Source organism: Xenopus laevis, chromosome 4L (genome assembly GCF_017654675.1).
Source record: "Xenopus laevis strain J_2021 chromosome 4L, Xenopus_laevis_v10.1, whole genome shotgun sequence".
Classification (NCBI taxonomy): Eukaryota; Metazoa; Chordata; class Amphibia; order Anura; family Pipidae; genus Xenopus; species Xenopus laevis.
Genome location: NC_054377.1, coordinates 7072615 through 7196351, shown reverse-complemented (window position 1 = coordinate 7196351; position 123737 = coordinate 7072615). Strand labels below are relative to the sequence as shown.

The window sequence follows — 123737 nt, the reverse complement described above, 5'->3', positions numbered from 1 at the left end:
ACCATGCTTTAATTTGAATAAGAGGCAGGAATATGAGTAGGAGAGGCCTGAATAGATTAGAGGAGTAATAAAAAGTAACAGTGACAATAAATGTGTAGCCTTACAGAGTATTTGTTTTTTAGGTGGGGTTAGGATGAGATTCTGATTGATTTTCTCTCTTTCCTGTGTGAAAGTCCTGCTGAGCGGATGAGATTTATTGCATCTATAAAGGACCATCCATTCTTTGCCAACATTGTCTGCTCAGCCATAGAATCAGAATTCAGCCGCCCATCAATCTAGTAAGTACAAATCCTGGTTAGTTAAGTTAATAATATGAGCTTAGTTCTTTATTGGAGCTTCAGTTAAAAGTAGAGAAACTCATAAAAGGTTCCTCAGCTTATCCCTGATGGAGTTTATTGTTTTCAGCACTGATCAAATCTTATCCTTTTATCCACCAGCGGAGACACAAAGTGAAAAAGTGAAAGTTCCATCTTCTGGATGAGTGCTAACAAAAAAATATCACTTTTATCATCTAATTGGGTGTTGGTAGAACCCACAAAAATCAACTTTTTGTGAAGACGTTCACTTAAGTTGGGTCAAATGGATGAAAGACTCAAGGTAAGAGAAGGTGATTATTAAGAATGATCTTGTTTGGGTCTCTGTCTTCAATACAATTCATTCCACTGTCGTTTTTTTTTTAAACCGAACAGGGAACCAGACCCATCAGCAGAAGAAGGTGAACTCTAGGTTCTGTGAGAACCTAATCAATAAAGGTTTCAATATTTTTTTAAAAAAATATGTTCAGCGTTCAGCGTATGTTGATATTATTTAGAGAGTGGAAAGATATTCCGCATGGACCATGGAACAGTAGGGTAACTGTCCTCTAGTTGTGGAATATGAGGGACAAGCTTGAGGAGCAAGGTCAGACTGGCCTTCCAGAACACCAGGTGGGCCCCATCATAGGAGAATTCCCATCAGCCCATTCTATTTACACCATGGACCTATAGAAACACCTATAGCATGTAGCACTATCTACTGTATATCATTCAAGTTGATATTATTTAGAGATTGGCAAGATATTCCGCATGGACCATGGAACAGTATGGTTACTTTCCTCTAGTTGTGAAATATGAGGGACAAGCTTGAGGAGCAAGGTCAGACTGGTCTTTCAGAACATCAAATGGTCTCCTGGTGGGCCCCAACATAGGAGAATTCCCATCAGCCTATTCTATTTCCACCATGGGCCTATAGAAACACCTATAGCATGTAGCACTATCTACTGTATATCATTCAAGTTGATATTATTTAGAGATTGGCATGATATTCCATAAGGACCATGGAACAGTAAGATAACCGTCCTCTAGTTGTGAAATATGAGGGACAAGCTTGAGGAGCAAGGTCAGACTGGCCTTCCAGAACACCAGGTGGGCCCCATCATAGGAGAATTCCCATTAGCCCATTCTATTTCCACCATGGGCCCTATAGAAAAACCTATAGCATGTAGCACTATCTACTGTATATCATTCATGTTGATATTATTTAGAAATTGGCAAGATATTCCACATGGACCATGGAACAGTAGGGTAACCGTCTTCTAGTTGTGAAATATGAGGGACAAGCTTGAGGAGCAAGGTCAGACTGGCCTTCCAGAACATCAAATGGTCTCCTGGTGGGCCCAAACATAGGAGAATTCCCATCAACCCATTCTATTTCCACCATGGACCTTTAGAAAAATAAAACTAATTGCTGTGAAGGTGGTCGCTGGGTGTCAGGTTCTTCGTTGGACCCTTGGAGACCCAGTCCGACACAGTCAGGGAAGCCCGTGTTTGTGCTACATTAGCAATGTATCTGTGAAGATGGGTTGATGGGAGCTCCACTGTAAAACTCTCTCCTTTGCTTCTTCTTAAATAATGCAGCAGGAGTCAGAACCAGTTGTGCAGAGAATATAAGCAGCCAGGCAGACGCTAGAAATTATATTCACACATAACTTTAAAACCATAGATAATGTTTAATGAATGTGAACCCCCATTAAATGTGTTTTACCATATTTCCCCTCGCCCGCCGCCTTTCCTACACCCCGACGGCTTGTTCCGTAGATGGAAGCGCCTGTGGTATTATAAGGGCAGCAAATTGGAATCATTTATTTATGACGAGTGTGTTTATGGAACAGGGGGAAGCTCTCAGCTCGGTGTTTAGAGATGAGCTTAGCGGGAAGGGGTACCAGAGGGATCTGATGAAGTCTGACAGCTCTTGGGTGGTAGGTGAAGAGGTTATTTTCCTATTTTCTATCATTTATATAGGCTGTGACATCAGAGGCAAATGTATTGTTGTGTTAAAGAAAACATGTGTCCATGTGTCTCTATGAGAGGAGACAACTCTATTAAGGTGGTTACTTGGAGCTGCCATTCTCCATAACCTCCACTATTTCCCCATCACTACTCTTCTAGCCTTGGCTGTCATCGAGTGGAACATGTAGGAGTCTTGCCCGGGGCCTAATCAAAGGAGGAGACACAGTCAAGGATGGGCAGGGGTGGGGTTTGTTTATGTTATGGAGTGGCCAGGCCGGTGTGCATGGGGCCCTCATGGTTCATTATGGCAACGTGCTTAACTTTGCTTAACTGACCCCCTTCTAAGACTTGGTGTGGGACAAGTGTGGGCCCTTCAGCAGTCACTTCCTCTATGGTTATGCCTCTGGATTCAAAAGATTTTTGCCAATGTTAAAATTTATAATTATATTATTATTATTGATTTAAAAATGAGTATATAACATTGGGTCAATTTTGGGGAAGGCTAAGCCTCCCTACATCTTCATTATTTATTGCCTATGCTTGGAGGACCACATAAGGCCTCCACGTGTCTCCAGTTGATGGCTCAAAGGGAAGCTTACTGTTATCATAGATGTTGCCCTCTGCATGAGTTGGTCAATTTTGGGTAGAGGCTAAGCCTCCTTACAAATTCATTATTTGCTGCCTATGCTTGGAGAACCACATCAGGCCCCCACTTGTCTCCAGTTGATTGCTCAAAGGGAAGCTTACAGTTATCATAGATGTTGCTCTCTGCAGGAGTTGGTCATTTTTGGGGAGAGGCTAAGCCTCCATGCATCTTAATTTTTTACTGCCTATGCTTGGAGACCCACGATAGGCCCCCATGTGTCTCCAGTTGATGGCTCGTGCAGGAGTTCTCTGTGTAAAGCCAGAATGAGGCCACAAGTGAGGTTTGGTAGGTATCATTAGATCTGGTCTTGGTTCAAGTGTTGGACCAGTGGTGTCTTGGTGACATCAAGAACATTATCAACATAGTATGTTAGATATACACAATTCCTAGCCATGTAAATAACAAGGTTGCCCCTGGATGTGGATGAAATGTTTCTATATTGGGCGGGCAGTAGCAGGGCCTTCTCTTACTAGGGGCAGTAAAGGTTAGGCTCCTCGGAGCAGGATATTTTTGGGCGGTGATAGTCTTTCCTCTCCTGCATCTTCTACTTCCCCTGATTGTGCGCCAGGCCCATGGAAAGTGGAGATGCACAGATCCTGCCGAGCTCATCCTGTCTCCAGCGTTTCCTCAGCCCACGTCGAGGATTCCCAGGGATGGAGGGGCTGCAGGGAGTCGAGCATTGGCCTGACATATAGACAGCTGAACCTCCGTGAGTCACCGCTCAGTGTATTCACCAACTGTATTTACATTTCCCAGCTTCATGTTATTGAACGCTAAATAGTGAGCCATGAGTAATGTCTAGGAAAGGTAAACAGAAATGTAAAATGGAAATATTCCTTTCCTACAGTAAAAAACTTATATACAGTATATATTGTGTGTGCCCACAACATTCCTTCCTTGATTAATGATATTTATACATGTTTCCCGTAGACAATACAGTATCAGGGTTTAGCTTACAGTCTGCCCAGACCATCACATTTCTGTATTTTTGCATTTATACCTTTGAGTAGGAGCTGCCATATTGTATCTATTATACTGAGCAGTATGGCGTGTATAACGTTTTCCATAATCCCTTCTAAGTACGTTTGCATTTATTTAGGGAGTAGCGTACCCCCTATTGTAAGTTAAAAGGATGTTATACTGAGTAGTTCCATACAGGAACATGGAACTCCGTGGTGACTTCTAATATCCTGATATTTTACAACTGGGGACACGTTATTTATCATACACAAGTTCCAGTGAGTCATGTGACACAAATGACATCACTAAGCACTGATTATAACTGATGACATCACTAAACACTATTTATAAGGATATCATTTGCAGGATACTCGTGGCTCTTGTGTATTATACACCCACAACTACTGCCTATGGCAGTTGGATCCCCCAAATATAACTTTGGAGAGAATCCCTATAGTGGCAACAAGGAAAGCAGACCTAGATTACTTCCAATCCTAGAACCCTATTTTGTCTTAGTCCATGCCTGTCCTGATTCAGTTTGGAACCCCTTCCGTAACCTCATGCCCATCGTTAGACTTGGGGCTCTAGAGTTTACCAGTCCAACAACCCCATTAGGGCTGGATCCCCATCCCAGCCGCAACCCCCTTCTGCCTCTGGGCCCCCTTCCCCAGTCACAACCCCATTCTTCCACGAGTACCTTATCTAATATTGTTGTGGCCACCATCGGAGCAGGGTGGAGGTAAGGGTGCAGTGCCCAAGGCAGGGAGCAGGTCTTGGTTGGCAGGGCCCACCTGTTTTTTTCCTGGAGTCCCGCTGGCCCAGTCTGACCCTGCCCATGCCCACTCCCAGCCCCTGCTCTCTATCTTGTTACTCCACCCCTGGCTTTAGCTACTAATACTTCTGCACAAAACAATGATATCTGTAGGTTATACACTAATATTATCTTCCTGCCGGATCAGAGAAGCTTCCATCTCCTATTGTGCTTCAATATGCTCTACAGTTCACCATTTAATTAACTAACCCCCCCCAATTATAAATTCCTCGGATACACAGATTGAGCCCCCAGAGAGCACTCCCAGGAATTCTTACTGTAAACATACAGCCCCCATCATACACTCCCATCACCAGGGCTCCTCCTCAGCTCCTGGGGAAAGGTCAGGACTAAGTCCTCTGTTCCACCATCAGGGACCAAGCATTGGATGCTGCACGTGTCTGAAGCTCCCATTCTATTAGAGCTGTCATCTCTGGCATGCGTTCCCATGGATACCCATTTCTTTGCTTATTTTTATATTAATGAAAAAAAAGAAGAAGAAGAAAAAAAGAGACAATACTTTCCGTTTGTCTCATTACAGGCCAATGATACGGGCTGGGGAACAATAATAATACTGAATGGCTGCTCAGTTCCGGTGAGAAACCCAGAGTTTTTATTAATCTGAGGCTCAATATTTATTCAAAGGAGATTTCCATAATATTTCAGCATTGTCAGATTACAGAGAGAATATTAGTCTCCGAGCTACAATAGTCATTGGCAGAACAGGACATTGATGGGAAGAAATATGAGTCAACACCAGAATACCTGCCCGTTCAGGTACCCATAAATCATTGAGGTACAATATAATTGGATCATAATAGATGGATAAAAGGAATTGCCCTCTTCTTTAAAGGAGAAGGAAAGGCTTGGTGCACTTAGGGGTGCCAAATGTTAGGCACCCAAAAGTGATTGTATTGACTTACCCAAAACCGGTGCTCCTATCAGTAGAAAATTGCACCGACCCGGGTTATACCAGCGTGCACCACGGAGTGATCCACTTTCGTCTGTTAGGGGTTTCTGGTAAGTCAATACAATCACTTGGGGGTGCCTAACATTTGGCACTCCCAAGTGCATCAAGCCTTTCCTTCTCCTTTAAGGCCCATTAGTGAAGATCCCGTGGACCAACCCAATGCCGAGAGTTTGACTTGATTGAGTAACCTTCTACCCTGGACCAGTTCGCCTCCTCTTTCTAAAAAAAGCACTCTAGTTGATTTGGTTAGAGTACCGTGCCGCCATGTTTAGTCTTCTCCCTGGTATCTCTTGTGCCAGTTTAAGTTGGGTGCACATGTGTCCAAACCAGGGAGGCTTAAGGCATACTTTGGAGAAGATTAAACTTGGTGGCACAGTGCTTTACATGAATGTATCCATGTGTCCCAGGGTAGACTGGGTGCCCTAAAGGCACTCCGCTGATTTTTACATTCTTTGTCCTTTACATGGATCAATCAATTCTACTTCCTTGTGCCAAAAAATGCGGATTGCATGCACTTTGACGAATAAGGTACAAAGCACAAGACACAAATGCACAAGGGCCTTGTAAATATTAAGTAGCTGTCCTTGTGCCTAAATTGGTAAATCTCTTACTAGTTGCAGCCTACCAAAATTATACTGGAATTCTGGAAATTTGTGTTGGGTACAAACTTTGCAATTTGCATCTTAAATGAGACCTGATGTTCATTGACTGGCCAGAAACCCTGGCCACTGGTGCACCTTCAAGCAATCCTGGTGATGCAGCCTTGAGACCATAAATGATAAGGTTACACACATCTGAATGCCCTTGAGTGATGGGTGATGAGTGTAGGAGCACAAGGATCTGGGCAGTTTGTAGTTATTTCAAAGTAATTTGGGAGCCATGAAGAAGCAAACCTAGTATAACAAATACTACTGGGCAAGGGAGAAGCCCTTACCCTGCAATATAGTGACCATTAACTTCCACCAGGATCTGCCTCACCACTAACAATGACCTTTTATTAAAACCTTTCCAAACCAGCACTGCCCTATTTTGACAATGTATAGGACAATTAAGAATTTAATTGGAGAAGAAACCCTCTGGTGTAGACCATGTCATTGTGCGGACCTTCTCATTTGGTATTCAAAGTAAACAACCTACAGCTCTCAAAGTAATTGGACATCTCATCTCTATACTCCATCACCATATGGTTTAAATGAAAGCTTGTAGCTGCATGCATATATTTAATTATGTTTCCTCACTCACAATAAATGCAATACATTTGATTACTCTTGGGTTCCATATGCCATGCAGTTACCGTAACTTTCAAACTGCACATAATGAATCTCTAAATAAGCCATCTGCCCAGTAACCAAAATAACCATGACAGGTGCCCATGACAAGGCTGAGCTGAGCATAACATTTATTATATGTATATGTTTCTGACTCAACACTAATTGTAGCCTGATCATGATCTCCAGGACCTTCTCCTGGTTCCTGAAGGTCCTGACAGATAAAGGGGACATAAAGAGAGTCCACCCAAATGTTGCTGGACTGCAAGTCCCAACGTGATATCAAGAATGTCTCCTCCTCCAATGTCCTCATGGATGGGTCTTGGTGGTGGCACCATAGTAGCAGAGGCCTCAAGCAACACCAAGAGTGGAAGATGCATGAAGATCAGCAGATTGATCCATCCTAACCAACACTTTCTCCCAGTTCTGTAGATGTATGTTGCCAAGTCTCTGGTCCACTGAGAGAGAAAGCTCTACATCATTTATCATTTTGTATTCCAAATGTCGGATTTGCACCGTGGAACTTCTGTCCTTTCATCTTCTCAGTGAGTGCGTCAGGGCTGTGCCGGATGGAAATGTCAGCGGCTTAGGCCAATTATATTGGATTGGAGACACAATTCAAATGAAGGAGAAGTAATTTCACACCAGGCTTACATGACACTGTGGGAACCGCTCTTCTGCCAGTGCTCTACCTACATGCATGCTGGGAACGTACCAAGCATAACTATAGGGAATGTAAACATTTTCCATGCACCGAAATTTAAGCAATGGGTAAAGCATCCCCACTGGTGAACACGCTTGCTTCTGAATTAAGATTTTGATGATCTACCTTAAAGAACTAGGGGGTGCAGTGGAACATTGAGGGTCTAGTACCCCACCCTTGACTTGTTGGAGCAGTGGTAGGTAGTCCCTTAAGGGGCACACACCTCCTTTGTTGCTATGTATGTACGATGGAAACGGAGCAAGTACAAGAGTAGTAGACAGAAGACATGGCACAGATGCTTCTGATTGGTGGACTGCCGACGCATGCATAATGCCATTAAGTAATGGAGAAATAGGCATGAAACAGAAACCATTGAGGCTGCTACTAATATAGAAATAAATTGTATACACAGTCAGAAGATCATTCAAACATAATTACGCATTTAAATGAACCAAAGTGTCAGCCTCTATGATAAAAAGAGACAGGAATCGAGGGACTAATTAAAAAAAAAAGGAGACAAACCAATCCCACACGGCTGAGTTACAGACGTACCCCCTGTAGCCCCTGAGCTGCTAATATCACACCTAGAGAAGTATTTCATTATTCTGCAGGGAGGGTGAGAATGCTCCTGTTCCAACACCGTCTCTTCGGCAAGGGAATGCTATTAACTGCATTGTGTCTGGGGGAGACTGGTATGCGCTTCAGTTCCAAGTAGAAGGATAATATGGGCCAAATCTGTTTAAAGCAAAAAGAGCAGTCTGATACCCAGGGCATGCCATTACCTGCTACTATGCAGTTACTAAACCTCCACTGGACACAGGCCACTACTCTTCTGGGAAGGTTCCCACTAGATGTTGTAACATTGTTGCTAGGAGTTGCTTCCATTCAGCCACAAGAGCATTAGTGAGGTTGGGCACTGATGTTGGGGATCAGACTCACAGTCGGGGTTCCAATTCATCCCACAGGGGTTCAATTCGGTTGCCCCTCCCTTTGGTCCTATAACTGTCCCTACTCTTCTGGGAAGGTTCCCACTAGATGTTGGAACATTGTCGTTGGGATTTGCTTACATTCTGTCACAAGAGCATTGTTGAGGTTGGAAAATGATGTTGGGGATCAAGCCTGGCTCACAGTCGGGGTTCCAATTCATCCCACAGGGGTTCAGTTGGGTTGAGGTCAGGGCTCTGTGCAGTCAGATTCTTCCACCTGGCTCTATGCATGGGGGCATTATAGTACTAAAATAGGGAAGGGCCTTCCCCCAAACTGTTTCACAAAGTAGGAAGCATGGAATAGTCAGGAACAGGGCAGCCATCGGGGGGGGGGACAGTTGTACGGGCCCCAAGGGTAAGGGGGGCCTGGCCACGCCGCACTTTCTTGATTAGCCGGGCCCCCCTGCTTTCTGAGAGCTGCTGACTTCGGGAAGGCACGGAGGGAGAACAGGGGGAGGTATCTTCTGTCCATTACTTCCCCTTATTGGTCACTGAGTTTAAGTCCCGGTTGAGCTGCTCAGGGATTGGATAGCTGAGGTTTGAAACTCCCCTCCAGCTCATCCAATCCCCGTGCAGCTTTACCAGGACTTAAAATTTTGTGACCAATAAGGGAAGAAAATGGTGTCACTGTAGAAGATGCAGCCACCTGTGCTCCCCTCCTCCCTTCTGTAGTTGGCAGCTCACTGACTGCAGGTGGGCCACACTAATGAAGTAAGTGCAACATGGCAGGGCCCCCCTAAAGGTAACCCTTTGTGGTGCCTGTTGTGTGGTGGGGCCCTGGGCACCAACCTCTTTTAAACTTCTGGGGGGGGGGGCAGTTTTTTTACATGGACGTTTAAGGGGGGCCCTGGCAACCAATTTTCTTATAACGTGGGAGGGGGACCCTGGCCACCAATTTTTTTTCCCATGTGGGGTCCTAGCCACCATTTTTTTTGATGGTGGGCCCTGACCACAAATGTTTTTTTCAATGGGGGTGGCCCTGACCACCAATATTTTTTTATTTTTTTTATTAACATGTGGGAACCATAGCCACCAATGTTTTTTGTTTTTTTTAAGGTGTGGTGGAGGGTGGACCTGTGGGGTGGGGAGGGCAGACCTGTAGGTGGGGCTTGTGGTGGGCATAGCCCAGGGGGCCCAGAATTTTTTTTCATATGGGGCCCTGCGATTTCTGATGGCGGTCCTGGTCAGGAATGTCATTGTAGCCTTAAGGTTTCACTGGAGGCCCAAACCATGGAAACAGCCCAATCCCATCATTCCTCATCCACCAAACGTTATCGTTGTCATTGAGGCCGGTAGTGTTCTCCTGTCATCTGCCAAACCCAGACTTTGCCCTCAAACTGCCAGATGGTAAAATGCCCTTTACACCACTCCGGCCGACACTTATGCAAAAGTAGAAGAGGATAAAATCTGTTTTTCTTCCTTTTAATAACATGTTAATAATATGCTAATGTGAGCATTTATTTATTATTTCTCTGCATGAAGGACCTTTCCCTGTGCCTCTGCCTGTCTGCACACATATATTCCATTACAAAAGAATAGACCTGAGACCTGTCTGTCTATTTCTGCCCAGTTTTGCGTCCAGGAATGAAAGAGCTGCCGTAAGCGCTCCGATTGGAATTGTAATCGGCGGATCAGGGGTGGCCGGGAGTCTGCGTCCTCCGTGCTGCATGGTAGAGACAGCCGATAAACTGGCAATTGCATCAGGCAGAGGAGACGATTGGCTTTTTCTGTTATTATCAGACACCATTGTGTATTCCTGATGCATTTGCAGCAAGAGAAGTCTTGTATAAGGATTCTCCAAGCAGCTGTTGAACTACAACTCCTAGAAGGCTGTCTCTGTAGGTGATGGGAAGTGTAGGTCAATATAGTCTACTTGTAAGTGACTATATAATGTTGGCAAATACCCATCAATAATGGCTGATTATTTTTCTTATTCCACATTGCTTTACAGAGATATACATTAGTACATGACCCAGTGAGCTTACAATCCAGTGTCGGACTGGGACACCAGGGGCCCATCCAGAAATCTTTGACTAGGGGCCCACCAATTAATCTTAGACCAGGGGTCCACTCTTAGAACTATTATTCTTCCTCTCCTCACTCAACCTCTATTCTCCTAGACCTAGTCTCTTTTCTTTACATACTATAATACTATAATCTGTTATTCCATCTATTTAGCCACTTTGTTCATATAAAAATAGGGAATGGCCATGAAATAGGCCAAATGTTTAGCAGCATGAGGGCCCACTGACACCTGGGCCCACCGGGACTTTTCCTGGTATCCCGATGGGCCAGTCCGACACTGTTACAATCTACGATCCTTATCACATTCACATACACTAGGATCAGTTTTATCAGGACCAATGAAACTGTCTGTATATTTTAGGAGTGTGGGAGGAATCTACAGTACCGGGAGATATGAGGGACCCATTTTTTTGCACCTTTCCCCCTGCCCTTGACCCTTAATGTGCAACTCTTACCCAGAGGTGTTTATCGGCCCTTTAAATAATAATATTAAAAAAAAAACAAAAACCCTAAATTATAAATAAATAAAGCAGTGAAGAGCCTGTTTATTACATCCGAACTCTATTGGCCACACACATTAACCTCTGTCATTCCCGGGCACCTTTTATTGGGCAGCAATTCCTCGGACGCCTAATAATATCCACTAAGGTAGAATAAGCAATGAGCGCACGCACTTTCAATCTCTTTAGCATCAAGACCTTCAGAGAGAAACCCTTCAGATTGAGATTTTCCAGTGGGCGACTCTTTCACATCAATAACTTCGCTCTTTTTGTGTAAAACATTTCCAGCAAGTGCCGTTGTCTCTCTCTGAGCCACAACGTGACCAGAAACTCAATCACCCCCTCTCCTCAGGCTTTAATGTCTGGTACTCAAGGAACTGTCAATATTTACAGTATTTCAATTCCAAATTTAATTATCCATGGCTGCATGCTACAGAATGCTGTAGTTCAGCAACATCCACTGGACCAAAACTGCTGTTGAAGGTTTACTTCCCCTTTAATGAAGGCGACGGGGCTGCTCCTGTTATGAGGCAAAAGGTGAGAACTTTACGAGGTGAATTTATGTTTTTTCTAATTTAGCTCATCTAGTGCAAAGCGCGTAATAGGGAACAGGGACAGGGGCAAATTTGGCCAAAAAGCACCTGAGTCCCTTTGGATCTGGGTTGGTATCTCTGGCAAGGCTTGTGATCATTAATCAGTGTTAATTATGCTCAGTCTCATTAGTGCTGGGAATGATTTCTTATTTGATTGAGCCTCAGTCTCTTAGCAATATCCTCCCTTTCAAAAATCCATGTGCCAGTTCTGTTAACACTACGCCTTTTTATGAGAGCCGTCAATAATCCTGTCAATAGTCTTCACCCCGGGAAAAGGCAACGAATCGACGGGGGTGGGGAGCAGGTAGAACAGGAAGGCTGGCAGTCTCTTTTTAGTCTATTTCAGTATCCCAAAAAGTCATTCCGACAGGTCTGGATTTGCTCCATACCAGCCCATCTGTTGGTTTTCATTTATAAAAAATGGTATTTTATTGCCAACTTATCCATAGCTGATTGAGCAGCCCTCCTGTTGACTACTGAAGCTATTTCCTATTAGTAACTATTTAAAAATTTTACTGCACGGCCCAAAGGGTTCTTATATTGGTTTCTTGTCCAACTGGCCAGGGTAGGACTGGGTCAGTGTCGGACCTCTGAGAATAAACCCTGTGGGCTCCTGTCGGGCCCAGACCCACTCCCACCGATTGGCCGGCCCTAAAAGAAAAATGTGATTTGGGCCACATTGGCAGTGTTTCTGAAGTTGGGAACCTGGTGGGCCCCTAATGCGCCAGTCCGACCCTGAATCTTGCCCTACTGTCTCCATCTTTATCTACTGTCTCCATCTTGCCCTACTGTCTCCATCTTTATCTACTGTCTCCATCTTGCCCTACTGTCTCCATCTTAATCTACTGTCTCCATCTTGTCCTACTGTCTCCATCTTGCCCTACTGTCTCCATCTTAATCTACTGTCTCCATCTTGTCCTACTGTCTCCAGCTTGTTCTACTGGCTCCATCTTGTCCTAATGTCTCCATCTTGATCTCCTGTCTCCATCTTGTCCTAATGTCTCCATCTTGCCCTACTGTCTCCAGCTTGTCCTACTGTCTCCATCTTGTCCTAATGTCTCCATCTTGATCTACTGTCTCCATCGTCTTCTACTCTCTCATTCTTGTCCTAATGTCTCCATATTGCCCCACTGTCATCATCTTGCCCTACTGTCTCCATCTTCTCCTACTGTCTCCATCTTGCTCTACTGTCTCCATCTTGCTCTACTGTCTCCATCTTGCCCTACTGTCTTCATCTTGTCCTAATGTCTTTCTCTTGCCCTACTGTTGTCATCATGCCTTACTGTCTACATCTCATTCTACTATCACCATCTTGCCATACTGTCTCCATTTTCTCCAAAATATTTCATCCTGCACTAATGTACCATCTTGTATTCCTTTCAACATCTTACTCTACTATAGCCATCTTGTCTTATTCCCACTATCTTGCCTTAATGTCTTCCCCTTGCCCTACTGTTGTCATCATGCCTTATTGTCTACATTTCATCCTTCTGTTTGTATCTTGCTCTAATGAGTAAATGATGTCCTATTATAGGGATCTTGTCTTCCTTTCATCATCTTGCCCTACTATCTCTTCCCTGCCCTATTGTCTCCATCTTGCCCTACTCTTGCTATCTTGACCTACCATCTCCACCTTCCACTAATGGTTCTTCACTTCTTCACTACTGTCAGCATCTTTTCCTACTGTAAACCTCTTGTCTTACTTCTGATATCTTGCCCTAATATAAATTCTACACCCACTCCCCCTATGTACAGCTGTTGCTTTGTGAGGCCTCTAAAGGCAGTGTGAGCAGTGACTGCACCCTTTATACAATTCCCCACAACACAAAGACTCTGTAGCTAAAAGGTTCCCTTGGCAGACATGCCAGTGCAGTGTCAGATAATGGATTGTGTCACTCATTCTCCTCAGGCAAGGCAATCACGTCTGCATTCCATGCCACATTAGATACAACAATTTGCTCTTCTGTAACGTATCGGTCATGGGACTGAGTGATGTTCTGCCCTGATGGGAATTCTCCGTGTTTTATGTCCTTCAGCTGACAGGCATTGATGCACCCAGGGTAATGTGAGCAGTTCCTTTGGGATCTCCAATGCTGCAACTCACTTAAAAACTGTCATTTATCATTTTTTTTCTTGACATTCATTTTTTAATGTAGTAATGGAATATTTATTATCCACTTTGGTTATTTTCAGGTCACATAAAAGCCTCATAAACCTTTCATTGAATTCTCACATTTGCGCCCCCTAGCTTTCCAAAGTAGGTATGCAAAGCTTAATTACAGATGCAAAAGGATGCTCCAATGAGAGTCCACCTTGTACTGGGTCAGTCATCTTGCTCTTCTCTAACATTTTGAGAGAACCGTGAAATATTTGCCTCCAGCTCTATCAGCCTTGGACAAAGAACAGTCATGGTTCATCAGTACAAAGAGCTCATGTGCCCCCATTTCCGTCCCTCACTGCTGTCTGCTTTTCTGGATGAACTAAAGTCTACTTTATGATTGTGACTAATTATGAGTGCATGATTTCCCAGGGTGCCCGAGGATGTGCACACAGAAGGCAAGATTCTCATTGGTGGAACCTCGTGCATCAATTGCAGTTAAAAAGTATGGCGGCCTTGTCAGTGTCTCCTAGCAAATCCATGATGTATTATGACAGAGCCTCAACTGATATGATACCAGATGACTGATTTTCATCCAAGCGTGGAGCAGGATTTTGGAAAAGTCTTACTTATATCATTTGTCCTTCACCCTGTGACTAATTTACTCCTTATGCTTACAGGACCCCCCGATTAGGAACCTGCATGGGTCATCCTTTGCCCATTGCTGTCCCATTGCTTTTCTGCTTCAATGGATAAACTCAAATGTTCACCTCAATTAGGGTTGTGTCTACTTATGAGTGCATGATTTCCTAGGAAATAAGCTGGTATGTATGACACCATGTCTGTACCAAGCCTTGGAAGTCATGATGGACACCTGTTGTTAAGCTACAACCTCTATCACCTACCGGCAGCTGAAGGACTACAGGTTGGGCAACAATTGTTAAAAAATTATAAGTCCTGGGTAATAGATGTGTTCTCCCCACACACATAATATAATATTCTAAATCAAGTTGTTTTTGTTCTTAGCAAAACTCACATTCACCCAAAAATGCATGCTGCTTTTACAACAAAAAAATATATAGAGAGCATCAACTTCATAAAATCTTAAACCAAAGAGGGGCCTGTTTCCATGGAAATGGAGATCACTGGCTCTTGCGGAGAGAGATGCCCTTTTCCGTAGATGAGAACAGCTTCCCCGCTGAGTCAGGCCAAAGTCTTACGGAGCTTAAATATTTATGGCTGGTTCTGTGCTGCAAGTGGAGCTCTCTAACTAATTCCAGCTCACGGAGTGTGAGGAATTGATGCAGTAATAATGGCAGGTCAGCAAAGGTGCGCTCTCTTCACAACCGCCCCATGTGGATTCATTGGCTCATGGTGCTTTTACTTACCGGAGTTAATTTTATGTTAATATATACTTTGATCTCTTGCTGTAAACTGAGATTTAAAGGGAAAGTCAACTTCCAAAACAATGCTGCTCATACTTCTATACAGAATTAGGTTTGCCCTTCTGAAGTCCGAGGTACCAAGAAGCTTAGTGCAAAGGAAATCCTGGGTACCAAGGAGCTTTGTGCAAAGGACATACTGGGTATCAATAAAAACTTTGTGCAAAGGAAGTCCTAGGTACTAAGAAGCTTTGTCCAAAGCAAGTCCTGGGCATCAACAAACTTTGTCCAAAGGATATCCTGGGTATCAAGAAGCTTTGTGCAAAGGAAGTCCTGGGCATCAAGAAGCTTTGTGCAAAGGAAGTCCTGGGCATCAAGAAGCTTTGTGAAAAGCAAGTCCTGGGTATCAACACGCTTTGTGCAAAGCAAGTCCTGTGTATCAAGAAACTTTGTGCAAAGCAAGTCCTGGGTATCAAGAAGCTTCTTGCTAAGCAAGTCCTGGGCATCAAAAAGCTTTGTCCAAAGGATGTCCTGGGTATCAAGAAGCTTTGTGCAAAGCAAGTCCTGGGTATCAAGAAGCTTTGTGCAAAGCAAGTCCTGGGTATCAAGAAGCTTCTTGCAAAAGAAGTACCAAAAAGCTTTAAACAAATATACTCCATGAAACCTTAGTACCCTGGCACTTTTAAAGAACACCAGGGGTACTCTTGAGTGCTTTTCAGTAGGACTACATTTACATGTTATACCGCCAGGGCACACTTAGACTCACCTACATAGTTGACCCCAAATGATTCTTTATCTGATTTGTACCTCCAAGGGAGTACAGGGACCTTTCTGTAGGGGTTTTCAGCCACCTTCTGGACTGACTTGACAAGCTGTTCACCTCCAGCCTTCTACTAGTGGCTCCTTGGCTTTTTTGGGACTTCATGCGGCCTTGGTATTAATGCTTGGCCAGTAACCAACCACAACCAATATGGACACAGGAAGGACAGAATCCTCCACTCACTCTCCCTGTATATAACTCTTCCCTTCCCACCTATAACACTGATCTGGAGTGCTGTCCACCTACAGACTTCTTCTGATGGTTCCTAGGTTGCCTTGGGACTCCACACAAACCTTCATTGCGCCCCTAAACAGAGTCTTGTACTACTCAAAAGTTTGAAGACTACGGTGTTGCCATTATTTAATAAAGGCTTTATAAAGTAATTGAAGGATAATGATATCTATTTGCTCTCCTAGACACTCGTAGAAGCCCAGTTTGAAGGTCACTTAGGATGAAACTTTAGAAGAACATGTATTTACTCCCCTAGATATATTCATTATCGATTTGACCAAAAGTTGGACCTCAAAGGGGAACTTGAACCAAGAACCACTCTAAGGAAAACAACGTTGCATTGCAAGTCTCTCGAATAATGTTGTTACAATGAATATTGATTTCCCTTAGGCCCATATTCTTTGTTCCAGATTTCAGATCGCTTACCGACACTCTCCTGTAAGAGAAATATTTTACGATCGTTCAGACTCCATGGTATCTTTAAGTGTTTGGGACATTTATGTGTTACTGAGTGACTTTGCACAACAGTGATTTCCAATAATCCAAGTTCCAGAGGCGTCGCATTGCATTGATCAGCTATTGATTCATATTACAGAACAGCGCGGCGTTCGGCACGATTCCAATCGGCAAAATATTGATTTGTCCTGGAAAATGATTCCTGAGTGTTATATTATTAGTTGGCTATTGATTCCTTATCACTACAAACCACTCTCACTGTTGCATATGGCAACTTAAACATCCAATCAGAAGCTTGCATTCATTTTCTAGCTGCAGTAGACATGCTGGAGAACTATTGGTTCCTGAACCGGGCATATAACGGGCATAGTGATTCTCAAGGGTGCACTTTTTTGCCGTCTACTGAGCATGCCCAGAAAGCACACAGAGTAGCCCTAACCACACTGAGCATGTGCAGAGCACCATAGTAACGGCTGACCAAATTCAGAAGCTACAGTGCCAACCTGATAAACATGAGTATTTAATGCCACAAACCTGATGGGCATGGGCATTATTATTAACATGTATTTATATAGCGCCAACATATTGCGTAGCACTGTTTCATGGATAAAGAAAATCATTTCTGCTTTTGATGTGCTTTTCATGTGCAAGTAGAGCAGTATTATGGGGTCATTGAATTTCACTCTTCTTCTATGAGAGCTTGATATATAAGAGGGGCCCTTTGGCTCCGTATGGTCCATTAGATCTTCTTCTGATACATTAGTATAATGTGGACTTTTAGCTCCATGAAACATTAACAAGACTTTTAAGTGTTATTTGCCTCTCAGCATTGGTTGTTAATGGATTTTCTTGTTTTCATCTGTAATTACTGGCCAAGATCCACCCCATGAGTGGAGAGTGCCCATCAATATGCCCATTGGTGTCCCAATGTGTTAACACTGTTATGGGGACCAGATGGCCATGGCCAGCACTGAAAGTGAACCTTGGGGACAGAGATAATGAATTCTTATTGGGGGTAGCCACATTCATAGATGATTAAAGGGCCTCTACATTTTCCCATTTCCCTGTGGATCTGAGTTTAATACAGGGCAACACCTACCCTGGGTATATTTTTTATTATCTCTCATTACAGGTTTTGACACAACGTAGGCTTTGTGTCCTTACTATGGAGAGTCCCATTTTTGTTCAGTTGGCCAACCTCAACTGTACCTCATGCCCTCCCACTGAGTTGCTAGGCCACGCCTCTTTTGTAACATGATTATAAATACATTAGGAGGAGACACAGCTTTCAGCCAGCCAGCCTGAGAGACAGTGGCAGTTAAAGGGATACTGTCATGGGAAAAAAAAAATTTTCAAAATGAATCAGTTAATAGTGCTGCTCCAGCAGAATTCTGCAAACTGATTTTTTGATATTCAATTTTGAAATCTGACATGGGGCTAGACATATTGTCAATTTCCCAGCTGCCCCAAGTCATGTGACTTGTGCTCTGATAAACTTCAATCACTCTTTACTGCTGTACTGCAAGTTGGAGTGATATCACCCCCCTCCCTTTTCTCCCCAGCAGCCAAACAAAAGAACAATGGGAAGGTAACCAGATAGCAGCTCCCTAACACAAGATAACAGCTGCCTGGTAGATCTAAGAACAACACTCAATAGTAAAATCCCATGTCTCACTGAGACACATTCAGTTACATTGAGAAGGAAAAACAGCAGCCTGCCAAAAAGCATTTCTCTCCTAAAGTGCAGGCACAAGTCACATGACTGGGGGCAGCTGGGAAATTGACAATATGTCTAGCCCCATGTCAGATTTCAAAATTGAATATAAAAAAATCTGTTTGCTCTTTTGAGAAATGGATTTCAGTGCAGAATTCTGCTGGAGCAGCACTATTAACTGATGCGTTTTGGGGAAAAAATTTTTTCCCATGACAGGATCCCTTTAAGCCGAATGTAATAGAGCGAGCAGAGCCGGTAATACCTTCACAGGAGCCTGGGAATATAAAACAGTAGGAAAATAAATATACTGAGCGCTCAATCCTTCATCGCTGTCATAGGGAGATGAGTAACGACTGAAATATCTCTCAGCTCTGTCAATCAAACTGCCGCTTGCCAGGGAAGAACTGTCAGGTCATCCCTCCAAGCAAATGTAAGGTTACAGCACTACAGCGACACGACTCAATACAAATAACTCCGTTATGTTTACATCCCTTTACACATTGTATTGTAGACTTCTCCCGGCAACAATAACCTGATATCTTCTCCCCCCAGATATCTGAACCCAAACCACATTTGACATGCTGAACTCTTGATATTATCTAGCGGTGAGGCAGTTGGGAGTCAGGCATTTTATTTCCACGCTTTTTTGTTCAATGAATAACATTCAAAGGGTGTGACCCTGAAAACCTGAGCTGTGCTTTCCTTTTGTACTTCCCATTATGTTTCTAAAGGTTTCCTGGGGGGCCGTAGGCAAACTATATATATATATTGTAAGACAAGTTATATATATATCAATATGTAACTGATTTAGAAAGTTCCCTCCTAAAGATGCCAGTACCAAATACATAGAGTTTTCTGGAGATTGCAGCAGCACGCAGCTCCCAAAATCAGCATTCCTTAAAGGGATCCTGTCATCAGAAAACATGTTTTTTTCAAAACACATCAGTTAATAGTGCTACTCCAGCAGAATTCTGCACTGAAATCCATTTCTCAAAAGAGCAAACAGATTTTTTTATATTCAATTTTGAAATCTGACATGGGGCTAGACATTTTGTTAATTTCCCAGCTGCCCCTGGTCATGTGACTTGTGCCTGCACTTTAGGAGAGAAATGCTTTCTGGCAGGCTGCTGTTTTTCCTTCTCAATGTAACTGAATGTGTCTCAGTGGGACATGGGTTTTTACTATTGAGTGTTGTTCTTAGATCTACCAGGCAGTTGTTATCTTGTGTTAGGGAGCTGTTATCTGGTTACCTTCCCATTGTTCTGTTGTTTGGCTGCTGGTTGATATCACTCTAACTTGCAGTACAGCAGTAAAGAGTGATTGAAGTTTATCAGAGCACAAGTCACATGACTTGGGGCAGCTGGGAAATTGACAATATGTCTAGCCTCATGTCAGATTTCAAAATTAAATTTAAAAAAATCTTTGCTCTTTTGAGAAATGGATTTCAGTGCAGAATTCTGCTTGAGCAACACTATTAACGGATTCATTTTGAAAAATTTTTTTTCCCCATGACAGTATCCCTTTAAGATTGCAAGGAGAAAAAAAGTCGCAAACAGTAAGTTGACCTCAGAAAATCATATCTTTTTGGAAAGTTCACATTTTTTTGGAAATTTTCACAAATACAAAATGGGTAACTTTGTATTTCTACTCTGAACTCCCCTACTACAAAGTTTTCCTACTGTTAGCTTTTTTAATAAAAAAAAATCTACCCAAATCTTACATATTTTTAGCATTTTATCTCCCACATGTCATTTGATAAAAATATAAAACACCCTAAATATGAAAGGCGGGGTTCTTCTGAAGAGTTTGATACCCAATATGCATAGGATTACTGAAGTGTATAGCAGGTTGAGACCCCATAATAAAAATAGCGCTTAATATATGGGTCCGTTAAAGTCAGTTTACCCCAGAAAACAATAGATTTTTGGAAAGTTATTATTCTAATGCACTCAAAAACAGATACAAATATCTTTCTACTCCACATTACCGAACTGGAAAGCTACTGTATACTTAGGGGAAGATTTATCAAGGGTTTTTTAAACTCCCATCAACTCAAAATTCGAATAAAAAAAGACCAAGTGAAATTTATTTTAAATTTTTTTTTTAAATTTTAAATTTTAGTGAATAGGCTGTATTCGATTGTTTGAATCAAATTTGGATCATATTCGATCAAATTTGATTCAAAGTATTTTTTTAAAAAAAACTTTGATTTTTCAAAGTCCACCAAATGACTCCAAATAGGTTATAGGAGGTCCCCAATAGGCTAACACAGCAATTCGGCAGTTTTTAGATGGCGAATAGTCGAAGTTGAATTTTTAAATAGACAGTGCATGATAAAGTTCGATATTCGAATTTTTGATTTTTTTTTCAAATTCAAATGGAATTTAGACTATTCCTTAGTCGCAGTACACTAAAATTACCTCAAAATTCGAATTTAAATATTTAATTTTACAATTCGACGCTTGATAAATCTGCCCCTTCGTGACTAGTTTTTATGAATTTTTAAAAATTCCCTCCAAGCAGATTTACTGCATTTCTAATGTGAAAGATAAAATATCATAAATAGAAATGTTAGGGGTCTTCTGAACAGTTTGATGCACAACATGAGCTGTTAAGGCCCCGAAATAATAATGTTTGTGTGGCTATGGGAACGCACACATGCAAATAGATATTTCCACATTATACACAATGGGAGAACCCACGGATCTCATGTTTCCCATGACTGATTTAAAAACAATGCATTTTTTTCTCTGTATTGGAATAAGCTATTAGTGCCAGTGTGAGACACGAGAAGTCATAACACGTTGTAAGCTGGGAATAGATCAGTGAGCTGCCATTTCTATCAGTCTGACAGTGAGAAAGGAGAGTGGGTTCGTTGGGTTATGATAAGGGCCAGTAACATCAGAATAATACGTGTACCCAAATAGGGACCATATAATGGATAATGGTTTAGAATGTTATTAAGTTTTACTAAGATTTGGAAGCTGGAGTTATACAGGGAACTCTGAGTATCACTCATGTATTATAAGGGATAATGTACCCCCTACTGTAAATGATAAGGATATTAGAAGTCACTGAGGGGTTGTTCTGTGACCATATAAAGGCACAAGGCTGCAGGCTGAGTTATACAGGGAACTCTGAGTATCACTCATGTATTATAAGGGATAATGTACCCCCTACTGTAAATGATAAGGATATTAGAAGTCACTGAGGGGTTGTTCTGTGACCATATAAAGGCACAAGGCTGCAGGCTGAGTTATACAGGGAACTCTGAGTATCACTCATGTATTATAAGGGATAATGTACCCCCTACTGTAAATGATAAGGATATTAGAAGTCACTGAGGGGTTGTTCTGTGACCATATAAAGGCACAAGGCTGCAGGCTGAGTTATACAGGGAACTCCGAGTATCACTCATGTATTATAAGGGATAATGTACCCCCTACTGTAAATGATAAGGATATTAGAAGTCACTGAGGGGTTGTTCTGTGACCATATAAAGGCACAAGGCTGCAGGCTGAGTTATACAGGGAACTCTGAGTATCACTCATGTATTATAAGGGATAATGTACCCCCTACTGTAAATGATAAGGATATTAGAAGTCACTGAGGGGTTGTTCTGTGACCATATAAAGGCACAAGGCTGCAGGCTGAGTTATACAGGGAACTCCGAGTATCACTCATGTATTATAAGGGATAATGTACCCCCTACTGTAAATGATAAGGATATTAGAAGTCACTGAGGGGTTGTTCTGTGACCATATAAAGGCACAAGGCTGCAGGCTGAGTTATACAGGGAACTCTGAGTATCACTCATGTATTATAAGGGATAATGTACCCCCTACTGTAAATGATAAGGATATTAGAAGTCAGTGAGGGGTTGTTCTGTGACCATATAAAGGCACAAGGCTGCAGGCCCTATAGGTATTAATTGCTCTTCTATAGTATAAATACACACAGATACATTATACTGGCATCACACCAGGTTCTAAGAACATTGATTAATTCCTAGCAGGGAATCTGCACTGTTAGCGGATCATTGTGCTGCACTGTGTAATTAAGTGAAAGTTAACGAAGAAGACACGTTAAACACCTCATAATTACTCCTGTGCAAAGAGCGACCGTGGTGTCCAGATACAGAGCCGAATAACCGTGGGCCTGAAATGTCAAACAAAGAACAGTTTGTGCCGGAATCAGAAGAGGAAGAGAATGATGGATGCGGATAAATAACAAAGTAAAGGGTCGGCTCATGAATTATATAACAAAGACATGTTTTTTTGGCCAGTGATTTGTGATGTGGAAACAAGAGCCATTTATTGAAGAATCAATAAATGAGAGGTGTAAAAAAAACAACAACCAATAATAAATGTAATTTATAGATCAGTAACCCCCCCCCCTTCTAGTAGGATTCTGTCAGAAACGCTCAAGGGAACATTGCGACTGTGTATCACATGTTACAAGAGAGGCTTTCGCTAATTATATTTATCTGTTTCACTCAGCAATTACTATAGAAACAAAAGCGACAGTAACATTACCACGCAGGGTGTCAAGATTATCATCGAAAGGAGGTAGTTACCGAGCTCAGCTCACAATAAATTATTGTTTGCCAAGGAAATGCTAAAGGGAAACTTAAACTAATACCTGGATTTGTTTATGATATTATAGTTTAGGTGTTTAGGAAGCAAGTAGAGCCTTTTGAATACCCATTGTAAGCAGCAGTCCTGCCCTGCTTTATGGCAGCTGAGATTCTAGCTATCTGTATAACAGAGCATTCTGTCCCAGTGGCTGCACAGATCCTATCTGATCCCCATTGTAAGCAGCAGTCCTGTCCTGCTTTATGGCAGCTGAGATTCTAGCTATCTGTATAACAGAGCATTCTGTCCCAGTGGCTGCACAGATCCTATCTGATCCCCATTGTAAGCAGCAGTCCTGTCCTGCTTTATGGCAGCTGAAATTCTAGCTATCTGTATAACAGAACATTCTGTCCCATTGGCTGCACAGATCCTATCTGATCCCCATTGTAAGCAGCAGTCCTGTCCTGCTTTATGGCAGCTGAGATTCTAGCTATCTGTATAACAGAACATTCTGTCCCAGTGGCTGCACAGATCCTATCTGATCCCCATTGTAAGCAGCAGTCCTGTCCTGCTTTATGGCAGCTGAGATTCTAGCTATCTGTATAACAGAGCATTCTGTCCCAGTGGCTGCACAGATCCTATCTGATCCCCATTGTAAGCAGCAGTCCTGTCCTGCTTTATGGCAGCTGAGATTCTAGCTATCTGTATAACAGAGCATTCTGTTCCAGTGGCTGCACAGATCCTATCTGATCCCCATTGTAAGCAGCAGTCCTGTCCTGCTTTATGGCAGCTGAGATTCTAGCTATCTGTATAACAGAACATTCTGTCCCAGTGGCTGCACAGATCCTATCTGATCCCCATTGTAAGCAGCAGTCCTGTCCTGCTTTATGGCAGCTGAGATTCTAGCTATCTGTATAACAGAGCATTCTGTCCCAGTGGCTGCACAGATCCTATCTGATCCCCATTGTAAGCAGCAGTCCTGTCCTGCTTTATGGCAGCTGAGATTCTAGCTATCTGTATAACAGAGCATTCTGTTCCAGTGGCTGCACAGATCCTATCTGATCCCCATTGTAAGCAGCAGTCCTGTCCTGCTTTATGGCAGCTGAGATTCTAGCTATCTGTATAACAGAACATTCTGTCCCAGTGGCTGCACAGATCCTATCTGATCCCCATTGTAAGCAGCAGTCCTGTCCTGCTTTATGGCAGCTGAGATTCTAGCTATCTGTATAACAGAACATTCTGTTCCAGTGGCTGCACCCATTAAAGGAGCAGACTCCCCCACGTCCAGCAAAAGCTTAAAAATCTTCTATTCATTATTGACTCTTTGTGACGGCAACCAGATGCTCTTATTTACCTTTCATGGAAAAAGCAGTCTTCCCCTTAGGTAACAAAGAAAGCATTAGGTCCATGCCAGAGTACAGACAGGACCCGAGGGGGCAGAGGAAGGCAGCCCTTCCCACCAGCTGTCAGTTTTAGATCTAAAACCCATAGTATAGGAGGGAGGGGGGGGTGCAGAGCTAAGTCTAATTTGAAATGCCACCTTCACATTGAGACCTCTACTCTAGTAACTATTTCATTCTGTTTAAAACAGAAATTAAACAGCAAAGAAGAGCTTCCAGGATTTATTCCTATCAGATATGACAACCAGTACCACCATCTCTCCCTACTATACCTGCTATCCCACAGTCACACTCCCTTCCCAGAGACTATTATCCACTGTTACTATAGACACCATCTCTCCCTACTATACCTGCTATCCTACAGTCACACTCCCTTCCCAGAGACTATTATCCACTGTTACTATAGGCACCATCTCTCCCTACTATACCTGCTATCCCACAGTCACACTCCCTTCCCAGAGACTATTATCCACTGTTACTATAGGCACCATCTCTCCCTACTATACCTGCTATCCCACAGTCACACTCCCTTCCCAGAGACTATTATCCACTGTTACTATAGACACATCTCTCCCTACTATACCTGCTATCCCACAGTCACACTCCCTTCCCAGAGACTATTATCCACTGTTACTATAGACACCATCTCTCCCTACTATACCTGCTATCCCACAGTCACACTCCCTTCCCAGAGACTATTATCCACTGTTACTATAGGCACCATCTCTCCCTACTTATACCTGCTATCCCACAGTCACACTCCCTTCCCCAGAGACTATTATCCACTGTTACTATAGACACCATCTTCTCCCTACTATACCTGCTATCCCACAGTCAGCAAACCTCCCTTCCCAGAGACTATTATCCACTGTTCTATAGGCACCATTCTCTCCCTACTATACCTGCTATCCCACAGTCACACTCCCTTCCCAGAGACTATTATCACTGTTACTATAGACCAACCATCTCTCCCTACTATACCTGCTTATCCCACAGTCACACTCCCGTTCCCAGAGACTATTATCCACTGTTACTATAGGCACAATCTCTCCCTACTATACCTGTTATCCCACAGTCACACTCCCTTCCCAGAGACTATTATCCACTGTTACTATAGACACCATCTCTCCCTACTATACCTGCTATCCCACAGTCACAGACTCCCTTCCCCAGAGACTATTATCCACTGTTACTATAGGCACCCATCTTCCCTACTATACCTGCTATCCCACAGTCACCACTCCCTTCCAGAGACTATTATCCACTGTTACTATAGACACCATCTCTCCCTACTATACTGCTATCCCACAGTCACACTCCCTTCCCAGAGACTATTATCCACTGTTACTATAGACACATCTCTCCCTACTATACCTGCTATCCCACAGTCACACTCCCTTCCCAGAGACTATTATTTATGCTATTATGTAGGTACTGTTTCCTATTAGGACAGTCAAATAGTGAATATGTATATGTATTTCTTCCACTCTCTCACTCCTACAACCTCTTCCCTGCAAGGCCCCAATAATCTGCAGGACGCAGGGAACTCACCCCTTATTTACGCCTAAAGGCAACTCTGTGGATGCTGAATGCCTTTAAACCTTCACTTGCCCTTTAGATGCGCAAAAAACCTATAAAGAATAACCGGTTAACCTTTGTTGCTGAAATCATAGAAAGCCAAAGCTGTCTCATCTGATTAACAGTCTCACTTGGGCCCACTGGTGGCTGCTGCTGCTGCAAAGCTTTGCATGAATGACTTTAGAGAAATCTTCATTCTTCCACTTTATATTCTGTGTGGGTGGAAAATCCCTGGATGTGCCTGGAAGCTCAGCCCTGACAGATGAAGGCTCGGCTGGGTATTTACACTGATGATTACTCCAGGCTTATATGGTTGCACAGGTATCTCTACAGCCTGGTACTTAGTCCTTAAATCTCCTGTCAACATGTATGTGCAGGTGCAGGCTGGGAAGCCATTATCCACTTTAGAGCAATTTGGCGCGGTGGGAATTACTTCGGGGACCTATCGTCTGCGATGTGACCTGCAAGAATGAGACAAAAGCATTAATTAGCTGCGGAACACGATGAGATAAATATGTAGTTTCTTTATGATTATTCTACCTTCTTCTCTTGTTAAACAGCCAGACATAAAAATCAGCGATAAGAGGCCTGGAACATAAATCCCATCTTGTGTAACTTTATACAGGAGGGGTCACTGACCTATCTAGTGCTTCCAATCCCTATTTCTGTAGGGAAATGAGAGAGAGCAGACAGTAACCCTTCCAACACTTTCCTCTTGTCTCTATATATTAGGTACCTATCTAGTGCTACCAATCCCTATTTCTGTAGGGAAATGAGAGAGAGCAGACAGTAACCCTTCCAACACTTTCCTCTTGTCTCTATATATTAGGTACCTATCTAGTGCTACCAATCCCTATTTCTGTAGGGAAATGAGAGAGAGCAGACAGTAACCCTTCCAACACTTTCCTCTTGTCTCTATATATTAGGTACCTATCTAGTGTTACCAATCCCTATTTCTGTAGGGAAATGAGAGAGAGCAGACAGTAACCCTTCCAACACTTTCCTCTTGTCTCTATATATTAGGTACCTATCTAGTGCTACCAATCCCTATTTCTGTAGGGAAATGAGAGAGAGCAGACAGTAACCCTTCCAACACTTTCCTCTTGTCTCTATATATTAGGTACCTATCTAGTGTTACCAATCCCTATTTGTGTAGGGAAATGAGAGAGCAGACAGTAACCCTTCCAACACTTTCCTCTTGTCGCTGTCCCTATATATTCGATTAAAATGTAGAGAAGGAAAGAAAAGTAGAAATCCAGACCATTACTAATTCCAAAGCTGACAGTTGCTGCCTAGAAAACCTGAAATCGATTAATTCCAGAGTAGCATTTCATGGCCGGCACTTCGAGAGCTGAATGGGCGGCGTGAGGAGGCCGACACTGTGCGATTCAGCCGGCTAATCAAGGCAAGAATACGGTGCCTGTCACATCTCCATTTTCAGGGTCATTTCCCCTGACTTCACAGATGGCGGGGAGTTGTGTTTCTTTTACAGTCGTGAAATCAAAGTGTACAAAGCAGCTTGTGTGGAACAAGACCAGGATCGGCTTTCAATTACTTAGCACTGAGACCATTGTCCTTGGTGTTGCCTTTATATATATATATATATATATATATATATATATATATATATATATATATATATATATATATATATATATATATATATATATATATATATATAGCTCCTCCACCCTTTCTCTTGGCATTGATTTGTAAATCCACCCACACTTGGAAGGCCTGGGGAGCATCATTATGCCAAGCCCCTGGAGGGGGCATTGAAGGGCATTGCTCAACTGAGCTCTTCGTTAATGGGAAACTCTATGGGTCTTTGGGTCTACAGAGCACAAGCTTCTAGCACACAGAGCAGTAGGGGTTGCCAGAATTAATTTTGTTGTAGGGGGATCTTGGGGTAGTTATGTTCCTCTGCTGCAGAACCATATATAAACCTTAGGTGCCCTGTTCTGCCTTCACCAACACTGACTCACTATCATATTCTTTTCAACAACTCAGACACTATATGGCCAAAGGCATGGAAACCCTTGGAGTTAGCTATTGCCACTACCTCATGCAACGACTTTCAGTTCAGACTTTTCAGTCATGCCTCAACTCAATAATTCCCCCATGCACAAAACCAGGTTCCTACTGATTGGGTTTGTTGAGAATGGAAAAAACTAACTGGTGCACAGAGGCCTGACCTCAACCCAACTTTATGTTTATGGGGGGAATTTGAACCCTGATTGTGAGCCAGGCCTGATCCCCAACATCAATACCCAACCTCTTGCATGTGAAGGAAGCAAATCCCACCAACATCTAGTAGGAACCTACCAGAAGGTGCTTTTATTTCAGGGAGAAGAATGAGATGTTGGACAGGCCGGTGTCCTCATACTCATACAAAGTCATGTCAGTTTGTTTACTGCTATAAACCCCATGTTGTGTTTGCGGACAACTCCCAAATTCGATCTTATGGAGTGTTCGATAACCTTCTTGAACTCCAATGTATTTTGGACTCATGAAAACATGAAAGATCATCAATAAATTAACCCGGTGTATTTTTTTAAATTGGAAACATCTCATGTCATTACACAAGGATTTAACCCTCATTAGCGATCAATGCATCTTCACTCTGGGTTGATGGGCACCTGTTATGTATTTAGTCCTCAAGTCATTAGCTGTCTTTCCCCAGTGGGAGATTAGAAGCTAATCCCTTGCTCCTGTGCACCCCAGTTCCTAGGGGATCTAAATCCTTATTGATTACCTCCTTTATCCCTGGGGCTCAGCGTGAACCTCAGAAGTCTGCTCTAAGAGTGTCAGTCACTGCAAGGAAGGAACGCAGAAGGGGGGTTCGGTTGACTGGAAGATCAGATATTGGCGTCGGGAAAGTAGATAGGAGGCTGCCTGTGTCTTTTTGATTATTTGTGATTTTAAACGATTTTTGGTGGTTATCAGATCTCCCGAGTTGCACAAGTAGAGCTCAATATATTTTTCTATTAAACACCACAAATTAGATTTCTGTCCTCTTTTTAGATGGGAACGAGGAACGGTGTGGAGGCAGGGTGCAGAAACTCCTTGAAAGTTGTTGTTGAGTAAAGACATCACATATCAAGGGAAGGCGAGGCACAGAGTGCAGTATACAGGTGCAAATGACTGATTTTGCCCTTAATGCACCTGAACCCTCCACAAATTGCACCAGCCACTGATAGACACGAGTCTTTGCACCTACCAGTGCTGCATACAAAAGAAGAGGCACATGGGTTGGGTGTAGGGTCGCCATTTTCCATGTTGGAGTGGGCTTATAGCACACTGGGAAAAAGCCTTCATGGGACCCGTCGGCCTAGGTCTCTCTGTCCAGTCCAAACCCAGGCTCGCTCCTCCTCTTGGACCGTCAAGTAGAGAGTTAAGCAGGAGGGAAGTAAAGGGTATGAGGCGGACGCACAAGCACAAGTGAAGAGGGGATGGTGGATGGCAGGACAAGGGTCCTTAAGTTCACTAAAAGGGCCCTTGAAGTCACAACTACGGTGGGTCCCAGACACCCCAGTCCGACCCTGCCACTTTTACCTGGGGCAAATCAGGCTGGCAGAGAAAAGGGGTAGGGCCAGAGCCATGACTTTAAGGTGGAGTTATGATGTAGAGGGTATATAGAGGTGTCAGTGGGATATAGTGGAGTGGATTGAGGCAGGCTGAGGGCAGAACGACAGCAAGCACATTGCTGGTTTGTAGTAATAGCCCTGGTCTTGGCTGGTATTTTATCTGGTAGGTAACAAACCTAGTTGGATGTAGACATGGTTCTTCATTGAGCTTCGTTCATGATGTTCAAACAAGGAGTGCCACGGACACCTGTTCTGCACTACACCACATGCAGCACAAAAGCACAAAGTATATCACATGGTGATATGTGCCAATCTGTGCCCATTGGTGCACATTGAACCAGGACCTGACATTGGTAAATAAACCATCTAAATTGAAGGCATCTAATTACCATGCTCTAGTACAGTAGTTCCCAAAGCCTTGGGAGGGACTTGAAACCTTAGTTGGATGGGGCTCACCCTGAAGGACAGTTATGGATGAATTTTGGTACAATGTATAATCGCTGGATACTGGAAACCCACTGTGGAAGTTAGTTAAAGCAATTAGAAAACAAGTGGTGCTCACATAGACCTTAGAATGCCGGCACCAAGAAGGTCTAAGGGGGGTCCTGGAGCTGTAGAATCTTTATAAAGGTTATGTTTCCATCGAATAAGGTCTCAATCACCAGTTTTACACAAGCAGGGCTGTTACAAACTGGTTAATCCAATGATTTACGCCAAGCGGCTGATATATAACGAGGAGAACCAGTGGTGGATATGTGAAATATTTCTTTTCACTAGGATTGGGGAGAAGGTCAGGAATTTCATTACAAGAGATCTGAGAAGCTTAGATGAGCGTCAGAAATCTCTGTGTATTTTTCCTGATACTAAAAATGGCTTTTTACATTGATGCATTGCCTTATTATTATTTCCTTTATTCTAGGAATTATTCTGTGCCCCCCGGTGCCCTCATCCACCCACCAGGCTGTCCATGGACATTAGTCAGGAGGACACCGGCTTGATTGGGTTTGGCTAAGTCCAGAACGAATGGCTTTATTAATCACTGACCCATGCTTCTCTCTATGATTAAAGCTTATTTTCTGTACCCATTTCTTCCAGCGGGGAATCTTCCTCCTTTTCCATCAGCCGGATGCAGTTAGAGCTCCTGAGTAGGTGGAAGATGCATTTAAATCCACCTCCACGTGTATCTGCATTATTGATTAATTCCAGCCTCAAGGTGACATCTTTGTCTTCTACACACTGTTGCCTCTAAATATTTCCACTTATACAAAAGAGCCGCCCATTTGGGGAAAATCATAACAACACAGGGGATATAAGTGTTTCCTAAACGGCAAGGCTGGTGCCTCTGGGGGGCTTGGAGTAGTGGCAGGGGGTTTTCATTTGAAGGCCAATTAAGGAGAGAATTGTGGAGAATGGCCCTTTGCTCTCCCAGATACACACAAAAAGTCCAGCTTAAAGGCCAGTTTGGGTGAGATTTTGGGGGGCTAGAAAAACCCAGTGGTTAGGGAAGTCGCAACAGCAGACCCAGTGAGTAGGGATGTAGTAACAGAAAACAGACCCAGCAACGAGGGATGTACACATAATGAGTAGACCCAGCAACCAGGGATGTAACAGTAGGGAGCAGACCAGGACCTTAACAATGCAAATAGCAAATACAGTTTGTAGGGAAGTAGCAACAGATACAAAAAGAAGTAATGTAACAATGGAGCTATGGAAATAACAAGAGAAAAGAAACCAGTTTGCTAGGAGCTTAATAACTGAGCCAGCAGTCCCAATGGATGGAGATTTAGCAGCGGAAAGCAGACCCAGAAATCAGGGATGTAACAATGGAGCTGACATAGTAAGAAGTAATGCAACAATGGAGAGCAGACCCAGCAGCACAGGAACAAACAACAAAGAGCAGAGCCAGCAACTAGGAGCTTAAATACAGAGACAGCAGACCCAGTGAGTAGGGATGTAGGAACAGAGAGCAGATACAGCAGCCAGGGATATAACAAAAGAGAGAAGACCCAGCAACCAGGGATGTAACTATAGAGAGTAGACCCAGCAACCAATAGAGAGCAGACCCAGCTGCGAGGAGCTTCACAATACAAACAGCGAACCCAGTGGGTTGGGAAATAGCAACAGAAAGCGACCCAGCAGCCAGTGATGTAACAATAAAGAGCAGGCCTAGCACTCAGAGATAGAAAGCAGAGTCTAGTTACCGAGGAAGTATCAGTAGAGAGCAGCCCCAGTAGCTAGGAGCTTGTTAACAGACCCATGGGGTAGGAATGTTGCAAAAGTAGACAGACCCAGCAACAACAGAGAGCAGACCCAGCTGATAGGAGCTTCACAATACAGACAGAAAACACAGTGGGTTGGGAAATAGCAACAGAAAGCAGAACCAGCATCCATTGATGTAACAATAGGGGGTAGACCCAGCAACCAGAGATGTGATATAACAATAGAGAGCAGACCTAGCATCCACTGATGTAACAATAGGGGGTAGACCCAGCAACCAGAGGTGTAACAATAGAGAGCAGACCTAGCATAGACTGATGTAACAATAGGGGGTAGAGCCAGCAACCAGAGATGTAACAATAGAGAGCAGACCTAGCATCCACTGATGTAACAATAGGGGGTAGACCCAGCAACCAGAGATGTTTGTAACAATAGAGAGCAGACCTAGCATCCACTGATGTAACAATAGGGGGTAGATCCAGCAACCAGAGATGTAACAATAGAGAATAGACCCAGAATCTAGGAGCTTACAGACCCAGTAGGTAGGGATGTACCAACAGAAAGGAGGACCAGAAACTAGGGGTGTAAATATATTAATCAAGACCCAAGGACCTGGTGGGTTTCATAGGTGCCATATTAAGAAACTGCCAGTGACTGGGAAACACAAGACTTTAGGTACACCATGCAGCTTAGAGCCGAGATGTATTGGGGACCCAGTATGGGTTTTTCATGATACAGAGTCTCAGTATTAGTGTACAATAGGGATCTGAATATGCTGCACCCTAAAATGATGTTGCTTTAGGGCCCACTAACTTCAGCTGATGTCAATGATTTTGATGGAAGATCAGGACGTAAATTCGAGGCTTTTCAGCAAACTGAGGACTCGGCCAGTTTACTAATGAAAGGGGGCGTCTAGCGCTGCTGCTGTATGTGAGCTGTGTGTGCGACAGCTCTGTCACCCTGATATCTTGGCAGCATTGAAATCCCAAATTAAAATAGACACAAAGAATAATGAAATCATTTGCATTAGAATGAAGCTGTGTTCTTCGCTGATAATTTTCCTGCCATTTAACACCAGTAGGGTTTGGGTGCGGAACAGAACAGTCTTTGCCTCGAGCGCTCAGCTCGGATTAACTCTTCAACTGCTGGTGGAACTAGACAAATGGGGGACCCTGGATATTAGGGAAAGCTGCTGGAGGGTGCTGGGAGTGCTGGGAGTTGTGGTATATATATATAGTGTATATATATATTTACACATATGGGACTGTCAATCATAAATTAGATCAGAGGAACTAGAGCTAATATGGACTAGTCTACCAGCTTTGTGCTGGCGTTTGCTGATGTACCATGGGATAGTTAGAAAGTGGGAGGAGCCTCTGTACCGGTTATATCAGGCAGTAAGTGCAACTATCCTGCTGTCTCAAAGGTGTAGTAATAGATTATAGGGTCATTAGTCATTGAGGGGCTCTAGGAGGCAGAAATACTTATATATTATTGGACCCCACATTGTATATTAAAGGGGTGGTTGTCCTTGGGTAGAACTGGGGCATTTCCTGCACCAAGGGGCAAAAAACATATATGGGGTATAGAACAGACAATGCTGGGATTCTGAGCACCCCGTATTATAACCTGCCTGGGCAGGGACATCAAAACTATTGTCATAATAATTGTAACTGAAATAGAGCCATCTGCTGGTACTGTATGGAACTGACACCGATTGGATTCTTAAATACTAAGGGGAAAAAAACATTCCCAGGGGTGCATAGGGGAGAGTTTAGGAAATGATTATGTGCCCTTTAACTGCCTTTGGGTTGTTTGTGGGTTGGGACTGGTCCTGGACAGGCTGTAAGGGTCAGAACCTAATGCTCAGTGGGAAATCACTCTCTCGGCTCAGGATCCAACGCCAGTTCTGCATAGGGGGGAGTCCAGCTGTATTTTCTATTTGCTGTATATACAGTTTATCCTTTTCCACAGCAAAATGTGACAATATTATCAGCAAGGAAACGCAAGCGTAGAACTCATCTCATCCTTCCTGCTGGGAAACCATCCAACTTCCAAGCTGCTCTGCTTCCCTGCCTTTAACCCTTTTCTCTCTGGTTCTCTTGAATTCATCCAATATTCTATCTATCTATCTATCTATCTATCTATCTATCTATCTATCTATCTATCTATCTATCTATCATCTATCTGTCTTACTCTGTCTGTCTCTTTAGCTATTTTCTCTTTCTTTCTTTCTTTCTTTCTTTCTTTCTTTCTTTCTTTCTTTCTTTCTTTCTTTCTTTCTTTCTTTCTTTCTTTCTTTCTTTCTTTCTTTCCTTCTTTCTTTCTTTCTTTCTTTCTTTCTCTGTCTCTTTAGCTATCTCTATTCTCTATATCTATCTATCTATCTATCTATCTATCTATCTGTCTGTCTGTCTGTCTGTCTGTCTGTCTGTCTGTCTGTCTGTCTGTCTGTCTGTCTGTCTGTCTGTTTAGTTATTTTCTTTCTTTCTTTCTTTCTTTCTTTCTTTCTTTCTTTCTTTCTTTCTTTCTTTCTTTCTTTCTTTCTTTCTCTTTAGCTATCTCTATTATCTATCTATCTATCTATCTATCTATCTAACTATCTATCTATCTATCTATCTATCTATCTATCTTTCTATCATCTATCTGTCTGTCTCTGTCTGTCTCTTAAGATATTTTCTCTCGCTCTCTCTCTCTCTCTCTCTCTCTCTCTCTCTCTCTCTCTCTCTCTCTCTCTCTATCTTTCTTTCTTTCTTTTGCTATCTCTATCTATCTATCTATCTATCTATCTATCTATCTATCATCTATCATCTATCTATCTATCTCTATTTATCTATCTGTCTGTCTCTGTCTGTCTATTTAGCTATTTCTTTCTTTCTTTCTTTCTTTCTTTCTTTCTTTCTTTCTTTCTTTCTTTCTTTCTTTCTTTCTTTCTTTCTCTCTCTCTCTCTCTCTCTCTCTCTTTCTCTATCTATTATTTATTTATCATCTATCTATTATCTATATCTATCTATCTATCTATCTATCTATCTATCTATCTATCTATCTATCTATCTATCTATCTATCTATCTATCTATCTATCTATCTATCTATCTGGGTTTCTCTGTGTATATCTAATAGTTTATATACGTGGAATGAATTGAATTAAATGTTCCATTTCGGAGTGGGGGGGCAGGTGCAGTCGGTTTGTGTACATCTCATTACCGGCTGTGCGGGGTACAAGCTGACAAGGAAGGGGGCGTTCAGAGAAAATGCAGTTCTTACTAATGCAGGCTCCATAAGGCGAGATGCGGCAGAGAAGCGGCAGATCATTAGCTGACATGTAGCACTAATATAAATGCACCCATTTAATGAATGTTAAAGTTTCTCCTGCTTTTTAGCTTTGCCTTGAAAGCTCTGAGGGAATGAGTGAATGCGGATGAGAGTAATCATCACAATAACACGCAGGGCTCTGATATATCCATATAAATCCCTGTACACTGCGCCCCAGCTAATGGGCCTCCAATAACTCATTATATCCCAAATGTCCATCCAGGAGCAAATACTATGTTGGAGGCTTTCCATAAGTGAGAAAAAAGGTTCATTTTAGGGGGGAATAACTACATTGTTGATAGGGTTATTCAAAGTATCAGCAATTTCATTGCAGAACAGTAGACGTGAATGTTCGGCAGAATCCTTCCTTTGTGGGGCACGACTGTAAATACTTCCTTCTTATATAAAAGATGGACCAATGTGGAGAATCTCCATTCTAGATCTTCTCTGTATTTGGGATCGACATGATTAAAGCTGTTAGAGCACCAGCCAGTTCTGTAGAAGCCTTTATTTCCATTGTTCCTTGCTCCTCATGCATTCACAAATTATACCCTAGTGGTGTGGTAATAGGAGCAATGTCTCAAGGGTTCCTCGTATTAAGGGCCACCCTTAAAGGAGCATAAAAGAACCTAGGAAGACTCCTGTGGTTAGGCGTGTGTACTCTTATCTCCAAATGTCTTGGATTGTCTTTAATGTCTTGGGTGTCTCGGAGTGCCAGTGGCACTCACCTAAATAGTAGTTTAACTAGACTTTAGACCAGAACCCAGCAGCATTGGTAACAACATGTCCAATTGACATGCCATTGAGTCAATCTGTTCTTCTGGAATGTGTCAAGAAACCTCAAGGTTCTAAAGCCCAAATTCTCACTGGGGTTTTATAGAGACCCTACCTGGTCAGGTCTGACTCCATATCGTTCTCCTAGGAGTAGAATCAGGAAGGTAGGTGTAGATGAAGATGTTGAAGCAGCTTAGCTAAATAAGCCTAGGACTTTAACAACCAGTCTTGGAACCTGTAGGCAGGGCTGGTCCTATCAAATGTGGGGCCCAATTGGGACCATGTTGGCGGGGCCCCTAGACAAAGTGTTGCTGGCTACTGACACAGCAAGTATTTAGGAAAATAAGGGCATACAGGCACAAAATAGAAAGGAAAGGGGCAGTGCGGGGCCCCCAGAGGTGCGGGGCCCAATTGGGCCCAATTGGTCCAATTGGCCTAAGGCCGGCCCTGCCTGTAAGAACCTGTAGAACAATCTCCTTCTGGTGCTCCCACACGTTCATACTTCTGTTTGGGTTTACTCTTTCACTGAAAGACCCTACATTTCAGGATTGATGATGGGCCCACGGAGTAATACCTAGAGTTGGTCTCACGGATGGGACACTTACAGGATCTTCAATTGTTTCCAAATTTTGTTATTGTTTAAAGTGGTGTAATAATAGCTGCCTATAGACACAACCCTATTGGCACCTGGTCAAGACAGGACCTACAAACAGGGCTCCCTTGTAGCAGCACATGCTGTGCCCCCTGGGGAAAAAAATGGTTGAGCCCATGAATAATTACCCCCTAAAAGGTGAGTGCTAGACAGGCCTGGACTGGCAATCTGTGGGTTCTGGCAAATGCTAGAGGGGCTGCTATAAGTTCCCATAGAAAGTCAGTACTTAGTGGGATGGTGGCTGTTTGGGCCTCTGTGTGGGCTGATTGGGCCTCTGTGTACCTGAAATGCCAGGGCCTATTTTAATTCTCAGTCTGGACCTGGTTCTAGACCTCCACTCATAAGGTGGTTGAGACTAATCTGTTCATGAGCAAATCTCCTCTGGTCCTATGCCCTCCCAGGAATGTCTTTAGATTAGAACATGTAAATGATGGTTGCTATGGGATACTAGAATGGTGCTATTGCTACACAAGTTACACGTGAACCTCTAACTAATTGCTGAGTCTTGTTTGTAAAACTCTGTGCAAGCAGAAACTCTGTGAAAGTCAGATAAGAGCCCCCCCATGAATAATGTATATCTCAAGGGAATGAGTAGGACACACAGAAAGCTTCCCAGCCTTTAATGCAGCTGCATCTCCCGTAACATATAATTATCCCATTCTCTCTCCCTAGTACTGTCTGGTCCTAATCAGGCTCCTTTCAGTTCCATGGGGAGTGGGACAAGCCCCTTGGCTCCGGCACATTGGGCACCGCTGGAAAATGCTGACAAGCAGGTGTTGTCTACAAGGTCTTGCCAGGAAAGCAGCAAGAACGGTGAAATAAATGGATCATTTGGCCCAGTACTGTGGGATGCAGGGAGTAATGTGTATCTGGCATTTTCCATGTGTTTGTTCCAACATATAACCCTAGGCTTTATAGTAGAGAGCAGAGCAGACAGTAACCCTTCCAACACTTTCCTCTTGTCTCTATATATTAGGTACCTATCTAGTGTTACCAATCCCTATTTCTGTAGGGAAATGAGAGAGAGCAGACAGTAACCCTTCCAACACTTTCCTCTTGTCTCTATATATTAGATACCTATCTAGTGTTACCAATCCCTATTTCTGTAGGGAAATGAGAGAGAGCAGACAGTAACCCTTCCAATACTTTCCTCTTGTCTCTATATATTAGGTACCTATCTAGTGCTACCAATCCCTATTTCTGTAGGGAAATGAGAGACAGCAGACAGTAACCCTTCCAATACTTTCCTCTTGTCTCTATATATTAGGTACCTATCTAGTGCTACCAATCCCTATTTCTGTAGGGAAATGAGAGAGAGCAGACAGTAACCCTTCCAACACTTTCCTCTTGTCTCTATATATTAGGTACCTATCTAGTGCTACCAATCCCTATTTCTGTAGGGAAATGAGAGAGAGCAGACAGTAACCCTTCCAACACATTCCTCTTGTCTCTATATATTAGGTACCTATCTAGTGTTACCAATCCCTATTTCTGTAGGGAAATGAGAGAGAGCAGACAGTAACCCTTCCAACACTTTCCTCTTGTCTCTATATATTAGGTACCTATCTAGTGCTACCAATCCCTATTTCTGTAGGGAAATGAGAGAGAGCAGACAGTAACCCTTCCAACACTTTCCTCTTGTCTCTATATATTAGGTACCTATCTAGTGTTACCAATCGCTATTTCTGTAGGGAAATGAGAGAGAGCAGACAGTAACCCTTCCAACACTTTCCTCTTGTCTCTATATATTAGGTACCTATCTAGTGCTACCAATCCCTATTTCTGTAGGGAAATGAGAGACAGCAGACAGTAACCCTTCCAACACTTTCCTCTTGTCTCTATATATTAGGTACCTATCTAGTGCTACCAATCCCTATTTCTGTAGGGAAATGAGAGAGAGCAGACAGTAAACCCTTCCAACACTTTCCTCTTGTCTCTATATATTAGGTACCTATCTAGTGTTACCAATCCCTATTTCTGTAGGGAAATGAGAGAGAGCAGACAGTAACCCTTCCAACACTTTCCTCTTGTCTCTATATATTAGGTACCTATCTAGTGTTACCAATCCCTATTTCTGTAGGGAAATGAGAGAGAGCAGACAGTAACCCTTCCAACACTTTCCTCTTGTCTCTATATATTAGGTACCTATCTAGTGCTACCAATCCCTATTTCTGTAGGGAAATGAGAGAGAGCAGACAGTAACCCTTCCAACACATTCCTCTTGTCTCTATATATTAGGTACCTATCTAGTGTTACCAATCCCTATTTCTGTAGGGAAATGAGAGAGAGCAGACAGTAACCCTTCCAACACTTTCCTCTTGTCTCTATATATTAGGTACCTATCTAGTGTTACCAATCCCTATTTCTGTAGGGAAATGAGAGAGAGCAGACAGTAACCCTTCCAACACATTCCTCTTGTCTCTATATATTAGGTACCTATCTAGTGTTACCAATCCCTATTTCTGTAGGGAAATGAGAGAGAGCAGACAGTAACCCTTCCAACACTTTCATATGCACAATATAAGGGGGGTAAAACAAAAGCTTTTATTCTATGAACGCTATTTCCATGCGGTACTTTGAGTATTTCGGTTTTCGTTCTCTCCGACTGCCAAATACGGTGACATTTCTGGGATGAAAAGCTATACAAGGCGTTGCTGTGCAACTCTCACAGTTCAAAGCAGAAGTCTGTAGGTTTTAGGGCAGGCAATGAGCGTATAATAGTTTTTGTCTTCTCCTTCTACCGCTCTCCTTTCATCTCTCACTTTGGAAGATATTACAGGGACACTTCTACAAAACGCAGTACAAGTCCTATTAGATTCCCATCTCACTTACTGGAAGTGCAGCATAAAATGATTCCATTACTTTGTATTAAATATATTATTACTTTCAGTGAGCAAAAAAGAAAGCTCAGTGTATAATGCACACAAGCAAAGGGCAGCCTGTAGAATATTTCCTATTATATTGTGCTTTATTATGCAGTTATAATCAATGACTTCTAAAATCCTTATCATTTACAGTAGGGGGTACATTATCCCTTATAATACATGAGTGATACTCAGAGTTCCCTGTATAACTCAGCCTGCAGCCTTGTGCCTTTATATGGTCACAGAACAACCCCTCAGTGACTTCTAATATCCTTATCATTTACAGTAGGGGGTACATTATCCCTTATAATACATGAGTGATACTCAGAGTTCCCTGTATAACTCAGCCTGCAGCCTTGTGTCTTTATATGGTCACAGAACAACTCCTCAGTGACTTCTAATATCCTTATCATTTACAGTAGGGGGTACATTACCCCTTATTATACATGAGTGATACTCAGAGTTCCCTGTATAACTCAGCCTGCAGCCTTGTGCCTTTATATGGTCACAGAACCCCTCAGTCACTTCTAATATCCTTATAATTTACAGTAGGGGGTACATTATCCCTTATAATACATGAGTGATACTCAGAGTTCCCTGTATAACTCAGCCTGCAGCCTTGTGCCTTTATATGGTCACAGAACAACCCCTCAGTTACTTATAATATCCTTATCATTTACAGTAGGGGGTACATTATCTCTTATATTACATGAGTGATACTCAGAGTTCCCTGTATAACTCAGCCTGCAGCCTTGTGCCTTTATATGGTCACAGAACAACCCCTCAGTGACTTCTAATATCCTTATCATTTACAGTAGGGGGTACATTATCCCTTATAATACAGGTATATTACCTACAAAAAAGTACAACATAAACCAACACAAATGACCACATGGAACATGGTAATTACCCTTTATTAAAAGTAGATCAGTGTACATATTAGAATTTCATAATAAGCTATATCACTGTACTTCTTTGTAATATAAACCTTGGTATATATTCATTTCGAACGGTGAGAATTTCCTCTTTATTATTCCTTTAATGATAATAACACTATAATGCTTTTTGCATTGGGGCAAAGCACTGCATCATCGTTTTCCTTTGGATGGAAATAACATTTTTAAAATGACGAAAATTCATTATTCACAGTTGTATTTGTATCTATATTATTCAGAACGATAAAATGAATGGAGAACATCATTCTTTCAGAAATTCCGTTGTTGCATTATTGACGAGACGAATCTCATTATCTGTGTTAATATTTCCCTTGTAATTAAACTGGATCATTAGGAAGTGTTTCTTTGCCTTTATTCACATAAAATCATTTGCAGTGAATTAGCGTTATTAGCGTCTATATAAAATGTATGTTATAAGCTTGAAATGATCGAGTTGTCATTAATACAGAGCTCTGCGCTTGATGTTAATGATCTCAGTGACCGTAGCAAGCTCTGTAATTACAGTACGGATAATTATCGGTAATCAGACAATGAAGGCATCACGGATTGTTTGGGATGATTGTTAGAATCGCTTACATGGTTAATAATTGATGAAAACCCAGTAATTTTGGCCATAGTCAAAGTATCTGTGGCCCATAGAGCATCTGTATATCAGGTACATTATCCCAGCAGTGGGCGGTAGCTATAACGTGTGAATCGTACATATAGGGAGAGAGTTGGCCAATAAGACGGAGGCACGGAACAATCCAGAAGAAGAGGGGAGGCTTTTGGTAGAGGTGGATAAAGATCAAGTCATGGCCTGGCCTCCTCCGTCTCTAAAGATTTTGAAAAAGAAAAAAAAAATACTGTGAAAATGCAATTCAGTTTAGATCGTTGACTTGCTATTTAAAGGGGAACTTAACCTTTTGTCCATTGAAGACAGTAGTCTATGGTGGAATGTGTGGCAGAACTGAAAAAGAAATCTATCCATAGAGAGTAACGGTGCACTCATGGGTCATAGTAACTATTCATGCAGTTTCATAAAACGTCATGAAGGACCATTAGTGTCTATGGATGTTTCATAGCCTTTTGGGAGCATCAGGGGAGTAAAAAATTGAAGAGGTGCTACTTCTTGCTGCATAGACTGCCAGGTCATTGGCCCTCACAGTCTATGACACAGGAATAGACAGACTGGTTGTCAATAATGACCTAAAATCCCACTAAGATTATATTATTAATATAATCTTAGTGGGATTTTAGGTCATTATTGACAGCCATTAATAATATCCTCTTTAAAAGTACATTGAGGGGGGAGGAGAAATTTTCCAAGGAGTGAAAAAAGAGAAGCATTAATGAAGTGAAAGTGAAACGCGCAGAGGAGAGAAGAAATGGCCTACAGGACTTAAGGAGGAATGGGGATGGCTTCTGGTGATGACCCCTGTTTTGATTTTAGGAGTAACTAGAAGTTATCTGAGATCTAGGGTTCAAGCTGTACAAGATACACCTGAAATTCCTACTTCAAGGCTAGTAGTGGTGAGAATTGGTATTGGATCTACTAGATACACCTGGAAGCCTACTTTGAAGGCCAGTTAGCGTGAGAATTAGAAAGAATAGTAGGGATGGGCGAATGTTTTCGCCTCATTTCGCCGAAAAAACGCTGCACGCCAAAACAATTTCGCCGCGCGACAAACGTTTTTTGGCGTCCATAGACTTTAATGGGCGTCTGCGACATTTGTCTGCAACAAATTTTTGGTGAAACGAACGGATCAAAATCGCCCTTCCCTAGAGAATGGCTATGGGTTTGTCAAGGATTAGGTAGGGGGCGCTGCAGAGACTGAAGGGAGAAGGCGAGTCCTTTAGGCAGGGACTGGCTGTGTCCACAGAACACAAAGGGAAAGGCAGGAACAGGGAGACGAGGGCGTAGTCGAACTGGAACAGGTGCAGAGTGAAGCAGGATGGAACGGGTGAAGGTCAGGACCAGATTGGACAGGACGATGAGGGTGCAGATCAGGGGCAGACTAAGAGGATGAGACTGGACGGTGCGGGCATATATTTGGGGGGACAGGACAGTGGGAGGACAGGATACAGAAGGAGACTGGATAGCAAGATAGCAAGGGAGGACAGGATAGCAGGAGAGGACTGAATAGCAGGAGAGCAGAGGGAGACTGGAGCAGAATAGCAAGAGGAGCAGATAGCACTGGAGAGTGAGTGAGAGAGAGAGAGAGAGAGAGAGAGAGAGAGAGAGAGAGAGACAAGGGAAGCTATAAGACAGGGTTCAAGGCAGAACAGGACAGGAAGCAGGTCAAGGCAAGGCAAGGTCAGTACAAGATGAAGTCAGGAAAGGTACAAGGTGGAATAGAAAATGAGAACAGGCAAGGGTCAGATCAAGCTCAAGGCTGGGAAGGAACAAGATAGGGTAAAGCAAGATAAGACAAGATAGACAATGAGTCAGACCAAGGCAAGGAGGAATAACAAGGGAAAAAGGCAAGAGCTTGAACAACCTAGTTAGGGGCGCTGCCTCAGTACTAGAGAGACCATGTATTGCTCCAGCAAGGAGTGTTCTAAGGGCTGGTCTTAAATAGGGCAGAGTCAGCCCTGATTGGCTGATTGCAACAAATCAGGCAGCAGCTGGGCTGGGGCTGCAGAGGCCAGGCAACACATAGCGAGTAACCCTACAGGCTGCTCACCTGGCCAAATGGTTATGGTACCGAGCCAGAAACCCAAAGGACCCTGGCTCGAATCCCAGCAATACCTAGGTTATCCTAGATACTTCTGAAAATCCAGCTTGAAGGCCAGCTATTGTGATTATTGAGGGGAATAGCTATTGGTTCTACTAGATACATCTGAAAGCCCAACTTGTAGGCCAGTTATGGTGAGTATTGATGAGAATGGTTATTGGCTATTCTAGATACATCTAAAAGTTAAGCATCAAGGCTAGTTATGGTGAGTATTAAGGAGAATGTCTATTGGCTCTCCCAGATAAAGCTAAATGTTCAGCTTGAAGACTAGTTAAGGGGAGAATGGCTATTTTCTCTCCTAGTGATATCTGAACGTTCATCTTGAAGACCAGATTTGGGGTCAATATTTACTGTATCTATGACTGATGCCAATGTCTACCTATAGGTTGAAAATACCAACATTGGTTCTTGGAAGATATTACTGGTGGAAGCTACATGCTCATCATGGACTGAATGCTCAGTATCACTATGTCACTGGCCAGTGCTCAGCAGGGATATATTATAGCTGGTACAAGGATGGTAAGTAGTTACCGAAAGTGATGATTCTCTCCTCGCTTCATATTAATCTGATAACAGAGAAGCAGCTTAGGATCAATATGACACTCCCCTTTATCGGAAATCTAGTGGAGGAAACTGCTCCAGTGACTTCAGTTTGGTTACTGAGTTTTTGCAGAGCTGCAGAAAGCCAAGAGAAGAAGTCAAAAGGAAAGAGAGTCAAGGACAGAAAGAGAGAGAGAGAGGACAGATACATTCTACTGTGGGTCATAGAGGAAGGAGGGATAAGGGTAAAGGAACTCAAAGGTTTTTGCAGATATACTGTGCTACTGTGTAAAACTATGTCTCCATGGGAGATTACAGGTCAGTAACCCCAAAATGTCTTTCCTGAAGAATGATGGGGTTTTCTTAAGAATCATTTAACATACCCAACTCCTGCCCAAAATTTTGGATTATTGTTCACCAGAAAAGGGTGATCACTACTGGATGTGGAGCAAACTTTTTGCCTATTATTCTATTGCCCATATTTTCTCTAAGCTCTAGGGTGTTCTATAATGCATCCCCAACATCATTCAGGAACCTTGCTGAACCCTCTATGTTCTAGACCCCCAGAACCTTTCGCTGTTTTTTTTACCATGATAATGATACAATAGAAGAATAATTAGCCAGTGTCTACTAGTACATAAAATGTGTCTCTTACCGATTACTCTTGCAAAGATTTCTACATTGCCGACCTTTTTTAGTTTTTTGAGGTCTAAAAAGAGAAAAAAAAACACAATTATATCAGAGTAATTCCTTATTCATGATTAAATCTCTCAAATGTTCCTCCACTTTGAATGAGTCCTATCACACCTTCTTCTGTACTCTCTTCCTGACTCTTGCTATTCCATTACACAGAGAGCAGAAGAGTCCCACTGAAGGCCTCCTCTTCCTCAACAGTAGGAGCAGTTAAGCCAAAAAGCAGGGAATGAGTTGGATATCAGTGAGTTCTGCAGCCATATTGTTATTCCAAAATTTCATTCTAATAGGTCCATGCTCAATTCAGGGCCAACTTTTCTTTTTTTTCTAATAATTTCTTCTGCCTTATAGAGCTGCCACCACAAGGCTTAGAGCAAGTTGAGTCAATCCCATTGGACAGCCTTGAGATCATCAACCAAAATGCCACTGAATTGAGTAGAAATCTTACTACAGGATGGATTTTTAAGCGGTACCACAAATATGATGCCCTTCTTAGACAGAAAGGACCATGTGATATCCTCTAGAGCAGTGATCCCCAACCAGTGGCTCGTGAGCAACATGTTGCTCTCCGACCCCTTTGGATGTTGCTCCCAGTGGCCTCAAAAAAGGTACTTATTTTTTCATGCTTGTGTTGCTCTCCAACTTTCTTTACATTTAAATGTGGCTCATGGGTAAAAAAGGTTGGGGACCCCTGCTCTAGAGAGTATATAATGAAGGGAAGCATAAGAAGGGTCCCCATTACTAGAAACACCTAGAGTAGGAACCTATCTACAGGGATGTTTCTTTTTTTTCTTTTAATATCTTCTGCCTTATAGAGCTGACACCACAAGTTTTAGAGTGAGTTGAGCCAATCCCATTGGACAACCTTGAGCTCATCAACTAAAATGCCACTGAATTAAGTAGAAATCTTGCTACAGGATGGATTTCTAAGCGGTACCACCAATATGATGTCCTTCTTCGACAGAAAGGACCATGTGATATCCCCTAGATCAGTGATCCCCAACCAGTGGCACGTGAGCAACATGTTGCTCTCCGACCCCTTGGATGTTGCTCCCAGTGGCCTCACAAAAGGTACTTGTTTTTTCATGCTTGTGTTGCTCTCCAACTTTCTTTACATTTGAATGTGGCTCATGGGTAAAAAAGGCTGGGGACCCCTGCTCTAGAGAGTATATAATGAAGGGAAGCATAAAGAGGGTCCCCATTACTATAAAGCCTAGAGTAGGAACCTATCTAGAGGATGGGTAGTATTAGTGGAAGTAATTAGGGCTTTCCTACTATGAGTAGAGCTAGAGATGCCAGTTTAAACTTCCTGAACATTTTTAACTGCTGGTGCCCAATATAATCACCTAAATGAGATCTCCCTCTAATTGTAAGGGATTCCTGGGAATTTTGAGATCCCAAAGGGACATTACACCCTGATTTCAGAAGCAATAACCACCTGTCCCATAGAAGAGACAAACACCTCTTATTAAAACTAAACCATTCCTGAATTCTTCTACTTGTCCTTTAAAAAAAGAATAGACTGGTGGAACCAGAAGAAAGCCATAAAGCTTCATAAACGAAATAATTTCATCTAGAAGTGGATTTCAATAAATATTTATAAAGCGGGGATAAGTCTTTCTCATCAGCGGCAGTTTTGCTCAAGAGAAGTGCAACGGGGTACTGGTCCTTCAGTGGAGAGAGACGCACGGAGCCTTCAAGCTCATTAATGCGATGGTCACTCAGGTACAAGATGAGTCTAATTGAAAGGATTAGAGGGACGTGTGTGTCTGTGAGGGATTTGTATGGTTTCCAAATTGTGAACGGAAGAGAATTTAACATATTTTCATGCAGAGAAATAGCAGCTGTTAAATCCCAAGCACAGAATTGTTTCTTCAATAAGCCAAATGCTAGAAGGACAGATCCTATAAATGTATTTCACGAAGGCTGAAAGACTTCTTTACAATCCCACTCTGGGGCATTTACTGTAGTATATATTCCTCCCATTATTTTCTCTTTGAAGGAGAACTAAAGCCTTAAAATGAATGCTGCATTTGATATGCTGAACTTACTGTACCAGCCCAGAGGTTCAGCAGCCCTATATCAGTGATGACCAAGGCCTTCAAAGATCTCCCCATCTTGGATCTTGTCCATCTTTTGCGTGTCGGTGGCACTGCACATGCTCAGTGGGGTCTGGGCTGCTACGTTTATCAGAAATCTATTGTGGCATTGAAGCTGACCTACTAGGGTATCTTTAGAGATCTTTGCAGATCTTCATTCACGGCTGTGGTCACCTTGAGCTGGTCCATGGGCCTATAATATGTCTACCTTGTTTCTTAAGCTTTAGTTCTCCTTTAAATAGGTATGGAACTCTGAGTCAATGTTCTCCCTGTTGCTGAAGTGTTCTTTTACCCATGACCAAGAAGAGGGAATGAGGATTGTGCCAAGTGAGAAACTTGCAACTTTCTCCCAAAATAGGTCATCTTGGGGCAAAAACTAGAGCTAGTTAACAAGCATTCCCTTATTAACAAACCTTCCAAGCTGCAGTCCTTTTCATCCTGGAAAAAATAAATAAAATGTAATTAGTGTCTTCTTGGGGTGGTGGTCTCTAAACTCTAGGGGTGCCCTGATTAGGGGGTCCAAAAGCAGTTGGAGGAGGGTAACATCGGATAGTCAGTCTGGATAAAATGTGAGTGTCAGTGCTTAATTACTGTTTTGATGATCCTGGATCTAGAGAAGAATAACCATATTGTTATATATCTCTTGCTATGAACTAATGAGTGTCCTGGATAATAAAAGGGGGGGATGAACCTTAAAAGACTGAAGACCTCAGCTTAAGGACATGGTATTTAGCCAAAACAGTGGGAGTCTAAAGAAGCACAGACAACGGTAAGTAACAAAACTGATGGTCAGATGTTTTAATTCTGACATATTCATATCCTCTCCAGCCACTGCAAATGCACTTGGACCTTAATGTTCTAGAGCAGTTGCCTGCTGTAACTGATGATCACTGATAAGGGTTTGCGTCTGAGGGTAGAGCTCCATCGGATCAACGCCCGCCGACAAAATGCACGTGAGTGACAAGTCAGATGGTGACGCAGCCGTCAAGATTCTAATTGGACTGAATGAAACGTTGCAGGTAAAAACCACATTACATCCGACGTGACACAACTGTCGGATGTGAACTCAGAAAGCAGCGTCTTCATCCGACAGTCGGACTTTTCATCCAGTCCAATTATATCTTCACGCGTGCGACTCCATCTGATTCGTCACGTGCGTTTTGTCGGCGGGCGTCGATCCGTTGACAAACGCTTGTGGAGTTCTCCCCAGAAGGGGCACATCCAATCCTCCAGATTGACATTTTGGAGATCCCATCACATAGTGGACATGGGTGATGGGATTAAGGAGACCAATCAAGGAGGTCATTAAACCGATCAAAATGAAAAATAAAAGGAAATTGTGGAGCACACCTTCTCAAAACAGTTGAATAAACCCCAGTGGGTGTTCTGATGTGGTGGTGGGGAATCTAGAGGTCCTGATGAGGCTACTATCATGTATCACACCTTTATTCCTGGTTTTTAAATATAATTACCTTGGCGGCGACTGGTGCTGGTGCTGCTACTGCTGCTGCTGCTGCTGCAAAAGGCACTCCTGTTATAGGGAGGATACAAAACAAGTGTTTTAGATCTACATTTATACAATTTATAATCATACACTGGGGAAACATGACAAAAATGTATCCAAACTGCAAATGATATACATAATTGTGCTGAGAGACTTGGGGTCTTTATCACTTTAGTGCCCCCAGCAGTGGCACAACTAGATATTACTGGGCCCCACAGCAAATCATTTTTCAGCCCCCAAAAATGTCTAGAGGTTGACCTGTTTTACCAATTTTTCAGGCCCCCAAAATGTCTAGAGGTTGACTTGTTTTACCAATATTTATTGAAATTGTATATGAATTCACCTGGTGGTCTGTGTCACTCTAGTACTCCCAGTAATTTAACCTGGGGGTCTCTGTCACTCTAGAGCTCCCTTTAACCTGGGGGTCTCTGTCACTCTAGAGCTCCCTGTAATTTGACCTGGGGGTCTCTGTCACTCTAGAGCTCCCTGTAATTTAACCTGGGGGTCCGTGTCACTCTAGAGCTCCCTGTAATTTAACCTGGGGATCTCTGTCACTCTAGAGCTCCCTGTAATTTGACCTGGGGGTCTCTGTCACTCTAAAGCTCCCTGTAATTTAACCTGGGGGTCTCTGTCATTCTAGAGCTCCCTGTAATTTAACCTGGGGGTCTCTGTCACTCTAGAGCTCCCTGTAATTTAACCTGGGGGTCTCTGTCATTCTAGAGCACCCTGTAATTTAAAAGGATACTGTCATGGGTAAAAAAATTTTTTTTCAAAATGAATCAGTTAATAGTGCTGCTCCAGCAGAATTCTGCACTGAATCCATTTCTCAAAAGAGCAAACAGATTTTTTAATATTCAATTTTGAAATCTGACATGGGGCTAGACATAGTGTCAATTTCCCAGCTGCCCCAAGTCATGTGACTTCACATGATAAACTTCAATCACTCTTTACTGCTGTACTGCAAGTTGGAGTGATATCAGCCCCTCCCTCCCCCCAGCAGCCAAACAACAGAACAATGGGAAGGTAACCAGATAACCGCTCCCTAACACAAGATAACAGCTGTCTGGTAGATCTAAGAACAACACTCAATAGTAAAAACCCATGTCTCACTGAGACACATTCAGTTACATTGAGAAGGAAAAACAGCAGCCTGCCAGAAAGCATTTCTCTCCTAAAGTGCAGGCACAAGTCACATGACCAGGAGCAGCTGGGAAATTGACAAAATGTCTAGCCCCATGTCAGATTTCAAAATTGAATATAAAAAAATCTGTTTGCTCTTTTGAGAAATGGATTTCAGAGCAGAATTCTGCTGGAGTAGCACTATTAACTGATGCGTTTTGAAAAAAACATGTTTTCCGATGACAGGATCCCTTTAACGTGGGCATCTGTGTCACTCTAGAGCTCCTCATTTGAGGTACTTAGAATACCTGATGCTCTCTAGTGTTCTGCACAATCCCATGAGTCCCTAGCAGCTCACTGGTGAGTACATGGCATCAACTCAGATCATGTGACCTATTCTGAGACCCGAGTTGAAAGAACTTACTTAGCTCTTCATTTTCGTTAGTCTTACTTTTCTCCTTGGATTCTTTCTTTTCTTCCGTCTCCTCAGATCTATCGGCCAATTTAAATGGATGTATCTCGTGTTCTCTGTGTTCTCCTGATTTGCTGCTCTCCTTACTCTCTCCTGCAGATTCCGTCTCACTTGTATCAGCTACTCCAGGTTTACTCTCTACTTCCTTTTTTTATGAAAAATAATCAATTGGATTAATTGTAACTGCATTAACATTTACATTGTTATCCCAAATGTGATGCCCTTTTTCTCTAGGGGTATCCATGCCATTTTTTTAGCCTCACTTATGGAAGCCTCGTAGTCATCCCTGTTTGTATGGGATTCCACTAAATCCCCAACAGACGACTATACTTTTGGGATGTCCCATGGCAGTCGGAAAGCCTTGAATAACCTACATAATCGTTATCTCCGACAGTTAATGTAAAATTGCAAATATTGTTCTTCTAAGCACTTTTGTAATTGACATTCCGTTTGTTTTTCTAGTTTTCAAGATCCCATGAGTTTTTAGAAGGCTTAGAAAATGAATTTAAAGTGACAGCGCCACCTGCTGGATATGTCGGCTTATATAAAGTACCCCAGGATAAAGATAGTGCAGCATTTATTTATTCCATTTAAGTTCCCACTAGGGTTTTATGTCATTGCAGATCCACAAGGCGCCCATGTAATACAAAGCAAAATGCTAAAGCCAGTAAAGGAAAAATACAGTTTTTAGACACAAAAGAACAGGAAATGCCAAAAGAAAAAAAACACAACCTACCTTGCTCTTTCCTTTTTCTGTAACAAAAATGAAACCATAGAGCAATGAGATACTGTATTACTGGGAACAATAAATGGATTTTTCTGGCACTAAATTTGCATTAATTTCCTGGAATGCATACTGTATACATTTATATATAAATTCCTTTCTATAAACTTAAGGTAGAAGATGGGTTAAAGGACAAGGAAAGCCTGATTCACTGGGGAACCCATGGCCATAACTGGGGGTAGGTGGGAAGGTGGAGTTATTGGCAGGGATGGAGACAACAGAGAGCAGTAAGGGGAACCCCTTGGGAGTTTTTTTGGTGGTTAAGTTCAGCGCCAGGGTAAACGGAATTCACTCTGGGGGAGGGGTGACACTCCAAATGAAATGGACTTTAAAAACGGTATTGTAGGAATGATAGTTATTTGGGTCCCCATCTACAACGGCCACATTACTGCCTCACCTAGAGACAATAAGCAAAGGGCCATAAGTTGGAATTTTCCCCAGGCCTCCACTAAATACAACCTTATTCTTATGCGGCTGTGACAGTTCCCCCCTTCCCCCAGCAGGGCCCCTAGGAAATGAACTTAAGGGGTCCTAAGTAGGAGTCTATAGCCTATTGTGTCTTATTTAGCTCTAGGAGAAGAATATAAGACCCCACTGCATACAATGTTGAGCCACAAACTTATCCCACCATTGGGAAGACTGAAGAACTGGGGTCCCACCGCGTTATCCTCTGTTGTCGAAATGGTCCAGTCCAATACTGGCTGGGGAAGGGGGTGGACTTCTATTAGACATGTTTTTGCACAAGCCTCCCCATAAGCCTTATGAGTTTTCATGGTAGGTAATATGTTCGTCTGGGTTGGGGATTTTATGTGACTCACACATTCCCCAAAATGGGGCTACATTCCCCAAATATTCCAACCAGGCTTTGAGAGAGATAAAGAGAGAGAGACTGCATTTTGATTAAAGATGCACATTTTTGACAAATATGCTGTAAAAACAAATCCAGACAGAGAAGTGAAAAAAAAAAAGAGTTTGATTATAATGTGAAATAAAATGCACCTGAATTCTTTCCAGGACGTTCCTTGCTCTTCTCTTTAGATTCCTGTAAAGGAAAGAAAAATAAATGTACATTGTGCACAAATATTTGAAGAGTACAGATAGAGAGAGACAGGCCCAATACACAAGGGAGTGCTAGCACAGCAAGGCTATAGTGATATCAGTTATATTTTTATTACCCAACGGGCTTCTTAGACCCATACTATCCAAGGCTACAGTAATCTCAAGATCTACAGCTACTCTATCCGGTAAAGTGTACATACTCTTTCCCAGCTTTCTCTTTTCAAGGTGCTTTTTGGGGTGCATGGTACATACACACTCAGTGGATAGAAAAAACTTCTTTCAAACCCAGATAGTTCAAGGTTTGATCTTCTTCTTACTCTTCAAAGCCCAGCTAGGTCACTTAGTGTGATATTATATTCCTCTAGATTCGCCTAAAATCCTGGCTAGGGGATGAATTAGTATGAGATTAGTTCTTCTAACTAACCTTGAAAGCCCAACCAGAAGATCTTTTGAGTTTTTTTAAGAGTTTTGCTCTTCTTGATAACCTTAAAACCCTATCTGAAAGGTCAATGATTAAAATATTTTCTCTTCTTAATAACCCTGAAAAGAAAACCTACCTAAAAAGTCAATTAGAATACAATTTACCCTTCTAGATAACCCTAAAACCCACCTAGAACATCAATTAGTAGGATATTTGATCTTCTTGATAACCTTAAAACCCCAGCTGGAAGGTCAATGATTAAAATATTTGCCCTTAATAACTGTGAAAACCTATTCAATTAGTATGCAATTTGCTCTTCCCTAAAACCCACCTAGAAGATCAATTAGTTGGTTGGAAGGTCAATGATTAAAACATTTGCTCTTAATAACCCTGAAAACCTAGTCAATTATTATGCAATTGGCTGTTCTAGATAACCCTAAAACCCACCTAGAACATCAATTAGAATGAGACTTGCTCTTCTTGATCACCTTAAAACCCCAGCTGGAAGGTCAATTAATAAAACGTTTGCTCTTAATAACCCTGAAATTCTAGTCAATTAGTATGCAATTTACACTTATAGATAACCCTAAAACCCACCTAAAAGATCAATTAGTAAGAGATTTGATCTTCTTAATAACCTTAAAACCCCAGCTGGAAGGTCAATGATTAAAACATTTGCTCTTAATAACCCTGAAAACCTAGTCAATTATTATGCAATTGGCTGTTCTAGATAACCCTAAAACCCACCTAGAACATCAATTAGTATGATATTTGATCTTCTTGATAACCTTAAAACCCCAGCTGGAAGGTCAATGAATAAAATATTTGCCCTTAATAACCGTGAAAACCTATTCGATTAGTATGCAATTCGCTCTTCCCTAAAACCCACCTAGAAGATCATTAGTTGGTTGGAAGGTCAATGATTAAAACAATTGCTCTTAATAACCCTGAAAACCTAGTCGATTATTATGCAATTGGCTGTTCTAGATAACCCTAAAACCCACCTAGAACATCAATTAGAATGAGACTTGCTCTTCTTGATCACCTTAAAACCCCAGCTGGAAGGTCAATGAATAAAACATTTGCTCTTAATAACCCTGAAACTCTAGACAATTATTATGCAATTGAATTGTCTAGATAACCCTAAGACCTTTAAGACTTGCTCTTCTTGATAACCCTGAAAGCCCACCTAGAAGATCAATAAGTATGAGGTTTGCACTTCTAACACTAGAAAACCAGACTAGAAGGTATCAGATTAGCATTTATTTATCTATATTTATAACCCTGTAATGAGCAAATGGTGCACAGAACAAAAGCTTGAACCAAAAAGTCTAACAACTACTGTCTTAGGGCATTATAACTCAATAGAAGGGTTATAGCAGGTGATCACAACCACTCAACTTAAGACAATGGCTTATACAAGTTAAGCCATGCAGCTGAACCAGTACTACCTTCATAGTAATAACTCCAGTAATACTTTTCTTACTATCAAACTGTTATTATAGGGTTTTAAGAGATTCTTTCAGCCAAAAGTAGTGAGAGATGTATCTGTTCTAAACCACTGGCAGACACAAAGTCCATAGTTTGATTCTAAGCTTAGTTGCACACTCCTGTGCTGGGTTTGCATGCCCTACAAAACACACAAAAAAGATTTGTGGCTCATGGATATTTGTACTTGTGGCTACTAAGGGGAGCAGGTAACACTTAGGGAAGCTGATGCCCTCGTTCATAAACAATAGTGGCAGTATAATCCGCTGGAGTGCCGAGACATGCTCTGTTTTACCAAACTGCCAATTTCTATGAATTATGTTTCGATAATCTCATTTTTACGAATGAGAATCAAAGAGATTTAATTACAGTAAAAGGCTGCTAGATCATGCACAGCAAATATGAAAATCAGATCGTCTTGTTCCAGCGGCAGGCTCAGTTCCTATTTATAACTCTTGTACAGAGAGTCCTTTTGTTTTAGAATTAGGTTGTAGATAATGTGCCAAAGAGAAGATTGCTCAAGTGGTGCTGGTGGGGATAGAAATACCTTTGCCCCTGGATGGGTGTACTACATACACAAATAGGTCCATAGCTCTTATTTAATCCAACCTATATCCCCTCCTGATGAGACCAAGCCTAAAATCTTCTACTTGGTAGTGCCTAGACCAGTGATCCCCAACCAGTAGCTCATGAGCAACATGTTGCTCTTCAACACCTTGGATGTTGCTCCCAGTGGCCTTCAAGCAGGTGCTTCTTTTTGAATTCCTGGCTTAAAGGCAAGCTTTAGTTGCATAAAAAACATGTATACCACCAAACAGAGCCTCCTATTGGCTGAAAGTCCACATAGGGGCTACCAATACCCAATCACAGCCCTTATTTGGAAGTCGGAAACTTTTTGCATGCTTGTGTTGCTCTCCAATATTATTTTATACTTGAGTGTGGCTCATGGGTAAAAACATTTTGGGAACCCCTGGCCTAGACCTTGAAGTCAGAGTAAATGTGCCCCACACCCTGTACAGAACAGGTTTCGTTGGTTTGCTTGATGACCCACCCACAAGGACACTCAAAGTCCTTGCCAACTCCCACTTCTTAACTAGGACTTTGAGTGTCCTTGTGGGTGGGTCATCAAGCAAACCAACAGGGTGTGGGGCACATTTACTTTGACTTCAAGGTCCAGGATCAGTCCTGAAGTATCTTACTACTTTACCCCTACTCCAATGCATAGCAGGATGGAAGAGGGTAGGACAATCATTTTCTGCTCTTATGGCTCACTGGAATGTGCAGAAGTCAAGGCTTTATCACTTCCCTACTTGCCCATCACCACCGACTGAGAAACGTGAGCCTGGACAGCTTGTTAAATAAACTTTACAGCACTGATAAGGCTAAGGAAAACCTTATTTGTTGGCAGTAGCTCTGAGAGTGTGACCTACCTTGCTTTGGACGTGTTCTGTAACAAAAGATATAGATAGAATAGTGAGATATTATATGGGATGATTATTGTTTCCAGTACTTGTATCTAGTGCTTAATATAGTCATTTCAGGGCTTAAATAACACAAAGGGAAGAGGGAATTGGTTCGTTGGGAATGAGGAGTTGAAACCCAACCTTGGGCACAATTAAATCTAATGTGAATAAGAAGGTTCCCATATATGATCAATGAACCTGTTAAGTGTTCAGTAATAGACATACTTTTGTGGTTCTGTATCAATGACATTACGGGGCAAATTCATCAAGGGTCGAATATCGAGGGTTAATTAACCCTCGATATTCGACTGGGAATGAAAATCCTTCAACTTCGAATATCGAAGTCGAAGGATATTGCGCAAAAACTGCGATCGAACGATTGAAGGAATAATCGTTCGATCGAACGATTAAATCCTTCGAATCGAATGATTCGAAGGATTTTAATTCAAAGATCGAAGGATTATCCTTCGACCAAAAAAAGTTAGGCAGGCCTATGGGGACCTTCCCCATAGGCTAACATTGGGTTCGATAGCTCTTAGGTGGCGAACTAGGGTGTCGAAGTTTTTTCTTAAAGAGACAGTACTTCGACTATCGAATGGTCGAATAGTCGAACGATTTTTAGTTCGAATCCTTCGATTTGAAGTCGTAGTCGAAGGTCGAAGTAGCCCATTCGATGGTCGAAGTAGCCAAAAAAACACTTTGAAATTCGAAGTTTTTTTTCTTCTATTCCTTCACTCGAAGTTAATGAATTGGCCCCTACGTATGAAGCTCCATCCTACACCTGAATTGCAACAACTGAGTTTAGATCCGAAACTGTTCTGCGGGTCAAATATAAAGAACTGAGAAATCTTACCCTCGCTTTCCACACTTTCCTCACTTTTCTACAAGGGAAAGAAAAAAAAATTAGGTTGTATAGCAATATACAAACAACTTGCACATTAGGGATAGTTATTTCATGAATTTCATTTGAACTTACCTTGGCCACTTGAGCTATTGTAACAAAAACAAACAGAAACATAATAGTGAGACGAGGAATGGCCATCAATACAGGGTGACTGCCAGTAGTACTGCCCACTAAATACTGACTACATAAATATATATATATGCTGTATATGCAGTGGTAATATTTTCCTTTATCATTTTCTAAGCTCAGATTTGGCCGGTATAATAGGATGACATTTTTTAATTTCAAGGTAAAACAAAATGCACCTGCATATTTTTTCTTTTCTTTCTCGTCGCTCCCCTGCATTGAAAGAAAGAATAAATATGAGAAGACTGTAAATAAGGTTGGCACCAGCACTTCATGGAGGCAAATCTATGGCACAACATATTCCTGTAGACATAAACCTCAACTGCAGTTGGTCACTGACAAAATCCAATTTGGGATTCAACTTGCGTCAGCGTTCGTTCCTGTCTCTTCTGTATAGTTGCACTTGGCGCCATTGCCTTCCTCCTATCTCCTGTTCCTAATTTCGGGCAGTTGCACCTGTTGACAAATTGGAAGCCTGGAGAAACCTCCATCTCTACACCACGTAATATCATTGAAAGAACAACCTACCTTGGCCTTGCCAGGTGCTGTAACAAAAGCAATAAATAGAATAAGTAGAATAAGTAAGATCCATACAAAGGGCAATAAAAAAAATCGACTTTAGGATTTATATTGGGTAATGTTCCCTGTATTAAAAGGCGATAATTAATAAGAGGAAACCCTGATAACATGGCTGCCCAACCTGTAGCCTCCATCTGCTCTTAAACCTCATACATCTATGTCTAGCAACAGCTATTGATGCCCTTGCCTACTGATTGGTTGCCTTCATTTATTAGACCTCCATGGACTCATGCCTAATTGAGGTTAGTTAGCAGGCCTGAGAAGCTACCAACTGGGGTATGAGTTAAGACTTTTGGAAACTGTAACTGCTTAATTTGCTAGAATAATACGCTTGAATAATGCCACAATAAATTTAATTTTATAGTATATACAGGTTGTTTACCAGCTGGCACTTCTATGCTCTCACTCTCGGTTTCTTCTTCAGTTTCCTAAAAGATTTGGAAGGAAAATACTTGTTTGGTTAAATAATCTACAGTAGAGAGAAGAAAAGTGAAACACTCCTATGCACAAAAGCTTTGCCAGAATCATGGTACAGGTATAAAACCAGTTATCCAGAATGCTCGGGACCTGGGGTTTTCCAGATAAGAGATCTTCATACCTTAAGTCTACTAGAAAATCATGTAAACATTAAATAAACCCAATAAGCTGGCTTTGCTTTCAATAAGTATTAATTATATCTTAGTTGGGATCAAGTACAAGCGACAGTTTTATTATTACACAGAAAAAGGAAATCATTTTTAAAGACTTGGATTATAGCTCGTGAGCAACGTGTTGCTCTTCAACACCTTGGATGTTGCTCCCAGTGGCCTTCAAGCAGGTGCTTCTTTTTGAATTCCTGGCTTAAAGGCAAGCTTTAGTTGCATAAAAAACATGTATACTACCGAACAGAGCCTCCTGTTGGCTGCAAGTCCACATAGGGGTTACCAATACCCAATCACAGCCCTTATTTGGAAGCCCCGGAAACTTTTTGCATGCTTGTGTTGCTCTCCAACATTATTTTATACTTGATTGTGGCTCATGGGTAAAAAAATGTTGGGAACCCCTGACCTAGACCTTGAAGTCAAAGTAAATGTGCCCCACACCCTGTACAGAACAGGTTTTGTTGGTTTGCTTGATGACTCACCCACAAGGACACTCAAAGTCCTAGTTAAGAAGATGGAGTTGGCAGTATATAGTATATTTAGCTAACCTGTCTACACAATCAGCAGAAGGGTCTACAGGATCAGTCCTGAAGTATCTTACTACTTTACCCCTACTCCAATGCATAGCAGGATGGAAGAGGGTAGGACAATCATTTTCTGTTCTTATGGCTCACTGGAATGTGCAGAAGTCAAGGCTTTATCCCTTCCCTACTTGCCCATCACCACCAACTGAGAAACGTGAGCCTGGACAGCTTGTTAAATAAACTTTACAGCACTCATAAGGCTAAGGAAAACCTTATTTGTCGGCAGTAGCTCTGAGAGTATGACCTACCTTGCTTTGGACGTGTTCTGTAACAAAAGATATACATAGAATAGTGAGATATTATATGGGATGATTATTGTTTCCAGTACTTGTATCTAGTACTTAATATAGTCATTTCAGGGCTTAAATAACACAAAAGGAAGAGGGAATTGGTTTGTTGGGAATGAGGAGTTGAAACCCAACCCTGGGCACAATTAAATCTAATGTGAATAAGAAGGTTCCCATATATGATCAATGAACCTGTTAAGTGTTCAGTAATAGACATACTTTTGTGGTTCTGTATCAATGACATTACGGGGCAAATTCATCAAGGGTCAAATATCGAGGGTTAATTAATCCTCGATATTCGACTGGGAATGAAAATCCTTCGGCTTCGAATATCGAAGGATTTTGCGCAAAAACTGCGATGGAACAATCGAAGGAATAATCGTTCGGTCGAACGATTAAATCCTTTGAATCGAACATTGAGTTCGGTAGCTTTTAGGTGGCGAACTAGGGGGTCAAAGTTTTTTCTTAAAGAGACAGTACTTCGACTATCGAATGGTCGAATAGTCAAATGATTTTTAGTTCGAATCCTTCGATTCGAAGTCGAAGTCGTAGTCGAAGGTCGAAGTAGCCCATTCGATGGTCGAGGTAGCCAAAAAAACACTTTGAAATTCTAAGTTTTCTTTCTTCTATTCCTTCACTTGAAGTTAATGAATTGGCCCCTACGTATGAAGCTCCATCCTACACCTGAATTGCAACAACTGAGTTTAGATCCCAAACTGTTCTGCGGGTCAAATAATAAAGAACTGACAAATCTTACCCTCGCTTTCCACACTTTCCTCACTTTTCTACAAGGGAAAGAAAAAAATAGGTTGTATAGCAATATACAAACAACTTGCACATTAGGGATAGTTATTTCATGAATTTCATTTGAACTTACCTTGGCCACTTGAGCTATTGTAACAAAAACAAACAGAAACATAATAGTGAGACGAGGAATGGCCATCAATACAGGGTGACTGCCAGTAGTACTGCCCACTAAATACTGACTACATAAATATATATATATGCTGTATATGCAGTGGTAATATTTTTCTTTATCATTTTCTAAGCTCAGATTTGGCCGGTATAATAGGATGACATTTTTTAATTTCAAGGTAAAACAAAATGCACCTGCATATTTTTTCTTTTCTTTCTCGTCGCTCCCCTGCATTGAAAGAAAGAATAAATATGAGAAGACTGTAAATAAGGTTGGCACCAGCACTTCATGGAGGCAAATCTATGGCACAACATATTCCTATAGACATAAACCTCAACTGCAGTTGGTCACTGAAATCCAATTTGGGATTCAACTTGCGTCAACGTTCGTTCCCGTCTCTTCTGTATAGTTGCACTTGGCGCCATTGCCTTCCTCCTATCTCCTGTTCCTAATTTCGGGCAGTTGCACCTGTTGACAAATTGGAAGCCTGGAGAAACCTCCATCTCTACACCACGTAATATCATTGAAAGAACAACCTACCTTGGCCTTGACAGGTGCTGTAACAAAAGCAATAAATAGAATAAGTAGAATAAGTAAGATCCATAAAAGGGCAATAAAAAAAATCGACTTTAGGATTTATATTGGGTAATGTTCCCTGTATTAAAAGGCGATAATTAATAAGAGGAAACCCTGATAACATGGCTGCCCAACCTGTAGCCTCCATCTGCTCTTAAACCTCATACATCTATGTCTAGCAACAGCTATTGATGCCCTTGCCTACTGATTGGTTGCCTTCATTTATTAGACCTCCTTGGACTCCTGCCTAATTGAGGTTAGTTAGCAGGCCTGAGAAGCTACCAACTGGGGTATGAGTTGAGACTTTTGGAAACTGTAACTGCTTAATTTGCTAGAATAATACGCTTGAATAATGCCACAATAAATTTAATTTTATAGTATATACAGGTTATTTACCAGCTGGCACTTCAATGATCTCACTCTCGGTTTCTTCTTCAGTTTCCTAAAAGATTTGGAAGGAAAATACTTGTTTGGTTAAATAATCTACAGTAGAGAGAAGAAAAGCGAAACACTCATATGCACAAAAGCTTTGCCAGTATCATGGTACAGGTATAGGACCTGTTATCCAGAATGCTCGGGACCTGGGGTTTTCCAGATAAGAGATCTTCATACCTTAAGTCTACCAGAAAATCATGTAAATATTAAATAAACCCAATAGGCTGGTTTTGCTTCCAATTAGAATTAATTATATCTTAGTTGGGATCAAGTACAAGCTACTGTTTTATTATTACACATATGGGACCTGTTATCCAGAATGCTCAGGACCTGGGGTTTTCCGGATAACGGATCTTTCCAGAATTTGGATCTTCAAATTACTAACTTTAATGTTTAAATAATTTTCTAGTAGACTTAAGGCATGAAGAACCAAATTACATTATCTGGAAAGCCCCAGGTGCCGAGCATTCTGGATAACAGGTCCCGTAAACATTAAATAAACCCAATAAGCTGGTTTTGCTTCCAATAAGGATTAATTATATCTTAGTTGGGATCAAGTACAAGCTACTGTTTTATTATTACACAGAAAAAGGAAATCATTTTTAAAGACTTGGATTATTTGGATAAAACGGAGTCTATGGGAGATGGCCTTTCCGTTATTCTGGATAATGGATCCCATACCTGTACTAACCACATTAGAAATAAGAAATACCCCTAAAAGATTCCTATTGGGAGACAAGGGAAAACTGGGAAACTGTAGAATAAAAGGGCCAGGGCTAGGTATAGACACAATTAAAGGAGAACCAAAACCTAAAGATGAATGTGGCTAAAAATGCCATATTTTCTATAGTGAACTTATTGCACGAGGCTAAAGTTTGAGCTTGTCAATAGCAGCAATGATCCAGGACTTCAAACTTGTCACAGGGGGTCACCATCTTGGAAAGTGTCTGTGATACTCACATGCTCAGTGGGCTCTGATTGGCTGTTGAGAAGCTAAGCTTAGGGCTCGTCACTAATTATCCAGCAGAAAATGAGGTTGGTCCGTAATATAAGCTGATGCTACAGGTTTGCTGATTATTAAATTCTGATGCTAATTGCACTGGTTTCTGTGCTGCCATGTAGTAATTATCTGTATTAATTGCTAATCAGCCTTATATTGTGACATTTCTATTCTATGTGTACTGTATATTGTGAGTGGGTCCCTAAGCTCAGTAAGTGACAGCAGCACAGAGCATGTGCAGTGAATCAGCAGAAAGGAAGATGGGGAGCTACTGGGGCATCTTCAGGGACACAGATCTTCCCTGTAAAGGCCTGTGGGGGTTTGGGGCTGGTTACAGACCCCTAAAAATAAGTTCTAGCATTTCTAGACTAATTCTTGGTTAAGTTCTCCTTTAATCGCCTACACTGAGAGGAACATTGATGTTTTATGAGGTTTATGCATTTAGGGAATGAATGAACATGAACTTGATCCCTACCAAACTGGTAATCCCACAGCCAGCATATCACTCAATCCTTAAAGTTGAAAGCTAACGAAGAGGGCGTGGCCTGCTTAAAATGGGTGAGGCCAACGAAGAGCAGGGGCGGGAACAATTTAGGTTTTTAGGGCGTGGCAACATTTTGATCCCAGATTTTTCATGGTGACAAGCAGGCCCCCACTACGCTGAAGACTCATGGGAAATATCGAATAAAATGCGAGATTATTCACCAGGAGTGAGCTATAAATACACAGCAATTATAAGGGTAGCAGAAACATTACATACCAGCTTTACATACTTGTCACTAATGCATAATCTCACATTAATAAATATAATTCCCGTAAAGACGAATGAATAATAACTCCTCTGCTATTTATAGCTCTGATAAAGGTCTCTCCGCTGCATGAATTATACAGCCCATTATTCCTGCCAGCAGGTTCTGTTATCGGGGAGGATAAACACCTTCCATGGTTTTCACTATCCAGTTTCTACCGATGCGAAATACGAGCTAATTGTTTCTCAAAGGGGAGATGAGATGCTAATGAAAAGGAAATTCACCTGTGAAGTCTCAAGTGTTTGTTATAAACTTGACATGTTTTTCAAGTCAATCAATATTTATATGATCATGGTTGATAAGTAGAGATGCATCTGTATATTTTTGCTCCCATTGTTTTATCATTTGCTTATCAGGAGCTAATAAACTTATTCCCCTGGACTAAGCACAATTCAGCAGGAACAGCCCCCTAAGTTTGCTCATAGTCTGTACAGAGAGATCCCATAAAACTATGGCAGCATAGGCATTCCCTGTACTAAGCACAATTCAGCAGGAACAGCCCCTAAGTTTGCTCATAGTCTGTACAGAGACATCCCATAAAACTATGGCAGCATAGGTATTCCCTGTACTAAGCACAATTCAGCAGGAACAGCCCCCTAAGTTTGCTCATAGTCTGTACAGAGAGATCCCATAAAACTATGGCAGCATAGGTATTCCCATGTACTAAGCACAATTCAGCAGGAACAGCCACTAAGTTTGCTCATAGTCTGTACAGAGAGATCCCATAAAACTATGGCAGCATAGGTATTCCCTGTACTAAGCACAATTCAGCAGGAACAGCCCCCTAAGTTTGCTCATAGTCTGTACAGAGAGATCCCATAAAACTATGGCAGCATAGGTATTCCTCTGTACTAAGCACAATTCAGCAGGAACAGTCCCCTAAGTTTGCTCATAGTCTGTACAGAGAGATCCCATAAAACTATGACAGCATAGGTATTCCCTGTACTAAGCACAATTCAGCAGGAACAGTCCCCTAAGTTTGCTCATAGTCTGAACAGAGAGATCCCATAAAACTATCATGTACAAATTGGAGCCATATAAATGAAGAGGAATAGCTGCAATGCACAAGGTTGGTTGGGGTTACAGTTAAAATGACACCCACATTACCCAGAATGCCTAGCCTTGTATTGGGTGCAAGAGAAGTGAAGCCTGCAACATGGGACTCTGACTTCATACATACATTCATACGTCACACACACGTGTGTTTGGGGGACATGTGTCTATGGGTACATGCAATAAATGTACATTTGGAGTCAAACAATACAAAAGGTAAGAGTAAGACCTACCACAGGCTTTTTCTTAGCTGTAACAGAAACAATAAATATTAGGGTGAGGGATCGCTATGGGATCAGGAAAAGTCATTTATTACAGTGGGGCATTTATTAAAAAACAGTGCAATTGAGCAGCTGGACACCATTGTGCTGTATCAGGTGTTAGAGTTCAGCAGCAGCACCACCACCAGGCTCTAACACATTGTTAAAGGGTTTGTTCACCCTTAAATTAACATTTAGCTTGATGTAGAGAGTGATATTCTGAGACAATTTGCATTAATATTTGTGGTTTTAAGTTATTTAGCTTTTTATTCAGCAGCTTTTCAGTTTTCAATTTCAGCAATCTGGTTGCTAGGGCCCAATTTACCCTAGTAACCATGCATTGATTTGAATAAGAGACTGGCATATGAACAGGAGAGGGTCTGAATAGAAAGATGAGTAACAGAAAGTAGCAATGACAATAAATGTGTAGCCTTGCAGAGCATTTGATTTTTTTTTAGATGGGGTCAGTGACCCCCACTTGAAAGCTGGAAAGGGCCAGGAGAAGACGGCAAGTAATTCAAAAACTATAAAATGAAATATAAAATAATGAAGACCAATGTAAAATCTCCTTAGAATTGGCTATTCTATAACACTTAAAGTTAACTTAAAGGTGAACCACTCCTTTAATCCCTGCTGATAATTGCAAGTACATGTGCACCTACTGCAATAAAGTTAATGAAGTTCACCAGGACAAGGTGAGAACATATCATATATAAAACGTACCTGGGGGGTTGACGACGATTATCTCTTTGCTATTGTCGTCTTCTTCAGATTTCTACAAGTGGAGGGAGAAGAATGTTTGTCAAATCCCGGTTGGATTAGGGGTTTTGCCCAATTGTATTAGTTACAGTTGGATATTCACTGGCTAAGTGAAGTCAAGCTGCCCCAACCATATGCAGAACCTTGGCTGTTTGTATGCCCCTCTTTCCAGGGCAGGGGTGTTCTTTTGTGCCCCTTAGTACTCTTGAACTTGCCTCTAGGGTTTTCTGTCCAAAGGTCTCGGTCAGGTCCACATTACAGTCGTGTTTAGGGTCCCCACCTTGTTCCTTGGGGTTGAGTGATGTTGGGGACGAAGATGATGACATCAGGGAGCCGGATGATGACCTTTAGGGGTGGGTGGTGATGTCAGGAGGCAGGGCTAAGACATTTCAGGCAGTGAATTCTACTTCATTGAGGGCAGGGTAGAAACCGGTCCAGATTTCAAACATTTGAAATCTCAAGGAACAAAGTTTGATAGGGCTAAGGCCAATGCAGAATTTGATGCCAGTCCTGTTCAAGGCAGCCCCCAACCCAACCATGAAAAGCGAGCAGCTCAGCACCCCTTAGTGCTCATTCAGGGTCCCCTTCTTCCCCAGTTCTGTGCTCTGCACCTGAGGAGCAGGGATCATTGTTGGTGGGCACAGTCCTTACCTGTCCTTACCTGTCCTTACCTGTCCTTTCCTGTCCTTACCTGTCCTTTCCTGTCCTTACCTGTCCTTACCTGTCCTTTCCTGTCTTTACCTGTCCTTTCCTGTCTTTACCTGTCCTTACCTGTCCTTACCTGTCCTTTCCTGTCCTTACCTGTCCTTTCCTGTCCTTACCTGTCCTTACCTGTCCTTACCTGTCCTTACCTGTCCTTTCCTGTCCTTTCCTGTCCTTTCCTGTCCTTGCAGCCTGTAATTATTTATGATGTTCATAGACTTGATCAACCGTAAGTGAGGTAGGGAAAACAGACATACCCTCCTACAATGCCCTGCTATTTAGGTCATGCCCCTGTCCAACTCTGCCCACTTTTGTGGTACCCCAACCACTTTATGGGACTTTCCCATCCATTGATAAAGCCAATATAGGTAACAGCGTATGAGATAGAATTGTAACTCTGAGACCTACCGTTTTATCTGCTGCAAAGGCTGTAACAAAAGCAGGAAATATAAAAGTGAGATATAAAAATATTCCTTGACTTTGCATCTGAAGAAAAGAGCACAGAGAGGTAACACAAATTCTACATCAGAAATAATCATCCAAATAATAATTTAAAAAAAACTGACTTTTTATGGGGTTTATTGATGACTTTATTGAGGGACATAAGAACTAAATCTACAGACATAGTTCCCTCCGTCTGTATATTGTTGTTGGCTGGAATAGAATGGAACACACCTGCCACTGGTTTCTTGTCCTTTTTCTCCTTAGTTTCCTCGTCAGATTCCTGCTGGGGAAGAAATGAAGAATTGATTGGAGAGAAAGTAACTTCGTGGGGGCTACAGGGGTGTGAGTCGTTTAAGGTTATTTTTATGGAGGTCGGAATTTGTGCTTTTTGCCCCTACCTTGTTTTTCTTGTCTCCTGTTAAAACACAAGAAAAGAGAGAGAGCGATAACATGGGTGATATAGTCACTGCTGCAGGGGTCACAATCTTAAAGCAGTGCAATTATTTCCTTTATGTAACCGGCTGCCCTATAGTGTGAGACTGAGGGAGCTGATAATGGGCTCAAAGTGAATCCGTCACTGGAAGAATAAGATAAAATCCTTTACTGCTTCCCTCGAAATACTGTCCCGGGTTGCTAATAGCCGCCTGCTGCTGCTGCTGCATGGTTCTGTGACTGCCCCACTGTCATTTAAACTGTCATTTAAAGTAACCGAATGGAGAGCAAACTGACAGTATCCAGCAAAGGGACTTTACAACGATTAAAGGGTAAGTATAACCTGTTGGGGTAGACAGAGAAGACATCAGCGGGGGCCCTTTTGGCAGGGGACACTGCTTCCCCTCTTGCTCTACCTGTTTATGGCAATCCTTGCACTTAACTATGAAAGCAGGTCTATGTTACAATATACATGATAAATACCTCCCAACACATAAACATAAATAAGTTGCCCAATATTAAACATGCCTCTGATTCACCTTGGTCATGCCCAGTCACATCCCTTATCCACCTGATGCCCCTCCCTCTTCCTGGTAAGACCCACCCCTTTTGCCTAAATCCTAACCACTAGGAGGTGTGTGTGTATATATATATATATATATATATATATATATATACATATATACATATATATATATATATATATATATATATATATATATATATATATATATATATGTATATGCCATTTTACGTAGAGGAACACAAATTTGAGCCAAGGACAATGCAATAAAATGCAGTCTACCCCAATGACAAGGCTAGGATTTATGGAAGAGACACATCAAGACCAAATGGGGCCATACGCAAGGTAATGATTTAAACTGCCCCTCTTTCCAGGCCAGGGGTGTTCTTTTGTGCCCCTTAGAACTCTTGAATTTGCCTCTAGGGTTTTCTGCCCAAAGGCCTTTCTCAGATCCACATTACAGACATGTTTAAGGTTTCCACCTTGTTCTCTGGGGTCGAGTGATGTTGGGGACGAAGATGATGACATCAGAAGGCGAGATGATGACCTTTAGGGGTGGGTGGTGATGTCATGAGACAGGAATAAGACATGGCAGGCAGCGATTGGTTGGATTCTACTTCATTGAGGGCAGGGTAGAAACCTGTCCAAACCATTGAAACCTGGACAGGTAGTTTGAAACTGGACAACTCAACTGTCTGGTTCAAACCTGGTTAGGTGACAACCCTAGTCTTGTTACACCACCACCAGCACTGCAGCAACAAGCACAGATTGTTCTCTCCCCTCAGCCTCTGCTACTGCTACTGCTACTGCTGAGGCTGAGGGGGAGAGAACAATCGTTTTCTGAGCTGTAACAGAAACAATAAATATTAGGGTGAGGGATCGCTATGGGATCAGGAAAAGTCATTTATTACAGTGGGGCATTTATTAAAAACCAGTGCAATTGAGCAGCTGGACACCATTGTGCTGTATCATGTGTTAGAGTTCAGCAGCAGCACCACCACCAGGCTCTAACACATTGTTAAAGGGGTTGTTCAGCTTTAAATTAACATTTAGCTTGATGTAAAGAGTGATATTCTGAGACAATTTGCATTATTTTAATATTTGTGGTTTTAAGTTATTTAGCTTTTTATTCAGCAGCTCTTCAGTTTTCAATTTCAGCAATCTGGTTGCTAGGGCCCAATTTACCCTAGCAACTATGCATTGATTTGAATAAGAGACTAGAATATGAACAGGAGAGGGTCTGAATAGAAAGATGGGTAACAGCAAGTAGCAATGACAATAAATGTGTAGCCTTTCAGAGCATTTGATTTTTTTTTAGCATTTGAAAGCTGGAAAGGGCCAGGAGAAGACGGCAAATAATTCAAAAACTAGAAAATGAAATATAAAATAATGAAGACCAATGTAAAATCTGCTTAGAATTGGCTATTCTATAACACTTAAAGTTAATTTAAATGTAATCCACCCCAGGACAAGGTGAGAACATATCATATATAAAACGTACCTGGGGGGTTGACGACGATTATCTCTTTGCTTTTGTCGTCTTCTTCAGATTTCTACAAGTGGAGGGAGAAGAATGTTTGTCAAATCACGGTTGGATTAGGGGTTTTGCCCAATTGCATTAGTTACAGTTAGATATTCACTGGCTAAGTGAAGTCAAGCTGCCCCAACCATATGTAGAACCTTGGCTGTTTGTATGCCCTGTTCCTATGATGCTTTCTTTTTAATGGTCAGCCATTGTCAATGTTCCCTCTAAGCTTTATCATTGTGTGCCACCCCCATCCCAAAAAACTCAGACTTCATAAGCACAACCCTTGTGCACCTGGTTTATAAGCGATTAGGGGGAACATTGGTCAAAAGTGAAGATCTAGTTCCTATTATCATTGATCTCCGTGGGCCAAGGAACCTCAAGGAACAAAGTTTGATGGGGCTCTAGGGTTTTCTGTCCAAAGGTCTCTCTCAGATATACATTACAGTCATGTTTAGGGTTACCTGGGGTCGGGTGATGTTGGGGATGAAGATAATGACACCAGGGAGCAAGATGATGACCTTTAGGCAGGGCTAAGACGTTTCAGGCAGTGATTGGCTGAATTCTACGTCATTGAGGGCAGGGTAGAAACCTGTCTAGATTTCAAACCTTTGAACCCTCAAGGAACATAAATTGATGGGGCTCTAGGGTTTTCAGTCCAAAGGTCTCTCTCAGGTCCACGTTACAGTCATGTTTAGGGCTGCCACCTTATTCCCTGGGGTCGAGTGAAGTTGGGGACGTAGATAATGACATCAGGAAGCGAGATGATGACCTTTAGGGGTGGGTGGTGATGCCAGGAGGCAGGGCTAAGACATTTCAGGCAGTGATTGGCTGAATTCTACTTCATTGAGGGCAGGGTAGAAACCGGTCCAGATTTCAGGCCTTTGAAATCTCAAGGAACAAAGTTTGATGGGGCTAAGGCCAATGCAGAATTTGATGCCAGTCCTGTTCAAGGCGGCCCCCAACCCAACCATGAAAAGCGAGCAGCTCAGCACCCCTTAGTGCTCATTCAGGGTCCCCTTCTTCCCCAGGTCTGTGCTCTGCACCTAAGGAGCAGGGATCATTGTTGGTGGGCACAGTCCTTACCTGCCCTTTCCCCCCCCCCACATTATGAGAAAATTGGTGGCCAGGGCCCCTTAAACGTCCATGCCTTCCATAAGTCAGCAGCTCTCAGAAAGATGGGGGGCCTGGCTAATCAAGTAAGTGTGGTGTGGCCGGGCCCCCCTTACCCTCAGGGCCCCCTACAACTCTCCCCCCTGTCCCCCCCTGATAGCTGCCCTGCCCTGTACTAAGCACAATTCAGCAGGAACAGCCCCTAAGTTTGCTCATAGTCTGTACAGAGAGATCCCATAAAACTATGACAGCATAGGTATTCCCTGTACTAAGCACAATTCAGCAGGAACAGTCCCCTAAGTTTGCTCATAGTCTGTACAGAGAGATCCCATAAAACTATCATTTACAAATAGGAGCCATATAAATGAAGAGGAATAGCTGCAATGCACAAGGTTGGTTGGGGCTACAGTTAAAATGACACCCACATTACCCAGAATGCCTAGCCTTGTATTGGGTGCAAGAGAAGTGAAGCCTGCAACATGGGACTCTGACTTCATACATACATTCATACGTCACGCACAAGTGTGTTTGGGGGACATGTGTCTATGGGTACATGCAATAAATGTACATTTGGAGTCAAACAATACAAAAGGTAAGAGTAAGACCTACCACAGGCTTTTTCTTAGCTGTAACAGAAACAATAAATATTAGGGTGAGGAATCACTAGGGGATCAGGAAAAGTCATTTATTACAGTGGGACATTTATTAAAAACCAGTGCAATTGAGCAGCTGGACACCATTGTGCTGTATCATGTGTTAGAGTTCAGCAGCAACACCAACACCAGGCTCTAACACATTGTTAAAGGGTTTGTTCACCCTTAAATTAACATTTAGCTTGATGTAGAGAGTGAAATTCTGAGACAATCTGCATTTTTTTAATATTTGTGGTTTTAAGTTATTTAGCTTTTTATTCAGCAGCTCTTCAGTTTTCAATTTCAGCAATCTGGTTGCTAGGGCCCAATTTACCCTAGCAACCATGCATTGATTTGAATAAGAGACTGGAATATGAACAGGAGAGGGTCTGAATAGAAAGATGAGTGACAGAAAATAGCAATGACAATAAATGTGTAGCCTTGATTTTTTTTTACATGGGGTCAATGACCCCCATTTGAAAGCTGGAAAGGGCCAGGAGAAGATGGCAAATAATTCAAAAACTATAAAATGAAATATAAAATAATGAAGACCAATGTAAAATCTTCTTAGAATTGGCTATTCTATAACACTTAAAGTTAATTTAAAGGTAATCCACCCCTTTAATCCCTGCTGATAATTGCAAGTACATGTGCACCTACTGCAATAAAGTTAATGAAGTTCACCAGGACAAGGTGAGAACATATCATATATAAAACGTACCTGGGGAGTTGACAACGATTATCTCTTTGCTTTTGTCGTCTTCTTCAGATTTCTACAAACGGAGGGAGAAGAATGTTTGTCAAAACCCGGTTGGATTAGGGGTTTTGCCCAATTGCATTAGTTACAGTTGGATATTCACTGGCTAAGTGAAGTCAAGCTGCCCCAACCATATGTAGAACCTTGGCTGTTTGTATGCCCTGTTCCTATGATGCTTTCTTTTTAATGGTCAGCCATGGTCAATGTTCCCTCTAAGCTTTATCATTGTGTGCCACCCCCATCCCAAAAAACTCAGACTTCATAAGACTTCATTGTGCACCTGGTTTATAAGCGATTAGGGGGAACATTGGTCAAAAGTGAAGATCTAGTTCCTTTCATCATTGATCTCCGTGGGTCAAGGAACCTCAAGGAACAAAGTTTGATGGGACTCTAGGGTTTTCTGTCCAAAGGTCTCTCTCAGATATACATTACAGTCATGTTTAGGGTTCCCTGGGGTTGGGTGATGTTGGGGATGAAGATGATGACATCAGGGAGCAAGATGATGACCTTTAGGGGTGGGTGGTGATGTCAGGAGGCAGGGCTAAGACATTGCAGGCAGCGATTGGCTGGTTTCTATGTCATTGAGGGCAGGGTAGGAACCTGTCCAGATTTCAGGCCTTTGAAACTTCAAGAAACAAAGTTTGATGGGGCTCAGGCCAATGGAGAATTTGCTGTCAGTCCCGTTCTACTAGGAGGTGTATATACATAAATATATGGTGGATACTGCCATTTTACGTAGAGGAACACAAATTTTAGCCAAGGACAAAGCAATAAAATGCAGTCTACCCCAAAGACAAGGCTAGTATATATGGAAGAGACAAATAAAGACAAAAATGGGCCCTAGGCAAGGTAGTGATTTAAACTGCTCATCTTTCCAGGGCAGGGGTGTTCTTTTGTGCACCTTAGTACTCTTGAATGTGCCTCTATGGTTTTCTGCCCAAAGGTCTCTCTCAGGTCCACATTAAAGTCATGTTTAGGGTCCCCACCTTGTTCCTTGGGGTTGAGTGATGTTGGGGATGAAGATGATGACATCAGGGAGCCGGATGATGACCTTTAGGGGTAGGTGGTGATGTCAGGAGGCAGGGCTAAGACATTTCAGGCAGTGATTGGCTGAATTCTACTTCATTGAGGGCAGGGTAGAAACCTGTCTAGATTTCAAACCTTTGAACCCTCAAGGAACAAAAATTGATGGGGCTCTAGGGTTTTCTGTACAAATGTCTCTCTCAGATCCACATTACAGTCATGTTTAGGGTTGCCACCTTGTTCCCTGGGGTCGAGTGAAGTTGGGGACATAGACAATGACATCAGGAAGCGAGATGGGGCTCAGGCCAATGGAGAATTTGATGCCAGTCCTGTTCAAGGCAGCCCCCAACCCAACCATGGAAAGAGAGCAGCTCAGCACCCCTTAGTGCTCATTCAGGATCCCCTTCTTCCCCAGGTCTGTACACTGCACCTGAGGAGCAGGGATCATTGTTGGTGGGCGCAGTCCTTACCTGTCCTTACCTGTCCTTTCCTGTCCTTGCAGCCTGTAATTATTTATGGCGTTTATAGACTTGATCAACCGTAAGTGAGGTAGGGAAAACAGACATACCCTCCTACAATGCCCTGCTATTTAGGTCATGCCCCTGTCCAACTCTGCCCCGCTTTTGTGGTACCCCAACCACTTTATGGGACTTTCCCATCCATTGATAAAGCCAATATAGGTAATAGAGTATGAGATAGAATTGTAACTCTGAGACCTACCGTTTTATCTGCTGCAAAGACTGTAACAAAAGCAGGAAATATAAAAGTGAGATATAAAAATATTCCTTGACTTTGCATCTGAAGAAAAGAGCACAGAGAGGTAACACAAATTCTACATCAGAAATAATCATCATCATAAAAAAAAAACTGACTTTATATGGGGTTTATTGATGACTGTAACCAGAAAATACTCACAAACTGACGCCATTTATTAAAGGGATGGTTCACCTTTAAGGTAACTTCGGCTAATTATAAGCAACTTTTCAATTGTTATTCATTTTTCTCCTTTTGTATAGTTTTTGAATGATTTCCCTTCTTCTCCTGAGCTTTCTAATGGGGGTCACTGACCCCGCCTCAAAACAAATGCTCTGTAAGGCTACAAATGTATTGTTATTGCTACTCAGGCCTCTCCTATTCATAATCCATCTCTCAAATCAATGCAGGGTTGCTAGGGTAACTTGGCCCCTAACAACCAGATGGCTGACACTGAAAACTGGAGAGCTGCCGAATAAAAAAGCTAAATAACTCAAAAACCACAAATAATAAAAAATGAAAACCAATGGCAAATTGTCTCAGAATATCTCTCTCTACATCATACTAACAGTTACTTTAAAAGTGAACAACCCCTTTAAGGGTAGTTGCTTTCAAATATGGTCGGTGCAATGGCGCTCGGTCCACGTTTCATTACTGTAAAACATTTTCATTTTTTGGTGTTACTGTTCCTTTAAATAAAGGGACATGAGAACTAAATCTACAGACATAGTTCCCTCCGTCTGTATATTGTTGTTGGCTGGAATAGAATGGAACACACCTGCCACTGGTTTCTTGTCCTCTTTCTCCTTAGTTTCCTCGTCAGATTCCTGCTGGGGAAGGAATGAAGAATTGATTGGAGAGAAAGTAACTTCATGGGGGCTACAGGGGTGTGATGAGTCGTTTAAGGTTATTTTTATGGAGGTCGGAATTTGTGCTTTTTGCCCCTACCTTGTTTTTCTTGTCTCCTGTTAAAACACAAGAAAAGAGAGAGAGCGATAACATGGGTGATATAGTCACTGCTGCAGGGGTCACAATCTTAAAGCAGTGCAATTATTTCCTTTATGTAACCGGCTGCCCTATAGTGTGAGACTGAGGGATAATGGGCTCAAAGTGAATCCGTCACTAGAAGAATAAGATAAAATCCATTACTGCTTCCCTCGAAATACTGTCCCGGGTTGCTAATAGCCGCTTGCTGCTGCTGCTGCATGGTTCTGTGACTGCCCCACTGTCATTTAAACTGTCATTTAAAGTAACCGAATGGAGAGCAAACTGACAGTATCCAGCAAAGGGACTTTACAACGATTAAAGGGTAAGTATAACCTGTTGGGGTAGACAGAGAGGACATCAGCGGGGGCCCTTTTGGCAGGGGACAGTGCTTCCCCTGTTGCTCTTTATACAGTTTATCTCAGTATCACTTAACACTTTACTACCTGTTTATGGCAATCCTTGCACTTAACTATGAAAGCAGGTCTATTTTACAATATACATGATAAATACCTCCCAACACTTAAACATAAAAAAATTGCCCAATATCAGTCATGCCTCTGATTCACCTTGGTCATGCCCAGTCACATCCCTTATCCACCTGAGGCCCCTCCCCCTTCCTGGTAAGACCCACCCCTTTTGCCATCCCTAAATCCTGACCACTAGGAGGTGTGTGTGTATCTATATATGTATGATTGGGTGTCCTTGCTGCACTGATAGGGCCCCAGGAATGAGCCTAGGGTTCCTCATGTATAATCTGGGGTTGACCCATGGCATATAGGGAAGGAGCCTTGTTTGGCTTCCAGGAGAGAGTGGAGGTGCTGGGGACTCCTAGAGAAGGTTTTGAAGAACCTTGAAGGAGATAAGTGAGAAGCACTTGGTGGCCATTTCTTCCTGGGTTGGAATAGAGCAACGTTGCTGGGAGTTCAATAGCCCTCTTGGCAACATAGCTACGTAGCCGTTATGACCACAAAGCATTTTAAGTGATGTTTTTTTGTCTTCACTACTTCTCCAGCTGCAGCCTCCGAGCCTCTATTGTTGGAAGCCAGTGACACCTTGTGGCGAGTGCATCACCCGTGAAATAGATTTGCGCTCATGGAATAGAATTCAGTGGATTCCAAAAAGCAGCAAAGACCCCCCTGTGGGTCATGTTCTACTCTCTGCATTCTAAATGCATCCTAATGATATCCCACACCAAACATGATAGGAGAAATAGAATAGAGGAACGCCATCAGCAAATGGTGGAAGAAGGGCCCATAAGCTGGAGGTGGACCTCCAAGAGAAGCTCATGGTCTCCAGAATGCTCAAGAGCTCCAACCTGGCTGAACATGACACATTTTCATTGTATGCAGTAGGCAGCCATACTGAAAGCTATTGTAGATACCATCTCTGCTCAGTTCCTCACCTCTTTTGTCTGTGGGACCCTGTAGACCAAGCATGAGAAAGAAATTAAAAAAATTAAAAGCAGGAACAATTTGCTATTTTTCTTAATTTCATCCCAAAGAATGAATTGAAATCTTAAAATCCCATAGGAATGAATAGAAAGTGGGAGAGTTTTACTGTAATGATCTCTAATTTCATTCTTTGATAAATCCGCCCCAAAGCCTTCATATCACAAATTGAATCCACCCCCTAATTTGTATTTTCAAATTTGAGAAAGAAAGCATTTGAAGGGGTTATTCACCTTTAAATCAACATTTAGTATGATGTAGAGAGAGAGATATTCTGAGACAATTTGCATTTGGTGTATGTGTTTTTTGAGTTATTTAGCTTTTCATTCAGCAGCTCTTGCAGTTTCAGCAATTTGGTTGCTAGGGTACAAATTCCCCTAGCAACCATGCACTGATTTGAATAAGAGACTGGAATATAAATAGAGAGAGGCCGGAATACAAAGGTGAGTTATAAAAAGTAGCAATAACAATACATTTGTAGCCTTTGACATTTTTTTTAGATGGGGTCAGTGACCCCCCTTTTGAAAGCTGGAAAGGCATAAAATGTAAGACTAAATAATGAAGACCAATTGAAAAGCTGCTTAGCATTAGCCATTCTATAACATACTAAAAGTTAACTTTAATGTGAACCACCCCTTTAAAGTCACATGACTTCAAGGGTGCAAGAGAAACATTGGCAATAATAGTAATATCAGTATAAAATACAGTACCGCAAGAGGAGCAGGTGCTGCAGCTGCTATGGAAAGAACACACCAGAGATTAAAATTATACTTTATTTAAACTCAATAACAAACTTTCTCCCCCTCTCACCCGCTCATCATTGCCCGGAGGAGAGTTGGCTTCTGCTACATTTCTTCAAGAGTCGGAACAGCATTGCAGAAAGGGATAAACAGATGCTGCTTTCGAAGCAGTTCCATTTATTAATACATTTAAAACTTTAGGGGGATATCTATTGAGCTAGTTATAAAATCCTATTGGGTAAAGACTAGTTTGTTTTGACAAACTCTCCAAAGCAGCGACTTAGTTATTGGGTTTGTCTGAAACATATCTAAGGGCTCATTTATGGGAAATACTTGAGGGACCCTCTCTGTGTTGCCTCTTACCATTTGCAATGTTGGTCCCACTGCTGCCTCCGATATTGGACCCCTGAGGATTGAACAGGAAACAATTTATCTTATTTATCGGCATGTTTTTATTTTATTTCTATACGCAGGAGCTGCCATATTAGTATCTCTAATGATAACATATGAAATCTCATTCAGACACACAACTGTGTAATAGCAACTGTCAATGCACCCTGATAAATGCTTAAATGTCTGCTTGTATTTGGTGGAGTGTTTAGAAAAAAGCACCAATAGAAAAAGTCAGTATAATAATAATGATAAGTCAATAAAATATCCCTTAAAGATACAGTACCGAATTTCCAGAATTGGTTCCTGGGAAAAGAACACACCAGAAATAAAAATTACACTTTGTTGCAACACAGCTGCCAATAAAAGCTGATAACTCCCCCTCTTTATTCTGATCCACACCCCCCACACTGGGAACTTCTGGAGATTCCTTCTTTGTATTGATTCTCACCTGTTTCTGTGTTGGTGTTTTCTCTTCTGGGCACCTGAAGATTGAAAAGGGAAACATTACAGTTTTTAAAGTGGTGACAGCAATATACAGTATATAACAGTCCCAGTGTCCTAACTGATGTCAGAATTAATTTATAGTGACTCTTCATCATCTATAGGCTCCGAGGGAACATAGGCAATACAATTTCAAAGCCAGCTGGCGTGGAAGGGGTTAAAAAATAGACAAATGGGATTCCCCCACAAATTAAAAAAAAAACAGTACCGTGAATGATTCCATTCTGATAGCACCCTAACTGCATTGTGATTTTAAAGTCAAGTGGTTTTCGTAGATTTTACGTATTCTATGCAGTAGAAACACCCCTTATCCAGAAAAACCAAGGTGACAAGCACACATTACATATCTATTAATATAAATATTTTTGTACTGTACCGGAGCTTTTACAGGAGTTTCTTCACTCTCTGGGGGAGAGGAAATGACAAATTAAACTTTGTTCTGTACATGATAATAATAGTCTCTGGGAAGGGAGTGTGACTGTGAGATAGCAGGTATAGTAGGGAGAGTTGGTGTCTATAGTAACAGTGGATAATAGTCTCTAGGAAGGGAGTGTGACTGTGGGATAGCAGGTATAGTAGGGAGAGATGGTGTCTATAGTAACAGTGGATAATAGTCTCTGGGAAGGGAGTGTGACTGTGGGATAGCAGGTATAGTAGGGAGAGATGGTGCCTATAGTAACAGTGGATAATAGTCTCTGGGAAGGGAGTGTGACTGTGGGATAGCAGGTATAGTAGGGAGAGATGGTGCCTATAGTAACAGTGGGATAATAGTCTCTGGGAAGGGAGTGTGACTGTGGGATAGCAGGTATAGTAGGGAGAGATGGTGTCTATAGTAACAGTGGATAATAGTCTCTGGGAAGGGAGTGTGACTGTGGGATAGCAGGTACAGTAGGGAGAGATGGTGCCTATAGTAACAGTGGAACAATAGTCTCTGGGAAGGGAGTGTGACTGTGGGATAGCAGGTATAGTAGGGAGAGATGGTGCCTATAGTAACAGTGGATAATAGAAGGAGGTGTGGATACACTTGGGTGTGATGGTGCCACAATAGGAGACACTGCACATCTTCATCCTAATCAACAGCCTCCCATACTGGAAATTAGATTCCATCTCACCTTCTTCAGTTTCCACTGATGCCTAAAGAAATAAAGAGTGGAGATTCAAATCAACTAATTTTAATAACAAGGAACTGGCTAAAAAGGAGCAGCAAACATATCAAACTTTTATTCATTACTGACATTTCGGAGCCATTTGGTCCCCATACACTCCTCAACCTAAGGAACATGGTCTATAACCATAGTGCTGTCATCATCTGTCATCATCCCCCAATAGGGAAATGTTTCCATTTTCTTATTGACCCCCTTGATTATCCAAAAGGATACAGATGTTTGATTATATTCCATATTAAATTCAAATGCTTTAAGATAAACAGTGAGATCTTGTAAATCCTTGTGATCCCACCACACCATAAAGATGTCATCAACGTAACACTATCAACAGGTGGAACCACATCAAGACAACTAGGAGGAACTGGTGCAATTCTCCTCCATATAAGTTGACCTAAGATGGGGTGATGGGGCTACCTATGATGTTCCAGCTGTCAAGCAAAGACATGCCAATAAACAACCGAGATGAATTCCAGTGGAGCAAACCGCCAACTCAATGTAAAAAAAATAGCTAATATCTTTCAAAAATATCCAGAATATTATGTATCCCAGGTAACCAAGGTGCCATGGTGACAAACAAAGGAGTGAACTTCTACCAAACAGTAGACAAGACGTTGACTCATGAAATGAATCAAAGTCTTATTCCTTAGGCTCAAGATAAAGAGGGCGCATTCTAGGTTGGTGATTTGCAACTGGCGAGAAGTGCCCAAATCTCACTGTGGAGCCTATCACTTGTTTTAATGGATATCAAACCTTAATGTCATGTGACTTTCAAGCATTAACATTAGATGTGCAAAGGGTTTGGAACCGCATTATTATCTACGGGTATTAGCTACAAATTGTGATTGGAGTTCAGTACCGGTTTTGCAGCTGTTGCTTTAACCACTGGAAAAAGAAAGAGAAAACAAATCAGACACTTCCTAATCAGTAAAATGTGAAAGCAAATTGACAAAGAGCAAGAATCAGTATATAACCATCCTGGGAGTTATGGTTCCTCAACTTCTCAGGGTTGAATTTGCACTAGATCATCAAGAAGGGGCAAAGCTTCCCACACATGGCTATTGTGATACTAAGCTCTATAGTTAGTATAGGTATGGGTATATAGAATTTAATTAAAAGTAGGGAGGGGTGTGTGTATGGATGCTGGGTTTTCATTTGGAGGGGTTGAACTTGGATTTTTTTTTCAACCCAATTTAACTATGTAACATGGTTTAACCAGTCAACTAGGATATATCTCTCTACATAGATATGAACGTCAATGGGCCATTTAGTCTACCCAACCATCATGTCTTCCCTACCCTGTAGCATGTTGACCCCTAGAAACACAATTAACTCTCCAAGCCAAGTTTATGCATGCCTCGTTAATTACCATTACCATGGGATTTTAATGAGGCATGAGAAGGCCTAAATCAACATCAATTAATTTCCCTACAACAAACAGGATGGAGGCATTATACATGAAGCTTACACTGCATTTATTATGCCATGTGTTCTTGTGGCATGATACCTGGAACTGGCACTGTATTTATCTGCCATGTGTTCTGGGGTATTATATATGGAATTGGCCCTGTATTTATCCTGCCGTATGTTCTGGGGTATTATACATGGAATTGGCCCTGTATTTATCCTGCCGTATGTTCTGGGGTATTATACATGGAATTGGCACTGTATTTATCTGCTGTGTGTTCTGGGGTATTATACATGGAATTGGCACTGTATTTATCCTGCTGTGTGTTCTGGGGTATTATATATGGAATTGGCACTGTATTTATCTGCTGTGTGTTCTGGGGTATTATACATGGAATTGGCCCTGTATTTATCCTGCCGTATGTTCTGGGGTATTATACATGGAATTGGCACTGTATTTATCCTGCTGTGTGTTCTAGGGTATTATACATGGAATTGGCACTGTATTTATCCTGCCGTATGTTCTGGGGTATTATACATGGAATTGGCACTGTATTTATCCTGCTGTGTGTTCTAGGGTATTATACATGGAATTGGCACTGTATTTATCCCACCGTGTGTTCTAGGGTATTATACATGGAATTGGCACTGTATTTATCCTGCCGTATGTTCTGGGGTATTATACATGGAATTGGCACTGTATTTATCCTGCTGTGTGTTCTAGGGTATTATACATGGAATTGGCACTGTATTTATCCTGCCGTATGTTCTGGGGTATTATACATGGGATTGTTACTGTATTTATCTGCTGTGTGTTCTGGGGTATTATACATGGAATTGGCACTGTATTTATCCTGCTGTGTGTTCTGGGGTATTATACATGGAACTGGCACTGTATTTATCTGCTGTGTGTTCTGGGGTATTATACATGGAACTGGCACTGTATTTATCTGCTGTGTGTTCTGGGGTATTATATATAGAATTGGCACTGTATTTATCCTGCTGTGTGTTCTGGGGTATTATATATGGAATTGGCACTGTATTTATCCTGCTGTGTGTTCTGGGATATTATACATGGAATTGGCACTGTATTTATCTGCTGTGTGTTCTGGGGTATTATATATGGAATTGGCACTGTATTTATCCTGCTTTGTGGTCTGGGGTATTATATATGGAATTGGCACTGTATTTATCCTGCTGTGTGTTCTGGGGTATTATACATGGAATTGGCCCTGTATTTATCCTGCTGTGTGTTCTGGGGTATTATATATGGAATTGGCACTGTATTTATCCTGCTTTGTGTTCTGGGGTATTATATATGGAATTGGCACTGTATTTATCCTGCTTTGTGGTCTGGGGTATTATATATGGAATTGGCACTGTATTTATCCTGCTGTGTGTTCTGGGGTATTATACATGGAATTGGCACTGTATTTATCTGCTGTGTGTTCTGGGGTATTATATATGGAATTGGCACTGTATTTATCCTGCTGTTAGTTCTGGGGTATTATATATGGAATTGGCACTGTATTTATCCTTCTGTGTGTTCTGGGGTATTATACATGGACTTGGCACTGTATTTATCCTGCCATGCGTTCTAGGGTATTATACATGGAATTGGCACTGTATTTATCCTGCCGTTTGTTCTAGGATATTATACATGGAATTGGCACTGTATTTATCTTTCTGTGCATTCTGGGGTATTAAACATGGAATTTGCATGTATTTATCCTACCATGTATTATTGGGTTAGTATACATGTGACTGTATTTATCCTGCCATGTGTTCTTGGGGCATGATATCTGGAAATGGCACTGTATTTATTATACCTGGTGTTCTTGGATATTATACATGGAATTGGCTCTGAATTTATCCTGCTGTGTGTTCTGGGGTATTATACATGGAATTGGCTCTGTATTTATCCTTCTGTGTGTTTTGGGGTATAATCCATGGAAAATTACATTGTATTTAGTCTGCCTCATGCTCTGGGGATATTTAGAACTGCCATGCGTTCTAGGGTTCTAGATATGTACACTGCATTTCTACTATTTATGTTTTGAGGGCATTATGTATGGGATTATCTCTGTATTTATCCTTCCATTTGTTTTTGGGCGTGTGAAATTAGCACTGTATTTATCTTGTCATGTGCACTGGGGCATTGAAACTAAACTTGGGATAGTATGAAGGAATTAGTGTAGGATTTCTCACCCCAAACAAAAAAATATCCTCTCCCTATTAATTGAGGGCTCTAGGAATGACGGGACCATATGCAATAGTTACCCCCCCCCCCTGTCATTACTTGTTATCCAGAATGTTCGCGAACTAGGGTTTTCCGAATAACGGATCTTTCCGTAATTTGGAGCTTTATACCTTAAGTCTACTAGAAAATCATGTAAACATTAAATAAACCCAATAGTCTGGTTTTGCTTCCAATAAGGATTAATTATATCTTAAAAAGGAAATCATTTTTAAAAATTATTTGGATAAAAATGGATTCTTTCTGGATAATAAGTTTACAGATAATGGGTCCCATACCTGTATATTAAAATGAGCAGCTTACAAGGCTTAACTTCATTATAAGGATTCTCACCTTTCTTTTTCACCTTTTTTGGGGCAGTATCCTAAAAAATTGAAAAAGGCAAGGATATTTTCATGAAACGTGTATTTAACAAAAAGATATTCTGCTGCAATTTGGGGAAAACAATCAGAAAATAAAGCAACTTGTCAATACACTGCTTTTAATTGTGGTTGTCATCCCTTCGGCCCCAGAGCACCTCCGTGGCTAGACAGAAGGTCTCAAAGTCCCAGACAGTCTAAATAAAGACAATTCTGTACCTTTGGAGTATCTTCTGAAAGAAAAGAACAAATCACACTATTAGCAATCATGTGTGCTGCCTCATTAAAGCAATAACAATACTTTATTTGGAGAAGAACCAACCTGTAGTAGATGTTTGTTGGGTACATGGAAGAAAGACTCCGTACTTACCTGACCTCTACCCTACCCTGCTATGCCTGGCCCCACTATGCCTGGTCTCCTGCCCACCCAGGGTCCAATGGCAAGGTGAGGGTCTACGCTGGAGGTATGCCGCAGTGGGGGCTTCAGTGATGGAGACTGCTATTGGGGAATCCAAACACTAAGTTGACCCTGGCCCTGGAAAACTTTGTGGGCTATGGCAAATGGAGTCCATGTTACTCCAGAGAGCACTACTGACCTCAGATTGTACTTCAGTGTACTGTTCCTTTAAGACAGCCCTTTCCTAAATTAATAATTTTAGTTTTACTCTCACTTGCCTTGAGTTGTATGAATATTTTGTCATGGTAGAAACACAATGTTTATCACCCACGTCTTCATTGTTCTTCAGCCACAAACAAATAGTAGAGTTTAGAAAGTACAATATTTTTGTCTTTGAGGGACTTACCATCGTCTTCCAAGTTCTGAAAAAATATTGAGAAACAGTCATTAAATCATGACCTCAAAAACAATCTCAAATAGAAATCAGCGTATCAAATGAGAGGGCACCTTACCCTTGTGGGTGCACCATAGGCCACATCCAGGGCAAGTGTGCAGCAAAGGCAAAAAATGAGAGTCCACTTCATTTCCATTCTAAGGGAAAGGGAGCAGAAGCACAGAGAGAAGACAAAGAACCCCGGTGGAACAGTGAGGTAGTCACATGAACTGAAGCTTTAAATAGTCCTGTGCTGGATCCAGGATGCCTGCTGTCATAAGGTTAGAGGAGGAGCTCTTGGAGGATGTTCTGTTCTTACAGTTTGGTGCCAGATCTATCATTCCATTACAATATTGTATGAGTTATTTAGCCATAGTTCTCCTCTTGTCTTCTGTCTTTTAGAAAGTGCTTCCTATTGTATCTTCAACATTCATCAGGTTTCTTGAAGTAAGAGATGGAAGTCTGACACTAGAAGGTAAAGTCCAGTTTTACCAACGATATAAGCACCAACGGTGACTCCATCTCCTCCTCCATAATGTCCTCAGCTGAAGGATTTGTCAAACCCAGAGTTGTCAAACTAGAAGGCTGCTAACAGGTGGTCCCTCTAGGTTGACAAGGTCTCCATAGACTTCTTTAAATTATATAATTGTTCTTATTATTTTACTTTAATTTAGACACCCAATTTCCATTGGACAATTGGCCTGTTCATCTAACTTATTGTATGGATGGACAATACGGGGACTCCATCTCCTCCTCCAAAATGTCCTCAACTGAAGGAATTGACTTGTCAAACCCAGAGTTGTCAAACTCGAAGGCTGCTACCAGGTGAGGACCTCCAGGTTGACAAGGTCTCCATAGACTTCTTTAATTTATATAATCGTTCTTATTATTTTACTATAATATGGCCACCCAACTTCCATTGGACAATAGGCCTGCTGATCTAACTTATTGTATGGATGGACAATGCTGTGATTTCTGAATACCTGAGAAGTCTTATTGCTTGATTCTGCTCAGCCATGCTCCATAGATAACTCCAATACAGGACCACTGAGGTTCACTAGAGGTGGTGTTTTCATTGAAACCTATAGGAATTTCATGCCAGAGACATTTTTAAATGCAGTTAAGCAGAAGCTTGGGACCACATTGAATACAATGAGATGGTTTACCACCTCAAAACTACATGGAAGCCTAAGAGAAATCTGGAATTTAATTAGGAAATACATTTTTTCTTATCTTATGAAACCTAACTGAGAATTTACCATAGTTGTATGTATAACTTTATTTGTAAAGCACTGTTAAGGAGCAGCAGCGCTGTACAGTGCATAAAAGTACAATATATATAAAAGTATACGTGGGGGAGACAAATCACATAATAAATATATACAGAATCATAGGACAAAGAGCTTAAAGGGATCCTGTCATCTTAAAACATGTTTTTTTTCAAAACGCATCAGTTAATAGTGCTGCTCCAGCAGAATTCTGCACTGAAATCCATTTCTCAAAAGAGCAAACAGATTTTTTTATATTCAATTTTGAAATCTGACATGGGGCTAGACATTTTGTCAATTTCCCAGCTGCCCCTGGTCATGTGACTTGTGCCTGCACTTTAGGAGAGAAATGCTTTCTGGCAGGCTGCTGTATTTCCTTCTCAATGTAACTGAATGTGTCTCAGTGGGACATGGGTTTTTACTATTGAGTGTTGTTCTTAGATCTACCAGGCAGCTGTTATCTTGTGTTAGGGAGCTGTTATCTGGTTACCTTCCCATTGTTCTTTTATTTGGCTGCTGGGGGGGGAGGGAGGGGGTGATATCACTCCAACTTGCAGTACAGCAGTAAAGAGTGATTGAAGTTTATCAGAGCACAAGTCACATGACTTGGGGCAGCTGGGAAACTGACAATATGTCCAGCCCCATGTCAGATTTCAAAATTGAATATAAAAAAATCTGTTTGCTCTTTTGAGAAATGGATTTCAGTGCAGAATTCTGCTGGAGCAGCACTATTAACTGATTCATTTTGAAAAATATTTTTTTCCCATGACAATATCCCTTTAAGTGCTATGTGGTAAGAGACATAGTGGGAAGGAGGTCCCTGCCCCATAGTGATCTCTTGGACCCAGTGGTGCCCTGGCTTGGGTTTGTTCTCTATACCATAGTCCTAAAGGTGTAGACTGGGGTTCCCCAACCTTTTTACCCATGAGCCACATTCACATGCAAAAAGAGTTGGGGAGCACCACAAGCATAAAAATATCCCTGGGTAGCACAAAATAAGTGCTCTGTTTGACCATTTGGTAGCCCCTATGTGAACTGGCAGCCTACAGGAGACTCTGTTTGGCAGTGCACCTGTTTTTACACAACCAAAACTTGCCTCCAAACCAGGAATTCAAAAATAAGCTCCTGCTTTGAGGCCACTGGGAGCAACATCCAAGGGGTTGGAGAGCAACATGTTACTCCTGAGCCACTGGTTGGGGATCACTGGTGTATCACTTGCCCAGTTTTCCTTAAAATGACCTATGGACATTGACAGCAGCAACCCCAACATATGGCCAATAGGGGTTCTATAGCTACGGCAAAAAAGTCAATCACGGAATACAATATGGTAGCTCAAATATACAAATAAATACAGAGCCACATAGAATATCATAGATAAATGTGTCTTGGGTGCCCCATACCCTACATTAAAGCCCTTAACTTGTTACAAGTCCAGTGCCTGAATAGGCTGATAAACCTTCACTAAATCACAGGTCAGTTTGACTCTTTCCCTAAATCACTTCTACAAAGACAAAGCTCCAAAGACACATTGTTCTCTTGTAGACAGATGCATTGTGTTCCACCAGCTCCCTGTTGTGTCATGTTAACCTCAAATAAAACGTCAGCTTCTCTTAACAATAACTTCTCCCGACTTGTCTCATTCTCGCCATCACATGAGCAGGTGAGCTACGGAGAGCTTATAGCGAGCGAATGGCGCAGGAGATGACAGCCATAATCACTCCCTTGTCTTCTTTATCGCAGTGGTTGCAATTCATGTAAAAGCTCCTATGGAACAATAAAGCAGCCAGGCCAATATTACATTTAATTTTCTTTGCATAAAAATCGGGATCATTCACCGCATATTCATGAACTTGCAGCCAACCGAGAAAGCAACGTTATAATTGGGCATTGGTGATGACCCTTGCAAATAAGCTCATTGTAAATGTCTGGTGTTAGCATTAGAGCCCAGTATGCTCATTATATGTTTGTATTCACCCCCCCGCACTTTTATTATAAGACTTCAAGCTTAACGCATCATTACCCAGCATTCTCATTATAAGCAAATATACACTCATTAAACGGCGATATAGGCATAGGCAAGCGATCGTCATTATAAAATCAGCATGATCTCTTTACATAGACCTGTATAGATCAAAGCTTCCAGACTGTTGTTTGAATTAAGTATCTCTTATTTTAGGGCAGATGGGGAAGAGACAAATAGGCAGCTCCCCTCCCACCCCCATCGTCGGACTGGGGGGGTCTAGGCCTCCACACCCCACTGGGGTTTACTGTACCCCTAGAATTGGACTGGGTCGCCGGGAGACCGGGAAAAACCCTGGTGGGCCCTTCCTACCTAGGCCCCCTATGTGCTCCAATCCTGGGCTTTCGCACACCTCCCCCCATGCCACCTCAATCGAGGGGCAGGGCAACCACAAGTAGAGGTTTGTGGCACACTGGAAGGTGCGAGGGGAGGGGTAGGCTCGTGGCAAGTTTAGCAACTGTGGTGGGGGGCCCTGAGGTGACAGTAGGGTTGGCTCTTTTGTGCGGCTCATGATCTGGGCAGGGGGTGGGGCAAGAGGTCACCGGTAGTGATGGGCACACAAATTTCGTGAATTTTCCAAGAGATTTGCGAAACTCGCAAAAAATTTGGGAAACAGCCATTTTGACGCCTGCAACAATTGAAGTCAATGGGCGTCCGTTTATCGTTGCAGGCGTCAAAATTAGCGTCGGCGTCGGAACCGTCGCCAGCATCGAAAAAACTTTGACGCCGGCAACGGTTTAGTCGGTGGCGAAACGGGCAAATTCACTGCAATTTCGCACCTGCCCAATCACTAGTCACCAGCACGGGTCAGTGGTATTGCTGGCGGGGCGTGCTGCATCACATGGGCGGGGCTATGATGTGGTGATCAGCAGTTGGCCGATCGCCATGTCAATCAGGGGAGATCCTGCCCGGTTTTCCTTTTTTGGAAAACCTGGCAGATTATCTTGACCTGGGCAGCCTTTCTGAAAATCAGGGTCAGGGTTACCCTAGGTGAGCCCTGGACACCCCAATCTTGACACTGTGTTCCCTGCCCCCCATGTGTACCTTGTATTTTCCCTTCTGACCGCGATCGAGGGGAAGGTCAGGGGGAAATGCTCAGGGTTTTAGGCGAGGAGTAGGTGGGCCCAGGTTCATCCCCTATCTCCTGCCAGCATGCACAAGTTAGGGGGCAGAAGGAAGCTCAGCCCAGATTGGGGCCCCTGTACATTGGGCTGTGTTTCCAGCATCAACTCCAGGGGCCCAATTTCTGTTAAAGTGGTGGTTCACCTTAAAGGGGACATGTCACCCTAAAAAATAATTCCAAATCCTGTTTTATGACGTTAGTCAAGGAAAATTAACTTCACTTACACTATATCCATGATTTCAATCCTCTTCATTTTAGTCTTGTAAATCATAATCACATCAAGCAGGTGGCAGCCATTTTATGGACACTGTTATTAAGGCAAGCTAAAATCTTGCCAAAACCTTGTATAGACTTTCATGTGTGGGTGACAGGTCCCCTTTAAAGTCAAATTTTAGTATGATATAGAATGGTCCATTCTTGGCACATTTTCAATTGGCCTTTTTTTTTATTTGTAATAGGTTTTTTTAAATGATTTCCTTTCCTCGTCTGACTCTTTCCAGCTTGCAAACGGGGGTCACTGACCCCATCTAAAAAAACAAAACAAAACAAATGCTCTGTAAGGCTACAAATGTATTGTTATTGCTTTTTATGACTCCTCTTTCTATTCAGGCCTCCCTATTTATATTCCAGTCTCTAATTCAAATCGATTTATGGTTGCTTGGGGAATTTGGACCCTAGCAACCAGATGGCTGAAACTGCAAACTGGAGAGCTGCTGAATAAAAAGCTAAATAACTCAAAGACCACAAATAATAAAAAATGAAAACCAATTGCAAATGGTCTCAGAATATCCCTCTCTACATCATATTAACAGTTGACTCAAAGGTGATGAACCCCTTTAAATGAGTATTAATGAACCCCCTTATAAACGAATAGTGATGGCCGAATTTCTCAGGCAAATTTCACCCGCAAAACTCGAGTTTTGATGCCCGCGTCGATTCATGTCAATTTGACGCCTGCGTTAAAGTCAGCGGGCGTCCGAATAGTGTTGACGCGCAACGGTTTTGACGCGAGCAACTTGTCCAAAGTTTTTTGACGCCATAGAATTTTCCCAGGAGTTTCACAAATTTATACGAAACGTGGAAATTTTCTGTCAATTAACGAATGGCGAATTTATTCGCAATCACTATAAATGCTTATATATTGTGCAATTTTTGCTTCCATGTCAGTGGGAGCTGCTTTGTTGTTTGCTGCGGAGGAGGAAGACAGATAAAGCTGAGACCTGTAGTTTAACACAATTTAGGGACAGAACAGAGAAGCGACAGCGTTTTGATCCCCATGAACGTCTGAAGCACTAAAAACAGACGTTATCTCCATTGGCAGCGCGGTGGATGTTGTTGCTTAGTTACATCTTGTTCACTTAAAAAACACACAAAACAGCAGGTTTTTAATGTCTGGGAACATGATATTTTTAGATAGCTGGATCTCATCATCTGTTACATTCTTTATGGAAGTCGCATTATTTTGCCAACTGTTCCTTTGCATCTTTCTCATTAATAAATTCGTTTAAAGGCGCACACACACGCGTGTTTTTTCCGGGGTGCAAAGGAACGGCATTAATTTCTCCAGCGGAACGGGTTAATAAAGTTTGGGAGAGGATTCAGGACTGGAACACGGCACAACTTGCACATCCGGGTTCTTGTTTGTTCCGTTGCAGGTGAGATGTCCGTTCAATATTTATAGCTCTGCCGATTGGGATGAGGACAGAGGACACAATATAATATGTCGTCATATAGGAGCTCAATGGGGCAAATTTACTAAGCGCCGAACGCTAGCGTCGATTCACTAGCGTTGGGCATTTTCGTTACTTCGCAAATTCACTAACGAACGCTGGCGTAGATTCGCTAGTGTTACTTCGCACCCTTACGCCTGGCGAATTTTCGCTACGGACGTAACCACGCAAATTCACTAACTTGCGCAGTGTACTGAACGCTACCTTTTACGCTAGACTTCCTTCGCCACCTCAGACCAGGCGAAGCGCAATAGAGTAGATAGGGATTGCTTCAAAAATAGTCAAAATTTTTTCTAAGTCCCAAAAAACGCTGACGTGTTTTCTACATTATGGGTGATAGGCTGAAAAAGATCGAAAAAAATTTTGGGGCTCCCCTCCTTCCCCCCTACATTTCCTGACTCATGGTAACTTACCTAGACAGTGGGCACATGTGTAGGGCAAAATAAAATTTTTATTTGATGTTTTGAAGGTTTTCTAGGCATTTGTAGTGCTGATACGTATTCCTCCATTGAAATTTGAATTTCACGCCGTATGCAAATCAACCATCGCTAGCGAAACTTCGCTTCGCTTGGCGAATCAACGCTAGCGCAACTTCGCAAACTTACGCTACCCCTGTGCGCAACTTCGGATTTTAGTGAATTTGCAGAGCGCTGGCGAAACTACGCCTGGCGAAGTGCCCCAATGTGTCTATTGCGTTTTTCTTAATCTCAAAGAGGATGTAAAAGATGTTGCTGGACTACAAACCCCAACATACTACTATATATAATGACGGGTTAAAGGGGCAATAAAGGCAAAAATACAGGTATGGGACCTGTTATCCAGAATGCTCTGGGATTTTCCAGATAATGGATCTTTCCATACTTTCGATCTTGATTTTCCACTAGAAAAACGGTTAAACATTACATAAACCCAATAGCCTAGTTCTGCTTCCTATATGGATCAATTAAATCTTAGGGGTAAAGCAGTGAAAATTCGCCAGTGACGGCTTCGCAGCTGCCGCAACACTTCGCCAGGCGAAAGTTCGCTAAGACAACGCTAATTTACTGAAATGTATTTGCGTCCAGGCGCATCGAATGCTGGCGAATTTTCGCTAGCGTTACCTCGACTTCAAATCGAAGACGCGTTAGTGTTTAATTATGCCTAGCACAACTTTGTTAGAGGTCTTCGCTCAGGCTAATTTGCATACGGAGTTCCATGACCTGTATAAAAACACTCGGCCTTCGGCCTCGTACTTTTATATGGTCATGAAACTCCTCGGTAACTTATAATATCCTTATATTTTACAAGAGGGGGTACTTTATTCACTATATATGCATCACTCAATGCTTCTCGTTAGGGTTACAGTGACCCGGCTGCTCCACCCATCCATAGCCGCACACACTGTGTTTGCCCGGGACAATAAAGCCATTTAGGAGACATGCCCCACTGCTTCTCATCGGCACACACTGCGGTGCTCAGATATATTCAGAGAGAGAGAGAGAAACCAAGGTACAGGTATGGGACCTGTTATCCAGAATGCCCCGGATCTAGGGTTTTCCAGATAACAGATCTTTCTGTAACTTGGCTGTTCACCTTTAAATGAACATTCAGTATGATGCAGAGAGGGATATTCAGAGACAATTTGCAATTGGTTTTCATTTTTTATAGGGCTGCACCGAATCCACTATTTTGGATTTGCATACCTCCCAACATTTTGGAAGTAAAAAGAGGGACAAAAAAAAACTTTTTTCCCGCACGTAGCGCAGCAATTTTTTGACCACACCCCTTTCTGTGGCCACACCCCCTAATTACCATGTTTGTTTTACAAAATTTGGCAGGTTATGAAAGTTTGAAAATATTTCTCCTTATCTAAACTGTCTCAAAATTGTTACAAAGTATCTTATTTGCACCTGTTAGCTGTTCTGGGCTCTCTGCTAAAAGCCAATTAAGGGCTCTTACACATGAGCGTTTTTACCTGCGCTCCCCTGCGTTCCGTTTTTCGGCGTTCAGCCGCAGGGGAGTTCAGGAATAGACGCATTTAATTATTTCAAATGGGGCTGTACTCACACAGGCGCATGTAGGTGCTGAACGCAGGAAAAATGCAGCATGTTGCGTCTCAACCTGCGTTCGGCACCTACATGCGCCTGTGTGAGTACAGCCCCATTTGAAATAATTAAATGCGTCTATTCCTGCGCTCCCCTGCGGCTGAACGCCGAAAAACGGAACGCAGGGGAGCGCAGGTAAAAACGCTCATGTGTAAGAGCCCTAAGTGAGAAACTTTGTTTCTTTTTCTGGCTGTTCAGTGCAGAGAAAAGAGGGACTTTCCAGTACAAATGAGGGACTGCGGGTTGAGCTGTCAAAAGAGGGACTGTCCCTCCGAAAAAGGGACAGTTGGGAGGTATGGATTCGGCCGAACCCCCGAATCCTTCATGAAAGATTCGGCCGAATACTGAACCAAATCCTTATTTGCATATGCAAATTAGGGGTGGAAAGGGGAAAACATTTTTACTTCCTTGTTTTGTGACAAAAAGTCACGCAATTTCCCTTCCCGCGCCTAATTTGCATATGCAAATGCGGTCAGGCATAAGGATTCGGCCGAATCCGAATCCTACTGAAAAAGGCCGAATCCTAAACCGAATCCTGGATTCGGTGCATCCCTAATTTTTTATTATTTGTGTTTTTTGAGTTATTTAGCTTTTTATTCCGCAGCTCTCCAGTTTGCATTTTCAGCAGTCTGGTTGCTAGGGTCCAAATTACCCCAGCAACCATGCCCTGATATGAATATGAATAGGAGAGGCCTGAATAGAAAGATGAGTAATAAAAAGTAGCAATAACAATACATTTGTAGCATTTGTTTTTTTTAGATGGGGTCAGTGACCCCCATTTGAAAGCTGGAAAGAGTCTGAAGACGAAGGCAAATGTTTCAAAAATGATAAAAAATGAAGACCAATGAAAAAGTTGCTTAGTATTCGTCATTCTATAACATACTAACAGTTAACTTAAAGGTGAACCACCCCTTTGAGTCTACTAGAAAATCACGTAAACATTAAATAAACCCAATAGGCTGGTTTTGCTTCCAATAAGGATTTATTATATATCATTTACAAAAAAAAAAATTTGGATTATTTGGATAAAATGGGAGACGGCCTTTCTGTAGTTCGGAGCTTTCTGGATAATGGGTTTCCGGATAACTGATCCCATACCTGTATTTCTATACTTTGTGGGTATTTGATTGTGGCTGCCTCTTACGGCGATCAACATAAATATGGGTCATCCACACTGGCACAGAAAAGGTTAATGGGCTATGATGTTACACTGTACTTCCAGTTTCTCGTGTATTTGCAGAAAGCCATTTTTGTTTGTACTTATTTCCTGAGTCTCTGCCCCCGGCCAGTCATTAATTACTGCAGCTCAGAAATATTTACCATAAATATAGGTCATATCTCCAGTCCATGTGGGGGCGGGGCTGTCCCATGCCCTTCTATCAGCCAATGAGTTCCTCGGATTTCAATTGCCATCGTGTGCCAGTCAGAGTTAGAGAGAGGCCATTCTCTCCCAGTGGTGGAAGAGTTAAAGAGGTAGTTCAGCTTTAAGTAAATTTTAGTTTGTTATAGAAGTCAAACGAATTCATTTGGCCTTCGGTTTTGCTTCTATTTCCAGCTTTCAAATGGGGTCGCTGACCCCATCTAAAAATAAAAATCCTCTGTAAGGCCTCAAATGTATTGTTGTTGCTACTTTTTATTACTGATCTTTCTATTCAGGCCTCTCCTATTCCTATTCCAGTCTCTTATTCAAATCAGTGAATGGTTGCTAGGGGAATCTGGACCCGAGCAACCAGATGGCTGAAATTGCAAACTGGAGAGCTGCTGAATAAAAAGCGAAATAAGTCAAAAACCACAAATAATAAAAAATGAAAACCAATTGCAAATTGTCTCAGAATATTGTTCTCTACGTCATACTAACAGTTAATTTAACAGTGAACCATTGTAGGTTACGTCATGCCCCCCTGCCGGCAGCTCATGATTTCCTTGGGTTCACTGCCCATTGGGTGCAAGTTTCCCTTCCAAATCAGCAGCGCAGGAGTTAAGTCAGCCATAGGCAAGTAGGGAACATTTCAGCACTGAATGGGTTAGCAGGGTCAGATAATAATACAGGGAATGCCCATGGAAAGGGGCCACACAATAACCTGCCGGCACTGAAAGGGTTAATAGGGTGATGTTGCTGTAAAAAGTGCCTGGGGGCAAATGGCCCTAAAAAGAGCAGCTCTGGACACTTCCTTCTCCCGGCTGGCAGTGCAAGGGTTAATAACTCTGGTGGTCCCTGGCAGTGCAAGGGTTAACAACGCCATGTCCCCCTGGTAGTGTAAGGGTTAATAAAGATGCGTTTCCCTGGCAGTGAAAGGGTTAATAATTCCAAGTTTTCCCCGGCAGTACAAGGGCTAATAATTCCGGCTCTCCCCAGGCAGTGCAATGGTTAATAACGCTACACTTCCCCAGCAGCGCAAGGGTTAATAACGCCAGGGCCCCCGGTAGCGCAAGGGTTACTAACTCCTGTTTCCTCCAGCAGTGCAAGGGTTAATGACCCTGTATGTTTCTCTTCCCCGCAGTGCAAGGGTTAACGACTCCCGTGTTCCCGGCAGTGCAGGGGTTAATGACTCCCGTGGTCCCCGGCAGTGCAAGGGTTAAAGACTTTCTGTTTCCCCTGGCAGTGCAAGGGTTAATGACAGGCGAGTTACCGGCAGTGCAAGGGTTACTGACTCCTGGTTCCCCCAGCAGTGCAGGGGGTAATGACTCCTGGGTTTCCCCGGCAGTGCAAGGGTTAAGCGGTCCCCCCTCCCAGTCCTCGGCCGGTGCTCGGGGGTCCGGCTCTGCCCCGCACTCCGGTCCCTCCGTCATTTCCTGTGGAGGAAGATGGAGCTCGGAGGTGGCAGGAGGAGCAGCGGCGGCGGCGGCGGGGAGAGGAGGAGGAGGCGGCGGCCCTGAGAGGGAACCCCCCGCACCCCGCGCCCGGACCCCCTGGGGCCCCACAAGATCCCGCTCCGCCCGGGGAGGTGAGTCCGGCTGCTGAGGAGCCCGGGGGGTCAGTTCGCTGCGGGGCGGCTGCGTGGCAAGGGGTGGAGGGAGAAGGAAGACTTGGAAAGGGGGCGCCCATGTATTTAGGGGGGACCCGGGGTATTTGGGGGTTCTCTCTCACACTGACAGTTTGCAGGGACACCCGGGAGCGCGCCCTAGAGCCCTCACAGTTGCGCGCGCCCGCTGCAACTCTATTACTCTTAGGGGCTAGGCAGCTACCGACAAAACTACAAGTCCCACCATGCACCTGTCCCTTCTACTGGGCAGCTTCTCCCAAAGCGCTACCGGCAGTGGGACGCCGGGACTTGTAGTCTTGTAACAGCTGGATGCCGAGTCCTGCTCTACCAGATAACCACGCCTTCTTCTCAGACTGTCAGACTTTCGGGCCAATAGCGTGACAGCGCGCTGCCGTAAAGGGACTTTTCTACCAGGGTAACCCTGAAGGCGGGGTATAAAGTAGAGGAAGAGGCGTGGCTTGTGCAACCAGCTGGTTTTATGAGGGTGGTGCAGCAGCAGGAGGAAGGTCCTGAGGGGCCAGGGGATATTTGTACAACTGGAAGCAGAACCTTTAGCCAGATTTATATTCCTGCAGTTTAGTCAATGCAGGGAGATTTGCTTTTATTATCTGTCTCTGACATGAACTCATAGGGCATTCTGGGATATGTATGACAGTTGTTCTCCTATAGATCTTACAAGTGACAAATATCAGGCTGTTGCCAGGGGTGTTGCTATAGACCTTGGTCGTCCCAGAGCTGTAGGGAACCAGGAGTTTCAGTACAAGTCATTGTACAATATCTTATTTTCAGTTGGGCCCAATAACTTCTAATTAGGCTACTAGAGTTCGGCCTTTGTCTCCACCAATATATATATATATATATATATATATATATATATATCTGTGTGATATTGATCACAAGGGACATTTGATTGAGGGAAGCACAAGGACAATACTTCCATTGGATCTCCAGCGGTGCAGCTGTGAGACCTGTTACCCAGAATGCTCAGGACCTGGGCTTTTCCGGATAACAAATCTTTCCGGAATTTGGATCTTCATAGCTTAAGTCTACTAGAAAATCATATTAACATTAAATAAACCCAATAGTCTGGTTTTGCCTCCAATAAGGATTAATTATATCTTAGTTGGGATCAAGTACAAGCCACTGTTTTATTATTACAGGGAAAAAGGAAATCACTTTTTAAAAACTTGGATTATTTGGATAAAGTGGAGTCTATGGGAGACAGCCTTTCTTTAATCCAGAGCTTTCTGGATAACGGGTTTCTGCATAACAGATCCCATACCTGTATTGCTTTTAGCACCTGTGTTTCTTAGTGGGCTGCCATACTGTTTGCAAACTGTCTCCTTACTGTACGTTGTCTGCTATCAGTATAGTTAAGGGGGTGGCACACGAGGCTACTGGGGGAGACTAATTCCCCTGCAACATCACCTCTTCTTCGGGCGACTAATCTCCCCTAAATGCCTTCCCGCCGGCGATTTACATTCTAGCCGGTGGGAAGGCATTTAGGGGAGATTAGTCGCCCGAAGAAGAGGTGATTTGTCGCTGAGTGACTAATCTCCCCCAGTAGCCTGGTGGGCCACCACCCTAAAGGAGTGGTTCACCAGTGAATTCAAGCCTAGCAACAAGATGCTAGTTACATTTCAACCTGGATAATTCCAGCGTTAAAAAATAAAGACAATTTGTTCTTAGCATGGTCTGTCCTAAAAGTTGCTTTTTGGTTGAGCTTTGCCTTTAATTCCAGGACCTACTTTATGCAGACAGTCCTGTGCTCAGGTGCTAGGACTAAAAGGAGGACTAAAGGGGTTGTTCCCCTTTAAATTAACTTTTAGGATGATGTAGAGAGTGATATTGTGAGACAATTTGCAATTAGTTTTCATTTTTTATTATTTGTGGGTTTTCAGTTATTTAGCTTTTTATTTAGCAGCTCTCCAGTTTGCAATTTCAGCCATCTGGTTGCCAGGGTCCAAATGTCCCTAGCAACCCTGCAATGATTTGAATAAGAGACTGACATAAGAATAGGAGAGGCCTGAATAAAAAGACGAGTATTAAAAAGTAGCAATAACAATACATGTGTAGCCTTACAGAGCATTTTTTTTTTAGAAGGGGTCGGTGACCCCCATTTGAAAGCCGGAGTCAGAAGAAAATAATTCAAAAACTATAAAAATAATAAATAATGAAGACCAACCGAAAAGTTTCTTAGAACTGGCCATTCCATAACATACTAAAAGTTCAATTAAAAGTGAACCACCCCTTTAAGAAAGAACGCTCCTGTCTGCGTCATGTCCTAAAAGTTGATTTTGGGTTGCACTTTGCCTTTAATTCCAGGACCTACTTTTTGCAGACAGTCCGAGCACCACCCGAGCGTAGGATTAACTGTTTTCAATAAATAACCTACGCGGGGTTCATGAGTCACCAATTCTAGGTTATGGTTAGAAACGAATCCTACTACAGATGTTGCAAGGAGTCGGACTACTAAGTGTTTTCCTGTGACTAGTGAACCCCCCCCCTTTGCTGGTGTTTTTATTCTAATATATTAACAGGAACTGAAGCTTGGCGTGGCAGTGCCCGGAAGTTGAGCGTTTAATATATAAAACTGTAGTTACATGTGATGCATCCTGTGTTGGTGGGAACCTCCCAATAGTTTCATACGGGGCCCCCCTGCAGCGTTTCTCATGGTACATGGAGCCCGGCTAGTGGAGAGGCTCGTGAGAAGAGAGATCAGACGTAGGTATACTGAGAAAAAGTCTTTTGGTATATGGGGACTGTACTTTCCTAAAGCTATACCTTCATACAGAGCTGTATGGCAGCTCCCACCCATATGTATAAATACAAATAGAAAGGGAATGTTTTGTGTATACAGGAAGTCATCTCATTATTCTGCACTGTCTATAGGAAGCCGAATGGCAGCTCCTACCCATATGTATAAATACAAATATCGGGAGAAGCTCTTGTCTAATTCTGGGCACACAGAATTTGTTCGCCTTTAAATTACCTTTCAGTATGATGTAGAGTGTAATATTCTGAGACAATTTGCAATTAGTTTTCATTTTTTATTATTTGTGGTTTTTGAGCTATTTAGCTTTATATTCAGCAGCTCTCCAGTTTCCAATGTCAGCAGTCTGGTTGCTAGGGTCCAAATTCCCCTAGCAACCATGCATTGATTTAAATAAGAGACCGGAACATGAATAGGAGAGGCCTGAATAGAAAGATGAGTAATAAAAAGTAGCAATAACAATACATTTGTAGGCTTGCAGAGCATTTGTTTTTAGATGGGGTCAGTGACCCCCCCCATTTGAAAGCTGGAAAGGGTCAGAAGAAGAAGGCAAATAATTAAAAAATTAAAAAAAAAAAAAAAGAAAACATCAAGGCAAGTTCAAATGTTGCTTAGAATTGGCAGTTCTATAACATATTAAAAGTTGCCTAAAAGGTGAACCCTTTAAATGAACTTTTAGTATGATGTAGAAAACAATTTGCAATTGGTCTTCGTTTTTTTATTATTAGTGGTTTTTGACTTATTCAGCTTTTTATTTAGCAGCTCTCCAGTTTGCAATGTCAGCCATCTGGTTGCTAGGGTCCAAATTACCCTAGCAACCATGCATTGATTTGAATAAGAGACTGGAATATAAACAGGAGAGGCCTGAATAGAAAGAGGAGTAAAAGAGTGACCCCGGCAATAAGGGACGGTATGGCAGCTCCCTCTGATATGTGTAAATATGTGTAAATATATATATACATACAGCTGCAGGCTGAGTTATACAGGGAATTCTGAGTATCACTCATGTATTATAAGGGATAATGTACCCCCTACTGTAAATGATAAGGATATTAGAAGTCACTGAGGGGTTGTTCTGTGACCATATAAAGGCACAAGGCTGCAGGCTGAGTTATACAGGGAACTCTGAGTATCACTCATGTATTATAAGGGATAATGTACCCCCTACTGTAAATGATAAGGATATTAGAAGTCACTGAGGGGATGTTCTGTGACCATATAAAGACACAAGGCTGCAGGCTGAGTTATACAGGGAACTCTGAGTATCACTCATGTATTATAAGGGATAATGTACCCCCTACTGTAAATGATAAGGATATTAGAAGTCACTGAGGGGTTGTTCTATCACCATATAAAGGCACAAGGCTGCAGGCTGAGTTAAACAGGGAACTCTGAGTATCCCTCATGTATTATAAGGGATAATGTACCCCCTACTGTAAATGATAAGGATATTAGAAGTCACTGAGGGGTTTTTCTATGACCATATAAAGGCACAAGGCTGCAGGCTGAGTTAAACAGGGATCTCTGAGTATCCCTCATGTATTATAAGGGATAATGTACCCCCTACTGTAAATGATAAGGATATTAGAAGTCACTGAGGGGTTCTGTGACCATATAAAGGCACAAGGCTGCAGGCTGAGTTATACTGGGAACTCTGAGTATCACTCATGTATTATAAGGGATAATGTACCCCCTACTGTAAATGATAAGGATATTAGAAGTCACTGAGGGGTTCTGTGACCATATAAAGGCACAAGGCTGCAGGCTGAGTTATACAGGGAACTCTGAGTATCACTCATGTATTATAGTGGATACTTTACCCCCTACTGTAAATGATAAGGATATTAGAAGTCACTGTGGAGTCGGAACACGACTAATGGTGCCAGGCTAGAGCTGCCTGTGCAAGACAATTTGGGTTCATGATCTCCATTTTCAGTTCACTATTTGTTCATTTGGCTCATGCATCTCTGTTGTATCCTGATTGCTGTTCAGTCTGGGCCCTTTAGGGCAGGGCCAAATTGTGGGAATGGGGGTGATGAAATAAGTGACACTGAACCTCCTGGTTTTTTTTTTTTTGTTTTTTTGGTCAAGGGCGATCAACTCTGTTTCCATCATTCAGTCACCAAATCAATTTGTCTGCACTTTTAAGCCACAACTTTTCCCCCTACAAATAATTGAGTGCAAATGATTTCCCGAGAGAGGGTAAGTTATTGTTACATAGCGCAGACATCCTCTTCCTCTCTCTATATTTATACCCAGCACAGCCCCTATAATGATGACACAACTAGGGAAGTTCAACTCTGCAGAGCAGTCAGTCAGAAATAGTGGAAGAAAATTAGACTATGGGGTAATGTATTAAAAGGCACTATGTTTGCCCGGGTGCAGTAACCTATAGCAACCAATCAGCCGGTAACATATAGTGGTCACCTGTTTAAAAGCAAACATTTTATTGGCTGCTATTGGTTATTGCTCCTGGGCAAACTTAGTATCTTTTATTATATATGGGGAGTAAGAGTCTGACACTGGTAATTATGTGAGGAACCTTATACCAAACAGGAATTCTGAAATCTACTAGGCATAATTAGTGGCACCTTTTAAGAGGTTAGAAAGAAAATATTCAGATTATTAGCAGGTGATTCTCATGTGCCTGCCATGTCAGAAGCCCACATCCAACCAGATTGAATTGTCTGTGTTAATCACTGTAAATTTGGAGCCGAGAAAAAAAACTAGGTGGACGGAAATGATGGACAATCTCATGGATACGAGTCTGTCTCCAGAGACCTTCCTGTCCCACCTGTGTCTTCAGATTGCAATGTTCTCAAGAAGTTTGAGGCTCACAGCGATGAAGCCAATCTCCTTGAATGTGGACACGAGAAGGCTTGATGAAGGATTGCCGGGAAGGATTTGTGGTGAAAGAACCCTGGGTAGATTCAAACTGCCCTTCTCTTAATTTATATTTTTAAAAAAATGAAGACTTCAAAGAAAATGACCCCATCACTATGGTCAACCATGTAGGAGGTTCACTGATGTTTGGGGGTTGAAGCCTTAAAAGAAACAACCACATCCCTATTGTCAACCATGTAGGAGGTTCACTGACGTTTGGGGGTTGAAGCCTTAAAATAAATGACCCCATCCCTATGGTCAAACATGTAGGAGGTTCACTGAAGATTGGGGGTTGAAGCCTTCTAAGAAAACGACCCCATCCCTATGATCAATTATTTGGGAGGTTCACTGAGGTTTGTGGATTGAAGCCTCCAAAGAAAATGACCCCGTCGCTATGGTCAACTATGTAGGAGGTTCACTGATGTTTGGGGATTGAAGCCTACAAAGAAAATGACTCCATCACTAAGCATTTAGGAAGTTCACGATGCTTGGGGGTTGAAGAATTCGAAGAAAACAACCCCATCCCTATGGTTAACCATGTAGGAGGGTCACTGATGTTTGAAGCCTTCAAAGAAAATGACCCCATCCCTATGGTCAACCATATAGAATGTTCACTGATGCTTGGGGTTTAAAGGCTTTAAAGAAAATGGCCCCATCCCTGTTGTCAACCATGTGGGAGGTTCACTGGTGTCTCAGAGTTGAAGCCTTCAAAGAAAATGACCCCATCCCTATGGTCAACCATGTGGGAGGTTCACTGGTGTCTGAGAGTTGAAGCCTTCAAAGAAAATGACCCCATCCCTATGGTCAACCATGTGGGAGGTTCACTGGTGTCTGAGAGTTTAAGCCTTCAAAGAAAATGACCCCATCCCTATGGTCAACCATGTGGGAGGTTCACTGGTGTCTGAGAGTTGAAGCCTTCAAAGAAAATGACCCCATCCCTATGGTCAACCATGTAGGAAGGTCACTGATGTTTGGGGTTTAAAGACTTTAAAGAAAATGGCCCCATCCCTATGGTCAACCATGTGGGAGGTTCACTGGTGTCTGAGAGTTGATGCCTTCAAAGAAAATGACCCCATCCCTATGGTCAACCATGTGGGAGGTTCAATGATGTCTGAGAGTTGAAGCCTTCAAAGAAAATGACCCCATCCCTATGGTCAACCATGTGGGAGGTTCACTGGTGTCTGAGAGTTGAAGCCTTCAAAGAAAATGACCCCATCCCTATGGTCAACCATGTGGGAGGTTCACTGGTGTCTGAGAGTTGAAGCTTTCAAAGAAAATGACCCCATCCCTATGGTCAACCATGTGGGAGGTCCACTGATGCTTGGGGGTTGCTGCCTTTGTAGCTGGGTGCCTTGAGTCTTCATGAAATTAGGATATTACAGAAGCATTTTGGAACAGCATTCTAGCTGGGACTCCATCGCAGATCATGGGTCTTTCAACAGGTCAATAAACCAAGGCCCCAGTAATGGTTAAAGACAAAACGTAACAACCAACGATGAGAAAGTTGGAACAGTTTGTCCATGAAGAGTCCAAAGTGTCAGTAGAAAGCTCGTTCGTGGCTTAAAGGTGCCCTTGATTTCAGTTATTCTTTCCAAAGACGTAATATTAACTCTAAGGTGCCAATAATTTTTAGTCATTTTTAAGAGATCTGAAAGGATACGTTATGTTACGTTCTGGATGGAATTATAAGTTCTGTGCCGAAACAAGGAATTCTGGAAACCTTGTTTAGTCAACTTATTGTAGAGTAGATTCGGTTATATCGGTGGTATTTATGGGTACAGCTCTAGGGCTTGCAGGGAGTTGCAGTTTAATTAAAAATACAATTCTGCCGACTTTAGGTCCCTTTCCCAAAACTGCTGTGTCGTTTGTCACTGCGGGGTAAGTGCTGAGCAATGATTTTAAGATGGCACCAAGCTAAGAACGTTCCCAGCCACGGGAAGGCAAGTCCGGATCTGTTTGTGGGATGGCGAGAGAATGAAACATTCGCATTCCTACGCTTTGTGAAAGCCAGACACAGGCCGAGCCCCTACTTGCCGCATTCCACAACTTGGCTGTAACCCCCTCCATGTTACCTCGTCCTCCATCTCCAAACCTGTGCCTGTAGAATTTTGTATATGTTATACTTATGCCTTAATTAGTGCAGCCTACTGAACTACAGCTCCCAGCATCCCTTCCATGCCTCAAGGGGAAGACTGTCTGACAGAGATTGCTGTATGGCAGACCCTACATGCAAATAAGTATAGATATGGGACCTGTTATCCAGAATACTCTGGACCTGGGGTTTTCCGGATAATGGATCTTTCTGTAATTTGAATCTTCATACCCTAAGTCTACTAGAACATCATATAAACTTTAAATAAACCCAATAGGCTGGTTTTTCTTCCAATAAGAATTAATTATATCTCAGTTGGGATCAAGTACAAGTGACTGTTTTATTATTACAGGTATGGGACCTCTTATCCAGAATGCTGGGGACGTGGGGTTTTCCGGATAACGGATCTTTCCGCAATTTGGATCTTCATGTCTTATGTCTTCTAGAAATTCATTTAAACATTAAATGAACCCAATAGGCTGGTTTTGCTTCCAATAAGGATTAATTATATCTTAGTTGGGATCAAGTACAAGCTATTGTTTTATTATTACAGAGAAAAAGGAAATCATTTTTAAAAATGTGGATTATTTGGATAAAATGGAGTCTATTGGCTTTCTGGATATTGGGTTTCCGGATAAGGGATCCTATACCTGTACACAAAAAAGGGAAATCATTTTTAAAAATTTGGATTAGTTGGATAAAATGGAGTCTATTGGCTTTCTGGATATCGGGTTTCCGGATAAGGGATCCTATACCTGTACACAGAAAAGGGAAATAATTTTTAAAAATTTTGATTAGTTGGATAAAATGGAGTCTATTGGCTTTCTGGATATCGGGTTTCCGGATAAAGGATCCTATACCTGTACACAGAAAAGGGAAATCATTTTTAAAAATTTGGATTAGTTGGATAAAATGGAGTCTATTGGCTTTCTGGATATCGGGTTTCCGGATAAGGGATCCTATACCTGTACACAGAAAAGGGAAATCATTTTTAAAAATTTGGATTATTTGGATAAAATGGAGTATATGGGAGACGACCTTTCTGTAATTCGGAGCTTTCCGGATAACGGGTTTCCAGATAACGGATCCCATACCTATGATGATATGCAGATTGTAAAACATTTTAAAAAAAATATTTGGCAATAGATTAAAAAAAAAAAAAAAAATCACAGAAAATAAATATTCCCTTTATCTGGTCTTTTCTTTTGCACCGTCAGGGCAGCATGAGTGAAATTAGCAAGGAATGTCGGGTGGCCTTCAGCCTCGGCCTTGGGGATATCGTGCGGGTGAAGAGAGAAGTGGGATCTCCAGTTGAGGAGCAGGGGCACGGCCATTTCCGGTGAGTCCCTCATTTGGAGAACAAGTGGAGATTAGGAAGTAACACAAGGGCTGGGACGTGGCAGTTGCATGAACTGGGGCCCACCACGAACTCTAACACCCTGGCCTACTCCCCCAGTAATTAGATATAGATAGTGCCTGACGGTATCGGTTTCTATATATATATGGGCTGATGTCCTAGACTGGAAAATCCTCTGGTCTGATCCTGGTTATCCATTTAAAGGAGAACTAAACCCTAAAAATGAATGTGGCTAAAAATGCCATATTCTATATAGTGAGCTTATTGCACGAGGCTAAAGTTTGAGCTTGTCAAGAGCAGCAATGATCCAGGACTTCAAACTTGTCACAGGGGGTCACCATCTTGGAAAGTGTCTGTGACACTCACATGCTCAGTGGGCTCTGATTGGCTGTTGAGAAGCTAAGCTTAGGGCTCGTCACTAATTATCCAGCACAAAATGAGCTTCCCTGGCTGTAATATAAGCTGATGCTACAGGTTTGCTGATTATTAAATTCTGATGCTAATTGCACTGGTTTCTGTGCTGTCATGTAGTAATTATGTGTATTAATTACTAATCAGCCTTATATTGTGACATTTCTATTCTATGTGTACTGTATATTGTGAGTGGGTCCCTAAGCTCAGTAAGTGACAGCAGCACAGAGCATGTGCAGTGAATCAGCAGAAAAGAAGATGGGGAGCTACTGGGGCATCTTTGGAGACACAGATCTTTACTGCTAAAGGGCTGTGGTTGCCTTGGGCTGGTACAGAAGCACAAAACATCATGTACAACATTTCTACCTACTTCAAAGGAACCTCTGATTGGCTGCTGAGTTTCAGGGCTCGCCACTTCCGTGACGTGAGTTGTGTCTTTGTGTTCGTAGCTCCGTGGGGCCCAACTCTCGCTGCACGGACATGGATCCCAAGAGGCTGAAGGAGAAGAGAGAGAGCACCATGTCTAAAAGTCTCCAGCAGGTGGATTTTTGGTGTAAGTCCGAAAGCTGCCCCTGAAAAGGGACTTATTGCCTTGTAAGTATCCAAATTGAATCATGGTAACTGCCTGTTCTCTCCCCTTCCCTCAGTCTGTGAGTCCTGCCAGGAATACTTTGTGGACGAATGCCCGAGTCACGGACCTGCCATCTTGGTCCCGGATACTTCCGTCCCCATAGGAATACCAGAGCGAGCGGCATTGACTGTGCCCTGTGGGATAGAAGTGGTGAAGGACATGAGCGGGGAGAGTGAAGTGAGATGTGTCAATGAGCTCATTCCCAAGGGCCACATGTTTGGCCCCTACCAAGGGCAGATCTGTTCCCAGGACAAATCGTCAGGCTTCTTTTCATGGTTGGTGGGTATCTAATAATGAATGGAAAATGTCTCCGTCTTGTCCTATTTGAACCCAGGCATCTCTTACCCCCTATCCCAACCCACATATCACTAATGCCTAGGTAGGGGCGTTTTTCATGGAAAAGTAATACCTATGCTGCCATAGTTTTATGGGATCTCTCTGTACAGACTATGACCAAACTTAGGGGCTGTTCCTGCTGAATTGTGCTTAGTACAGGGAATACCTATGCTGTCATAGTTTTATGGGATCTCTCTGTACAGACTATAAGCAAACTTAGGGGGCTGTTCCTGCTGAATTGTGCTTAGTACTGGGAATACCTATGCTGCCATAGTTTTATGGGATCTCTCTGTACAGACTATGAGCAAACTTAGGGGGCTGTTCCTGCTGAATTGTGCTTAGTACTGGGAATACCTATGCTGCCATAGTTTTATGGGATCTCTCTGTACAGACTATGAGCAAACTTAGGGACTGTTCCTGCTGAATTGTGCTTAGTACAGGGAATACCTATGCTGCCATAGTTTTATGGGATCTCTCTGTACAGACTATGAGCAAACTTAGGGGGCTGTTCCTGCTGAATTGTGCTTAGTACAGGGAATACCTATGCTGCCATAGTTTTATGGGATCTCTCTGTACAGACTATGAGCAAACTTAGGGGCTGTTCCTGCTGAATTGTGTTTAGTACAGGGAATACCTATGCTGCCATAGTTTTATGGGATCTCTCTGTACAGACTATGAGCAAACTTAGGGGACTGTTCCTGCTGAATTGTGCTTAGTACAGGGGAATACCCATGCTTGGAATTTACTACAGATGGGAGTAGTCTACCGCCGGAACAAATAGTCTAGTGTCGAAATATAATAAAGTGCTAATGATTGTTGGGTCCTTCTACAGATCGTGGATAACAACAACAGATACAAATCAATCGATGGCACGGATGAAGCCTATGCAAACTGGATGAGGTGAGAAATACCTGGGGCAAAGGGAAAAAACTAAAGCAAATACCAACTAAAACATATGACTTATCTCCTCTCATTACTGTACAACTGTATAATAACTTGCCCATACATGGAAACCAGGGATCCTTCCCCAGTTGGGTCACCCAGGTTCTGATCAATAAGGGGTCAGTAAGCTATAATCTATTTGGGAATACTTAATTATTTTTAATAGTTTTTTTTTTATTTCTGACTCTTTCCAGCTTTCAATCGGGGGTCACTGACCCTATCTAAAAAACAAATGATCTGTAAGGCTATAAATGTATTGTTATTGTTTATTCCTCATCTTTCTATTCAGGCCTCTCCTATTCATATTCCAGTCTCTTATTCAAATCAGTGCATGGTTGCTAGGGGAATTTGGCCCCTAGCAACCAGACTGCTGAAACTGCAAACTGGAGAGCTGCTGAATAAAAAGCTAAATAACTCAAAAAACACAAATAATAAAAAATGTAAACCAATTGCAGATTGTTTCAGAATATCCCTCTCTAGATCATACTGAAGTCTATTTAGAGGGGAATAACCCCTTTAATAGTTCTCCCCCCAAGTTTTCAATAATGATGATTGGTCCCTCAAAATGAATTCTGGTCCTGGGCCATTTTGGCTTCTTGGTGACATCATTGTTAGCACTGCTGCCTTACATCCCTGCGGCCCTTGGTTCAATCCCAGCCAGAGCCATGGTTCAATCCCAGCCGGGGCTCTAGGTTCAATCCCTGCCGGGGCCCTAGGTTCAATCCCTGCCAGGGCCCTAGGTTCAATCCCAACTAAGGCCCTAGGTTCAATCCCAGCCAGGGCCCTAGGTTCAATCCCAGCTGGGGCCCTAAATTCAATCCCAGTCGGGGCTCTAGCTTCATTCCCAGCCGGGGCCCTAGCTTCATTCCCAGCCGGGGCCCTAGGTTCAACTTCAAGCCCATCCAGGGCCCTAAATTCAATCCCAGCCGGGGCTCTAGGTACAATCCCAGCCGGGGCTCTAGGTACAATCCCAGCCGGGGCCCTATGTTCAATCCCGGCCGGGGCCCTAGGTTCAATCCCGGCCGGGCCCTAGGTTCAATCCCAGCCGGGGCCCTATGTTCAATCCCAGCCGGGGCCCTAGGCTCAATCCCGCCGAGGCCCTAGGTTCAATCCCAGCCAGGGCAGTATCTGCAAGGAGTCCATATATTTTCCTCCTGTTTGCATGGGGGTTCCTCCAGGTACCCCAGTTTCCGCCCACCCTCCAAACACATACAGACAGGTCAACTGACCCCTGATGAAACTGCCTCTCATGTGTGACTGTGATTGAGTCCTTACATTGTAAGCTCCACTGGGACAGGGACTGATGTGAGTGACGTTTGATCTCTATAAAGTGCTACACAATGTGTCAGAGCTATATATTATATATATATATATATATATATATATATATTTATTTATATAAAAATAATAACGATAGTTACTTATCTATGGATTTTGCGTGTGCCCTGCAGGTACGTAGTCATTTCCAGAGAGGAGCGAGAGCAGAATCTAATGGCTTTCCAACACAGCGAGAAGATCTACTTCCGTGCCTGCCGGGACATCCAGCCTGGGGAGAAGCTGCGAGTGTGGTACAGCGAGGATTATATGAAACGACTTCATAGTATGTCTCAGGAGACCATTAACCGCAACCTCACCCAAGGTAACACCCATTGCGCTTTCCGCACCCGCACTACTCCTCTTCCTCTCGTCTCCTTTCCCCATTGAATTCTATAGGGGCAGTGGAAAGCACAGGGTTATGGCTCATTGGGTGTTTAATGGCTGCTGGTTGCTGCCCGTTGGCAAAATTGGAATTTCCACCATGAGCTCTAAACACTTATTGTGCCATAGGCCTTACCACTTCATATGGGATCTATTATCTGGGAAACTCATTATCCAACACTTCTGAAACATGGGAACGTCATAGAGTCCTACAACAGTCCTATACTGTTTTATGTTTAAATGTTTTTGTTTTGGGGTTCCAAATTCCAAATAGACCCCATATCCAGATAACACCTGTCGCCCAGCATTCCAGATAATAGATCCCATATGTTTATTCTTATCTTTTATTTTTTTTATTTCCTTGCTTCCCTGTTTTAATTTATTTATGCACCATGTGTACCCAGCATTGTTGGTTTTGACACCTTAACCGAAATATTTATATGTGGGTGGTGTTATTATCAGGGATAAAATAGCAGCCAATCAGATGTTGGCTTTTACCTGGCAAGGATAAAATTTGACTTTTTTTTTTTTAAATAACCTATAGCTTCCATTCAGACATTTGTGTTCACTACTCCAGCTTCACCCGGCGGATCAAAGCTAAGAGCTGATTGGTTGTTATGGCAGAACTGTTTAGCCGCGTTTCATCGGAAAACACATGATTATGATTTGGGCTGTGTTAAAGGAGCAGCACTGTTTTTGTTTAATGATCAGTGGAATCCAGATGGAATTTATTAAGACAAACGGCTCCACCTCCTCCCGACGTCACATGCATGCACGTAATGATCAAGTTGGGATGCTTATCCGCATTAACATGGTTAAAAATAACCATTGGCTGCCAGTGTCCCCTACACAAGATAAAAAATAGCAATTGGTGGCCAGCCCCCCTCCTATAAAAGTTTTAAAAAACACTGGTGGCCAGTAGTGATGTGCGGGCCGGCCGGATACCCGCGGGTCGGGCGAGTTTGGGCCGATCTCACGCTCTTCTTCGTGGGAGGCGGACCACCACCAAATACCGACTTCCGGGTTCTTCTTTTATAGACACTGTGCCTGCTCGACTGCCCCTTTTGTGATATTGGCGGGTTGGGGTCGGGTGCGGGTCGGGGAAATCCCGACCCACACATCACTAGTGGCCAGGCCTCCCACAAGTTAAAAAAAACCCATTAAACTTAAAAACAGGCAGGCCCGGTACGGCTGTGCCCCACCTGATGGCGGCCCTCCAGTTGGAAAATATACCCTTAAAATTGACTTTTAATTTTTCCAATGATGCTCCTCAGAAATGGCTGGCGTTGGTGATTCTGCATTCAGAACCATATTTATTTGTACCTTGTTTTATTAGTCGAAGCAGCCATGATTGGAACTAAGCAATTTAATGTGATAAATGATTGGCCACATTTGCATAAAGAGGCCCAGTGCTACTTGTTTGTTTGGCCAGAGTAGCCACCAAGCCTTTTGCACCAACATCTCCCATGACTCCCATGACACCCAAACCCAAGGCAGGGGCGTATCTACAAAGTAAGCAGACCCTGCGGCTGCCGGGAGGTATAGGGAGCCCCCGTGAAGCCCTAATTAATGAGTCATTTTATATTGGTAAAACAGGACAACCTCTGCATATTTGGGGGCCCTAAAATTAATTTGCTGTGGGGCCCAATAAAATCTAGTTACACCACTGACCCCAGGTCTGGACTGAAATTCAAACTAGCCCCAGACATTTCAAATAGACAAAGCACGACTGACTATGGCATCTTACATTTGCCAGAATTTAGATAGCTAGTCCGGTCCAACTGACGTCACCAAATACCTCCCAGGCCCCTGATATGCCATACATTACTATTACTGATTAAGTTTTGACACACCATTCATGCATACAGACTTGAATGAGGAATTATTTAAGGGCAAATGAAGAAGATAGTCCTTATGAGGGATTAACAACAGCAAAAACCACCATTAATGGTGAGTAGAGTGTCCACTTGGGCCTCCAGATATGCTTTAAACATTGTTCTGGATCGTTCTCCAGGGTTATGCATGAAGAGCAAAGGCTGTTACTAACAACACATAACTTGCCCGTGCTGGTTACAAACATATACAGTATCGAGGCAGTGGGAAGTCCCTGGGGACAATTATAGTGACTTCTCACTACACTGCCTACAGTTGCATAAATTAGTAGGAAACAGTTGAGAACGACCTTGAAGATAAGCCCAGTAGCCTTCAAGAGTGTGTGCTTTAAAACTGCCCTTACTTTAGATGAAATCACTAGAATTTGAGTCCCTTTTGTTTGACCAGATCATATTTTGGTCTGTGGAATCTAGACAGATTTAATTTAGCCTTGACATATTGATTGTTCCTGATGTGTTGAGTGAGGAGCATGTAGCATCCTGGTAACGCACCTAATTTTCCTTGCAGGAGATAAGAGGTTGCTAAGGGAAAATAATGAGAGAAATTTGGAAAACCAAGAGGATGTGAAAGGCACTTTCCCATTGGCTGCCTTAAAGCAGGGAAAGAGCCTGTACAAGAGGAGCTGTGAGGAGGTGGACTTGCATCCTCACACGAAGAAGAAAAAAATAGACCTCATCTTCAAAGATGTCCTTGAAGCTTCTTTGGAATCTGCCAGGATAGACGAATATCGTTTGGTTACCAGTAGCCCTGTTTCAGGGCAAAAAAATACTAAGTATCCTTTTGAGAACCATGGAGATAGGTGCATAATGAATCAGCAGTGCTCTTCTCCTCAGAACCAAACGAGGAACACGAGGGACTGGAAAACAAAGCATATCTCTGCTTTGGGTTTGAACAGGCAAGGCAGCTTTCCAGAGGACGAGGGAGAAGACCACTCATCGGTAAAGGCAGAAAGCCCGACGGAGTCTTCAGCGATAGGTGGCGTAGATGAAGTCCCGACCACTTCTTTCTGCCCCAACTGCATACGGTTGAAGAAGAAAATTAGAGAACTCCGGGCCGAGTTGGAAATGCTGAGGTCCGGCAAGATGGCCGAAACGAGCCAGATGACCAATCAGATCAACGAGATTCCAGAGTTTGCAGACGCTTCAGGTAAGAGGACCAAAGCGGCCAAGGTAGCATTTGTCCTCAGGAAGCAATCCAAATCCTGTAGAAAAAGCTTTTAATGTTCTGTTTGGAAAAGGAAGACGTTTGAATGGGTGTCTGCAGATTTGTGTCCGAAAAATTATATTCATGGGGGTTTCACAGGGCTATAACTGTTTTCTGAGTGAGCTTCAAAGAACTACAACTGAATTGTATCATACTAAACCGATACCTTCCTTTGTTATGGGTCACATGGTGCATAATAAATATATCCATTCAAGCTTCTTCCTTTTTCCATGTCATTTCCTTTTGTTGTTAGTTGTTTTGGCTGGAGATGCCCATCAATCCTAACATGTTCTCTTCTTGTTTCTCAGCCCCTGAAGCCATGGCCATTGCTACCACCATGATCGACGAAGATGAACAAGAAGTGGATTCGGCGGACGAATCCGTGTCCAATGATATGTTAGCAGCCACTGACGAGCCTTCGAAAATGTCTGCTGGGAGCGGCAGAAGAATTCGGCGTTTTAAGCAAGAATGGCTCAAAAAGTTCTGGTTTTTGAGGTACTCCTCCACCTTAAATGAGATGTGGTGTCATGTCTGCAGGCAGTACACCGTGCAGTCGTCGCGGACGTCTGCCTTTATTATTGGTTCCAAACAGTTCAAGATTCATACCATCAAGCTCCACAGCCAAAGCAACCTCCATAAAAAGTGCTTGCAACTCTACAAGCTCAGGATGCATCCAGAAAAGACGGAGGAAATGTGCCGAAACATGACTCTTCTTTTCAATACGGCGTACCACTTGGCGATGGAAGGCAGGCCTTATTATGACTTCCGACCTTTAGCAGAACTACTGAGAAAGTGTGAACTCAGAGTGGTTGACCAGTACATGAACGAGGGCGATTGTCAGATCTTGATCCACCACATCGCCAGAGCACTTCGAGAAGACTTGGTAGAGCGTATCAGACAATCTCCTTTCCTCAGCATTATTTTGGATGGACAGAGTGAAGACTTGCTGGCCGACACAGTGGCGGTTTATGTCCAGTACACTAGTAGCGATGGGCCACCTGCTACGGAGTTTCTCTCTCTTCAAGAGTTAGGTTTGCCCACGACAGAGAGTTATCTTCAGGGAATCGACAGGGCTTTCTCTGCATTGGGAATCAGGTTGCAAGAGGAGAGGCCAACCATAGGCTTGGGAGTGGATGGAGCCAACATCACCGCAGGACTTAGAGCAAATTTGTATATGACAATCAGGAAAACTTTGCCTTGGCTACTATGCTTGCCATTAATGGTACATCGGCCCCATTTAGAAATATTGGATGCAATTAGCGGTAAAGAACTCCCCTGCCTAGAAGAATTAGAGAACAATCTGAAGCAGTTGCTTAGTTTCTATCGGTACTCTCCTCGACTGATGTGTGAGCTGAGGCTTACCGCCGCTACCCTTTGTGAAGAAACTGAATTCCTAGGTGACATCCGAGCTGTGAAGTGGATCATCGGGGAGCAGAATGTCCTCAACGCCTTGATTAAGGACTATCTAGAAGTGGTGGCACATCTCAAAGATGTCAGCGGCCAAACGCAAAGGGCGGATACGTCGGCAATTGCACTGGCCCTCCTGCAATTTCTCATGGATTATCAGTCAATTAAGCTCATCTACTTCCTGCTTGATGTGATCGCAGTCTTGTCGAGGCTAGCCTATGTCTTCCAAGGTGAGTACCTCCTGGTTTCCCAAGTGGACGAAAAGGTGGAAGAGGCCATACAAGAGATTAGTCGGTTGACCGATTCCCCCGGCGAATACCTCCAGGAGTTTGAAGAAAACTTCCGGGAAAGCTTTAACGGCATCGCCTTGAAAAATTTACGAGTGGCCGAAGCCAAATTTCAGTCGATTCGGGAGAAGATCTGCCAGAAGACCCAGGTTACGTTGGCTCAACGGTTCGATTCCCGCAGTCGGATGTTTGTAAAGGCGTGCCAGGTGTTCGATCTGTCCGTGTGGCCCAGGACCACCGAAGAGCTCATCAACTACGGCGAAGAAGATATGCTACAGATTTATGAACTTCTGGATAGCATTCCAAATTTCCTCAACGACCTGGGTAGGGAAGGTGCTGACACGAGGGGCAACCTACTAATGGAATGGCGGGAGCTCAAGGCTGATTACTGCACCAAAAGTGGCTTCAAGGATCTCATCGGCCACATCTGCAAATACAAGCAACGGTTTCTGTTTCTCAATAAGATCGTCCAGATTCTGAAGGTCCTTCCCACTTCAACCGCCTGCTGCGAGAAAGGCCGCAACGCCCTGCAGCGGTTACGGAAAAACAACCGCTCCAGGCTGACACTGGATCAAACGAGCGATCTGCTCACCATAGCAGTGAACGGTGCCCCCATCACCAATTTCGACGCCAAGAGAGCTCTGGACAGTTGGTTCGAGGAGAAATCGGGAAACAGCTACTCCTTGTCGGCGGAAATGCTAAGCAAGATGTCTTCGCTCGACCACAAGCCGGTACTTCAATCCATGGAGCACGGCACGGAGTATTACCAAGACATTTGAGGTGCTACAGCCCTGGAACTGTAGGATATTTTTTTTTTCTATCTATACTCTAAGTTTTTGGTATATTATAAAAAAAAAGAAATATATATATATATTATATATATAAATAGAAAAAGAATCCCACTAAAATTACCAATGACTGAGCCTTTTCCTGGGAATCTCACAACAGGTAATCATATTTCTCACTTCACGTACGGCAGCTGGGAATTAGAGCGCGGCCTCCTTGTGGCCAGAGAGGGGGCGCTCTCCTGACGCCCCTTCCTTCCAAAGCATGTGTGTATCAAAACAAGGTACTCTGCGTTTTTGGGGGGGTTTTTTTGTCATTCTACAAGCTTTTGGGTTCCTGTTCCTAAGCTCAAAACAGGATCTACTTCTGTTGGCCTTCTGCCTTTGCAACTTCCCGGGAATCCGTGAGAATTTTTATTATTTAATCAATAATTTTTTTTTTGTTAAATATGTATTATATATCTTTATATGTTAAACTAGAGGGGAGGGGAAAAAGGAATGAGGTGACGCATTGATTTAAAGGGGACGGTCGCCGTAAGATGACGTTTTTGAGGAAGGCATAAGAAGATAATTGGCTAGCGGGGGTTCATTTTAAATTGGAACTTGAGAAGCTGATATTTTAAAGGGCAGCTAAAGCTTGTTAGAAAATTTAGCTTATTCAGCCTTATGTAATTTAGAAAAGAGCCCTAAATTTGCCCTCCTGGGCCCTTCCAATGTGGCCCTTCTCCCCGTTGTGGGCAGATTAGGGAACGGAAGTCCTATAGCACAAGAAGGCCTAAAACAACCATAGCAGTCCTGTACCATAAGAGCATAACGGCCTAAACTTTTGTTGCCCTTTAAACGATTTTAAAGGAGAACTAAAGCCTAACTAAAGAAGTAGGTAAAAAATATTGTACATTATATTTTGTGCATCTGTTCCAGCCCAAGGCAACCACAGCCCTTTAGCAGTAAAGATCTTTGTCTCCAAAGATGCCCCAGTAGCTCCCCATCTTCTTTTCTGCTGATTCACTGCACATGCTCTGTGCTGCTGTCACTTACTGAGCTTAGGGAGCCACTCACAATATACAGTACACATAGAATAGAAATGTCACAATATAAGGCTGATTAGTAATTAATACACATAATTACTACATGGCAGCACAGAAACCAGTGCAATTAGCATCAGAATTGAATAATCAGCAAACCTGTAGCATCAGCTTATATTACAGCCAGGGAAGCTCATTTTCTGCTGGATAATTAGTGACGAGCCCTAAGCTTAGCTTCTCAACAGCCAATCAGAGCCCACTGAGCATGTGAGTGTCACAGACACTTTCCAAGATGGTGACCCCCCGTGACAAGTTTGAAGTCCTGGATCATTGCTGCTATTGACAAGCTGAAACTTTAGCCTCATACAATAAGTTCACTATATAAAATATGCCATTTTTAGCCACATTCATTTTTAGGGTTTAGTTCTCCTTTAAAAAAATAACCTCCTGAAAAGTTAATTTTTTAAGGTCTGTCTACAGCTAAAAGTTAATTTAAAGGAAACCTGAACATGCAAAACATGTTGAGGGAAAATTGCTCAGAGACGCTCGTCTGAGCACTTTTTCCATTTGCATTTTTCCCCCTAAATTCTAGTTTTCAATATCTTAGGAGTTTTTATGCTTCTAAAATAATTCATTTGAGCAGCAGCATCTCCTGCTGTTCATTTCATGCAAATGCAGTTAGCTAGAAGAGGAAAGTCTTGTGATGTCAGAAAATGGAATTGGTGAGCAGGGAAGAGTCAGCTGACGTTTCTCTGGTCAGTTCTAAGCAGACTTTCCTTTTCTCACTAACTGAATTAGTGTGTAGTGGACCAGAATGAACAGCAGGGGGCACTGCGTGCTTTAAATTCATTACATTAGCAGTGTAAAAACTTTACCAATGGCAGTTCCCCTTTAAATGGTGACGTCACTGTCTGGGGTCATCGTTTCACTGCCACTTTTCCCATTGGCCTTCGAAGAACCCGCTGAATGTAACACCTGAGAGAGAGAGATGGTCGAGGGATATAGTTTGGGTCCAAATCTGCCTAACACTGCCTTTTGATGGGAGAGGTGACACAATGCAAAGCTCTGTTTTAAAGGAACCTTCAACCTAAAATATCTGTCAAATAATACATTTAAAGGGCCGGTAATACAAAACAAACGTAAAAGGGGTTAAGCATAATATACTGTTCCCCTTACACTGGCTTATACTATACGGTGCTGCCATACGAGTTTTGTTAGGGCAGTTGCACAGAAAAATACAATGGTTTTAGTGCTTGAATGGAGATAAAATGGTTTTCTACACAGCGATAGGATAAAAGTTTTTCTTTATGGAAAATAAAACAACAAAAAACATTTTATTTACAGCTACGGATCAAACAGATATCACCTTAAAATGCAAGTTAAACATTTCACTTTTATGGTGTTACTGGGCCTTTAAGACGTATGCTATTGCATAGGCCTCATCTTCCCCACCAGGAAGCCTTGTGATTTGGCGCTGCCACCGAATTCTGTAACTAACAGCAACCAATTGGCAGTTAGCTCTGATGTTTCCAGTGCAGTCAGAATGATGAAAGCTGAAATCTTATTGGTTGCAGAGGGCTGAAGACACTGGGGCCAATCAGTACATTAGCTTAATGGCTGAGGTACAGATAAAACACTGTAGAGGTTCTTTATATATTAGGGATGCACCTAATCCACTATTTTGGATTCGGCCGAACCCCCGAATCCTTCACGAAAGATTCGGCCAAATACCGAATCCGACTCAAAATTTGCATATGCAAATTAGGGGTGGGAAGGGGGAAAACATTTTTTACTTCCTTGTTTTGTGACAAAAAGTCATGCAATTTTCCTCCCCGCCCCTTATTTGCATATGCATATGCAGATTCGGTTTCGGCTGGGCAGAAGGATTCGGCCGAATCCTGCTGAAAAAGGCCAAATCCCGAACCGAATCCTGTATTCGTTGCATCTCTATTATATATATTAACCGAATCACGTTTCATTTTGCTCCCGTGGGTGTTTTTATGCTAAATTTTCCTTTTTTTAAATGTGCTTTTTATTTTCGTTGACTAGATTTAAAGGTGACGTTCACCCGAAGCGAATGTTTATTACGCCATACGCTGAAGTGATATTGAAAGCGAGGCTTTTTAAAGATTATTTACCGGTCTCTCCTTTAACTACTCCAGCCTGGCGTTTAAATTGTTAACGCTAAGTTGGCCTTGAACCATTTTTTAAAGGGACACTAAACAGAATTCTCTGTGCCGGCTATGAACTGTCTTGTTGTTCCCTTGCCTGTCTCTCATTGGCTGTTCGTGGTTGGCCACACCCTAAAAGAATATTAGTCACGCCCTGTTGGAGTAGGGCTTTGGATAAATCAGCCCAGAGGTTCAGCAACCCTATAACAATAATTATCCAGGCCTTCAAAGTTCCCCCCCAGCAGCTCCCCATTTTGGATCTTGTTACTCATCTCTTGTGAGTCAGTGGCACTGCACATGCTCAGTCGGCTCTGGGCTGCTGTTGGGAAGCTGAGCTTAGGGAGCGTGGGAAATTATCAAGCAGAAAGTGAAGTTCATCTGCCATAGAAGCTGATGCTACATGGCTGATTAGTATATTCCGTTGCAGACGACACTGGTTTATGAGTTGCCATGTAATGTGACTGAATTCATTACTAATCAGTCTTTCATTATGACTGTTATATTGTATATATACTGTATATTGTGAGTGGGTCCCTAAGCTTAGGGAAGTGACAGCAGCTCAGAGCATATGCTGGGAATCAAGATGGGGAGCTACTGGGGCAGCTTCAGGGGTACAGGGGCCCTGAGAACCCCAAAGCATAAGGTGTAACAAATCTAGCCTAATTGGGTTTATTTTTCCTTTAATGTTTCCATTCCTCAAAAGGGAAGGGTGGATGGTTTAGTGTCCTTTTAATTTTGTTTAATCTTTAACCATTGTCTGGATGTTCATTTATAATAAGCTAAATAAGAATCTATAGAAAACAGACATCAATGGCCAACTTCCCCTTTAAAACCAGAACTCAAGCACTTCCGCTGTTGCTGTACCTCCCCCATTACTGGCTTGCACAGCATGATGGGAGATGTGACATTTGGGCACCCTGGTGTGACGTAACTGTGAGACACGCTGACCTTGCGATTGCTGTAGTTCAGCGGTTCCAATAAGCTACTGGATCAATTTCCAGGACATCCCCAAACTGGGCAGGTAGAGCTCAATCAATCCTATTGGGCGATGCAGTGTGGGGCGGCCTCCACTAGATGGCGCTGCTGGGGTTCTTTGCTTTTATCTATAACTGCCAATGGATATTTGTAATATCTTTTTTTTCTGACTCCTGACACTTGTTAGTGACTGGCCGGTTTACAAAAGGATTAAAAAAAAAAACGGCACTTGGAGGAACTTAAATGCCAAATTCCTTTATTTTATATCAAGTGCACTAAAACACTGATTGATGCTTAAAGGGGGAGGGGCTGGGAGTCTGTCACTCAAGCAGTGGGCTGGACTAGAACACTGATTAGCGCTTATAGGGGGGATGGCAGACTCTGTCACTCAAGCAGTGGGTGGGACTAGAACACTGATGCTTATAGGGGGAGGGGCTGGGAGTCTGCCACTCAAGCAGTGGGTAGGACTAGAACGCTGATGGACACTTACAGGGGGAGGAGCCAGGAGTAACTTAAAGGAACAGTAACACCAAAAAATTAAAGTGTTTTAAAGTAATAAAAATATAATGAAATGCTGCCCTGCACTGATAAAACTGCCGTGTTTGCTTCAGAAACACTACTATAGTTCATTTAAACAAGCTGCTCTGTAGCAATAATCGAAATTGAAAATAGGATATATGGCACAGGTTAAATAGTGGATAACAGATAACACCTTTATGTTCTACAGAGCTTATCTATGTAACCTGAGCCTTTTCTCCTTTGAATGGCTGCCCCCATGGCTACACAGCAGTTTGTTTATATAAACTATAGTAGTACTTATCTGTTATCTACTGTGTATCCTGTGCTTGAATGGCTGCCCCCATGGCTACGCAGCAGCTTGTTTATATAAACTATAGTAGTACTTATCTGTTATCTACTGTGTATCCTGTGCTTGAATGGCTGCCCCCATGGCTACGCAGCAGCTTGTTTATATAAACTATAGTAGTACTTATCTGTTATCTACTGTGTATCCTGTGCTTGAATGGCTGCCCCCATGGCTACACAGCAGTTTTTTTTTTATATAAACTTTAGTAGTGTTTCTGTAACAAACACACCAGTTTTACCAGGGCAACACTGCATTATATTTTTATTACTTTAAAGCACTTTCATTTTTTGGCGTTACTGTTCCTTTAAGTAATAAGGATATAAAGACAAATGCACTTTAAGGGCAACAGCACAATATAAAAGGTCCTTTCAGATGCCCAAGGTATTTAGTAGCTCAGGGGACGGCACTTAATCACCCCCCATCCCTCCCCAAAATCACTCAGTACATCATTGCGCTCTGATTGGATCCCACAGTCTTAGTTGTCTCTTTAGGGTGTGAGACAGGGAACAGCCAGTAGATGGCGCAGCAACGTTCCTATATACAGTGATATATACAGTCACACTGATTTACAATTCATTTCCTTTGATTTAATTACTATTATTACTGTATTCAACAGACACTTAACATGGGGGTCCATTTTTGAGGTCTGACCCTGCATTTAGCAACTACATAGCCAGTAGCAAATATCAGCTCCACCCCGTAGTCCCTCTCTGTCCCCCTAATTGTGTCCTAGAACCCCCCTCGGATCACTTCATTGGTTCTCAGTTTGGGCTTCTATGGCCGAGGGCATTACACTTGTTTCCTTTTTGTTTTTAATGGAATCAGCCTTGGGTTTTAGCTGATAGTTCCCCTTTTATCCGGTATGTTACAGAATGCCCTATTCTTAGCAACTTTTCAGTTGGTCTTTATTTTTAAACGTACTTTTCCCTTATACCTGTCATATAGGGGGGGGCATCACTGACCCCAGCAGCCAAAAATATATATCAGTTCTAGGGATGCATAGAATTCGGTTCGGGATTCGGCCTTTTACAGCAGGATTCGGGCGAATCCTTCTGCCCGGCCGAACAAAATGCTAATTTGCATATGTAAATTAGGGGCGGAGAGGGAAATTGCGTGACTTTTTGTCACAAAACAAGGAAGTAAAAATATTTCCCACCCCTAATTTTCATATGCAAATTAGGATTCGGTTCGGTATTCCGAATCCAAAATAGTGGATTCGGTGCATCCCTAATCAGTTTGGGATTCGTCCTTTTTCAGCAGGATTCAGATTCGGCCGAATCCTTCTGCCCGGCCAAATCCGAATCCTAAATTTGCATATGCAAATTAGGGGCGAGGAAGGAAATCGCGTGTCTTTTTGTCACACAACAAGAAAGTAATAGATGTTTTCCCTTCCCATCCCTAATTTGCATATGCAAATTAGGATTCAGGTTCGGTATTCAGCCAAATCTTTTGCAAAGGGTTCGACCAAATCCAAAATAGTGGATTCGGTGCATGCCTAATAGATATATTGCTCCTATCTTAAAACGACTCCCTGGTTGCTAAGGTAAACTGGACCCTAGCAACCAGATAGCTGCTGAAATTCCCAAACCGGAGAGCTAAAGATATCATTTAAGAATCATTTAAGAATCATTTAAGAATAAAGCAGACTTTTTTCAGAGTGTCACTGTCTGTGTCCTACTAACAGTGAGATTAAAGGGGAACTAACCCACTGCAATGCATAGTAACTAAGCAGGGCATCCTTCCATTACACCATTTAGCAGACCTAGCCCTAGAATATTTAAACTGTGTCCGTCGTGTTTGTATTGGGAATGTAGAGAGAGGGGTAACCGGTATGAGAGACGGCCGGGGCCTGGTTCCGCTTAGAGCACAAGCGCTGAATATAGGGGAGTGCGGTTGCTTATGTATCACTGTCACGCTCGTTGCTTCATGTTATAATACGACTCGCAGACGATGCTTTATAGGCCCCGTGTGATATCACTAGTACACTGGATGCATATGAAGCTGTTTTGGTAATATCGTATGTACCCCCCAAATCTCTCTCTCACCCTCCTTTTTTATGTTACAATAATTACCCTGTAATGGAAAAATCCTTGTTAATAAAAAGACATTTCATTTTATCTGCCGCGTCTCGTGTCTCCCTGAGTTACCCATTGTGGGATCATAGGGGCGAGATATATATGTATATACACCCCCCATGGCTGGTGCACTCTCTGCAGTGCTGGTTCTGACTCCTGAAACACTGCTGTCCACTGACTTCTGCTACATGTTTTCAGGAGTCGGCAGCGGAGAACAGAAAGGAATAAACCGATGCTGCTTCCAATAGCAATGACATTTATAACTAGGGATGCACCGAATGCACTATTTTGGATTCGGCCGAATCCTTCGTGAAAGATTTGGCCCAATACCAATCTGAATCCTAATTTGCATATGCAAATTAGGGGTGGGAAGGGGAAAACATTTGTTTTTTACAAAAAGTCATGCAAATACCCCCCTAATTTGCATATGCATTAGGATTCGGGTCGGCCGGGCCAAATCCTGCTGAAAAAGGCTGAATACCGAACCGAATTCTGGATTCTGTGCATCCTTACTATAAACCAATGAAAACAGAGAGGATAGACACTTTCTTCTTCTGGGAGAAAAAGGTTTGGGTGTAGTTTCCCTTTAAAGGGGTTGTTACACCTTTAAATGAACATTGAGTATGATGTAGAGAGGGATATGGGCAAATTTTCGCCAGCATCAGCTTTACGCCCAATGCACTACAAATGTACCAATTCACTAAAATGCGAAGTTTGATCTCGGGCGTCTTTTCGCTAGCGTTACTTCGTCAGTGCGAGCATTTCATAGCGAAGATGCGCTAGCTTTTATTTGTGCCTAGCGAAAATCAGCTAGTGATCTTGCGCTGAGGTCAATTTACATACGGTGGGTAATTTAAAGTTGTATCTTTAATATAAATGTTGGTGCGTTTTTTATTACACAGACTTTTGCAGCCAATCCCGCTTAAAAAAAGGAAAAGTCGCCAGTGTTTTTGGAACTTTAATGAATTTTCGGCACACAGGATATGATGTAAGTGACAGAAGGTGGCGAAGTCAACTCTGGCGAAAGAGCTAACGTTCAGTAAAATCCGCACTTTAGTGAATTTGCGGAGTAATGATCATTCGCCAGAGCGAAAAGCCGCCTGCTGATAGAGTGCGAATGACCGATAGTGACGGTCCAGTTCACTAGCGAATTCCCGCCTGTGCCTGTTAGTAAATTGGCGATGTCCTGCTGGCGCTGAAAAGTCGCCAGCATTAGCCACTTCGTCCTTTAGTAAATCTGCCCCATAGTCTGAGACAATTTGCCATTGGTTTTCATTTTTTATTATTTGTGGCTTTTGAGCTATTTAGCTTTTTATTCAGCAGCTCTCCAGCTTTCGGCAATCTGGTTGCTAGGGTCCCAATTACCCTAGCAACCGTGCATTGATGTGAATAAGAGAATAGGAGAGGCCTGAATTGAAAGATGAGAAATAAAAAGAAGCAGTACATCTGTAGCCTTAAAGAGCATAGATTGAAAACTGGAAGAAAAAAGGCAAATAATTCAAAAAGCAAAAAATTAGGGATGCACCGAATCCACTATCTTGGATTCGGCCGAACCCCCAAATCCTTTGTGAAAGATTTGGCCGAATACCGAACCCTTATTTGCATATGCAAATTAGGGGTGGGAAGGGGAAAACATTTTTAACTTCCTAGTTTTCTGACAAAAAGTCAGGTGATTTCCCTCCCTGCCCCTAATTTCCATATGCAAATTAGGGTTCGGATTCGGTTCAGCTTGGCAGAAGGATTCGGCCGAATCCGAATCCTGCTGAAAAAGGCCGAATCACGAACCGAATCCTGGATTCGGTGCATCCCTAAAAAAAATTGAATAGAAATTAGAATTAGTCATTCTATAATGTATTAAAAGTTAACATAAAGGTGAACCACCCCTTTAACGAGCAGGGGCTGCCATATTGCTTGCCTTCCTTAGCTGCCCAGGCAGAAGATGAATGACAAAGGCAAGTAGGGATGCACCGAATCCAGGATTTGGTTCGGGATTCGGCAAGGATTCAGACTTTTTCAGCAGGATTACGGATTCACCCGTATCCTTCTGCCCGGCCCAACCGAAACCTAATTTGCATATGCAAATTAGGGTCAGAGAAGGAAATTGTGGGACTTTTTGTCAGAAAACAAGGAAGTAAAAAATGTTTTCCCCTTCCCACCCCTAATTTGCATATGCAGATTAGGATTTGGTTCGGTATTCGGCCGAATCTTTTGCAAAGGATTCAGGGGTTCGGCCGAATCCGAAATAGTGTATTCGGTGCATCCTTAAAGGCAAGTGATTAAGAGGCATAACAGCAAATATTTACAGAAGGAAAGATCCGTGTACACAGCATTCCCATCGGCACCATCTAGGCACACAATCTGATTAACCCTTGTGCAACCAGCGTGACGTGATATGGGGCCCCCCCGCTTATTTTTCCGCTGCAGGAAATGAAAATCTATTTTGTGTCGGTGTTTTGTCACTTGATTTCAACCGCTTTAAATTGCCCTAATCAGGCCCTTTGTGCAAGTGCGACGCACTAACGAGCCAATATCGCTGCCTGCGTCACTGTTGCCAAGGAAACGCATCCTAGTCCTTAAACAGGGTAGGTACCGCTCTCTGATAGAGGTCACATCGACCCCTGAAAAACCCTCCTCTGTTGCTGGGTTACTGTGACTTTTAGGAATTTAAAGGGCTACCACTTTCAAATAAAGGCTATTTTGCAGTTGGTCTTTTATTAACCTTTCCCAAGGTTCAACCCCATAGGCGTCACATTATAACTTTAGAGAGATTCAATTGCCTCCTGTAATACAAATACAGGTATGGGGTCCGTTATCCGGAAACCCGTTATCCAGAAAGCTCCGAATTATGGAAAGGCCGTCTCCCATAGACTCCACTATAATCTAATAATCCAAAATGTTTAAAAAATGATTTCCTTTTTCTGTGTAATAATAAAACAGTCGCTTGTACTTGATCCAAACTAAGATATAATTAATCCTTATTGGAAGCAAATATATTTAATATTTACATGATTTTCTAGTAGTCTTAAGACATGAAGATCCAAATTATGGAAAGATCCCTTATCCGGAAACCCCTAGGTCTCAAACATTCTGGATAACAGATCCCATACCTGCACATATGTTTAAAAGAGAACTAAAGCACAGATGTAAACTACACGTTGGAGCAGTAACCCATGGCAACCAATAAAAATTTGGGATGCAACAAATCCACTATTTGGGATTCGGCCGAATGCCCTAATCCTTTGTGAAATATTTGGCCGAATACTCATTTACATATGCAAATTAGGGAAGGGAACGTAAATCATTTTTTTTACTTTGTTTTTTGATTCCCCTTCACGTCCTGATTTACATATGCAAATTCGGATCGGGTTCGGCCAGACACAAGGATTCGGCTGAATCCGAATCCTGCTGAAAAAATCTGAATCCGGAACCGAATCCTGGATTTGGTGCGTCCCTATTAAAACGATTACTTTGTTCTACCTGCAACTGCCACAATTTCATTGGTTGCTAGGGGTTACAAATATTCACTGCATCTTCATCTTGTCCAACCAATATCCACAATAGAAAAAATACCCACAAAATACTCATTGACCATTGGAGCAGATGAACCCAGGGCAATGATTGGTTGACACTGGTGGAAACACTTATTCCCATCTTTTCTCCCCAACATGGAGAAATCCCAACACATTGATAGAAACCTTAACAATGTCCTAGTCAATGTCTAGTACCACCTTGTGTCTAACAGTGGTGGTCACTTTACCCACATCTGGTGGTTTGGGGACCTTTTGAGTTCAAGCTCTCCTTTCAGAACATATGTTAGGTCAGACTGGGGACCACAAGCCAGCCTGACCTCATGGGCTCCTATATAACCGACCTTTGTGCTTAATGTACTGACGTATCCAAAAAATTCTTCATAAATGCACCCGAACTGACTTGGCCTCCTGGAATACCTAGAGAGCAAGTTGACATTGTCCTCAAATCTCACCACAAATGACCTTCAGCCACTGCTGTGGACCCTCCTAGGGGGACAAATTAGGAACCAAAACAGACAGTACAGAGATAATGTTGCTCCTTTCCATTGAACCCTACATGGTTTAAAGGGGATATGATTTTCAATAAGTTGAAGACCTGCAGTATATTAAGCCTACCCTGATGCCTTCTAAAGGGGGACTATAATGAATGTTAAATAAATATGCTTCACAAATAGATTGTTTGTTTAATGTTTTATTAGTGAGCATACATACCTAACATATGTATCTGACTGCAAACTACTCATGCTGTGAGTCCTAGGCTGATAGCAATTGTCATAGTTCTCTGCTAAAGAACTAGGAGAATTGTAGAGGACAATGCGTAAACATGGTCATATAATAATGAGCAGACTGTTTGCTCTAGGTCTGGTCACCCACAGCAACCTTCTGTGGAAATACAAACTATCCATGAGTGGATACCTACATGAGATGATGTTGTCTCTTTAAGGATGGAATTGAAATATCTGGTATTTTTATTGTTGGAGACCTGGAGTCCATGGGACATACTAATACTGTAGGTCGCTGTTCCTTTAAATCAGCGGTTGTTGTGCTTCATCGGTTTAAATTCCCCTCTCAGGAGGCAAAACTTTGGTCAAGGCACCCCCTTTTCTCATAACATGTCGATTATGTTGGTAGACCATCTCTGTGGTTGCTGGTCTACAGGTTCCTTCATGCTTTAACCATTGCATTATGCTGGAAGTTGTAGCCCAGCAACATTTGGGTGGAGCCACAATTATAGGAAAGGTCCTCTGATATCCACCACAAGTGGTACTGTTAGGAGTCATGGGCTAAATATTGGCTTAAAAGTGCCATCTGCTTAAACCTATTAGAACATGCAGATGCTCCCCTTCCAATAATTCAGGTCACCATTGAGGGACAACCCTAAACTTTGGAAATCTCTACCACAACCAAACTTAGAACTTCCCTGATCCTCCCCTGCAGTTGCGAAGAACTTTATAAAACGTGAAAGCCCTTGACGAGCAGTTATGTGGAAAAAGGACAGTGGTATGGACCTCATCAAAGGCAGAAGATAAACCTAAACTCTGAAGCTCTGAATAAGAAGAGGGACTAC

The 123737-nt window shown here is 42.4% G+C and overlaps 3 protein-coding genes across 5 annotated transcripts in view; 1 reads left to right on the top strand and 2 right to left on the bottom strand.

Annotated features, from left to right (window-relative positions):
• Nucleotides 1–40287: 40287 nt before the first annotated feature.
• On the bottom strand, nucleotides 40288–81836 carry fosp1a.L (Frog oviduct specific protein-1A L homeolog; the record flags this gene model as incomplete). Its single annotated transcript, NM_001085828.1, is given in 42 exon segments — nucleotides 40288–41160; nucleotides 44258–44311; nucleotides 46808–46832; nucleotides 47867–47925; nucleotides 49469–49563; nucleotides 49565–49634; nucleotides 50226–50242; nucleotides 51273–51315; nucleotides 54672–54688; nucleotides 55558–55585; nucleotides 55681–55694; nucleotides 55914–55947; nucleotides 56263–56279; nucleotides 56696–56741; nucleotides 57787–57803; nucleotides 58583–58613; nucleotides 58697–58716; nucleotides 58936–58969; nucleotides 59282–59298; nucleotides 59714–59759; nucleotides 62848–62864; nucleotides 63598–63649; nucleotides 64744–64763; nucleotides 65011–65059; nucleotides 65178–65194; nucleotides 67236–67287; nucleotides 68982–68998; nucleotides 69726–69777; nucleotides 71505–71525; nucleotides 72486–72502; nucleotides 73927–73945; nucleotides 74683–74708; nucleotides 75076–75118; nucleotides 75389–75408; nucleotides 75554–75587; nucleotides 75983–76011; nucleotides 76719–76740; nucleotides 77629–77654; nucleotides 80767–80797; nucleotides 81012–81025; nucleotides 81596–81611; nucleotides 81702–81836. Coding segments are annotated over 39 exon segments (1251 nt in total), but the record flags the coding sequence as incomplete, so codon positions are not given.
• A 10667-nt stretch (nucleotides 81837–92503) lies between these two features.
• On the top strand, nucleotides 92504–111611 carry prdm11.L (PR/SET domain 111 L homeolog). 2 transcript variants are annotated; one of them, XM_018257306.2, is made up of 8 exons: nucleotides 92504–92792; nucleotides 101797–101918; nucleotides 102797–102900; nucleotides 102995–103257; nucleotides 104147–104214; nucleotides 105708–105895; nucleotides 108355–108993; nucleotides 109359–111611. In XM_018257306.2, the coding sequence occupies exons 2-8, from the start codon at nucleotides 101803–101805 to the stop codon at nucleotides 111521–111523; spliced, it is 3543 nt and encodes a 1180-aa protein (XP_018112795.1). In that variant the 5' UTR covers nucleotides 92504–92792; nucleotides 101797–101802; the 3' UTR covers nucleotides 111524–111611. The 2 variants fall into 2 exon arrangements, with proteins under 2 accessions (XP_018112795.1, XP_018112796.1); XM_018257307.2 differs by lacking the exon at nucleotides 108355–108993 and having other exon boundaries at nucleotides 92505–92792.
• An 11234-nt stretch (nucleotides 111612–122845) lies between these two features.
• The window catches only part of LOC108713749 (synaptotagmin-13), a 9660-nt gene continuing 8768 nt past the window's right edge, over nucleotides 122846–123737 (bottom strand). For both annotated transcript variants that reach the window (XM_018257304.2, XM_018257305.2), the window contains one exon: nucleotides 122846–123737. This exon is cut by the window's right edge and continues 653 nt beyond it. The gene's annotated coding sequence lies outside the window, so the exon portion shown is untranslated.

Coding starts and splice junctions, on each gene's coding strand:
- prdm11.L (XM_018257306.2), top strand. CDS start 101,803: ATGAGTGAAATTAGCAAGGAATGTCGGGTGGCCTTCAGCCTCGGCCTT. Junction 105,896..108,354: donor TAACCGCAACCTCACCCAAG/GTAACACCCATT, acceptor TTTTCCTTGCAG/GAGATAAGAGGTTGCTAAGG. Junction 108,994..109,358: donor AGAGTTTGCAGACGCTTCAG/GTAAGAGGACCA, acceptor CTTGTTTCTCAG/CCCCTGAAGCCATGGCCATT.